Genomic DNA, 121,896 nt, shown 5'->3' with positions numbered 1-121,896 from the left:
TGGTTTAATGACCATGGCAGTCTTAAGTTGACAGCTGGACTTCCTAGAGGTCTTTTCCAAGTGAAACAATTCTGTGATTCTATAATAGGTCTGACCCCCACATCACAGTCACGAACATTGCAGGAAGGCAAAGCAGACACGTTAGGACATAAATTTATTTCTGAATAAATGGCAACATTCAGAAGTACAGAGAAACTGCATCACACTGTTACAACTCTGTCATGGTATTTGTGCTTTGTAGGCTAAGTAAACACTTATTCTATCACACCAAAAACTGACAACTACCTGTATTTGGCTGAGAAATAAATACACCTTTCCACGATGAGCTCAAAGCACTCCATCTGTAACACTTGATGCTTTAGTGACTTCCAGCCTTGGAATTGCTGAGCTTCCAGAGGAGCTACTTATGTGGTGGGAGTTCTGGATACTCAGCAGCTCTTGGGGCAGGCCCAGGACTGCATGGTTCTGCTCAGTGTAGGCGATAAACTGACCTTTGTTGTTACAGTAAAGCTACCCTCGCTGTTGTGTGCACCCTGCAGAGCAGGCGTGGCGTTACTGGTGGCGTTTCATGTTCCACGGTAACGTAAAGTGATGCAACCATGCAGGTTGAGGAATGGTTTGAAAGATAGAATTGACAGTATGGCTCTTTTAATAAATTATTTAAAACTACTTCAAAGTTTTCAAAAATACTTAGTGCAAAAGGATAGCTGTTTTTCTCTTTCCCAAGAAATATTACAGAGGCATATCCTGTTGTATGGAAAATAAAATATCTCTCAAGTACTTTTATTTGGGCAAGCAGGCAGGGTTTCTATTTCACTCTTTGGGTGGGGAGAGATGAAAGAGCTATTTTCACAGGAATAACTGTGATGTGACCAGTTGCAATTTACCTTTAAATTCCAACCCAAGCTCTTTGGACGAGTCAAGAGACTGCATTGTTAAGTGCGTGGTACTAACTGATCATCTCAACCAGGTGACACCACAGCACATCTTGGCAAACAGCTAGAGAGACATTAGTGATGTGAGCTATCACATCATCCAGACACTGACACCCCAAAAATGAACAGGTATCTGCTGAAATGTTAACCATTGCTTTGCTTTCTTCTAAGTTACAAAACCAAAGAGTTTTATGAGCTGAAACTTTTCAGATACACATTTCTTCACCTTGTTAACAATTTACTGGATTAAACTAAAATAGTATTTTTTCCCCACTTCTTTTAACTGATCTGTGGCAGGTTACAGAGTGCTTGAAACAGAAGCACTTTGCATAAGGACGGTACTGTCATTACTCCCCCTCACTGGGTAGGGACACTGAGGCACAGAGGTGAAGCGACTCATGGCAGGTCTGTGGCGGGACCAGGTGTAGAGCCCTACTGCCTCAGTGGGCAGCTGTGCTCAAGGGTATTCTGGGTGTGGCTGCACCATGCTGTGCTGTGTTGCCTCCATGTGCAGAGAAGTGAATTCTGAGGGCAGTGACCCCGAAGCTGGATTTCACTTCACTGAGATGGGAGTTGGGAACAGCTATAGAGGAGAAATAATCATCTTGAAAGAAAGTGTTTCCAGCAGCTTTTTACTGTGGCATCTGACTGTGAAGGTCTTAAGGGTTGAAAAGTTTCCACCCCTTAGCAGACTGTGGGGATTTAAAAACAGAATCATTATTTCACTAGGGTCATGGGTGTCTCCAGGCTGCATGGATAAACTCTGGCTCCAATAGTCAAACTGTACAAATAGTGGTGTGTTAAACCTGAATGTTAGTGTACTATTCCATTTAGCTGATTGATTTAACCAAACTGATGAAAAAGGTACATATTAGATACTTAATTAAGCCTTTACTGTGTAGTCCATTAGTTCAGAAAGCTGCAAACCCAGCCCCTCCTAGTCCAGTCCATCCTATAGCACAATGTGTCATGAGTCCCTTGCCGTACAGACAGACACAATACACCTTGGCTCACTCTGCTCCGTGTGCAGTCATGGAATGGATGCGTGCTCTTCCTGTGGAGATTGTCCATCTGTGCCCGTTTTACCTACTGATGTTCAGAAATCCACTGCTCAGTTAAAGTGGAACCAAATGGAGACACTGAGGAGGTGAACTTCCTTAGCCCAGCTCAAGAAGCCAGTCGAACAGGCTGGATGTCATCTGTCTGCCTTCCTCGCTGAGCTTGCAGTACTGCACCACGGCTTGGAAGATATCCCCCACCTTCCAGGACTTCTGCTGAACTAACTGCACAACATCTAAAAACTAAACAAGAGAACAAACCACTCTCAGCATCTGGCTGATGTTTGTTAAATACACACACAGAGCTGCCAGAGCATCCTTTGAATGGGCACAATTCACCATGTGGCAACAGAAAGGCTCCTTCCACATAGGAAGTGTGACTACCCCTTTGAAAGAAAACCCAAACCTCTTCATCCATATTAGCTGAATTTTAATGGCTATTTAATATTCTGTATTTCCACACACATCCCATGCTATTTTAAATGTTCACATAGCACTGGTGAGAGGGAATCTAGGCAAACATCTGTCACATGAAGACGTTTGCCACAGTCGTGGTTGAACCACAGAGAGTATCCACACATCATTTTTTCTCAACTTTCAGACAAACCAGAGGTTAAATACACATTCTTAAGCAGCTGTGAAAAATCCTGAATTTTGTCCACTTTGTACTTAATAATGGGCTTCACCATGTCCTGCATCTAGCCCTGTTTCTTCCTGAAGCACATAAAGGAAAATCAAAGCTTTTCAGTTCTTTGAATTCCACAATCAGTATCAAATTAGCTTGTCCCTTCGATGCTTCCAGTTCCACACCACCCAAGAAAACAGTCTCGAGCTGATGTAGCTGTTTGCTATTTACATACTGAAGCCTAAACTTTTAATATGTATTTTAATGCCCTTTAATAGGCACACGATTGCCACGAGTGCTGTTGTCGGCAGGATGTGCCTCATTATTCTCCAGTGTCTCTCTGCAATTGAATTAGCTGTCTGCCAAAGCACATGGGTAAAGCTGACAGCTGCTGCTTTCATTAGCTGCAATTTGCACTGCTGTTGCTGAATGCATTTTAAATGATGTTTATGATTCCCAAATGCATGTACTCAAGAAAATCAAACAATATCTCTGTTACTCAAAATGATCTTCTCATGAAAGACCAAAATACTGATTTCTAATACTTCTTTCGTTAATTAAGTTGAACACTTGGATACTTAGAATCATAGAATCATTAAGGTTGGAGAAGGCCTCTAAAATCAAGTCCAACCTTCCACCCACACCTCCATGACCTCTAGACCTCAAGTGCCCCATCTACTTGTTTTTTGAACACTTCCAGGAATGGTGACTCCACCTCCCTGGGCAGTCTGTTCCAATGCCTCATCACTCCTTCACTAAATAAATTCTTCCTAATAGCCTGTCTAAACTTCCCCTGGTGCAGTTTGAGGCAATTTCCTCTAGTCCTGTTGTTAGTTACTCAGAAGAAGGGGCCAACACCAGCCTCACTACAACCTCCTTTTGGGTGACTGTAGAGAGCAATGAGGTGTTGTCTCAGCTTTCTCTTCTTCAGGCTAAACAATCCCAGTTCCCTCAGCCACTCCTCATAAGACTTGACCTCCAAACTGCTCACCAGCTTTGTTGCCCTTCTCTGGGCACACTCCAGCACCTTCTTATACTGTAGTGCCCAAAGGTGGGACACAGTATTTGTGGTGCAGCCTCACCAGGGCTCAGTACAGGGGCACAATTACTTCCCTCTCCTGCTGGCCACACTATTCCTGATTGATGTCAGGATGCTGTTGGCCTTCTTGGCCACCTGAGCCCACTGCTGGCTCATGTTCATACAGCAGTCAACCAGCACCCCCAGGTTCTTTTCTGCTGAGCAAGCTTTCCAGCCCCTCTGCCCCAAGCTTGTGGTGCTGCATGAGGTTGTTCTGACCCCAGTGCAGGACCCAGCACTTGGCCTTGCTGAACCTCATACAACTGACCATAGCCCATTGGCCCAAGTTATCCAGGTAAGGCTTACCTTAAATTCTGTCATTTTTACTTTTGGTAGTAAACAGCAGCATTGCTGTCTTGCAAACACAGATGGTTTTGCACCTGCTCTTAAGCCCAGTAACTTCAATAAATCATAGCTGCTGCTGTGATGAAATTGCATTGATAGTATTCTCCAGTACCTTTTCAATTCTGTTTTCCTGAGACTTCTTAAAATAGATGGTTGGGATTCCAAGTTCAGAGGCAGCTATCCACTGCAGGGTGGCTCTCAGCTCCGCATCAGGGCTGTCCGGTTCCATATCAAAGTTTATCACCAGCAGGTCCTTCTGACAGTTAGCTGTGCCCACTGAAAGCTCAGAAGTGCTTTCTGGAAAAACAATCCCAACAGTTAGTGTGCCATGACTTGTGTTAACCTCAGATTGTCTGTTTGAATCAATACAGTTCAACTTACCCTCCGTATTTTCTGTCTGTTCTGTAAGGAAAACTTTTTCTTCCACTAATTCACTTAGAAACAAACAACAACAGAGCTCATTAGTGATATTTAGGAACAGTCTACAGCATTGCTTCACGATGGATAAACTTTTCCCTCAATGTAAGACCTAGAAAACTGCAAGGAAAAAGCTACACAGGATGAAATAATACAACACTGAATACATTTCATGGATTTAATCTTTGAATCAGGAAAAGCTTTGGGAATTGGAGCATTATTCCCCTAAGAGGATGAAGAACTTGTACTAGCTGCACCGCCTTTCACCAGGATCTCTGTATCTTTAGTTAGAGCATGACAAGCAAATGACATTATGGTATGGCACAGCAAGTCTCATAGCCTGGGTGGAATACTGAACCTACAGTGTTCTGCAGGGCTATACTCCCTGGCTGAACATGTTCCAGGCTGGCTTTCTGGTTTTAACTTTTGTAGTTAAATACAGTAGTAACTGTTGGCCACTCTAGCTACTGCTGCTTTAAAACACATTACTGTTTGGATAAACAAACTCCGTTTACACCTTGTAAGGATTTCCATCTCTATCTTAAACTACAGGAAACAAACTCCAGGCATGTGGTCACTGCTTCAGCTTCCCTTTCTGAACATACACATGGCAGGAGACTGCACAATCACTGCTGCTGTCCCGCTCTTTCCCATGTTCCTGGAGGGACGTCACTCACAGTGCATATCCCCAGCCTGTCCAATTCTGCCCTCAATCCGGAGGATGCTGCAGGTGTCAGGTTTTTCTAGCCTGGAGGGACACTAGTCTTTAACACCTTCGTTCACAGGACTTCAGACTCTTCCCCAAGGCTGTAAAAAGTCCAGGTTAGATACACTAGTGCAGCAGGTGCTGCAAAAGGTGAGAGGCAAGGATCAAATGGCAGCATGCAATGTATGCTTTGTCATGACTTGGAATCACAGATGCTTAATAACCTCCTTCCCAGTGGATTTGTTTCCAGTTCTCTCTTTGAAAAGCAGATGTATTCTGTGCCTTGACTTTGATCTGTGGAAGTAAAAACTCCTCATACCTATTAGGCCTGCATCTGAGAACAGCCCCTGGAAGCTAAGGGGAGTCAGAAATGTATCCCTTTGGTCCTTGAAATATAAGGGAGAGAGGTCACTGCCTGCTGTGAGGATGGGAATGTTTCACAAGGTTAGTCTCTGAATCAGCAGCTGAGAGGGAATGTGTCTAACTCACAAACACCCAGGTTTCTTACAGAATAAAACCCCTCTCAAAGGACAGTTGTGGTATAGTCTGGTAACAAGCTGTGAAGGTTTCCTGATGTCACCAACTACACAAAGCTTGCCGTTACGACGTGTGATGTGTGGTCTGTATGCTTCTGCCATGGCCATGACCTGATGGCATCACCAGCTGGCAGGTGACACCAGGTTTCAGGGTACCAGAATCTTTAGGCAGGTACTTGCACATCTCTTGATAATTTATCAGCATGCTCAGTAGAATCATGCTCAGAAACAACAGGAAAATGTATGGTGGGCCAAATTATTATTATTATTATTATTATTGAATGTTATCATATATTTTCCTTTGACTTTAATGGCTCCTTGTTTGCTTGACCTTACTTGCTGTTACAGCAGAGTTTTGGCAATATTTGAAGTTTTTCAGAGAAGAAAGTTTATACTATGATAGTGCAGAACAACTCTTTTAGGAAGAGTGGTTGCTGGATCCATGTTCTCTTGAAATCCATCTGGCTGGGCTTTCCTGTCGTCTTTCACTGTCTGGTGCTGTCACTCTGCACAGGCACCTGCATGTGCTTTCTTCTGAATCTAAGGGCTGGCTCAGCAGCAGGCACAGAGCTGGGCTTGGCACATTTTAGATGGTGTAAATGATTTGCAGTTAAAATCAGACTAAACATCAAGTCTCACTTCAGTGACTACTTACTTAATCACAGGAGAAGATGTCACGTTCTCCTGATAAATTTCCAGGTCCATAATGCCAAGACTGCTAGTGGTACTGCTGTTGCCATTGCTGACAAAGCAAAAGTTTAAACATTAGTGCCAAGCTGTGCCTAACATGTCTCCATACATCTTTCTTTAATTTCTTTATGCACAAAGCAAAGTGAGGATGCTGCTCCTGCTATGCAGAGTTCCACAAAATCACTTCTGCTCAGCAAGTGGTTCCCAGGATGAAGCACTCTAATATGCTCAAAATAATGAGGCTTTTATTACAACAGTTCTAGATGGAGCATGAATCAAGTGATGCTGTAAACTGGAGAGGAAAAAAAAAGTGGCCTATCTTCTTGCAAATGGCTTCTGCAAAGAACATTAGGCCTCAGACTCATGTACAGAGATGTCCTGGAGAAAACCTGCAGAGATTCAGATACCTCTGAACGCGGCAAGTTACAGCAAGGTGTGTGGTTGCCCATCACCACTTACCTGTTTGGTGTCTGTCACCGGCCCCCATGTCAGTGTATTACATCGTACCCCAAAGGCTCTCGGGGACCTGAGGGAACCCACAGGCACAGTGACAGCCCCTCCTGTTTCTGACTGCTCTGCAAGACTGAGGTTTAAATTAAAGCCAGTGCTCAATGGGACCAGTAATGACCAAAAGTATTCTCTTTGCCTTCTTTACAAGAACCAAGTTTTACATCTGAGAGAATGTGGAAAAGACAGCCCCAGTTCACTTGATGGCATTGTTATGGATTTGACAGATCATGTCATGTTGCATGAACAGGCTGTGGATGTGCTGGCTGCAAGTCAATCAGCATATACTAATTTGGTGTGGCAAACTAATCTGAACCACTCCATTTGTAGTGGAAAAGCAACTAACAGTGTTTTTCCTTATGTGGGAAGGACTGATTAGACAGTTCCTTTCCCCATCAATCAGTGTCACACCATGGGTTCAGACCTATCTCAGCAGAGCCCAAAGGCACCACACAACAGCTCTCTCAGACCAAGGGCTTTGTCATGAGCTGGTACTGCAATAGTGGGATGAATGATCACCCACAGATGGGCTCTGTGCTGTATTTTTTCAGCCAGCCAACAGTGCTCTCTGATAGAGACTCTCTTCCCTGCTTCATTGCCACACTCTTCCCTCCTTAATATCCTGGTGACAGGGGTAATTACATGACATTTTAAAACCTAATCTAAGAGCACGTGAAGGAAAACTCTTGTTCAATTTGAAGTCATGAAAGGGATGAAGTCAGACTAACATCACTTTGCACAAACTCTGAGGACTCTAACATTTTTAAATGTGTCCTGACTTAAACAAGAATGAAAAGCCACACACTGCACTGGGAGCTCTGGAACTTATGCCTTTTGTGTGGGAGCTCAGCCATCCTCTGCTGATGTGCTCCCCTGTGCCAGGCTAAGCAGCTCAGGGCTCTGTCTCTGCTCTCAGTGCACAGATACCCGGTGGGAGAACAGCAGTCTCATCAATCTCAGCTAAAGAGATGCCAAAATAAACATTATGCAAATAGTAGTGGATAGATCAAAGGCAAGACAGTAGCAATTAGCTTGTCCGATGGCCCTTTTGCTGTAGGACTGAGGCACTTGAGTGGTGCCAGGAGGGCTTTTTTGTCTGAATTTAGTTGCTCACCAGTAACAAAAAGACCTGGCTGAGAACCAGGATGTGGCTAGCTCTTACCAATACAGCGGTGAACTCTGTCCTTAGGCTGTCTTTACAGTATTCTGCATCAACCTCCTCATTCCTGACACGTGGCACTCAAACCCCTGCCTTGGTTGACTAGACCATGTTGTGCACTGAGAACACACAATTGTGGTACCTCAGGGATCGCTCGCTGAGCTGTAGGTAGCTGCTTGTGTCGTCGGGATTGTCCTCATCATTAGCGAGCTGGGACCAGCTGCCTGTGCTCTCCTCACTGCTGCTGAGGTGGTTCGGGAATTCTTCAGCTGCTTTTGTCTCTCCTGGGATTTCAGCATCAGCTCTGCTCTGTGGGCTGCTGCTGGTGGGGTGAAAAGGCAGCACATTGGCATTGTAATACAGGCAAACAAACCAGTCTTCAGACCGTGCGGCTTGTTAAGGTCACCCATGCTGCAGAATCACAGAGATGCAAGAGACTGGACAGGCTTATAACTTATTCACAAAGTCCAGCTGAACATATGGGCTTGAGATGCTTTTAAAAAAGGGTCATCTCATGACTGCTATAAACAAACACAAAATGAAGTGAGCCCTATGCTGAAGTATGCACAGGAAAGGTTCAGCTGGGACAGGAAGATTTTGCCCATACAGAAGGAACTGCTCAATGCACGGGCTGACTGCACTTCAGTGGTTGAATATGGGGTGTATGTTAGTGCAAAACAGGGAGTTCTTTGAAAAGGATCCCTCTCCTACTAATGGCTGAGTAAGTTTCTTGCCAGGGTTTCCTACTCTGTTAGTACTGCAGATCTCAAAGTGTGGTGGGAGTTGATCTCTTCTTTCCAGTATCAGGTGATGGAATGAGAGGAAATGGCCTGAAATTGTGCCAGGGGAGCTTTAGGTTTGACATTAGGAAAAATTTCTTTCCTGAAGGAGTGGTCAGGTAGTGGAACAGGCTGCCCAGGGAGGTGGTGGAGTCGCCATCCCTGCAGGTGTTCAAGAAATGTGCGTACATGGCACTTTGGGACATCATTTAATGGCCATGGTAGCATTAGGTTGATGGTTGGACTTGATGATCTTAGAGGTCTTTTCCAGCCAAAACAATTCTGTGATTCTATGATTGTTCTAAGATCTCTAACTTACTGATGCCTCTCAGGGTCTTTGCTGCTTAGGGTGGGGAAGGACAAAGTGTTCTTTTTCTAGGCAGGTGTGCAGCAGGGAGTCAGAAATCAGACCAAATGTGGTGCCCAGACTGAGTTTAGAAAGCACAGGTGAGGGGAAAAGTGCTTTATAATTGTGCACATTTGACATGGCACACACACACATACACATACACCTACTCCCTCAAAACCAGACACAAACATGCCCTTAACTGCAGATGGGGAAGTTACTGAGAAGAGACTGAGCTGAAAAGTAAAAGTAGTGAACAGAAATAGTTCTGTTCCATAACTCAACTCAGGACATTTCAGAGCATACTGAGACAAGATCATGGAATTGTGTCATAGAATCAGAGAATGGTTTGGGTTGGAACATCATCTAGCTTCAAACTCCACCTCCCCCTGGGCAGGGATACCTTCCACTAGACCAGGGCTTGTCCAGCATGGCCTTGAACACCTCAAAGGAAAACCTGGAACCTCCCTGGGCAACATATTCCAGTGTCTAACCACCCTCACTGTAAAGAATTTCTTCCTAATCACCAGTCTAAATCTCCTCTCTTCCATCTTAAAGCCATTGTCCTTTATCCTGTCTCTACAAGCCCTTGTAAAAAGTCCCTCCCCAGCTTTCTTGTAGGCCCCCTTCAGGTACTTGAAGGTCTCCATGGAGCCTTCTCTTCTCCAGGCTGATCACCCCCAACTCAGCCTTTTGCTATCCGTGATACTGTGGGTATATCCTTTTGCCATGCTTACACTTTCAGGTCAATGGAGAAGTTCCTGCATTGATAGTGGATGCTAGAGAGGCAGGTGCCTGTATGGAGTAAAGGGACTTGCTTGCCTGAGGGCCTCTGCTCTGCCCAGCCATCAGCATCTGTCACTAACTGTGCCCGCGGAAGGGCCCTGTCTGCCTGAGGGCCTCTGCTCTGCCCAGCCATCAGCATCTGTCACTAACTGTGCCCGAGGAAGGGCCCTGTCTGCCTGAGGGCCTCTGCTCTGCCCAGCCATCAGCATCTGTCACTAACTCTGCCTGTCAGCCCTGGCCTGCAGGTACCAGCCTCATCCTGAGGGACCATGATGGTGCTGAGTGGCCAGGCCAAAGGGTGCTGGTGTCACTCAGGTTTTTAATGCAGGGCAGGGAGTGCTAGCACTTGGTCCAAACCCTGGGGGATTCTGTGGGTGCTGTTATTTGGTGTTTTGTCATTTGTTCATTCATTATGCGACTCCATCTCAGAGCATCAACGCTATGAACTGACAGTTGGAACTCTCAGCACTGACAGGACTGGCTCTGCTGCACAGCCTCCCTACAGGGAACAGCTCCCTTTCCTTGCTGATGGCCTCTTTCCCCAGGCCTGCAGCACTTTTTAATTTTTTTTTTGCTCATTGACTGTATGTCTGCTTGGTACTTTGCCTGGAGCCCTGTGTGCCTGCATCCACACCAGCAAGTAACTTCATGCAGTAGGAGTGGATCAAAGCAATCAGTGCTGACACTTTAATATCTACATTCTATATATTTTTAGGGTTTTACTTCAGCCATCACAAGTGCTTCAAATCCATGTGAAGAACCACTGGAAGCTTTGCTTTCCCAGCAGGGACACTAGCATATCTGAGACACACTTGTGCAGCTTCTAGCCGAGATTCCTTTTCAAGAGATCGCATTTGATGTCGCTAGCAGAGCCAGTGCATGGAAATGGAACCATGCTGCATCGCCAAAGCAAAATGCTCATGTAGCCTCTGCTTGCTAATTCTGCCCTACCAATCCTACTGCTCTACTGCCCATAGCCACCTTGAGAACTCTGCACCAAAGGCAGAGGAAGAGTTTTGATTAAAGAGTTCACAAACTGTGCAAAAATAACTTCATTTTCAAACTGCCAAGGTTCCAAAGAGGAGGATTTCTAAATGTATCTCATTAAACACAGGTGGGTTCAAGGGAAGAGGAAGGTTAGTGCAGGAGAGTCAGTATGAAAGAATAGTGATGTTATGATAATTATCCCCCTAATTGCTACCATCCACAGGGAAGCTCAGGCTTTCTTACTTTGTCAAAAGCCAAAACAGAGCGCTGCCTAGAACAAAATGAGCTACAGAACAGTTTCTAACAGTGTCAGTGCACTCTTCCCAGCACTTTGCGATAATGGGGTGCTATAGAGCTCCAAATGATCGGCAGTTTAGATACCATTAAAGTAACAGATACAATGAAGTAGAGTTAAAAATAGGCAAGGCCCTGAGAGAGAGAGCCTTGCTCGTAACCTCCCAGCATCCACAGCAACCCTCCGCACTTGCTCTGTGCTCTCATGCTGGGCTGACACTGTGTCTTAACCAAAGCAAGTTACGGCTTTCCCAGCAAAAGGAGCACAGTAGCAAGGAGAGGATCCTTTGGGATGAACACCATGAAATGAAAGTAAAATTTTATTCTTTTCTCTGTCTAAATTTATCCAGAGCAATCTTAAACCAAGGAGTGAGTGTTGCTTTTAATTACTATTTTACTTCTCCACTAAAGCATTTTTATTACTTCTAGCTCCAGACTGTAAACATAAGGCTAAACTCAAAACTCATGGAAGTCTGGTCTTGTTTCCAGGCACACTAAGCATTAGTTACACAAACAGGCACAGCAGACAACTACAGGTCCAATTCTGCTGTCTTCCTTTTTATGCTGCCTTTCAGTTATTTAATTTAAATTGAGATATCAGCCAGCACTAAATTAAAGTTCAAACTTTGTCTGTCTTTCCTGTCTTGACTGTGGAAGACCAGCATTCACAGAGAGACAACTGCCTTGTCTGTGCAGTATTGAATTGAACTCAGAACCACAGGACTATTGTGTTCAATGTGAGTTTGCTCTAGAGATCAGCGCTGTGACATATGATGGGGTGACTTTGGGCTGTAAACCTGTAGTAAGAATTTAACCTGTTCCTTTCTCTTATCTTGTTCCTTTATCAAAACAGTTTTTACTGGGAATTGAAACACCAAAGCAATGTGCTGATTTGATGGCTTGCCACTTACCTGTTTCGCAGGGAATTGGAAACGGTGTGTTTCCCATCATGAGCTTCTGGAGGCTTTTCTTTGCTTAGATGCTCCTTTCCAGAAGGCCCACGTGAAGTTAAAGACTCCAAGTCTTTGTCTGGTTCGTCTCGTTGATCAGTTTCTATCTGAATTAAAGGCACTTCCCTGTGCTGACCCACAGGGAGGCATGCAGAGCTCTTCACAGGCTCTTTTTTCTCCACATTTGCACCATCCACACTGGATTTTGACTGACTCGGAGTTGTGCTTTGGGAGTGTTTGCTTTCCAACATGTGTTCTTGGTTTGTACAATCAAAGGAGTCCTGCTGGACAACAATTAAACTTTTACCACTCTCAACAATATTTGCAGCCAGTCTGTTTGCATATTGTTCCACCTGTGGTGGGGAGTCACTGTGGAAATGCTCTGTCTCTGCAGCTTCAGCCTCATCCGCTATGATTTTGTTCTTGCGCATAAGAGATTCAATAGAACTTGCCCACGTCTCGTGAATCAACATGTCCGTTATCTGGTCGGTCTTGCACCTTTGGTACAGGCATGAGTCAGACTTGCAAAGGCCTGCAGAAGCCACGGTACTGACCGGCTGCACGCTTAAAGAATCCTGGTGGTGGTGGGCAAATCCATCTAATGAATTTGCCTTCACTGGGACATTCACTGTTAGCCTAGAGCCTGATGCTCTGCTATCAGGCACCGATGACTGCCTAAAGCAAAAAGGTGATCGTAGGGAAGGTGGAAGCAAGCTGCCACACCAGTCCTTTGCATTCCGAGAGGAAGATAAGTTATCTTTATTTTCCTTTTCTATTTCTCTTAGCATATACCTATAAAACTCTTCAGTGATGCTTTCTGTGCTGGACTGTTTTGATGGGCAACTTGGCCTTACATTAAGGTGCCCATTTTTCTTGGCTACCTGTTGCAAAGCAGAATTTAAGATGCTGTTTGCATTTTTTCCTGCATAGTAATCCAATAATAAATCAAACCCTCTTCCTTCATTTTCCATCTGGTTCACCATAAACCTTGAAAATTCATCTGTAATGCTTTCGCAACTCGACTGCTTTGAGACAGAACTTGTCTGACTCACAGAGTGACCCAAGGTGTTCATTAGGCCTAAGGTATTCAAAGAAGTTTTGGAATCCGAGTCCTCCTCTGGTATGCTCTCACAGCTTGAGGCCTTGGCTCGGCTCCATCTGTCACAATGCAGCCTGTTTCTGGGGTGGTTTGGACCCTGCCAGATGCTGTCAACCACAGAAAGCTCAGAGAGGTTCATGATCTTGGCAGCCACTTCATCTGCAAAGATACTGACTGAATTTGGTGTGTCCTCGAGGTTTATAGACTCATCTACTACCCGATTCATCAGTCTCTCCTTTAGCTCAGGATGCTCATCTGTTTTTCTTTTGATCTCACTGAGTCGAGGTGCTCTGTGCTTCCGAACAACTGAACCATTAGCGTGGGGTTCCTTCTTCCGCTTCATGGTCCTGCATGATAAACTCTGGGTCACCAAATATTCGTTGCCTCTCTTCCACGCACAGAACCAGGGCTGCTTCCCATTTGAATTTTCCAGACAAATGGCTGCTATTTCTGTTGCCATAGAGACAACTGTTTCTGCCAATTCTTCTGCAAAATCTGTTATACAGTATTTGTCCACTGAATTCTTCACCTGCAGCACAGGCTGGGAGGGAAGCAGGATGTGATTTCCTAGTAGTGACAAGCTAACCTGGAGGTCGTTGTTTAGCACTGTCTCACTCTTGTGCTTGCCATGACTCTCTGTGTTCTCGGTGGCACTGGAAGATAGCTCTTCCTGAACACCATTGTTTGCAAAGCTATTTTCTCTGTCTGAAAATGACCTGTAGTCCTTCTTCTTCTGAATATTGTTATTCTGGGTTGGGGATTTGTAACAGTCTCGTGTGGTTCTTTTCAGGTATCTTCTCTTGGGGGATGTTTTTGCAATGAGTGCGTTATGCCCTGTGGCTCTACTCACTGGTTCTGAATTCAGTGTGGCACTTTCCTTGCTATTCACATCTTTTGCGTTGCTGCTCCTGGTGTTTGAGACATTTCCCAGATCTTTGCTAGCACTGGTGCTGTAGGATGTACCAAAAGGCTCAACAGCAGATGGATCATGGGGGCTGTGTGACATTTCATGTGCTGTGGCCTGTGTTGACCATCCTTCTGGTGTTGTTACTTTCTCTGCTTTTGTCCCCTTGGAGAAAAGAGGAGAACACTCTTCAACTTGCCTTATGTCGTTCATCTTCTTGCAAGTGAAATATATCACATTAAAAAGCAGCTCGTTTGCAGTCTCCATGAAAATGTCTTGTGCACTTGAGCCATTTTCTGCGTGGGGGCAAAGCTGTCTCCTCTTCCTCACCTCTTCAATGGAATGCCGTAGAATAATATTGGATAGGTTTTGCGCAAGTTCATCCCTGATTACTTCACCTGTGTGTGGACTCTGCGGCCTCGCTGCCGTCTCGATAATTTTCCCGTGCATGGATTCCATAAAATGCCCTACATTTCTGTACGTGTTGGGTGCTGTCAGGATGATTGATGCCTCCTTCAGAAGTGTCTCGGCGATGCTGCTGTTTAGCTTCTCCATGCTGCTTCCTATAGCTAAGCTGCAGTGCAGAGTGACAGCTGTGGATGTCTGAGCAGCAGACAGCAGTCCACTTGAAGTTACGGAGTACTTCTCTTCCTTCGTTTCCCCCAGACCACAGACAGCTACAGCACTTGCTACCTGAGTCATGCCACACAGTGCAGATGGAAATGAATATTCTGTGCCAGCACAGTCGTCGAGTAGCTGTGGTGATGCTGTGTGTAGCTCTTCATTATCAACTGCTCCACTTTTGGAGTCTGCTGCTTCTTGATCCCGTCTGAATCTTTCTGCAGCCTGGGGACTGGAAATGGTTCCAATAACAGTGGCTGCACAAGCTAAAGCCACCTCCAGAGCGCTCTGACCATGCCCGTTCGACTGTTCTTCCTCAAAGTAATCCAAAACCTCAGAAGAACTTTCTGCCTCAGCCCAGTGGCACAGGCTGGGGAAGGCAGCCCCTGGCCAGTCAGACACGTTCTCTGAACTGTCTGGGCTTTGCACAATGACTATCTTGGGAAGTTCGTTCCATGATCGGGAAGCAGATATGTCCTCTGACTTACAGGAGCTTCCTACGGAGATGCTGATGGCAGCCTCCTCACTAAAAGTGGGCTGAGACTGTGACAGTCTAATGAATGCATCCTGCAGAACAGATTCTGCCAAATTTGTGGCATACTGACCTGTAGTCGCCGGCTCTTTCTGCAAGGGAGGGTCACTGTTACTGATGTCTGCACAATCTTCCCTGTCTGTCTTCCCACTGTGTTCCACTGCTGGGTCACACAAAGGCTCCGGCTCCTCTTTAGCCATTCCGGTTAAAGATCCATCTTCTAACATGTGTGCTGAGCAGGAATTTTCTGCCGTGCTAGTCAAATTAGTAGTACTAAAGGATGAAGTAGATCTTCCAGCTAATTCCTTCTGCAACACTGTTTCCTGGTCTGACTTCTCTTCAGCTTGTAAGATGCCATCTTCAGCCCCACCGTTCACAGCTTCAGGGACTCTAGGAGCAGCAGTATCTTTAGGAATGCAGCTCCTTTCCAGAATCAATGGCAGCCTGGCCTTTCTGTAGTGCAGACTTTCAAATCCCTTTCCTTTATTTTTTTTTACATCCAAAGATGCTTCTGAAACACTTACTTTTTCATGACCTGTTAAAAGAATGAAAGAAATGAGTTTTTGCAGAGTACCCTGTATTACTGTATAACACACTCCTGCTCTGTGAAACTCCTGCACAGCCATGTATCCCTCCCTTTGAACAGGTTGGGAACATGGATGGCTGTCCAGTTTCTAAACTACAAACAGACACATGCATGAATTATCAGAGTGCAGTTTCTGTAAGCACTGCCACGAACAAGGGGACACAGTCTCAAGCTGCGCCAAGGGAAGTTTAGGCTCGAGGTGAGGAGAAAGTTCTTCACTGAGCGAGTTGTTCGTCATTGGAATGTGCTGCCCAGGGAGGTGGTGGAGTCCCCGTCCCTAGAGGTGTTCAAGAGGGGATTGGACGTGGCACTTGGTGCCATGGTCTAGTCATGAGGTCTGTGGTGACAGGTTGGACTCGATGATCTTTGAGGTCTCTTCCAACCTTGGTGATACTGTGACTGCCCTGCTGAACAAACAACAGCAGAATTACATTCAGTCCCATTGCTTTTACCAGATTTATATTCATCAGCCTCGTTGTCATCCTCAAGGTGCTCAGATGCTGTGAGGAAATCTTCTTCTATGGAGGACACGGAGCAGTTTGTGTCATCCTCGGGCTTTAAGATGTGAGTGTCTGTCTGCAGCTGTCTCTCCTGAACGAGCTCGAGTCCAATCAGAAACTTGTTTATTTCAAAAATGATGCAGCTTGTGCTGTTCTTCCTGTCCCCCCTGGCACACTGAACCAGGCAGACATCTGCCAGCCAAGGACACTGGAGGAAAGGAATCTCAAATGGTTATTGAATTAAAACATAAATCTTATTTTAAGCATCCTTCTCTATAAATACCTCAGGAATGTCCCATTGCAAAGACACAATGTGAGTTGCCTGTAACACAGTGTGCAGTTACACATATGCCAGAATAAGCCCACCTGGGCTGACACAGGCCTGTCAGCAGAGAACCCAGCTGCAGCACAGGACATCTTTATTTGGCTGAAATTACAGAGCTGATTATTTTCAATCAACTCCTTTAAAGGCAGAGACTCATCTGCTTTGAGCCAGGTCAGTTAGCCCCCTGACATGCTGTTACCAGTGGCCTTGTACCACCCACTGCCATGTTTCTGGAGTGAATTGGCTGAGGGTCTGAGCTCCTTCTCAGGACCACCTCTGCTGCAAGGCTTGTTTGAAGGCAGCCCTACACATATTGCCTGGTGAGACTGGTAAGAGCAGGTCACCTTCACATGTTCTGCCAGGCCGCTTTTAAATTGTGGGGGTTTTTGGTTCTTTACTCCTCCTCTTGTTCCTTATTTGCCCAGAGCCCAATTATTTCAGACCAGTATAGCCCCCACTGAAAATGGGCTCCACTGGATGCTGTGCCTAGACTTATATGAAACTGTTTTACCTAGAGCAACTGGACAATTAAGTTGAAAGTTGGACAGAAGATGGAAGAAAGAAACTCTTCTTATCCTCATTGTATTGATATTAAACCTGTTGGATATTTGCACAGCCACAGAGCTGACCTGCTATCTCTGTATAAAGGAGGACTTGCTCTGAAGCAAAGCCAAGCTTTTGCAGCTTTTGATGTTCTGCTTCAGCTCCATGTCCCCAGGAAAGACCAGCTTGAGTGGAACCAGCTCTGGATCCAGGCAGCATATTTAAAGCTGTGCACAAGATGCCCTGGACTCCCTGCGCCTTTGTGCACAATCTAGCACCACATAATCCCTTTCAGATCTTTCAAGTGTGAATCCAAAGCCAGCATCTAGTAATAAAGGGAGTGGGATGAGGATTATGCTGGAGGAGCATGTTTTACTAGTTTGCTCTTCCTTTACACCTAAAAATGTCTGAACAGAAACCCAGATAAATTAGTGTGCTTAAAGAGCTGGTTTTGAACTAGCTGCTAAGACACTGTTGCTGAATCAGACTTCAGCACACACCCTGCTGTAAAAAATATCATTAAAAGCAGCCTTAGATTAACCCCTCCACTGCTGTTCACAGAATCACAGAATTGTCAGGGTTGGAAGAGACCTCAAGGATCATCTACTTCCACCCCTCCTGCCCTGGTCAGGGACACTTTCCACTAGATCACGTTGCCCAGAGCCACATCCAGCCTGGCCTTAAAAGAAAAAGCATCTGGGATGCATCAAGAAAAGTGTGGCCATCAGGTCTAAGGAGGTTTTTCTCCCTCTACTCTGCCCTGGTGAGATCACACCTGGAATACTGTGTCTAGTTTTGGGCTCCCCAGTTCAAGGGAGACAGAGACTTGCTGGAGAGAATCCAATGGAGAGCTACAAGAATGATTAGGGGACTTGAGCATCTCCCTTATGAAGAGAGACTGAAATCCCTGGGGCTGTTTAGTCTGGAGAAGAGAAGACTGAGAGGGAATCTCATCAATGTGTATAAATATCTGAGGGGTGGGTGTCAAGTGGAGGGGGCCAAGCTCTTTTCATTGGTGAGCACTAATAAGACAAGAAACAACCGGTTAAAGCTTGAGCATAGAAGATTTCACTTCAACATGAGGAGAAACTTCTTTACAGTGAGGGTGATGGAGCACTGGAACAGGCTGCCCAGAGAGTTTGTGGAGTCTCCTTCTCTGGAGACTTTCAAAACCCACCTGGATGCATTCCTGTGTGGACTACCCTAAGTGATCCTGCTTTGGCAGGGGAGTTGGACTTGATCTCTTGAGGTCCCTTCCAACTTCTAATGTACTGCGGTACTGTGATTCTCCAAAGGAGCTGCATTAAGTACTTTTTAAGTTGACAGAAGCAAAATGAGGTCTTAGCTCTGATTTGGTTGATGACACTTGGTATTTTCCATTGTGACATTCGGGCTTACAATAGCCTATTGGATCTTCATGTTCTGTCACAGCACTTTTCCGAGGTGCATATGTGGGAGATTGGGAACAACAGTGGGAAGTAGCAAGATTTCACTTGAGCAGGAATCTGTAGGAGCTGTGTCCTGATCTAGCTACGGTCTTAGCAAAAGTGTTACATCTTTCTTTTCCATACTCTGTGCTGCCCTTATGACTCCTGCTACTCTTGAACTCTAGGCCTGTGAATCATCTCTACCACCAATACCTTCCCTGAGGGATCAGCTGCTAGCGTGGCCTAAAGCATTATCAGCTGCAACCCAGACATCCTCAGAAGCCAGAGGGAATAGCAGCATCTCTCCCATCTCTGTGTCAGCTCCCCACCCCCCCTTAACTGACTTTTGTTAGAGCTGTTTTTCATGTTTGCGAACTCCCACTCATCTCTCAAAGCAGTGCATGGTCTTTGCTTTCAGCTTCCTTTTGTCTATTTCCCAAATCCCATTCCTCGCAGGTGTGTTCTGATCTTAAGAGATGACTCTGATCCCTACCTGGGGAACTTCATAGTCAGCCTGAAGGTTTCCCGAGGTTAATCCGCTCAGCAGGACGATTTCATTCTCCTTGGGTGGCTGAACATTCATCGAGCTGATGAGTTTGGGGAGATTTGGAGAGACACTGATCAGCCTCTGTAGCAGGAAAGAGAATTTTGCTCTCAGGTAATGAAATCTGAGTTGCAGAGTTATATTCATAAAAATTAAATACCATTTACATGAATCCCTCGAGAATGTTTATATGAACTTATAACTGTGAGTCAATTAAAAATGGACCTGGCAGCATTAAAGTGCACATTTTTTCTTTTGAGCCACTAGGCCAGACAAGGGTGACAGTGCAGATCCTGTGCCACTCTCCAGCAGGACACTCTGCCAACCCTCATGCTGTCATGTGCTGAACAGCTTGATTGCATTTGTGCATCTAAACACTTAGGCCTTCCTATTATCCATGGGTTCCACAGAGACTGGGAGCACTGTCTGCTACCGTCTCAAGCAGGAAAGATTCAGTAAGCATGGTAAGGAGAGCTGGACAAACCTTCCTGTTTTCCCCCAGGAACACTGAAAATCAGGAAACAAAAGGGAAGTGAGCTGATTGAATGGATACAATGGCAAACCTGGAATAAGAGTATTTAATGCTCAGATGCCTTGCATTTCTTTGCTGCTCCACCAGACACCGTTCATGACCTCTCATTTGTAATGATACAATAATTTCCTACCTGTTATGTATTTGTTAGAGGCCAGTCTGGTGACAGACACAATGCCTAGTGGATGAGGGAAAGGCTGTTGACGTTTCTACCTGGACTTCAGTAACACATCCTACAGCATCCTCCTGGAGAAGCTGTTGGCTTATGGCTTAGACAAGGTGAACTGTTTTCTGGGTGAAAAACTGTCTGGATGGCTGGGCCCAGAGAGTAGTGGTGAATGGAGCTAAATCCAGATGGCAGCTGGTGACAAGTGGTGCTAAGGGCTCAGTTTTGGGGCTAGTAATGTAATATTTTTATCAATGCCCTGGATGACATGATTGAGTGCTTCCTCAGTAAGTTTGCAGACGACACTAAATTGGGTGGGAATGTTGATCTGCTCAAAGGTAGGAAGACTCTGCAGAGGGATCTGGACAGGTTGGATGGATTGGCTGAGGTCAGTTGTATGAGGTTTAACAAGGCCAAGTGCTGGATTCATGCAATGCTCCAGGCTTGGAGCAGAGTGGCTGGAAAGCAGAGTGGCAGCAGAGAAATGCCTGAGGGTGTTGATCAACAGCTGGTTGAACATGAGCCAGCAGTGTGCTCAGGTGGCCGATAAAGCCAACAGCATCATGGCCTGGATCAGGAATATTGTGGCCAGCAGGACCAGGGCAGTGATTTTGTCACTGTCCTCAGAACTGGTGAGGCCACACCTTAAGTGCTGGATTCAATTTTGGGCCCCTCACTACAAGGAGGACATTGAGGTGCTGGAGTGTGTCCAGAGAAGGGCAACAGAGCAGGGTGAGGGGTCTGGAGAACAGTCTGGTGGGGAGTGACTGAATGAACTGGGGTCTTTAGTTTGGAGAAAAGAAGGCTGAGAGGAGAGCTCTCCACCTGAAAGGAGGTTATGGTGAGGTGTGTGTTGGTCTCTTCTCCCAGGTAACTAGCAATGAATGGAAATGGCCTCAAGTTTCATCAGGGAAGGTTTAGATTGGATATTAGGAAAAATGTCTTTACTGGAAGTGGTCAGGCATTGGAACGGGCTGCCTGGGTAAGTGCCAGAATCACCATCCCTGGAGGTGTTCAAAAAATGTGTTGCACTCTGGGACATGGCTTAATGGCCATGGTGGTGTTAGTTTGACAGTTGGACTTGATCTTGTAGGTCCTTTCTATCTGAAAGGACTCTATGATTCTGTGGTTCTATGCAGTGATGCTATGTGACGTAGGAGGTGTCTGCTGCAACACTGTGAGGAGGTCTTAGCATGTGCAGGAGACCTGTATGCTCACTCATGTGCAATAGCCAGAACAAAGGGACAACCACCGCTCTAGGAGTGCCTGCAGTCCTTCTCTGCCAAGGATCCTGGAGCATTTGCTTTGTGAGGAGGGAATACCAATGGAGTCACTGCCACCTCCATTTCGTGCACTAACAGCCCCTGAGATGGCAAAGCCGTTCAGGGAGCACAGATCTCACAGCCAGCCATACCCTGTAGTTATTGTGCACTTCAGTACTGCTCCACTCTTTCCTTTCATCATCTAAATAAGCCTGCAGTATTGTTCTTTTTAACTCTGAGTGAATTAGATACAATAAAACTTTTTGTCTAAGTCAATTCTGAGGAACAATTCCCTTTTCAGTAGGCTGATCTTCAGATGAGGCTAAGTAGTTCTATTTGACATAATGAAATTCAGTGCTTCAGTTTGACATTTCAGTGTAGTACAAAAAAAGTTATAATCTTTTTACTTTCTCAAATTATAACCTCTCTGTTATGTCATGGGTAGAGTTGAATTTGTTGGTGACATTCAATACCACGATGCTGCCATGCCAGCTTCAAAATGAAAGCGCTGGCAGGAGCAAAGTATTATGGGGCTTGAAGTTCAGATTGCAACATGAGAGGCTTCCTGTTCCCAGTTGCTGCTTCCATTTTCTGGGTTTGGTGTGTGGGTCTTCTCCACAGGCACCAAGCCAGGATGATGAAAATGAACTGACAAAGGATAATGTAAACTCAAACCTGAGACCAGGCTGAATCTGCAAAATGTGACTTCCTCAGATCCAAGTGGGGGTTTGGAATGGTTTGTATTTTAAATAGCATGTAGTGATGTGGTTTGTCTTAAGTGTTTGCAAAATAACCAACATTTTCCTTTCTTTTAATCCCTTTTTGGTCCCCTCCAAACTTTCAGTTAAAGAAATACCACACACCTTTAGCTCTGTTTGATCTAGACCCCTTCTTGGGACCATACAATCTAACTGTCTGGAGTTTTACTGAGTACAGCTGAGCAAGACCTGAACGAGAAGATTCTCAAAGGCTTTGTGGTGACAGGAAGGAGAGACATCAGAATTATTTTTATGCAGTTATCATATAAAATTTTAAAAAAACTAGGTATGACATTTCCATGTTTGATTCTTTGATAAAACTAAGGTTGTGCAAGAAGTCCACTCACATGGGAATTGCTAGGGATTCACAGGCTGCAATGATCCTTTGGGTATTTCTGGGATGGGAGTAAGAAAAGCTATAAGATGTGGCCTGGTGTTGAGGCAATGGATTCCTCTGTAAGGGTTAAAACTCTAGGGTTGGCTTAGATTTGTCTATAGAATTTTGAACTGGGTTTAAATTGCAGAGTCCTAGTATATCTGACTAGACCCACTGTGTGTGTTATTAAGAGCTAAACTGTTACCTGCTTCACTTTCTCATCACTGCAATCATCTCTGTTCGCATCTAAATTCACAAAACACACCTGTAATGAGAAAGAATAACAAACAATAGCTTATAAAGTTGTATTAGAATAGTATTAGAATAGCAGCAACTCTTTCAAAGTCAGTAGAGGTTTCTTTTATACCCTGGTAGCTGAACATGCAAAGCTTCTTCCCAGTGCAAGAAGGGATGAAAAGTTAGTAAAGAGAACGGCAAGGTGAACATCAAGAAAGAAGACATGGAGAGCAAAAATAAGAGTTATGACTTATCTGCTCTGACAATTAGCTGATGAATGAGCAAGTGTTGCAAATAAACTGTAAGACAGGGTATTAGACAAGGCAGAGGAAATGCTAAAGAGGCATTTGATTGTCTATTAGAGAAGCTCTTCATGTCTTGCTTTTCAAATAACTTCTTTTCAAGCATTTGTTGATGAATGTTTCATAATTGCAACTGTCAGTTGCTTTTGGAGTTTTCTCTACATCACATAAAGATTGCAGTATTTTTTCTGACTTTCCAAACACCCTAAGTAGAAGTTTAAGACTTCATGAAATAATTAGTTTTAACCTTGGTTCATGAGCCCCTATGGAAGCAGAAGTCTGCAGCAGTGCTAACAGGCAGTGGAACAGCTTCCTACCTATTGAGTATCTGCAGGAGTCACTGGACAGTGCTGCTCTTAATGACCAGGTCTTTGCCCCTTTCTTTCACCATTCTGAATTTCAGCAGCTATTTAATGGCAGTGATATATAAACAGAGATTTCACCTCTAAACTCCATTTCATTTATCAAGATTTATTTTTATACATGACTGGAAGGCTGTTTTCCAATATTCAGAAATAAGATAATCCCTCCTCTGAGTCAGAACCAAGGACTCCAAATCACAACTGACTGTCCTGCTTTGAACACTGCAATATCTCTTGAGAGATTTGTGAGAATTTGGTATTGCCTTGATTTAAACCAAACCCTGGCACAGATTCAGGCCTGAGTTGAAGCCAAGCCCTGATTCAAACTAATCTGCAGATCCAGAATTTACCTTTAAGAGCTTAGTGATTTCTTTTGGTCTTTTTTTCAGCAAACAGTAAACACATCTTTCTAAAAATGTAAATTTTCCCTAGGAAAACAAAAAAAGTCTAACTTCTCCTCTTGACTAAGATCCTTCCATGAGGCATCTGAGCTCCCCTTTTTGCTGCTCCTTACCCAAGCAAAGCCTGACTCCAGTTTCCATATGCACATCCCCGATGTACTCATTATGACCATGTGCAGTAACAGCCAGCACAGCAGATGGAAAAATCCAGCCAGGCCTCCCATCATAAACCAAAAAAAGTCCCACTGAAAAAGAAAGCTTGCTGCCCTTTTAAATAGTTTAATGGCCTCTCTGTATGAACATTTTAAGGAAAACTATTTCTCCCTCTGACAGTGCCAGGGCTTGGGATATGTCCTCATCTTCATCGTTTATGGCTGTCACTAATTTATCAGAAATAGCTGTTAAAAAATTCTAAGCTACAAGGTATTAAAAATCTCCTCTAGCAACATAATGTGGGAGTTACATGTAATGTCCTAAACATTTTAGTTACTTCCACAAAATCTTTCCTTCCTTTACATGAGGATTCTGCATGTTGGCATTTCACCCATCAGCCACAGATTGCAATCACAAAGCATCAAGAAATTACGCTCTTGAGTCACACGTGATCTTGCCCAGGGCCCACAGAGGTTTGTGGCTATGAATTTCTGGGTGCATGGAGGGGAATTTGTGTGAGGGACTGTTAATTTGGCACCTAGGGTAGGGACACTGGGAGGTGTGGATCCAGCTTCTTGTCCTCTCAAGGGTCTTTACTACTGTGCTGAAGGCAGGGCTGTTAGTAGCTTTGTTTCCAGGCCCCCATGCCAAAGTGGTAAGGTCTGGGTTTGTATGGGTTCAGCGTGAAAGCGTGAAAAGACAGTGCAGAAGCAGTCATGTCTGTACATACCTTCCAGCCAAATTCAAGACTCTGGTAAACCTTGTTTTGTCCTTTGCTACCTGTGTGTTGGCATGATGATTATAGACTCATAGAATGGTTTGGGTGGGAAGGGACCATATAGATCATTTAGTTCCAACCCCTCTACCATGAACAGAGATACCTCCTACTAGACCAGATTGCTCAAGGCCCCATCCATCCTGGCTTCCAGGGTTGGAGCCTCCACAGTCTCTCTGGGCAACCTATTCCAGTGCCTCACCACCCTTGTGACATGCTGGCACTGCTACCAGTGATACTGCCACCCTACAGGTACGTTTGCCCTTTGCAGCAGCTACAAAAATCATAACTTTGTGTGGCATGCATGGCACATAACTTACTAATGCCTTGTTAGAAGAAAGAACAGTATAAGCAGGAAGATCTACTACTTAAACCCATCTTTTTTTAAACTTATTTTCAGAACCCACTGAACTTACATTACAAAATTCAGTACTGAATCCAGTTTCCAAACACACTCATTGAATTCCAGTGACATTGGTTTATTACCCTGCCAATGCAGTCTGTTTTCAGCACTTTCCCCTTCTGTGGATTTTGCAGTTTTATTTATAGGCAATTTTAAAGCAAAAATAGTTCTGCAATGGTGAAAGACAGTGAAGGGCTCGCTTACTTTTTCCATTCTGCTGTTTGCACAGAGCTTTGCCCTGCTGTAAGCACAAGGTGGTGGGACTAGATGGCTGTAGGACTTATCAATGAACTCTGCAGCTCCATCCTGGCAGGCTCTACACTACAGCTGCCTTCTAGAAGGACATTCACTGGGAAGCTGTTTTTCCTGGAAATACTTCACTAGAGGTGCTCAGAGAGAGAGAGATACACCTGAAAAATATATTGCCATTTGCTGCTTTCATCATTTAAAATTTAAGCTCTCACTGGCTTGCATTGCTTGATGAACTTATGTTAGTGATCAGAGACACCTCACTCAAGACAAAAAGACGCTCCAGATAGCTCATAATTTGTGGAAGGGCAACACTGCATTGGTTATGAAGAAAGAGCCAAAGTCAGGTCAGCATTTAATCCAGAGTTTTCTTCTTTTGGATCAGATGCAGGTTAATCTATTTAAACTTAATTAGAGCCTAATCCTGTCCCTTCACATACACTGTCAGTCCCTTCACATACACTTTACACCTCGCATTCTCGTAATCCCACAACATCTTTTCACTTCCAAAATGTGTCTGCTCTCTACTCACACTGAGCTACTGTCTGAAAACCATCAAGAAACATCAAGATATTGCCTAGTGAATATTTATGGAGAGAAATAAAATATTATGGAGAGAAATAACAAGGACAGAAACAAGCTGGTGAAGTGTAGAAGAAGGGTTGTCCGAACGGATAGCTTTCGAACAGCTATGTTTTGCCCTTGAGTTAGGAATGCACACCTTATCAGCAACTGAGAGAAAGAAAGAGGGAAATGTAGGGGAAGATTTGCCCTTGGTTGAGTGAGAGAAGGCCAACACAATTCTATGATTCTTTGAATTCAGAGAAGGAAATCCAGCTTTCCCTGTCTGTTGCACCTCACTGCAGTGAGTCTTTTGCCAGAGGCGTTTCTTCTGCAGAGCTCAGGGCCTTGTACAGACCAAGTGTACATTCAGCAACACCTATCAAATCCACCAAAATGAGGTTTCCCAGTTAAAATTAATTCAGGCATTATGAGCAGTTTAAAGAATTTCACAGCTTGCTGCTTAAACAGTGTATTTGGGCCTGGTAAGACCTTCCAGATCCACAGATCCACCTCTCCCTCCCACCTCCCAGCACACCCCACCATTATTTTTCCCCTCCCTGAATGGTGCTTCAAGTGCTCTGTGAGAAGAAACAACATCTTTCCTATCTCATACCAGGTTCTGGAAATCAATAGATCATACTTCAACTGGCGCAAGAACGAAATCTGTCAAAAACTACACGTTACTTAGGCAAAACATAGTCCCAAAGTAGCTGTGGATGTGTGTGTGTATAAAAGTTATTTGACAAGCTAGTTGAAGTAGAGTTGTGTGAGTTTGATTAAATACTTTTGGAAGAGTCAAGAGGATACCAAGGATGACAGCTTCAATAAAGGAGCATAGTTATGGCTTCTGGTTGCCTGTTTACCAACAGAAATCATTCCAGGTACTCCTGAGAGCAATGAAAGAGCAAATTCAAGTTGAGGGGAGAGCAAATAAAGGAGAAGTGGCAGGGGAGGGGGGAAGGAAATTTCAGAGTTCAGTCAAGGCTTTCTAATTATGCAGTGGCATTTAGGGTTTTGCGAGAGTATATTTAAGATGTCAACTTAACTGACTTGAAGAATTTTTTAATGTGACTGAACACCACATTCTGCAAGCATGGTAGGCATGGTGATTCATGATTTCATTTCAGAAAATTTGTGGGTTCTGAGATGGAAGACAGAGGATAGAAGACACTTATTTTTTATAGATGCTAACATAAAGCAGTCCTCTAAAAATAGGCAGAGATAAAGAGAGGGCAGCACCGAATTCAACTCCTGCGTATGCAAAGGCAGACAGACCAAGAGACCCACTCCTTCAGGGGCACGTTTGGCTACAGAGCCTCACACGACCGCTCTGACAGCCTGCAACAGAGAGGAGTCCTGTGTCTTGATGAAAACATGTCAAACCATCTCCCACAACAACAGACTCCATCAGTAGAAGTTGTGCTTTTGGGCTTCAGCTTCTTTCAACCCAAATGTTAAGCCCTGATTGTCTGTGGGAGGCAGGTGAGAAGAACAAAGAAGGCGGGAGGGAGGGTAACTTCGATAAGGAGACAGACTGCGTTACCACCAGTGCTAGCACTGGGAGAAGGAGGAACTGGTGCTTCTGTCCCATCAGAGCTCCTCTTGTGACAGCTGTGTAGTCTGCATGATCTGGTATCTGATGTGCTTCAAATGCCACACAAAGCTTTCATTCCGTGTGCTAGAGATTAGATCTTAGTTTCCAATCAAGACACAACTTATGAATGCACGTGGTTGCGGTCTCCTTGTGACAGTCTGTAGTCACTTTGACCTTGATGGATGAGATCCCCAGGGTAAAAGTTCCTAAAGATTTCATGACTGTAGATGAAAATGGAAGATTGTCAGGGCACCAGCTGAGTGTGAACTCAGATTTTGATTATACCTCACAAAACTGAGAGAAGGGCACCCTTTCACAAACGCTCAAGGGAACATGGCAGGCAGAGCTTACATCTCCAGGTGCTGAAAAGTGAAGCTTGAAAGGTTAATGCATAGGTAAGTAGGCTTCTCTAATCCCAGCACTCACATAGCCTGTTAGAAAATCAGCTGTTTTCCAGACCAATTCATTAGGACAAGAACATGTCCTGTTCTTTTTCCTGTAGTCTTGCTGCTTCAGAGATCTCCCTTTTTATAACCTGTCTGGGTTAACAGCTGGGGCAGAGCTGTCTGGGATGGGTAAAGCACATGAGAGCTGACAGATGCTTTGTAAGTCTCCTCCAGCAGAAACAGAGGGCAGTCCCTAACAGTTTAGTTTAAAATGACTGAAGCCTTTGGCAGCCATATGTTATTTTTGTTACAGAGCTTCAGTCAGGACTGATGAAAAGAGAGATCAGGGAGCCACAGCAGGAGCAAAGCCTGTGGTGAAAGACTGAGCTGGTAATGTTGAGCAATTAGTGTTTTGCTGGAAGTCCCCTGTTATGAGGGAACACATGAAGCTATGCCATGTGTTGTGATCTCAGTGCTCAGAACAGGCTATGTCACCTTCTGAACTGCAGTGCAAACCACTAGCTAGCTGCTAAGAGTTTAGGTGGAAAAAAACCTCTAATGAACAAAATGGTTAAGTCACAGAATATGTGGGGTTTTTTTGTTTTGTTTTTGTTTTTTTAATAGAATGGTTTGGGTTGGAAGAGACCTTAAAGATCATCTAGTTCAACTACCTCCACCATGGGCAAGGACATCTTCCACTAGAACAGGCTGCTCAAGGCCCTGTCCAACCTGCCCCTGACCACCTTCAAGGATGGGGCATCCACAGCCTCCCTGGGCAACCTGTTCCAGTGTCTCCCCACCCTCTCTGTAAAGAATCTCTTCATAATATCTAGTCCAAATCTACCCTCTTCCAGTTATTTGTACTCTGTACTTGAACTTAATCTAGTAATTTCTACAGGGTGACTGTCAAACATTGACAGTAAACTGCATGGAGCTAAGAACACTGTCACCAAAACTGTAATTTTTGTTGTTTGCAGCAGTGGTCAGTTGTAGCCCAATCTTTTGTGTGCTGAATGTGAACACTGGAAGCATGAAGTGTTCCTTTTTGGAGGGAGAAAACATGATGATCTTGGTTTAAAAACTTAATCTGTTGACCAAGGAAGCAAGAAGCAGCAGGGCCAGGATGGGCTTAATAGGGAAAGAGAGAGCTTAGGGCATTTTCCTACCAGTTAGACTTTACAAACCTGATTTTTATTCTTATGTGTGTGTATATCGATGTATATTTATCATGCAACTGAGCACAACTGAGCACAGTCAAAACCCATCATCAGACCTACATGTTTCCTTCCTTAATTCCCACCTCACTGTCTCAAAAGCAGAGAACTGACATAATGGTGAAGCCCGTTGCAGCTGAAGCCCGCTGCAGCAGTGGGTCCTGGTTTTAATCTAGGACAATATATCCTCATTTACTGGATCTAATCCTAAAATCCTTTCTACAAAAGGCTTTGAGTGGAGGTTTATCAGGAGACACAGTTCAGGAGGTGTGACAACTATGGAGCTGCCCTACAAGGTGCCACATCCCCATTCCTGCTTCCCCTGATGTAGCCCAGAGCAAAGGCATCTAAGCCCCACTGTGTGAAAGACAGTATGAAGATGAGAAGCTCTGGGACATGGTTTAATGGCCATGGTGGTCTTAAATTGACCATTGGACTCAATGATCTTAGAGGTTTCTTCCAACTGAAACAATTCCAATTCTTGAGATCCCTTTTTTTTTTTTTTCTACATGACATACAAACATCTCCAGGCAAAAAATGCTGATCTTTATAGTAGTTTAGAGCAACATAGGCACAAATGAGACTAGAATAGAGTAGAGTAGAGTAGAGTAGAGTAGAGTAGAGTAGAGTAGAGTAGAGTAGAGTAGAGTAGAGTAGAATAGAATAGAATAGAATAGAATAGAAAAGACCAGGTTGGAAAAGACCTTCAAGATCATGAAGTCTAACCTATCATCCAACACCATCTAATCAACTAAACCATGGCACCAAGCACCCCATCCTGTCTCTTCCTAAACACCTCCAGTGATGGTGACTCCACCACCTCCCTGGGCAGCACATTCCAATGGCCAATCACTCTCTCTGTGTAGAACTTCTTCCTAACCTCCAGCCTAAACCTCCCCTGGTGCAGCTTGAGACTGTGTCCTCTTGTTCTGGTGCTGGCTGCCTGGGAGAAGAAACCAACCCCCACCTGGCTACAGCCTCCCTTCAGGTAGTTGTAGATAGCAATAAGGTCTCCTCTGAGCCTCCTCTTCTCCAGGCTAAGCAACCCCAGCTCCCTCAGCCTCTCCTCATAGGGCTTGTGCTCCAAACCCCTCCCCAGCTTTGTTGCCCTTCTCTGGACATGTTCCAGCAAGTCAACATCTTTCCTAAACTGAGGGGCCCAGAAATGGACACAGGACTCAAGGTGTGGACTAACCAGTGCTGAAATTGTCTAGGTGTCTTAAACAAGTAGTAGGCAAATAGTTAGCTGTCCCAGAAATCTGAGTATTCATTTAGTGATGCACTAGCAATGTTCTCCACATATCCAGCATAGTTATAATTCTCTGCTTCAGCTACTTGTAAGATTAAAATATGCATCTCTTTGACTGTGGAGACTATGGGCAGTTGCATTTCTTGGCTTACTAAGACTGGCCTGGGCAGAGATGGATAAGAAAGTTAGGCTGCAGGGAGTCAGTCTTTCACCTCCATTTCACTGCTCATTAGCCAATCATTTCCAAACCATTAAGTTTGTTACATCCTTTGGTGCAGTTACCTAGCAGAGTCTGGCCCAGAGTTAACCACAACAGTCAAAACTTCATGGCCTTGTGATGACTGAAAATGTCAACAATTTCTATGCAATTGTTTCCTAGAATTGTCTAAAATTTGGAAGCAGTATTTTATGAAGCTTGATCTTTGTCTCTCTAGAGCAGTCTAGTCACTGACATGTTGTTTGAACCTGTGCTGGTGTTCGCGGGCAGGCACCAGCCAGCCCTGCTCAGCAGATCACAGGCTGCAAGCAGAAGGAGCAGGACTGGCATCTCTACACCACAAACCTCTCCCAGGTTCATACTTGTTATTTTGCTCAGGAACAAATCTACCTTGAAAATAACATCCCCTGCAATGGTCTGGTAGAACCATAGTTTTTCTATACCAACAGCCTTCAAATACAGGAAATGGGAAAAGACAAGATTAACTTGAACAAAGCTAAATGATGTTATCAGTTATAGCTTATTGGTTTGTGTTTATCACTGTTTTATACAGACTGGCCTTGAAATCAGATTTCTTAGCTGTCAGAGTTAAATTATCTTGTCTTCTGAACGTCCACCTCATATTTAAATGGATACACACACACACACAAAAAGAAAATGGTTCTTTGGGGGAGCTTTGCAGATCAGTGTTTTGATAACCATCATATAGACAGAAAAAAACCCCAGATGACTGCATTGCTAGAACCTGCTGGAAAAGGCATTTTATGTCATCCTAATAAAAGTAAAAATATGTGAATGCTGCTGGTCATTTTCAAGGAGACAAAGCTCTCAGGCAGTTTCTGGCCAAACTACAGCCCACTGCCACTCCTTTGCTATTTCCTGTGGGTTAGTTTGCTCTCATTCAGATGCATGGAGTAAAAGAATAGTTTTTTTTCTTGGGACTTTTCCTGAGTTTAGCTGCTAAGGGAGCCCAGCACACAACTGTGGAACAGACACTTGCAACTCCAGTAAGGGATGCCTGGGAGCAGCTGCATTGGGTTATCGTGCTCTGGGGAAATTGTGGTGCTCTGAACTAAGATCTAAAGCCAGGAGACTCTGACTTTGGGCTGATAAAAGGTTCTGAGCAACTGTATTGTTTTTCTGCTTTTGCACAGATGAAATTAGGATGTGAACAGGACTCAGAACTCCAAACCCACCATCATGGAGCTATTGCTGAGAGCAGAAATGAGTGAGGTTAGACACTCCAATCCTAAAAACCAAGTTCATAGCACTCCCAGCTGCTGTACAACTTCACAATTCTCTTCACAAAGAACTCTATCTACATGGTCCTGCATTTAAAAAAGCAAGAAAGTGTTCAGTAGCATAACAGCATGCAAGAAACAAAACACATCCTGAGAATGTACAGCACCTGTCCAAGATACAGAGGGGAAACCAGATGGAAATAAATGCCAATGTAATGCTAGATAACCCAAATATCACTGCATTAATGTAAGATGCATGCTGCTCACAGTGAGCACAAGGAGCCAGGAAAGATAAAAACAATCAGATATATATTAATTTGAAGTGACATTGTGAAGATTCATGCCTGAATCACCCAGACCAGGATGGAGAGGAGACAGCCAACTGCCTTGACACATAGCTGCCTTCCTGCTCCCACCACTGGGCTCCTCAGCTATAGATGCTAACATCTGAAGCAAGCAAAGTAACTACCAAGTGTCATCAGGGAAAGCTCGATGTGCAAGGAACAGCTTGTTCAGAACTGGCCTGTCTTGCTGAGGAGATGCAGCCACTGCTGCAGGACTGTGTCCTGGTCACCACCTGGGCTGGGTTTGTGTTCACAGCTGCTGTCACTCCTGGGCTCAGCTCTCACACAAGCTACTTAGGCCACTCATGGCTGTATCCCACACCTCCCCAGGTTTAGGCACTCAAACTATGCTTTTCCTTTGCACCCAGGAACTGCCTGCTCAACTGATTTCCCCTGACATCTCTCATGGGGCTTATTCCTTTTTCCACTTTTGTTTGTAGGAGATTAAACATGAGTTTTATGGGCAGACTGCAGGGCAGTTCCAAACCACTTATTCCCTCTAACTCTCTCCTGGGCTGTCTGAACTAGCACCTAGCTTGTCTAAGTAGCCTTGGAGTTATGAGAGAAGAAAGGAGAGGGGGTAGAAAAAGCTGAACAGCACAGGCCTGGAATGTAAAGACCCTATAAACTCAGCTTTCAGATAGCATTTACATACTGACATACCAGCCAGGACAGCACAGAACACAGCAAGTTCTGCACAATTACCCTGTGTATTTATCCAAAGACACACCAGAAGTTCTCTGCTTCTGCAGTCTTGCTGTTCACTGAATCAGGCAGAGATTCTGTGGTGCAGAAACATGAGTATTGGAAGTTCAACTAAGGCTGAACAAGCCATCTGTACAGTTCTGATTTTCAAGTCTTGCCTCTTCAGTTTAAATTAATTTCTTTTAAAACAGATAATTGAAATTATTTTGGGGAGGAGGTCATATAATCTATGTGAATATGGATTTTATTGGGGGGATAAAACAAGCCTCTCCTGCAGCACTCTAAGTGTTGATCACAGCTTCTTACAGTGCACCTCACCAGAGTAACTGATAGGGACAGTTTTGATCTCAGTTAGAGGGGGGAGTATAGTGGCGTGTCACCCCTAGGGAAAATCTGGACAAATCCATACTTCACTGAAGAAAAGGACCAAGCTTTTCTTAAATCTGTGTCTCCTCTGAAATGTCTCCAACAGCTCCCAGCCAGTGCAGCACAATGCCAGAAGATACAACAATAGCAGCACTTAGCCTAGTCTTCAGAGATCTCTGCTGACTTAATGTTTTGTCAGAGAAGAGGACTGTAAAACAAACAGATTTTATCCTTAATTAAAGAACATACTGGCTTCATAAAAACCCCACAAGCTAGGGCTTGTTTTAACCTCAACAAAAGCTGTAAGATATTCCACAGAACAAAGAAAAAGCCTTTTCTTTACAGACTTACAGCCTAGAGAGAGAGGCACTAGCAATCCCTAACGCAAGGCAATCTCTTATCTGGAGAAAATAGGGCAGAACTGAAGTAGACTTCACCCCAGAACAGACACTTAGGAAAAAGACACTGTTGTTTTTAAATTGCTGTTGTAAGTATTGTAAGTCAGAGATAATATTTCTTTCTTAACATCAGTGTGCTTTGTTAATCTGGGGAATATTACAGTGCCAGTGATACCAACTTGGGTTAGTACAAGCTGAGATGAAAGCAATAAGGAAAATATAGACAGTATCTTTCTTTGCTTGTCAATTCAGCTGTTTGCCAACATCAGAATGCTGAAACAAACCCCCACAAAATTTCTTTACTCTTCCAAAGGGAGAGAACAGCGTTAGGCTTCCAGCAATTCCCTGAGGCAGTCTGCCAACAAATATATTGTGTTTCTAGAACATTATATCCTTAAGTGCTCTATAAACAAATTATTTTTTAACATGTAGAAGTATTCAATATCTTTATTGATGATCTGGATGAGGGTATTGAGTCCATCCTCAGTAAATTTGCAGATGACACCAGGCTGGGGGCAGGTGTTGATCTGTTGTAGGGTAGAAGAGCTCTGCAGAGGGACCTTGACAGGCTGGACAGATGGGCAGAGTCCAAGGGCATGAGATTTAACACATCTAAGTGCCGGATTCTACACATTGGCCACAGCAATCCCAAGCAGTGTTACAGGCTGGGGTCAGAGTGACTGCAGAGCAGCCAGGCAGAAAGGGATCTGGGTGTACTGTAGGCTGAACATGAGCCAGTAGTGTGCCCAGGTGGCCAAGAAGGCCTGTATCAGGAACCGTGTGGCCAGCAGAAGCAGGGAGGTCATTCTGCCCCTGTACTCAGCACTGGTTAGGCCATACCTTGAGTACTGTGTCCAGTTCTGGGCCTCTCTATTTAGGAAAGATGTTGAGTTGCTGGAACGTGTTCAGAGAAGGGCAACAAAGCTGGGGAGGCGTTTGGAGCACAGCCCTATGAGGAGAGGGTGGGGGAGCTGGGGTTGCTTAGCCTGGAGAAGAGGAGGCTCAGGGGAGACCTTATTGCTCTCTACAACTACCTGAAGGGAGGTTGCAACCAGGTGAGGGTTGGTCTCTTCTCCCAGGCAACCAGCACCAGAACAAGAGGACACAGTCTCAAGCTGTGCCAGGGGAGGCTTAGGCTGGATGTTAGAAGTTCTTCACAGAGAGAGTGATTGGCCACTGGAATGGGCTGCCCAGGGAGGTGGTGGAGTCACCATCACTGGAGGTGTTTAAGGAGAGACTGGATGAAGCACTTGGTGCCATGGTTTAGTTGATCAGATGGTTTTGGGTGATGGCTTGGACTCAATGATCTCAAAGTTCTTTTCCAACCTGGTCTGGTCTATTCTATTCTATTCTATTCTATTCTATTCTATTCTAATTCTATTCTAATTCTATTCTATTTCCATTCTAATTCTATTCTATATAGTCCTAACTTGCAGACCACGGACACTGAGATGTCTGTGTCCTTTCTACACCAATTCAAGATTAGATTTCAGGACTTGTAATTGTTGATCTAGAGAATTTACTCCCCATATCTCTTATCATGCAAAACAGGGAAGAAAACAAGTAATAAACATTTCTCTACTTACCTTTTAGATGATACTGGAAAGTCAGGGCTTCTTCAGTATCAAACCAGAATAAATTAGTGATGATAATCTGCCTGATTATGTCCTAGCAGAAATGCCTGGAATGTTTTGTGAACAGATGTTTCACGAGTCCGACCCCAACTTGTGTTATTTGTGTACAAGGATCTGCATGGTGAAAGAGCTGCTATGAGCAGTGTGACTGTGTATTAAATGCCCTCTGGATATGTAGAACAGAACTTTCTGCCAGCACTGAGACTAGATCTGAGAGCAGTGGTATATGTTCACCACAAGAGATCTTGCTTGAATGGATGGTGTTTCTCAACTCGTAACAACCCTAAACCAAACATAGATAGGAGCATCTAACAGGGAAGTTGGGGGTGACTGTTGCCAGGAGTTGGGTACTGGGTTTTCTTCCTTTTGTATTATCTAACACTACTTAGAATCATAGAATTATTTCAGCTGAAAAAGAACTGCAAGGTCATCATGTCCAACCATCAACCCATGGCCATTAAACGATGTCCCCAGGTGCCATGTCCACACATTTCTTTAACACCTCCAGGGATGGTGAATATAATAAAAGGTAAGCCTTGACTGAACTCAGAAATTTCCTTACCCCCTCCCCTGCCACTTCTCCTTTATTTCCTCTCCCCTCAACTTGAATTTGCTCTTTCATTGCTCTCAGGAGCACCTGGAATGATTTCTGTTGGTAAACAGGCAACCAGAAGCCATAACTATGCTCCTTTATTGAAGCTGTCATCCTTGGTATCCTCTTGACTGTTCCAAAAGTATTTAATCAAACTCACACAACTCTACTTCAACTAGCTTGTCAAATAACTTTTATACACACACACATCCACAGCTACTTTGGGACTATGTTTTGCCTAAGTAACGTGTAGTTTTTGACAGATTTCGTTCTTGCGCCAGTTGAAGTATGATCTATTGATTTCCAGAACCTAGTATGAGATAGGAAAGATGTCGTTTCTTCTCACAGAGCTCTTGAAGCACCATTCAGGGAGGGGGGAAAAAAATGGTGGGGTGTGCTGGGAGGTGGGAGGGAGAGGTGGATCTGGAAGGTCTTACCCAAATACACTGTTTAAGCAGCAAGCTGTGAAATTCTTTAAACTGCTCATAATGCCTGAATTAATTTTAACTGGGAAACCTCATTTTGGTGGATTTGATAGGTGTTGCTGAATGTACACTTGGTCTGTACAAGGCCCTGAGCTCTGCAGAAGAAACGCCTCTGGCAAAAGACTCACTGCAGTGAGGTGCAACGGACAGGGGAAGCTGGATTTCCTTCTCTGAATTCAAAGAATCATAGAATTGTGTTGGCTGTAAAAGACCTCTAAAATCATCCAGTCCAACCTTTGACCTAAGACCATTGTGGCCATTAAACTGTGTCCCAAAGTGCCATGTCTACCTCCCTGGGCAGCCTGTTCCAATGCCTGACCACTCTTGCAGTGAAGAATTTTTTCCTGCTATCCAACCTAAGCCTCCCCTAGCACAATTTCATCTTGTTCTATCATCTGATACTAGGGAGAAGAGACCAACTCCCACCTCACTCCAACCTCCTTTCAGGTAGTGTTAGAGAGCAATGAGGTCTCCCCTTAGCCTTCTCCAGACTAAACAATCCCACTTCCCTCAGCTACTCCTCATCCTTCAGAGATGTAACTGTGCAGTCACACACCCTAAAGAAGAGGAAATGAAGATGATCTCAGGAGGACTGTGCACTCATGGCTTTCTCATGCAAACACAAAGCCTAATGTGTGAGCTTCCTTCAGCTTCCTTCAGGTTCTATACTGTGCTGCTTTAAAATACCTTCATGCAGAGCAGCAAGGCTCCTGACACCTACACTACAAAACATCCCTGTGGTTTCTGGGACAGAGTAATCCCAGCTCTTCACAACTGCTAGCTGAAGTCTGTGAGGTGTCAGATAATATTCTACAGTGTTCTTCCACCTTGGTTTTTTTTCATTTGGCATTACTACTGTTTAGTCTGCTATTGCTCCATCTATGAGCAGCTTTGGGAGGCAGCAGGAGTTTTGTTTTCTGCCTTGCTATTTGAACTTATGTGCTGTCACAGGATGGGAAGAATGTAATTCCCAAGTGTTTCCTCTCCCTGAGCACAGAGATCAATGCCTGCTGTGTTGTAAGGCATGACATCTTTTTGTAGAGCTTGGAGATTCTTCATAAGAAATAAGGAAACTGAAAACTACCAGTTGTTCTCTTATGTTGCAGTTATTCAGTTCTAGACTACAATCTCCTTTCCTCCATTGACTAAGTTCTGGTGACTTATTTTTCCTGCTATTGTCTTACTTCTTTCTGGAAGTTCATCAACAGTTACAATTAATATGCATAGCTTGTTTTTTTGGGTAGATAGCAGACTGGGGATGACATAAGAGATATAGCTCTCTTCTCCACACATGGTGGAATTTGATCCTTGGTTAACAAGGATCTTGAGTTGAAGTACATCGTACATGAGGTGCTTGAAACGGCCTGATAGTGACTCAGAATAAAAAAGCATCTTCTGGAAGACAGGCCTAATTATCCTTTAACATTTGGATGCAAAGCTTGTCTTGCATTAATTTCTATGCTTGCCAGAAGGCTGAGGAACCAGCTGTGAAGTGTAGAAATAAAAGTATTGGTTTGGAAGTACTAGGTCTGCCACGTAGCAGTTTGCAAAAGCTGTACATGAATGAAAGTATGAGGCAGCAGTGTTACATGGGTGGGAGAATTTCCTAGGGATAACCCTATGATTCTCTTATCAAGTTCACCTAAATAAGGTCCTGATGTGATTGTCCTGTGTCTCCTCAGCCCAGTCACAATCCTTTCCTAGGTACACATTTTATGTTGTCAGAAGGATGTACGAAATTGCTCTCCCTTCAGTAATGTTAACAGTAATGTACCTAAAGTTTGGCCCAAATTACTCTTCAGAAAGTGCTTATTTCAAATACCTTGGTGGATTTATGAGTCTTGATAGTCTAGAAACTACCACTCTTTTTATGGCTGGACTGCATTAATGAATCATCCCAAAGTCATCCCCTGATAATCTGTTGCTTCAAGAGCAGCTGTGAATATCTTCTTCCCATTAAGAATTATATTCCCTCTAATTAATTGTCACTTATGGTTTAAAGAAAATATGCCAATAAATATTGATGCCACATGCACTCCCTGCTATCTCCAGTGCCCTGTATATTTTATGTTTAAAGAATTTCTATAAACCTCATGCTGCAGCTTGTGCTGGAGGTTACAGCAGCAGTGAGCAGTTACAGGTGTCCACTCTGGAAGAAGCACAAGTGTCCTGTTTCTTGATGAAGCACAGCATGAAGGAACTGAGAACTGAGGCCAGAGTGAAGTGCTGAAGGGGACATGGCTGCAATACCATGCTGGTGGGTATTTACAGTTTTGTCAGAGTGAGGCTTAGCATTAGGTTCTCTTAAGCACAGGCACGAAAATGCTGTGTGAGCAGGTCACAGAGGGACAGGAGAGAAAACAGCAGATCTAGACAGAAGATTAAAGAGTGTCCAAGTCTGAAGTTACAAGGATAGAGAAGAAAATCTATTGTCAATCTTCCCCACCCTGAAAATCATTAGGCAGCTCTTGGCTGCTGTATAAAACATGTGCAGTCCTGAAAAAGTGGAAATGCAACCTTTGAAAGGCATATTTAATTTCTGCCTTAACAATAGTTCATATGTGAAGCTATATTTTTCAGAGCCAAGTAGAAACAGGAGCAAAGAGAAGAACATATTTTACAGATTATACAAGTAAGCCTAGACTTTTAAGCTAGTGCTCAGCCTGCCTGTGCTAGGCTCCAGAAGGAGAGAGTAACTGGTGAAGAGGATGGCTTCTTCCTTCTCTGTGCAAGTAAGAGGGGCTTTCAGGAAGGTACTTCATGAACACCCACATGTGCCTGAGAAAGGACTAGGACTCAGTGCCACAATTTTGCCTGCAGCTGTTGATTCCTGCTCCTTGTCAGTATATAATTAAGGTATCGTCAGCCTGAATAGGAAGATGGGACTTAAAACTAAAAATACCTCTAGTAATTATGGCTTAGAGCTGGAAAGCAATGGATGGGTCTTGATTTCTGAAAGACAATGCTGTTCTTGAAGACAGTTGAGTAATTACTGAGTGAAAGGTAAACACTCTTGTAATCCTCTGCCTTGACATGCTGCTGGGGGTGTGCATGCGACCTCCTGATGGAAGGCAAACCTCTCAGCATGTAGGTCTGTCTGCTTTATGCTTTGCTGTGTTGAGAAATGTAAATCTTCATTCAAACACAGTGAAACACAACAGTTGTTTCAGCTATGTATGGTCACTACTCAGGAACACACATATGGTTTTGATTTAAAAAGCCCAATGAACAAACCCTCTCCTCTGGGATTCAAGACTGCATTTCCACACTTGGCTGCACAATAAGCCTTGCTGGCTATTACCACTCCTGGGAAGAAATCTCCTCCTTTCTCAACTCCTTTAGGACCAGCTCTCCACCCTTAGTAAGGGCATGTTTTCATTCTCTGGAGACTCTGGAGAACATTCTAGAGCCAGGGGCCCTGATTAAGAGACAAAATGTCCCAGTGCTTAGAGTTCAACACTCTGAGCCAGCATCCACATTAGTGCTAGCAAGTTGCCTGGAAGTGATTGTAGTATCAGAGACTGATGTAAAATACAAATCTGAATGTTTGTACCTAAACATCTAAAGACATGCCAAATCCTTAAAGAGACTTGGGTAAAGAAATGAGTGAAAACCACAGCCTCTGGGTGGGATGTGGTGCTTATGTGAAGAGGCTGAGAATGTGATGTCATGTTTTGTGGGGAGGTTATTGCAGTCTGGGTCCATTTTGAGCCACCCAGGAACAGTATAGCCAGCAGGGCCAGGGAAGCGATCTTTCCCCTGTACATGACACTGGTGAGGCAGTATCTTGACTACTGGGTTCAGTTTTGGAGCTTTCACTACAAGAAAGACATAGAGGAGCTGGAGCGTGTCTAGAGAAGAGCAACAAAGCTGGTGAAGGGTCTGGAGAACAGCTCTGCTGAGCAGCAGCTGAGGGAACTGGGGATGTTTAGTCTGGAGAATAGAGGCTGAGGGGAGACCTCATTGCTCTCTGCAACTCCCTGAAAGGAGGTTGCAGTGAGGTGGGGGTTGGTCTCTTCTCCCTAGTATCAGTCTGGGAATAATGGAATGGACAAGGGCATACATATACTAATGTGAAACTACATTTATTTTATGAAGTCTCTCCATGGGGTAATAAGAACGTCACATTACAGACATTTCAATTACATTTATAAATCACTGTGTGCAGCTTATGAATGATTATATCTCATGAACCCCTGTCTTTTTTTTCTGGTAGGTGGACTAAGTTCTCATTCAATGGAAACAAACAAGACAACACTTCTATAATTAACCTACCTTTGTAATTTATACTATCTTAGCACAAAACTATGTTTTCTAATCTGCAGCAGTAAACTGCTGATAAACAATATAATTGCTAATTGAACTAAGATTAATTTCATGTTGAGCAATTACTCATTCTCGGAAGAGATAAAAACCACTCATAACATTGGTGCCAAAGTTCTTTGGGGAAGTTGAACCTTTTAAAGCAGACAGAAATCAGACAGGATCATCTGAAATCAGGCAGGTAGCACATTTCAACCCAGGGATGCTTTAGAGGGAGCTGTCAGGGTGTGTTATTCCAGTACAGGAATGAAAAAAAGGCAGTGCTAATACCCAGGATTTACCTTCCCTCTCTCCTGCTGTGCCTTCACCTCAAGCCCTCAGAAATGTCTTTCCACTGCCCCACATGCCTACCAGCCTTTGTGGAAAGTATCCCCTGATAACCTGATGGCTCTACCCATCTGGACTCAATCCCAGTGCAGCTAATTGCATTTCCTAAAGGTAAAGACAGAGGATGGCAAGGTCAACAAACCCATACACACAGAAAGTAGAAAGGGAAGTTTGGACAAGACGATCTTTCAAACTCTGTCCACACCACACTCACTTGTTGTAAGACCTCTTTTCACAGCCAGCTCACCAGTTTGTATACAAATGGGGAACAGACACCACATCTTACCTGTATTTTTCTTCTGATTTCTACTGCTCATCAGTGCAGATGACCAGAAACATTGGATAAAAGATGGACACACTAGCATGTCCTCCACTGGGCAGGGTACCAGAATTTGAAATAACAATTACCAGAGCTCAGGAGAATATTTCCCACTTAAGCAAATGGGAAATACTCTTCCTATAACACAATTTATTATTTTTCCTATCATAATGGCTACATTTTCATTAACCAATTTGGAAATGAATGGACTATTACACAACCTCTTCTGCTTAAAAAAAACCATATAAATCTCTCTTTGAAAAAGCAGACTGCTCTGAGTTAAATGTTTAGTGTCTGAATAAAGCAATGTGAGTACACTTGATGAGCATATGTAGGACAGCCACGAGTCTATTTTTATTTGTACTAACTGTACTAATCACTAGTGGGACATAATGAATGTAACATTTATGAAAGCTATGTTCACATGGTCTTGCTGCAGTTATAGTTCTGGATTAGACCCCTTATTGCCAAGCATGAACTCTTGAAGCTGAACACCAGAGCTAGATGTATTCAGCTATCTTTGGGGAAAGCATCATTAATGATACCACACATCTGAGATTTCTTTTTCCTTCTGCAGACCTAGAGACAGCTTTCAGAGGCAGCAGGAGTAGGAAATGGAGAAGACTTGTTGACTTTGTTTCAAAGCATATCCCCTGTAAGAAGGGGGTGGTCAGAGTCTTGTATCTTAGGATGGCATTAGGAACTGCGGGACAGTCTCCGTATCATGGATGCCTCATGAAGCACCATTGCCTACCCTCTGCCTACAAGCAGAACTACACCATCACATTGTAGTAATGCAAGCCTCACATTGCATGACTTTGATAGCAGATGAGATCTGGGTCTATGATTTCTGAAACCCCTTGCCTCAGAATCTCCATTTGGGATTGTAATGAAAAGTCATTTCAGTACATTTCAGACACATGGGAGGTGTCCCTGCCCATGGCAGGGGAGTTGGAACTAGATTATCTTTAGGGTCCCTTCCAACCCAAACCATTCTATAATTCTGCCTCTTCTCTCACACCTGCAGAATAGCAAGCAGAATGGTTTGTACCAACAAGGTGGCTACCAAGGCTAGATAAAACCTGCTTTCAAGAGGAAAAGTGTGTATAAAGAAGCTATACTGGGTATTTTAAAATGAAATCTGAGTATAGTCTTGTTTTAACAAGCTTTCTCGGTAGCTCCATCCTATCAGAGATGGAGGTAATTTCCTATAAGATTCAAAGAAACAGGAAGAATAAAGTCAAAGTTCAACTTATCAAAAAGCAAGTCATAAGTAATTTTAGTATTATTTGGAGTCATCCTTTCCTCTGAGAAAATAAGCCTTCTTTAGGTATCAAATAGGTATTCTTTAGGTATCAAATACTGCACAGTAAAACCAAGTGACTGTGGTCAGTGTATTTTACATTAAAAGCAATCCTTTCCTTTGTCTATCAGCAAGGATACCACTGATCCTGATGAGCTCATTCTGGTTAAGAAGTATTCAGGCTGCTGTTCATGTGACAGCATTTCAGCTGTGAGCAGTGTTTGTTCTTCCCAATACCGTGACCCTTTTCCTTGGGAGAATGCATGCAGAATGCTCAAATGAAAGGCAATTACTGGTTCGGGGAGATAGAAAATTAGTTCCACTAAACATTCCTTATTTCACCCACTGCCATCCTGCATAGTTTCTTACCTCACACCCTGCATGGTGTGCATATGTAGATGAGGTTGTGTTTTGCTCCGTCTGTCTTGTGGAAACCAATAGTCCAGCAGATAGCATGACAGTGAAGTGAGCCCTTTGACCATACTCCTGACTTTTAACTGTTGACATTATGCTGGGGTATCACTCCTGTATGCTGCATCACCCCCAAGACACAGCGTCTTCAGTCATCCCCACTATGGGAGGGAGATCCAGGTCCTGACAGCAGGCATCAGGGTTCATCAGCCAGAGCAGAAATCCCTTTATCTGTGAGAGAATCCCAGCAGACTCCATAGAGCCCTCGGCTGGTCTTCAGGCTCTTTGCAGCTCAAGTGGTGCTGGAAACCCTTCACCTGGGATAAAATTGCTCTTGTCTAAAGCCCTTGTTGGCTCACTGGGAGCAGGGAGTAGCAGTCAAATGGGATTGCAAGTAAGGATCTGCTTTCCTGCATCCTTCTTCAAGTAAAAATCTATGACAATCATAGCAATGTACTTCCATCCAGTTTCATGTAGCTCATACATAAAGCAACCTAACAACCCCTATTTCTTCATGTACACTCATAAAACCCCCTGTTCTTAATTGCATTATAACCCACAACAGTGAGATTTGAATTGCATTTCAAATGTAAAATAATGCTGTTTGAGTTCTTTCAAAGCTCCTCCTCATCTAACACAGAAAGTGTTGTCTCTTTAATTCTCTCTCTCTGCCTTAAAGAACATGGAGCAGCCTTTTAAACATCTGCTCTTTCCAACCTGCCACTTAGCAAGTTATGGTTTGAAGTAATTTTCTCTTCAGCTTATTTTTCTCTCTTGTCAGTTGCAGATTATGAGCATAAAAAACCCATGGAGAACCACAGAGTCTGAAGGCCAAATGTGGGGGGAACTCTAATACTTATTCATGTGCTCTGTATAGATATCCATATGCATTCTTTGTTTTGTATGGTTGTTTTGAACAGGAAGATGGAAATGACAGAAACTATAGCCAGGCTACAGTAATTTCAGCATCAGTCATAGACTTTTTTTCCACATAAGATGTGCTGTGGTCATCCCCACACCTTACCCAAACAACGCCCCATGGACTTTTCCCCAGAGGAGCTTACAGCAAGTACTTACTGAGGCACAGTTGCTTTCTGACTTGTCTTCCAGAAAGCCAATTTGGCATGGTGTCCTTTGATTCTGCAGCCAGTAGTCTGTTGATTCTAGCAGACTGTTACTGCAGAGAATCTGTTAAAATAGCAACAAATAGTTAAAGTGATTTAAAAATGTACTCAGTCCTACCATACTTTGGGGGCCTGAACTCTCTTGTTGTAATGCAAAGGAAATGTTGACTACAGTTTTATCTTCTTGTTTTGTTTTGTGTGTGTGTGTGCATGTGGTGTTAAGACTGAGATTCCTGCTGCTTTTGGACCTGTCCAGTTAATGAACCTTAAATAAGTGATTTATATATCCCCTAATGTATTGACCTATTTACTCTCAGAACTGAAAGCCCTTCAAGACACTTGAAGGAGATGCTTAAGCCCAACATTTTGACTGGAAAATAGTGCTAGGAGTTTTGTTCTCTGTTAAAATGACAAACATAGATGTTGGGGAAAATAATTACTTACTGATACCTGAGCGCACAAACTTGCAGCCTTTATGATTTGCTGTCTCTTTCTCCACAACTATCCATTTTGCCCAGGCTGCAAACTCTTTCTTCTTAAACTTTCTGAGAAGCTGAAGTTTTTAATGCCTGCTGTAATGATTACTGAGCTGAGACCAAAGCTCAGCCTTTAGCTTCTGTATGTGAACTCAGGCCTGCAGCTTATGCCATGAGCTGGGCTCAAATGAAACCAAAATGAGGCCAGATTTGCAAGTCTGATGAACTGAATTCCTTCCTTGCTGCCTCTGTACCTAATATTCTTCCATGAAAAAGGAACTCCTAGTATTCTTAAAACAAGAAGGTAACTGCAGAAAAAGCATAGCTGCAACAGTTATGCTGCTTATAGAATGTTTTATACGACTTACCATCTTCCCCAGGCAGCAGTGTGAAGAAGAATGTTTCTAAATGGATGTGGATTGTGTTTGTATTTCCCCAAATCCTGCATTACATGGGATTAGGCTGTACTCCAGCTCTTTAGCCTTTTATTTCAATAATGATATTTTAAAATAGAAATTTATTGCTCTACCTGAGGAAAAAAGAAATCTATCCATGGTGCTCTCCTTTACCTTACTATTTTGCACTGTCACAGGCTTTGTCCTACTTCAGGAACACTTGATCCATAAGCCTAGATCCCTTCCTAGGAAGGGAAGTGAAGGAACTTGTGAGGCCTCTTCGCTTCTTGGGGAAGATGAATGCTGTGGAAAGCTGATCTGGCCAGTGGACACAATTTTCTAATACTCAGGGGCAATCCAGAAGTAAGCTTATTACCACCCACAGACTAACACCCACTCCAATGTTTATCTCTCTGGCAGAAAGCCTGCTAGATAGTTAATGCTGCACTCCCTGCAGCAATACAATTCTGTATTGATTCCCAAATAAAAGTCAGCAGAAGATGGATGAGGAGGTCACGGGAAACACCACAGCCTGTAGGCTTTCTTTGGTGCCCTCCACCAAGGCTTTGCACCTTCATGGTGGCTGTTTCTCAGTGCTCCACCCCTGCTATGGGGTTTCTTCCAAAAAGCTTCTGGATAAAAATTTAGGGTTCACAAAACACTCAGGAAAAGCACCATACCCAAAGACTTTGTTTGCCCCATGACAAAGGCTCACGAATGCTACACATCAGCACCAATCCCTTCTTAGGTGCTGCCGGCTAATCTTGTTTACCAGTTGAATGACTCTGCACACAATAAATTTTATAACCTCCTGTCTCAGTGCAGAAAGATTCCTGCCACCATAACTATCTCTGAGGCTAGATTCAGAAAATAATAGATATCATATCCCAAAGAAACAATTTCCTGTTAATGTTTTAAACTTCCCCCCCCCACCCCCCACTCCCCACCCCAGAAATGCTTTCAAATGTGGAAATACCAAACCAGTAAACAAGCCACTTGGTAAAATCTAGAATAAAGTAGTTATTTCCTCTTTTCCAAAAATTGCCCTCCTCCAAGGCTTCTTATGAAGACATACAGAATGGAACAAATACATCCATGCCCTCTCACATCCATAGCTACACATATAGCAAATAGAAAAATTATACAATATGTTATATATAAAATTCAGATTTCATCTTATTCTAAATCTTCTGGCCTAGGTGACCCTGTTTTGGCATGGGGGTTGGACTAGCTGGTCTCCAGAGGTCCCTTCCAGCCTCTACCACTCTATGAGGTTCTCATCCTCAAGGGCTGGAGTTCTTAATTAATATATCAATACTGCATGCATAGGAAACAGCTCTCTCTAGCTCAAATTGCCTTTGCTTTAATGAGTAGTCTTGTTTCATTTCCTTTAAAATCACAGTGAATTTGTCTTCAGCCTTAATCACTTCAGATCATTCTTTCCTAAATCCCAGACAGTTTCTGAGAAACCAGAATAGGCAGAAATTATCATGCAGAAGCAAACTCCAGAAATCAATCCTTGGTATGACTCTTTGTGTCACAAGGACCTGGTGTGAGCAAGCAACATTTGAGAACAGGTAGATGACAGCAGATGTATATTGTTGCTGATAAACACATGGAATGAGCTAGGCAGTCCAAACTTCAGAGAGTTTTCCTCCTGTGGGATGTTAAATGACCTGTGGTAGCTCTTTCTTTCAGAGGATGCTTTTGTCAGGAAGCAAACACTGGTAATACAGCAACATAAGAAATATCTCTCCTGAACAACTGTTTCAGTTAGGTCAGGTCACAGCTGCCAAGCTTGGGTCACTCCAGGATGATTTATAAGCTGCAAGGGTTTACAGTACATTTAGTTTTCCTATGCAGCTTTTCATAATAGACTTTGAAGTCAAGGGTATAAATTATTACATGTATGCTTTGGATAGCATTGGATAGTATTGAATAATGATTTTAAAGTAACCTCAAGGAGATGAAGGAGCAGGAGGATGTTTTCCATGGGCAGATTCTGTTCCCATGTGTCCATAAGTTGTTCTGCACATGCACTCGAGAAAGCAATGAGAAATGTGAAGAAGGGTGCAATAGGCAGAAAATTTTTGCTGCTGGGTGGGGGTTGGAGAAAATAATTTGCAGCAATCTGGATTTGAAGAAGGCAGGTAAGAAAAACAAAACCAGGTATGGGTCCACACAGCAGAAGCTGGTGAGGTCGGCAGTGTAAGGAATACCAGCTGGCCCAAAGTCACCTGGAAAGCCTCTTAAATACAAAGAGAGTACTGTGGGAAAGGGAGGCACATGCAAGAGAGGTTTTCTTGCACGTGGCCTAGTTTTACATGTATCTGAATGGTGCTCAGCAGACAAAGTGGTGACATTTCAGTAAGTGGTGGCAGGAACGAGGGGTAACACAGACACAGAGGAGTCACACAGACCTGCTATGCCAAAATGCATCTCCAGAAGCCATGCCAACTTTTGGGCTTGTTTATTTGGTAATGGACAACAATATTGCCACAGGCAAATACAAACCTACAGGAACAGCAGGTACAAGTCTTACGGCGCCTCACTGCTGTCAGGCATTTATCCCTGTTAACTATGTGCACATGCTGATACAAAGTAGAAGTTTCCACATATCTTAAAACTTGATGAGATGTTCATGCTTTTAAAGGAATCTACTGAAGTCCTTATAGTAAATAATGTATGACTGCAATGATCACAAGTGTATAAGCTTGAAGGAGCTGGACTAAATTAACAAGGCTAATTAATTAATCACCAAATCACAGAATACATCCAGTTGGAACAGACCTCCAAGATAATTCAGTCCAACCCTTGACCCAGCACTGAAGGGTCAACACTAAACCATGTTTCTAAGTGCCAGGTCCACATGCTGCTTGAACACCTCCAGGGATGGTTACTCCACCACTGCTCTGGGCAGACCATTTCAGTGTTTGATAACCCTTTCTGTGAAGAAGTATTTCCTAACATCCAGCCTCAACCTCCCTGGTGCAGCTTGTAGCCATTTCCTCTAGTCCTGTTGCTTGACACCAAGGAGAAGAGGCTGGCCCCCTCCTTGGTCCAACCTCCAGGTAGAGAGCAATGAGGTCTCTCCTCAGCCTCCTGTTCTCCAGACTGAATAACCCCAGCTCCCTCAGACATGCCTCATAGGTGGTGTGCTCCAGGCCCTTCACAAGCCTCCTTGCCCTTCTCTGGACATCTCCCTGTTCCTGCTGGCTACTACGCTCCTAATACAAGCCAGGATGCCTACCAAATGCAGTGTGAGAACTGGTATTGCTCAGAGCTGTAACTCTGCCAATACATTCTGACTGTCAGTTTTGCACTTAAGTAAATCCTCAATATCATGCTGAGCTGGTCTGCACCACAGCATAAGAACCCTAAACCTGCACTGCTGCAGCTGTCAGTCAGCACCCTTCTTTTCTATAACCTGCACTTGCCAAAATCTCCTCTTCCTGTCTTGCACTTTACTGTTACCTAATTCAGGCAAGTCCTGAGCCAATCCCACTGACATACAATGTAGTAATCCTGCTGAATTCAGCCAGGTTGAGGGAACTGGGATTGTTTAGTCTAGAGAAGAGGAGGCTGAGGGGAGAATTCATTGCTCTCTACAGCTACCTGAAAGGAGGTTAGAGTGAAGTGGGGGTTGGTCTCTTCTTCCCAGTATCACGTGACAGAATGGTAGGAAATGGCCTGAAATTGTGCCAGGGGAGGTTTCGCTTGGACACTAGGAAAAATTTCTTTACTGAAAGCATGGTCAGGCATTGGAACAGGCTTCCCAGGGAAGTGGTGAAGTTACCATCCTTGGAACTGCTCAGAAAACATGTAGACATGCCACTCTGGGACATGGTTTACCGGGCATGGTGTTGTTGGGTTGATGGGTGGGCTTGATGATCTTAGAGGTCTCTTTCAACTGAAACAGTTCTATGATTCTACATTGCTTCTGGTTTGCAATGGTACCACTGAAAGCAGAACTTGATTCACTGACCATACTTAGGCGTGACATCTGCACACACTATACTGCTGTGTCTCTGGCTCAGAGCAGGATCATCACACTCAGAAAAATAATTCATGATGAATTTGCATCGTGCACTAAATGTGAAATCAGCAGTAATTCACGGTTCTATAAAAAAAGTTTCCACTCTCATCTGGAGACTGAGCCGTCAGCATTACTCAGTGTGTTGTGAATCAATGAACTAAATCAGCCTCTAGCAGAGTGTGGATTAGAAAAGTCACTCTTTCCCAGAGGAAAATACTGCATATGATTTTAGCATAACAGCTTCCTGCTCCCCGATTTAGATCGTAAGATATTAAAATACAGCAAATATCTATAACCGAGACAGCATTAAAAAGGCTCTGCTCCACAAATGAAACAGCTGCGTTTTGGTGGCTGATCATCTTAATTGCTTTGGTTAATTACTACTCTTCAAAAAAGAGATGGAAGTGGGACATACAGAACGGGATATCAAGAGGCGCATCTCCTGCATTCCATCAGAGTGCTCCGTGGAGCCACAGGCCACATCTCATATGGCTCCTGACAGGAGCCGCTCACGCCAAACCCAACCGCTGTAAGCTGCGAGTCAACTGTTCCCTTGCAGCAGGGGCGCAAACAGCGTTCCACTCCACCACCAATCACACCTCCAACTTAAAGCCCACTGTAACTCACAGAGGCTAAAGGAGAAGGCAATAGCCTATTTTTGGTAAGCCTTTGTCCTTTTCCACACGCACAGAAAATAACGGTATCACTGTGACACTGCTGTGAAGCAGCCCAAAATACCCTGCTGTGTGTCAGAAGCATCGGCAAAAGTGAATCACTCCTTTTGCTGTGCCGACAATCATCCGATGGACTGCTGCACACCCAGAAGTTCAGGTGAAGGGCTCAGGCGGGGCAAGCAACTCTAAATCCTGTACAGCAGCACTTTATAAGCAGTGATGCTTCTCAAGGTGACCGTGGTTGGGAGCATTTGTAAACACAGTGAGTGGTGGCACTTCTCAGCTCTGTGCCACTCTCCTTCAGTTTTACATAAAGTAGACAACTCTGACATTAAACGAAGGTTTAAGATGGCCTCTCACACCATGGATTTTCTGCCTGGTATGGTCTGTGTGAAGATCCTGGTCAGAGTCAGCAGCAGTTCTTTTAAAATCAGGTATTCTTCTGCAAATAAACAACTCCTTTGGTCAAATGAAATATTGACACTTTTAGCAATGTTGGAGTGAGCTGCAGAAGCTCAGTCCCAGTCCCCAGTCCTTTTTTATAGCAATGACATTGCATTTAACATTTCTGTAGACAATACTCACCCCCCACACCCACAGTGTGGTTTGCAGGATGAGGAAGATAAATCTTTTATCTTCTACATGTTTTTATCTTTCTCTTTCTCTGCTTACCTATATAGAGATATTTATTTTTGTTATGAAAACAAAACAAAACAAAAAGCCAAGCCAACAAACCCAAAAGGAAAGTGTTATTATTACTAGTGAAGGAAAAAAAAAAAAAGAAAAAGAAGTTAAGAATTATGGGAAAAACGAATGAACTGTGAAGTTTTATAACATTTCTGTGTTAGAACAAATGCTTTCTTATCAGCTCTGGAATTATGCCTGTGGGATACAGCAGAGCTCTGAGGGTTATTGCAAAGTGAGGGATGAAGGATGGCCTGTCTTCTTCAGCAAGTCTTTGGCAGTGCCCCTGCCTTGGACTCTACTGCTGTAACCTGGCCCTGGGGAGGAGGAATCTGTATTCCTTTGCACTACTTTTATTTCATATTGTCAGATAATGAGGAAAAATAGAAATGTTCAGGGGGAGTTTATCTCCTGTATATGTATAATATATTTTGGTACCAGTCAATTATAGACTAGGCTGACAAAATTGCAAGATACCTTAACAGTACCCAGAATTTATTTTTCTGGACCAGTCCTTTTTTTTTTTTAGCCATCAGTTGAACTTTTTATTCCCCAATAAAGACAAAAGCTAAAATGCAAAGCTATAACCTGGGATAGATATATCTACCTTTGAACAGAATATAAACTTAGAAGTTACCTTCTTACATGCTGTGACAGAGCTTCCCAAACTGGTTGCTGAACTCTCTGTGCTGCTGCCTTGGTGCTCTGGGATATCATGCATCAGTGGAGGTTCAGAGTTGCTGAAGAACAAAAAAGAAACATATCCCCAAAAACCTTTCCAGTGACTCAGCTACACAGATAACTCCAATGACACCAAAACACAGTTCAGTGAAGAGATGTACCTTAACTTTGATTACAAGAAGCCACCCATACCCTCCTTGCTGACGTTACTGGTCTACTTATTGCCTTCATTTTCACTTTTTTGCTGAGCTACATACCTTGGATAGCATATAGCTGCCTATAACCATGCCCACATCCACCTTTCTTGTGGACTTGTAAGAAATGGTAGTAGCTTGTTTTCATAAGCAGGCAGCTTGGAGCAGCACATGAAACCTTTGCTGCATTAATTCAGCTTGGCAAACTGAAGAAATGTCTGCTGCATTTCCACCTGCCTATGTAAGAGGCAAAGGGGTGGTGATCAAAATATAAACACTAGGAGTGGCTGAATTCTGTCATCTAGATGGAAAAACTGCTGGTTTAGAGCAAGGGTAAACTGTGCACATACTCTGAGTCAGTGCTACAACAAACCTGTATTTACTATGGGACTGTGAAGATGTGCAAAATACAAACCTGTTACAAACAAGCTCCCCCAGCGCAGTTATTTGCATGCACAGCCAGTATCACCCCTCAGACTTCTCCAGAAACATACTAGGGAAGGACCAACCTACACCATCAGGTTCTGCCTCCCAAATTGAGTCTCTAGAGTGTTTTTCATTTATTGCAAGGCATGCATTAGGAGATGTAGAACACACTGTGATAGGCCACAAGAAGCGTGCAGGTTACCATGGCTTAACCAATAATCTTTCATTAGTTTCAAGGGGTAACAAACCATGTACAATTTCCTGGTATGCTCAATTGAAAACTAAGATGTCATCTTCACTGGAGTATAAGCCACTATGTGCAAAGGAGGCTACTTCCACGCTTTGCCAAATCCATCAGTAGCTGGTATTTGTGGTGTGTGTAGTTTTCTTTTTTTTTAAAATATCTTTACATGATGGCCTTAGAAGTCTGAATGAAAATATCAACTGAACTTGGCAGCTATTAATTGCTGACTAGAGGGCAACTTCATGACCTGCATCAAAGGACTAAATACAGACGGCCATGTAAAAATGTCTTTGCTGCAAGAGTGGTCAGGTATTGGAATAGGCTGTCCAGGGAGGTGGTGGAGTAACCATTCCTGAAGGTGTTCAAGAAATGTGTGGACATGGCACTTTGGGACATGGGTTAATGGCTGTGTTCGTCTCAGGTTGATGGTTGGACTCAATGAGGTTTTTGCCGATGGAAACAATTCCATGATTCTATGTGAGGCCAGTCAGTTAAGCGATCTCACTTGGAGCATGTAACTCCACTTAAGACTCTCTAAAATACCAGCCCCACTTGTATCTAGAAGGGAGACTTGTCTGTTTACCAACCTCTACTCCATTGCTCAGATGATATAGTTAAACAGTAACAACTCTGGGCAGTGATTTCTCTGGCGTTTTGAGAAAGCAAAATAGCATTTTATAGGCCTTATGCCAAGTTCTTTAACACAGTGAGGGGCTGCAAACATAGGGAGTCATCCAGGTTTTATATCTTCATTAAAAATAGGAACCTTATGTTCAGAGGGTCAAATGCTGTGCAAGTTAAGTAACCTCCTTGCTACGCCCATGTTCAGATGCAGCTTGTGTACCAGGTACCACCCAGCACTCTCAGCAGACGCTGTCATTGCCACTATTTGTAAGCTGCATCACTTCTGCACTCTAATGGTAAGTGACAAATCAAGTTCTGAGCTGCAACTTGAAGCACAAAGCCCACTATTTTCTCTTGCTCTTTGCCAAGAGGAAGACTAAGTGAGTTTGCCACAACTTTGCCCTGCAGGGAGCCGATATGCTGCTAACAACTATTTGCTCTCTGTTACAGTGCATGCAGTGAACTTACTGATACATCAAGTGCTGCCGAGTCTAAAAGCAACAAAGCTGATAGTGTGGCCACTAACTGAAGGCCTTTTTAGACCTCAATTAAACAGTACAAATAGGACAGTACATAGCTGGAAAACACAGCTGAGAAGCCATATTCTGGAGTATTAGCACTGCAGTTCAGCACAAGCATCATGCTGGTGACATCAACTCCAGACTCCCACTCTTTGCAAATAGGTTCGTGCAGTTAGGGTTCAGAGTCACTGAGAAGTGGAATAATATTAACAAAGAAATGCTAAGCTATGAAACTACATTCTGAAACAGCCTCTTCCTCCATGAATTTCGGGTATGCAACTTCTAAAGCAAGTACACAGAAACACATACACCACACCTTGGTCACCACTGATGGTCAGCTACATGAACACCTCCAGGCAGATACTTCACTGTACATAATAACCAAGGGAAAACTGAGCACCTAGTTGAGCTTTTTCAGGTTGGGCATTCAATGCCACAAACCTGTGTCTTCCATGACTCAAGGATGTTCTGTCGTCTAGATGAAACCTTCAGATTCTTGGGTCTTTCTTTCAACACAGAACATGGCTTTGGCTTTTCAAGAGATCTCTTTGATCTCTCAGATAAAAGTTTCTGCTTTCTTTATCCTGTTGGGATCCTTTCTAAGCATTAATTTTCAACACGTATGTGATTTCTTAAGAGATCCTCCTCAGGCCATACAGCTCTGCCACAGTCCCTCTCTGTAGCAAAGCCAGTAAGAGAAACCTACTTCTCTATAACTCCCCAGGAAAAAACCTATTCTGTCTTTGAGGAGCTGCCTGTTCTCATTAGTTCCTCAATAGTAGGAAGTTGAAAGAAACTGCTGCAGAGATGTACCATCTCATCATCAAATGCCAGCTCCGCATTCATATACTGCACTTGTTGCTTCACATTAGGAGTTTACACAAAGCATTAGTCTTTCAAGGCATCTGGTACAGATCAGAGCCTTCTGGCAATAAGACAAGGCAAGCTGCTGAAGGTTTCAGGTCCTAATTCTCACCTTAGCTTGGCTCTCCTTGTTTATTATGTGCTAGAGAATGCTCATCTGACTTAGAGCTGAAGGCCAGAGGCATAACAAGGCATTTCTGTTAAAAGAAGGCTCATTTGAGGATTTTTCTTTCGGTGTGAGAGAGCCTAATTTGTAATTCAGCTTTTGAAACTGAAGCTGGGCACCTGGCCCTGTGGCCTAGTGTTCAGAACTACACCATGTTCTCTTTAATATTTCCATTAACAAAAGAGTCCACAGTCACTTATCTATCACCAGATACAGCCTAACTGATTCACAAAGTATGATAGGCTTTCTTCCTGCAAAGCAAAATGGTCTCACCAAGAACACAAACAAATTTCTTGGAAATCAGAGGACTGTAGTAAATAGCTATTAGGTTTATGGCATTATGTGATAACAATACACCCTTTAGTACTCACAGAAATGCAAACTAATTGCTTCTATTTTCCTGCATTGAATAATTCAAAAATACTGACCTTGATGACTCAGAACTTGATCAAAAACCCACAGCTGCTCCTAAAAATAATTACCTCCTTTGCAGATGTGGCAGATGGTGCTACATCAGCTAGAAGAGGTAATTTAAAGAATTCCCCAGGTTATCACTACAGAAAATTAATCTCATGAAACAATATCAGAAACTTCAACTTCCTATCATCTTGAACAAGCACAACCAGCTTCCAAACTCTTGCTTTTCAATAGTATCACAGTATCATAGTATCAGTCAGGGTTGGAAGGGACCACAAGGATCATCTAGTTCCAACCCCCCTGCCATGGGCAGGGACACCCCACACTAGATCAGGCTGGCTAGAGCCTCATCCAGCCTGGTCCTAAACACCTCCAGGGACAGGGCCTCAACCACCTCTCTGGACAACCCATTCCAGTGCTTCACCACTCTCATGGTGAAGAACTTCCTCCTCATGTCCAGCCTGAATCTTCCCCACTTCCAGATTCATTCCATTCCCCGTAGTCCTATCACTACCTGATAGCCTAAGAAGTCCCTCCCCAGCCTTCTTGTAGGCCCCCTTCAGATATTGGAATAATTGTCCCTGTGGCATATAAATCCTCACAGTCCCTGAAGAGCAATTTCAATAAATAATAAGTGACCACTATATATATATATATATATATATATATATATATAAAAAACAACCCAGTCCTGTTATAGTCTAGTCCTTTTCATCTTTTCATTGTGATTCCTAGTCTCCACATTCTGAACATCCAGAACATACTGGTCCGTGAAAAAGACAATCTTGATGAAGGAAGTAAACTGCACAAACACAGAGAGGTTTCTCAGGGCAATTAGCTCCACACCAGATTCAGCTACATTTCTAATGCTGTGCTAGGATTTGTACTGAGCACCATGAACAACTGTGAAAGGAAGAAATCTCATTTTGGAATAGAAATATGAAACAAGTGAAAGGCTGGCAAAGTAATTTAGGATATTCTTAACTTCACACTCCCAAATCAACCTGAAAGCTACTCAGAAGGTAAGAAAGGCAGCTCCCTTAATCCAGACACTGAGCAAGAAGCAGTTTTGGAAAGCATGCAGCATTCAAAGAGCATCCCTGAACTACAAAGCCTTTTTGAAGTGGACAAACTATTCACACTGTTTCCTCAGGGGACCTTTCAGATTTCACAGTTTTAAAACTTACCTTTACATGTAAACAGGTCAACAAAGTCTCTAGCAGTAAAATCTTTAGACGTGAGAGTGTCAAAGTTACTATTTTGATCCACAAGATTGGTTTTTAGTCAGTCTGGACCCTGTGTATACTTCAATCAGAGCACAGATGGTTAGTCAAACAGACTCTCTATAAATACCTCAAACAAATGTCTTTCTGATTTTGTTATGGATTTGGAATCCATGTGCAGAATATAATCACTGGCAGTATCAGGGTCTGATCTGCTAAGGTTCCACAGCCTTATTCCCATCTCCCTTGCCTGCTACTGACTTCCCTGGAAAGAGAGAATACTGAATACCCCTTGTCATTACCTGAGCTGAGTGTCTATGCAGTCTAACAGGTACAGGACTGGGTTGCTGGTTTTACACATCCATGTGCTAAAAAGAGTAGAAGTGTAAGTGCTTTCTATTCAGATTGCTCATCTTATAATGTCTGTTGGGTCCTCTTGATTTGCATTCATTTTTGTCAGCAATACAGCTGCAAAAAGGCCAGGTCTTTAGCTATGTGCTAATGAAAATCAGAAGTGTGTAGACCTAAAGACAACCCATCCTGTGGCACATCACACAGTAAAAATGCCTTTTCCTTCCATGAGCCCTCTATTTTGTTCCATATTTTAAAAAAAGCAAGCAAATCTAGAAGCCTCTGCAAGCATCAGCAATGATAAGCCTTCTTTCAAATCATGAGTTAAAAATACTGTAAAATAACTTTTACTGAGGAATAAATGTAAACCAAACTGACTAATTTTTTAGGATCTGCTCTGAACTGTTCCGCTCTTCCTTTACTTACTGATCGAATTCTTAAAGGGAAATAAACAAGGGTTTTATGTAGGACACAAACTTAGAATCATAGAATGGTTTGGGTTGGAAGGGACCTTAAAGATCATCTAGTTCCAACCACCTCACCATGAGCAGGGACACCTCCCTCTTGGCCCGGTTGCTCAAGGCCTCATCCAACCTGGCTTTGAACACCTCCAGGGAGGGGGCATCCAAGACTTCTTTGGGCACTGTTCCAGTGTCTCACCACCTCCACTGCAAAGAATTTCTTTCTAATTTCCAGTGTAAATCTCCCCCCTTTCAGCCCAAAGCCATTGCCCCTCATCCTATCATTACAAGCCCTTGTAAGAAGTCCCTCCCCAGCTCTCCTGTAGGCCCCTTCTGGTACTGGAAGGCTGCTCTAAGGTCTTTCCTCCAGGCTGGATGACCCCCAACTCTTGAAGCCTGTCCTCACAGGAAAATTTTTGGACATTCTCCACATTCCATAGCTATGGCAGGTGAATGAACCGACAATCAAATCACAGAGCTGGCAATCAGGAGCTGAATGGCAGATGATTGGGTTGGGGGAAGAGAGGGAAGTTTGACGGTTGATATTATTTCATCAGTTTACTGACAGAGAGACAAACTGGACTTTTGCCTAGGACTGACAAGTATCCTACCTTTTCCCCACCTATACCTGGGTTTGGCATGACTTTAGGACAATTCCACATGGATCTTTCTTATGCTGGTAGAATGTCTGTTGACTAAGGAACCCTTCAAGAAAGGATAGGCTTGGGTCTTAGTCAGAAGCGCCACAGAAATGGAAGATTATATGAAAAACAAAGAGTTCTGGTAGGGTGTAGAAGGCAAATTCTTAGAATGATGGGTAGGATACAGAGTTGGGAACAATATTTTTTTGAGAGTTCCTGTTTTGTAGGGTATTTATTTAAAGAAGCCCTGAGTCAACAGCTAAGGACCAGACAAGGACTGATGTGGAGGAGTGACTGAAGGTACAGACCCTTGAATTCAGGGAGGGATAAAGGACTGCACCTTACAGAGATCATAAAATCATAGACTTGTTTTGGTTGGAAAAGACCTCTTAAGATCATTGAGCCCAATCATTAACCATGTCCCAAAGTGCTATGTCCACATGTTTCTTGAAGGCCTCTGGGAATGGTGACTCCATCATCTCTCTGGGCAGCCTATTCCAATGCCTGATCACTCTTTCAGGAATGAAATGCTTCCTAATCTCCAACACAAACCTCCCCTTGCACAATTTCAGGCCATTTCCTCTCATTCTAGCACCTGATACTAAGGATGGACTGAAAGAGAGCCAAGGCTACTTTTCTGCCCTAGAAGGAGTCCATAACCAACTCAGCAGTGCCAGCTAGGTGGGAAGCAAAGGTGCTGCTGAGAGTTTGACTACAGTACAGAGAGAAATCTTGTCCAAAGAAGGATTTTCCAAACTTATTAATCTGCATGTACATAACTTCAGTGGGCAGTGCTGATCAAGAAGATAATTTTAGAGAGATATGGACTGAATTCACTGTATCCAGGCACAGGCATTACAGAAACATCAGAATAAGGCAGTCTCCTTTCCTCCACAGCAAAGCAACAGGCTTGCTACTGTTTAAATCCACTTAGGCAGCAAGAAGCATTAGAAACCCCCACACAATATTTGCTGTATTCACTGGGCATACGTCGGTATACTGTGTAATGGCACTTGTGCTTGTGCTGCAGAAAGGAGGACAGAGGAATCTTCCCTCTCCAACAAGAATGTTCATGACTATATATATATTAAGAAACTTATATTATTACTGCAGTTTTGATGGCAATGATTATTATTAATATAGGTTTTGTTGTTAGTATGATGGCATCTGATCTTACTTCTTTAGAGATAATGGAAAAACACACATTGTGACACAGCTGGAATCTGGTGAAATTTGGTCCAAATGAAACACACAGCAGATCTGCAAGCAGCTCTTGAGATTTCACCTAGAAATTGTCAGCATTTTTCAAGATTTAGTGAAAGATGCTGCCTTTCATGCCATAAGCCACTGGGTGACTTTTAAAAGTCTGTTTTCCACGTTTCTTGTATCTAACAAATCACTGTGATTGCTGACTGCTCTTATCCTTTTGCTATGCACAACTTCTCAGACATGTATTTCAAGAAAGCCAGTGAAACCTGACATATGAAAAAACCCAGTGATTTTGTGTGGAGGATGTTCATCTTGGCTCAACTAGTTTGGTATTTTTCAGTATCTCATTTATATTGTATGGCCAAACTTCACAGCCAAGCTTCTCAAACAGCTTTTGCCATTGACCTGTGCAGTGCATTTCTGATTCCAGCATTAGATCAGTCCAATACTGACAGAACAAGTCTCAAAGCTTGCAGTTTCAGTAGCTGACAACTTTTCTTAAAGATTCCCTTTTAAAGAAATCCAACCCTACCCTGTAAAAGCTTTTTCATTAATTCAAGACAGAAATGAAGTATTCCTGAGAGGAAATGTTGGTAACTTGAAAGGAAATGTGTGTGTCAGGATTTTGTTTGAATAGAAAAATCTATGTAGCTAATCAAAACTGGCTGTTCTAATGTTTTGCTTTTGAGATTGATTACAAATCAAATAGACTGCAGAACACTAATTGAAATGTGGTAGGTACTCAGGGTAACGTGTGATAGGAAGGTGAACGCTGTTTTCATGCCTTGAGCGGCATCTTTCTAATGTTCAGCACGTTCTGCAGCTCTTTGTACCAGCCCTCCTCAGAAATAATAAAGCTGGCTTTGGCAACCCGAGCTTAACAAAGCACTGACTTGTCCCCAGATATTGAAGGGAGAAACCTGGGAATCTCTTACTGCTGCAGAATCACTTCAGGCTATGTTCAAATAGGTAAAGAGCAAAGCTACCAGTGAAAGGGGACTGGTGATACTAGAAAACCAATTTTTTGAACAGAGAATCTGAATTATGGAACACCTCGAGGTCTTGGGAGAAAAGTATGTGTATAAGCAGCTGAGAAGCCATAATGTCATGCTGTAAAGTGTTCTTTATTATAAATCAGGAGAGCTGGACTTCAGCATAGTGTTCAGCATAGTGTTCAATTGACTTCAGCATCGTGTAGTTGAAGATGCAGTTTGCCATATCACAGAAATTAATGTTCCTGAATACTTATGGAAATGATAATAAAATATTAATTCCAAATGCCTGAAGACTCCCCAGTTACCAGTGAGCCACAGAAATAATCAGTAAACCAAGACAAACTATTTCCCCCCTTTTTTCAATAGCCCTTCTGAGATTCAAGTCAATCAGAATAGAGGCAGAAAGAGTAGGGTGAGTTGATCCTAGTACCAGGAATCCATGTGGCATACAACCAACCAAACTGGTGTTTTGCCCAGCTATTGCAGAATGATCCCTCCTACATCAACCAGCTGTGCTAGCCTGGGTGGTTGTCTCACTCATGAAGGAGGTACTGTAGTGAGTCAAATGGTCAGATTATTTTAATCCTCCACACAATAGTGGCTTGCATATACTTGGGCAAACTGCCAGGGACATTTTGATCTTCTGTTTGGCAGAACAGAAGAGCTAAGCAGGTATTTTGAATCCATATGCTTGAATTTCTCCCTTCTGCCCACCCTGAAGAGAACCAGCACTTCGCTGCTGTGAGCAAAGCTGGAAGCTTTGGTAGATATTCTTCAATGGAGAGTCTAGCCTCCTTCCTTAGGTCTCAGAAATAATATCATCCAATTGCAACATCATTTCTACAGCTGTAAAAATTAAGGCAATTCATAGGTTATGTCCATTCCTCTCCTTGGACAGGCAGCTTCACCAACACAGTTACATATGCAAAAACCAACTGGTCAAAACTACTCCATGGAGCTGTGAAGCTGGTTCCTGCTAAATTCCATTTGATTATGACAAATACTTTACTTCAACATTATCTAAAGTACTTTCAAAAGTCCCTATCTAGTAAATGCATTAATTCATCTACTCCTTTCAGGTTTTCAGCTCTTTTTCTTTGAAAGAAAGCCAAACTGATTTAGATTCCTGCTAAATCCGTTTAGGATTATGATACTGTTAGAACCCAGTATGTTTTTATCTTAACTAATGATACCAGACAAGTGAAACAATAGTCTAAAAATAAGTGTTTTGATCTAAAATATTCCCCAAATCTTCCTATTCTCCTTAATCCAGTATTGTTCCTATGACCATCTGAAGTGCTATTCATAATCTAGTTGAAATGTCAGGGAACATTCTGAAGTTATTTTAATGCCAAAGAATACATGCTGTCATTGCTTATTCACAACAAATCCTGTTTTAACATCATTCACACATTTACAATTCCTCAACAATTATGATTTGCTACTAATATCCCGAAGGAACACAAATCTTATCAGTTTTGATGTGAAGTTAGCATGTCAATAAATAACAATCTGTGACAAGAGGAAACAAGGCCTTAAAACCCACTTGTTCAAAGCATCCAAACTGTACTTGCCAACTACGGCAACATTTACACAGCATCATGCAAACCACAGGCCGATGCAGTTCTTACATGCTGCTTACTTTTTAAGAATAAGAAGAATGTGACCATCAGATTTCACTGAATTTATGACACATTATGTTTAGGATTGAATTTATTGCCAGGTACAATGTGACCATTTAACTGAACTCCTTAAGAGCCATGCCATTACTTCTATATTTTTACATCTTCAAGAAACAATTAGGTGTTGGTTGGGTTTTTTTGCTAGCTGAGGAGGGTCTTATTGCAGAAATGGTGTGAAGATGATGGGTTTTTCATTCCAATATCACAGCATGCAAATCTTTCCCTTTTAAAAGTAAATGAGCTGCTCATTTTTTACTGAATGTCTACATTAGCAATACACATTTTTCACTGAGAAGGAAGAACACTGCCTTGACAATATAGAAGAGGAACAATCTATAGCACAGTATCACCAAGGTTGGAAGAGACCTCAAAGATCATCAAGTCCAATCTATAAGCACATCGTTGAACAGTTACCCTACCGATTTGATCTCCTTCCTTTTCCAATTGAAACAGCATACACAGTTATAAAAAACTCTTGTGGGAAAGGGATTCAGACATAATTTAAACACAGTTCTGAAAACTAAGAGACACCTTTTCTTTCTCCCTTTAATACTCTGAAGAGCCATGACCAGGCCCGGGGTTGGTAAAGATGCACTGTGCCTAGTATGTAAAATTCTGTTAATTCTGCAATCTCACAGGGACTATTCAAGGACGGCTGAGATTTTTGTTGCTGAGAGAAAATGTAAGTCCAGTCCTATATGATGTTCTAAGTACACTGAGCCCTTGCTGAAGTGAAACTACAGTGCCCAGTACGCTAAGATTCTGCCCAGATGAGCACTGTGGTCCACTTGTCTGAATGGATTGCATGGTGATGCTCACTGAACCTATTTACCCTGTGCTCTTTACAGTGAGGGTGGTGAGACACTGGAACAGGCTGCCAAGGGAGGTGGCAGATACCCCCTCCCTGGAGATGTTCAAGGCCAGGCTGGACAAGGCCTTAACAACCTGGTCTAGAAGAAGGTGTCCCTGGCCATGGCATGGGGGTTGGAACTAGATGATCTTTAAGGTCCCCTCCAAACCAAACTATTCTATAATTCTACACTGTGATGCCACAACCTAGAGAAAACATATCTCTGATAATGAACCACTGACTACCTATTAGGTGTCACAGGCACTGACAGCAGCCAGATATTTAATAATAATCAGGCAAGTCTTCAAGTGAAGAAAATTAATGATGGAAACTAAAGAGATTAATGAAAATAATCCAAGGTTGACAAGATAAAAAAACCAACAAAACAAACAAACAAAACCATACACACACCAAAAAAACCACCAAACCTTAAAATTCGGACTAGGAACCAAATAAATCCTGGCAATCATGGTATTAATCTGCACATACTAGAGTTGTACTTGTTTTTAAAACAAAACCAGGGAAGGTATAGCTACTGCAGATGCAGGCTGAAGCACTGTCTAACCCATTGATAAGGAAAGAGATGGTTAAGAAATTTGGAAACAACCCCCCAAGTTTCTGATGCTGAGCTCCTGATGTATGTGAAGTGTCTGGGAGCATGCTTTGCCCATCTGTGACCCCAGCTCGGAGAGCTTTTGCCTCTTGCCCTGCCCGTCCCAGGCAGGAGCCCATACAAAAGCAGGGAGACAGGGAACTGCTGCTGCACCTTATTCAGTCAGCTGGTAATTAAACTTGTTCTGATGGAGAAGTTTAACTAATTTTTCTTCTTCTGAGAGAAAACTAAACCTTACTTCTAGTTTTGTAAGCTTGAGCAGAGAAACTGCAGTTATACGAAACAGGTTGGTGGTATCTCCTCAGGCAGCTGTGCACCAGCATCCCACACACTGCCTTACACCAGACAGAAGCACAATGTATAAAATATGTGGTTTTCTTCCTGCCCCTCACCTGAAGAGGCAAGGTGCAAGGTGGTATATTTAAAGTCTAGTGTGGTCTTGTTTCTCCACCATAAAAACCCAACCAATTGTTACAGACCAGAGTTTGAGCTTCCCAGCTATGATGTGCACCAAAACTGTCTTTTAGCTGCTTGAAGAAAAAGTGACAGCTACCAGTTCTCTGCAGTTCTCTGCAGCTGCTCCTGATCCCCAGGGTAAGCATTCCCCGCAAGAAGCCATGGCCAGAAGTGGTGGCTTCCCAGAAGCTACTGCCTGCTCTGTTGTGCTCCACAGTGGCTGCTGTCACTCAGATTCAGGCTGCCTTCAAGTAAAGCAGTCAAAGCAAGGGGAGGTGCTGACTCACCCTGATTTTATTCACTCACCCTGAGTTTATGCTAAACTTTAGTGATTGTAGTGTGTGACAAGAAAGTCAGCACAGAGGACAGAGTTGTGGCCTTGGTTTGGGAAGGTGTAGGTAAGTTAGGTGTAGGTTGGCTAGGGAAGGTGTAGGGTGTAGGTAAGATCAGGTGTGAATAGCCACCAAAACATGCCAATGCCCAAAGTGATTCTGTGAAGAAGATGCAAACCAGTTTGATTTATAACAGTTTAACAGTGCAAACCTTCTTTGGTGAGATTTGTAAAGCCAACTCCTAAATGCTAACATTCATTTCAACAGCTGCTGTACCTAGTTTCCAAGTTAAAGTTGCCCATGGTGGGCACAATGAGATGAAGAGGTACAAGTCCAAGTTACTTGTCCCATGGCTTCCCAAGCATGCTTTTTCCCCCCAAGGCCTTCTATTGAAGACAGGAACAGCCTTAATAAATTCCTTGCTGTTTTGGTCACCTTTCCTGAAGCCACCTGATCCATATTCACAAAGTATGAAGCATAGATAGTTGGTCAGCAGAGAAAGGGTTAGCTTGATTGCCACATAACAAGCAGCTGTCACACATCAGCTGCAGGAGATAAAAGAGATGAAGAGGGAAGCTCTAGTTCTTAGTGGGAGGAAGTCTGATCTGTTTAAGTTATGGGATGGACATTTACTCTCAAGAAAGAAGTATGCATTTACAGAAACAAGGTGAGCCTTAGCCTTGCTACGGAACCAGACAGTGTAATAGTCAGGAAGGTAGAGCTCTGGTCATCTTGGGTTTAACACTGGAATGAAAAACCCAGCAACAGTGGTGGGGGGTTGGAATGTGGTTGTATGCCTGTGTGAGTGGTAAATATAGAACAATAGAAGAAAGACCATAAGCCAGGGAAGCTGCAGCTTGTCTCACTCTTAATATTTTTAAGACTACCTCTTTGGAGTATCTGGTTTTGGCAGCGGTGTGGGACTGGAACTCCAGTGGTTTGCGTCCAGCACCCATGCTGGGTTTTATGCTGGCCCAAGTTGCTGGGGTCAAGACTGCATTCTGCCCAATTTTTCTTGTTGACTGTGAGATACAGGATGTCAGATCAGGTAACCTAAAAGTCCCTCTGGTCTTAAAACTCTGAGACTCTCTTCTCTCACCATGGCTTCTCATCAAATACTGAAGCCTGCACAACAATACTGGTGTTCTGTAAGAACACATAAAATTACCAGCCATGATTAACAACCACCACAAAAAAAGGCTAAATCCTTATTTCACCCTGGAATGTCAAAGGAAAAATCAGGAGGGGCTATTTCTGGATCGCCCAAGGTGCAGAAGCATCGTTAAGCTTTGGCCAGTAAATGTTTGTTGACACAAAACACCACTTAGTCAACTCTCTTTGGGGGGTGGCTTTAAAGCTTTTCATTTCCTTAAGTAAACAAAAGCAACTTCTTTTGCAGCAATTTCACGTGAGGGTCACTGCCCCCCCGCCGCAGCTCCTCCCGAGCACCCAGGTAGGTGTGTATTGTTCTCCACCTTCCTTTTAAGGCTTTGCTTTCTCCAGACTACTTCCGTAATTTCTACCCCTCATCCAAAGCTGGTAGCAGCAGCAGATAAACCAAACCCTAAATTGTCCTAATTTGCAGCATACCCTCGCTCCTTTTCTGTAATATCTTGTATCTTACTTAAACGGTGCAATTTCTGTAAAGCTCCTGTCTGCTGCTATCGCCGTGATGCAATTTACTCCTGATCACTGAAAACGATGCTTAACTCCATCTCCAGCAGCCTGCTCCTCTCCGCGCACCCATCGCCGGCGATGGGTGGGAGGGAAGTTTTGCTTTGGGCTGTGGCTCGCCTTCGCTGGGATAATGGAAGAACCGGGATTTTTAGGTTCTTCTCTCATTTCGGCTTTGGCGGTTTCCCCCCTCATTTAGATTTTTCTCTCATGTGTGGTACTGGCTAGCATACCTGTGTCCAAGTGACTCAAGCACAGCGTCCTAAAGGTATTTTATTAAGCCCTAATTAACTTACCGACTCGTAGGGCACCACGCTATAAAAACCGGCTGTTGGAGCGATATTAATGAGATTTTTTAAAAAAATTATTTTTATTTTAAGAAAAGCCCCTTAATTTCGTCCGTTTGCGCCGGAGCAAAGCCGCGGCGGCTGACTCCCGCCGCCCCAGGCAGCCGCACACCAATGCGCGGTGCCTGCTTCGGCAGCTCCCGAGCCCGGCCGCTTCTTGCCGCGGTAGCGGAGCACGCCCGGCCGCCGTGTCTGCTCCGCGACCGCCCGCCCGGCCGCCGTGTCCCCGCTGCCATGTCTCCGCTCCTCCTCGACCGCACTCAGGCCGATGGGTTCCCTCCCTGCGGACTCCCGACTCCCCGTGTGCGGTAAGCACGGGCAGGGGTCCTCGATACCGGGCGTTAAGCGCAGGTCCTCACCGTGACGGGACCGGCGAGTGTCCAAAACTGTTACTCACCCAGTAGGTAGTGGGGACCCGCGGGTGCCCAGCGCGGCTCCTGGCCGAGCAGAGACCGGCGCAGCCGCTCCTGACCGGGCAGGCGGCACTCGGAGCCGTTCCTTGCCACAGGCAGCAGCGGCCCCTCACGACGCGGCGCAGCCCCACGCGCGCAGGCGGCGGGAAGGGGCGGGGGCCCTACCTGGGAGCGGCGGCGGGCGGGGGGCGGCCGGGCTCGATGGGCTGGGGTCTGGCGGCCGTGGCGGGCCCGGCGGCGGGCTGGGGGCGGCCGGCCATGGCGGGCTCGGCGACGGGACCTTCCGCTCTGGCGGTGTCGGGGCAGCAGGAGCCCGGCCTCGTCGCGCTGCAGCGCGGCTCCTGTCAGCCCTGCCCTCTGCCTCACTCCTCCCCTACCCGCCCCGGCCGCCTCCCCCGTTTTCCTTCCCGCCTGTACAGCTGGGGGCTTCGAGGGGTGGGAAAGCGGCACCACAGTCACGGGCTGCTCGTCGCGTCCCCACGGCCTGGTACACCTGCACGGCGATGCCTGGCGGGGACTCCAGCCGGGATGAGGGGCCCAGGCAGCTGCCCGGGGCCGGTTCTGTACCGCTGCAGCGTCGTGCGGAAGCTGAGCCGGGGCCAGGACGCTGAGGAAGGTGCTGGTGCAGAGCTAGGTTTGTGCTGTGAGAGCTGGGACCTGACAAAGAGGTAGTGGGTAACTTCCGGAAGACCCAGGCTGCCAATTTGGGAATGTCACAGTGCTCCCAGAACGGCCACCAGTGAACCCTGGGATTTCAATGACGAGGCTTCTTTCGGGTCAGACAGAGAAGCTTTGCTCCTTTTCTTGGGAGCATTTGAATAGGAGTTAACCACAATTATGTCTCGTTTATGTACCTTTACACTCTCACCATCTTCATCGAATGGTTTGGCTTGGAAGGAACTTTAAAGATATCTAATTCCATCTCCCATGCCATGGGCACAGACACCTTCTATTAGACCAGGTTGCTCAAGGCTTCATCCAACTTGGCCACTTAAATGCTTCCAGGAAGGGGGCATCCACAACCTCACTGGGCAACCCGTTGCAGTATCTCACCACCCCCACTGTAAAGAATTTCTTCTCCAGGTCATCACCTGATGCAAACTTGACTGCTGAGCCAGTGTGTGCAGAGCCTCCAAGGGTGTGTTGGAGTCCTTTAGGTCAGAAATTTTCAGGACTGGAGACTACTGTCATGACTATGTAGTTGCTGGCAAGATCCCTCCTTTTGTTGAGAATTGTTTTCAGTACAGTTATGATGTAGGTAAAAAAGCTCTCTGTCTACCTAGTTAAGTGGTGTTTTGACTTCCCAGTGTGTGTGGTGAGACACTGGAACAGCTTACCCAGGGAGGTTGTGGATGCTCCCTCCCTGGAGGTGTTCAAGGCCAGGCTGGACAGGGTCTTGAGCAACCTGGTCTAGGAGAAGGTGTCCCTGCCAAGGGCAAGGGGGACTTGGAACTAGATGATCTTTAAGGTCCCTTCCAACCCAAATCAGTCTTTGAGTTTAGTTAGCTACATAGCCAGTGTTGTGCTCAACAGAAGAATTCAGTAGTAAAACCATGGCGAGAAGTTAGACATATCTGCAGATCCAATGACGGGACAAGGGACAATGACTCCAAGCTGGAGCACAGGAGGTTCCACACAAACATAAGGAAAAGCTTTTTCACTGTGGGGGTGACAGAGCACTGGAACAGGCTGCCCAGGGAGGTGGTAGAGTCTCCTTCACTGGACACACTCAAAACTGTCTTGGATGTATTCCTGTGTGACCTGTTGTAGGTGGTCCTGCTCTATCCAGGCAGTTGAACTTTATCATTTGAGGTCCCTTTCAACCCCTTACATTCTGTGTTTCTGTGAGCCTGCTGGAAGCATGACTGATGTGCAGTGAGCTCTGTTCTTTAATCATTACTGTGCTCAGAGATTTGCTGGGTGAATTCAAAGACAGAAGAAGGGCAGCTGGCAACTAAATCCATGCTTTGACAATGTTCTTTTTTTCTGCAATAAAGATTCATTGTTTCTTACCTTTAAATGCCTCATTCCTGTGTCTTTTCTACACAGGAATGTAGCTCCTTTAGTTGGCACAGCATTTGAAATCATGAAGTTCAGTGAGTTTTGGAAGGGCCTGGGGCACATGTAGGAAATTATTTTATATGTTAAATCAGGTTTTGTTCTGTGTTCCCATTTACAGTGCAGAAATTTCCTAAACCAACTTTTCAGCCAGAGGAATGGTATCAATTCGACATTTCACATTATTAGGAAAGGTCACCTGAAGGGCTTGCTCTCAATGACTTTTGCAGTGCCAGGAGGAAAAAGATTCATGTTAATTTTTAAATGCCTGCTAAGACTGTGCTAAGGGTATGGATTATCCCTGCTGTTGTGGCACTCATCTGTCAACTTGTGAAGTGACACACAAGAGATAGCAAGGCTAATGGCTGTGTTGGGGTGGTCAAGGGTAAATGGGAACTGAAGCAATGGGAAGTGCTGCTTTTTAAATGGAAAGTGGAGAAGCTGAGAAAACTGAGACACAGCAGCCTCTTAGGAGAGCACTTGAAATGTGCTGACCTAAAGCCATCCCATCTGACAGAGTGGCTCTGAGTGAGTGGAAAGCCCTGAAATCTAGAGCCAGATACACCAGACTTTCCCTCTTTAAAACCCAGGTTAGTGTTGAAACTGGTTGTCTGGGTCAAATGTTACCTGCATCATTTAATACTTCAATGTCAGTCCCTGAGATGTGACTCTCACTGCTGTACTGTACCTTCTCACACTCTTTACCTCTTAAGTCCTGGGAAGGGCAACAAGGCTGGCGAGAGGCCTTGAGCACAAGCCCTATGAGGAGAGGCTGTGGGAGCTGGGATTGTTTAGCCTGGAGAAGAGAAGGATCAGGGGTGACCTCATTGCCCTCTACAACTACCTGAAAGGTGGTTGTAGCCAGGAAGGGGTTGGTCTCTTCTCCCAGGCAACCAGCACCAGAACAAGGGGACACAGTCTCAAGCTGCATCAGGGGAGGTTTAGACTCGAGGTGAGGAGAAAGTTCTTCACTGAGCGAGTCATTCGTCATTGGAATGTGCTGCCCAGGGAGGTGGTGGAGTCACTGTCCCTGGAGGTGTTCAAGGGGAGATTGGACGTGGCACTTGGTGCCATGGTCTAGTTGTGAGGTCTGTTGGAACAGGTTGGACTTGATGATCCTTGGGGTCTCTTCCAACCTTGGTTATACTGTGATACTGTGAAAAAGGCTGTAATGCCCTGTTGTCCTCCTCCTTGGTTGTCACTATGCACAGTCCATGTTTTGAGCTCACTCAGTCTCCCTCAACCCTGCTGACTCTGTTTCTCATCATCTCTTTTCTGATAAACACCATGGCACTGTGTCGTGCTTAGTATTTTCTATCGGCTTCCACTTGCTCAGTTGCTTGAACTTCACTTATCTTTCTTAATTTGTTTTTCCATCAGATCTTCAGGTTTGTATTTTGAGTGTCCTATTTTCTCTTGTCGTGGCATTCCCTTTCTGATATCTTCAATCCTGTTGCCACCAAGCTTCTAATCTTTCATGCTCTTCATTCCATAGCTTGTCTTCTGCTTTACCATCATTATTTTATGCTTTTTCTGTTGATGTTCAAGCATGTCTTCTGCCCCAGGTATTTACTGTTGCCTCAGATTGAGTCCACACCTGGCTCTACCTCTTTTTCTCAAATTGTATATAGTCTACTTATTAGATCTGGTAAAGGCATTTGCTGGCCCCATGGTCACAGAGTAGGGCATGGATCATGTCTAAACTCGCAGTTTTTCAGGCAGCATCACCTTCTCCAGACTGTTTTGGGTTTTGCCACATCCTGATCACTGCAGTTTCTCTCCATTTTGTGTCCCTTGTTTATGTGCTATAGTTACTTAACACTTGTCACCCCCAAGGCTGAGTTGGTTAATACTACCTCTTCCCTGTGATACTGTGTTTTGTTCATGTTCCTCAGATTTTGGAGAAGGGACTCACATTATGTTTCTGCAGTTGTTCTAATTAACTGTCAGTTACCCTCTTTTCCCCTAGCAGTGAGTTACTCTATTCTCTATATATTTTCTGTTTTCTCCCTTACTACTTTTACTCTTCTTTTTTCTTAAAAGTTTTTTTTTCCTCCCTTTACTTTTGCTCTCTCAGCTGTTGTGCTCTAAGTCCTTTAACTTTATAGACATGGTTTTCACATCCCTGTTTCTGGCTTTCAGAACAGCTTCCTTGGTATTGCTGAGATGCTTTGCTCCTGTTGTGAAGGAAAAGGACAGAGAGACCTTCAGCTAAGGACAGTTCAGGGAAGAAAATTGCTGTTTCCTGTCAATGAAGTTTGCACTCCAGAAGTTCATAACAGGTTTTGCACTCTCTAATTTCAGATTGCCTGCTCTTGAAAGTTGTCAGGGGGAAGAGCTCCGTGACAGAAGAGAGAGGAAGAGAGTTTTTCCCCTCATTAGAGGTAGGGATATTTGTTTTTCAGTCTCACCTTTACATTTGGTCTTTTTTCCCTGATGTGATATGGCTCTGAACCATCATTTTCCATCAGAGACACTGCCACTCATCTGTTCCTTATTCCAGCAGAAAGCACTGAGATTACACATGTACTGGTCCTTTGATTTTCATCCTATCCTTATAGTCTATGTGAAGCCCTCTGATGTTCATCTTGCAATGTGATTCTTTCTCCCCTTTTTGCATCAGTAACTCTTTACTGTCTGACTCCAGCATCCTGCAAAAACTCCACAAGCCTGTACAGACATGACCTCTTCTATTGCTCTTCCTCACCATTTCAGTCCTTCTGGAGCCTGACATTACAACCTGATATATTCACAACCTTCCAGAAACCTGGGTTTGGGTCCCTGGCTCCCCTCTTTGCTGAAAACCCATTGTCTTTATTTCTGAGGGAAACAGCAAGTTCTACTTTGTGCCATTGTTCTTATTTCTTGGCAACCTTGGCACATAGCCTCGAAAAACCTCTTCTTTTTTCCTGGAACCTGACTTGTCAAGAGAGACCTGATTACTGTCACACATGGACTTATTTCAAAGCTGTCACTGGAAGTGTATTTTTCACTCAGCTTTTAGATATGAATTGGCAACAGGAAGAGAGTTCTGTGGTGTTTTTAGTTAGCTCTCTGTCTTTTATGTGTCAGCCTACAACAGTCTTCCTATACTAGATAACAGAAAGTCACAGTCACAGAATACAATATTCTTGTATTGTATTGTATTGTATTCCAGTTGTTTGCCTTAAGATTTTGCTGGTTTAGACTTTTAGAAAGAAGTAAGGGGCTACTTGAAAGTAGCTTATCAGCCCTTCTGTTGTTAAGATAGGCAAAGCAGAGTAAACTGTTGTAGAGTTGTTAGAGTAAGCTGACAGAAACTGAGACAATAGCACAAAGCAGAGCTGACTGCCATGCAGAAAATGTCAGTCATTCCTGAAAAGTCAGGAGCTAAACTTACCCAAAGATTGTGATTTGGCTCCAGCCTTTCTTGGAGATGTCCATACCTCTCTGGACATGGTACTGGACAACCTGATCTCCAAAGAGATTTCTTATTTCCCACCCCCCCTAACACAATCTCAACGTTTTTTGAATCAAGGAACAAGCTTAAATATTAAACTGAGTCTGTCTAACTCCCAAACCTACACTCTCTTTTCAGCCTACCTGCATTCCCAGAAGAGATGGGGGAAGAGAAAGGGATGGAAACATTTAAATTCTGGAAGATGAATCAAGACAAGTAAGTTGTTCCTAGATTTTTGAAACTAATAATAGTTTGATGTCAGCCTCATTCCAGCAAACCAGAGAGCTTAAACTTAGTGTTTCAGCTGATTTCAGCCTCAGGGAAAAAGGCTGGTGTTTGCAGTAAACTCAGCTGTTTAGTTCAACTACTAGTGCACTCACTTTCACATTGGGCTAGAAGCTGATAGCAGTAAGCAGCTGGTAGGCAATGAGCCATCATTTGCAGCATTAGATGAAGTCTTGTAGGCATCTAAAGAGGAAGATGCATATAGACAGTAGTAGCTGCGTTCAGGAGTACACTCTCTTAATTAATCTATGCTGCCCTATGGGTTTCAGATAAAGATGGAAAAAATGCTTTTGGCTGCTGCCTTTTTTTTTTTTTTTTTAAAGTATCATCACATGAGCTGTGAGAATACATTGTGTAGCTGCTGTGTGCCTGCTATTGTCCCTGTCATTCCAGAGGTGGTTCAGAGTGCTGGTACTGGGACTATATGGAACAGCTTTGTTTTGAGAGTACATAGAGAATTTTTTAATTATTCTGACTAATTACTGAGAACAGCATCCAGAGTTCTGAGTCTTCCTGGGAATCACTGATCACTGGAATTTTTCACTGCTAAATTATTTTTCTAAGTTTTATCTTAATTCTAGCTCCTCTAGCTCCTATTTTCCTCAGGCTTCCTGTTTTTGGCTCTTTTCCTGGGTGAAAATTTCCTATGCTGGGAACAGTTAGTTTTCAAATGGGAATTGTATTTTGTATATCCCCAGAAGAAGAGTTCAAGTCAAAAGGACATGCTAAAAAGGCCTCAGAGTAGCTATGAATGAGAACAATCCATATTTCCTCATCTGGACAGGCAAGCAGAAAGGGAGGAAAATTAAAAGAGGTTTGGAAAAAAAAAAAAAGCAGCTGAGAAAGGAAATTCCAAGACCAATGTAAATGATAATGCAGATAGCTGAATTTGTTAGGGTTCTCTGTAGCTGCATTGTTCTGTGCTTTCTAAGGTGGCTGAGGTATTAAAAATCACATAGGTGGTGAGAACATACAGTTAAAATTTGAAGGGAAATGATTTACTTTTTGGGTAGACTTTTCATGTAAGCATACACCAACTGCTGTGTTAATTTTGTGGGTGCATTATATATTCATGAGATGCTATGTGAGCAATTACTCATGCACTAGATTTGAATAAATGACAGGATATACTGACAATGAAAGGCAGGTGTATGAAAAGAGCAGGGCAGCTACTACTAGTGGAAAAAAAAATATCTTCTTGGCTGTACTCTCTCCTTCAGTCTCATCTCTGGCTGAACTTTCAAGAGAATAACAAAGCAGCAGTAACCTTTGTGTAAACCTGAAGGACTTAAATAATAAAACTGGGGCAGGACATCAAATGTTTGTGCAGGTCCAGAGGAGGCCACAAAGATGATCAGAGAGCTGGAGAACCTCCCATAGGCTGAGAGAGCTGGGGCTGTTCAGGCTGGAACAGAGAAGGCTCTGGGGAGACCTTACAGCATCCTTTCAGTACCTGAAGGGCAGCTGCAAGAAAGCTGGGGAGGGACTTCTTACAAGGGCTTGTTGTAATAGGATGAGGGGTGGTGGATAGCAGCTGGAAGAGGGAAGATTTAAACTGGGTATTAGGAAGAAATTCTTTCAGTGAGGGTGGTGAGACACTGGAACAGGTTGTCCAGGAAAGTTGTGGATTCCCCCTCCCTGATGTGTTCAGTGCCAGGTTGGACAGGGCCTTGAGCAACCTGGTCTAGTGGAAAGTGTCCCTGCCTATGGCAGTGGGGTTTGGAGCTAAGTGATCTTTAAGGTCCCCTCCAACCCAAACCATTCTGTGATTCTATGAAATAAATGTGAAAACTGTGACCTTTCTTGTTTGGTGTGGGATGGTGTGTGGTTGTTGTGGGGGCTTTTCTTGTGGTTTTTTATTATTTATTCATTTTTATATATGTTCTGCTGCTGAACTGCCATGTAGAGTTGTTTAAATAGCTGCAGGAGGGGAGACTGTAAATTAGATGCCTACAGTCAGGTACAAAATCCTGTGGAGTTGAAAGTTTGTTTCAAAGTGACTATTAAATCAATTTGTATCACCATAGTAGCTAATGGTATCTTCAGAACCACAAATACCAGTTGTTACAGGGGAAATACTCGTTTCGGTTTAACCCGTACAGTGGAGCCAGCATAGTGCCTTTAGTACAGGTCAGACCCACTCTGCTGCCTGAGGAAATGGAAATAACTCATTTGTTGCACCAGCAATCCTTTGTGTTTCCTCAGGTAGCTTGTAAAATTACCAGTTGCAGGATCACTTTTTGAGGCATCTGTGAGAACCAGGATTGTGTAAGAGCCTGAAGTTGCAAGGGTTTAAACACTTTTGAATGAAGATGTGCTTGCAGGGCAACCTAGGAATAGGATAGATTCCTTTTATAGCTCTGAAGGAGCACACAAATAGTTTCTCTAGATTTGAGGAGGTGTGTTTAGGACTTCATGAGGTCCTGAAATGATTTTTCTGTTTTATGAGGAACAATCAAAATTATGATCTGATACTATCATGTGCAGTTATTTCACAGATCTCTCCTTTTGAATATGTGCTGTTTGAATTCTGTCACTGAATTTGCACTGCAGTGTTGAAGTTACTTACATTTCGATACAAGAAGCACTGAAATTGTGAGGATTGTGACTTCTCTGTTGCAGGATGTGCTTGGGAGTGGCTGTAGGCCATCACTAAGGAATGGGTTCGGCATTACACTGCAACATTGCAACATGTACTGAATCTTTAGCTTCTTTCCAGTCCCATTTTCTATATAGAATCATAGAATGGTTAGGTTAGAAGGGGCCTCCAAGATCACCTAAGTCCAAACCTCCCTGCCATGGGCAGGGACACCTTCCACTAGACCAGGTTGCTCAAGGTGGTGTCCAGCCTGGCCTTGAACACCTCTAGGGAGAGGGGACATCCACACCCTCCCTGGGAAACCTGTTGCAGTGTCTTACCACCTTTGCTGTAAAGTATTTCTGTGTAAGTCTACTCTCTTCCAGCTCAAACTATTCCTTGTGAAAAGTCCTTACCCAGCTTTCTTGTAGCCCACTTTGGGTATTAGAAGTCTGCTCTAAGATGTCCCTGGAGCCTTCTCTTCTCTAGGCTGAAGCAAGCCCAACTCTCATAGCTTGTATTCATAGGGGAGGTGTTCCAGCCCTCTGATCATCTTTGTGGCCTCCTCTCAACCTTCTCCAGCAGTTCCATGTCCTCCTTGTGCTGGGAGCACCAGAACTGAATTCAGCACTCTAGATGGGGTCTCACCTGAGCAGAACAGAGAGGGAGAATCACCTCCCTCATCCTGCTGATCACTGCTTTTGATGGAGCCCAGTATACAGTGCTAAAAAAGGTAAAAGATTTTGTTTGAAAAAAACTACCTATGCTAGCACATAATAAGAGAAGGAGTCACACTTTAATGACCTCTCCTATGACATTTTCCTCTTGCTGTGCCCTGAGTGGTAAGTGTGGCTCTGATACTGAGTTAATACATGGCAAGCTCACATAAAGGAACCATCAGGCCATTACCCTGTAGATGTTACATTAAAAATTGGTCCATATATGTAATGTCATTAAATGCTCATTCTGGCAAAAACCATCTGTGCTACATAGCTATTAAATTATAGAAGTATAATACTGAGAGTGTTTTAAAATGTGAGATTATGCTGTTTCGATGTGAAAAACCCGAAGATTGGTGTAAAGGTAGCATTTTCTGCTGTAACCTATGGTTCACCTTTCTGTGCTGTAGTGAAATGTCATCTGAAAAGTCTATGATTTGACACAGAAAATTACTGTGCAAAGCTCTGAAGCATTCACAGGCTGTGTTGGCTTGGGGGGTGGGGGCTGTGTGCGTGTGTTGTAGCACTCAACTCTTTATATCTTGAAATTTGAAACCAAATGAAATTAATTGACACTTTGTTACTGGCCTTCACAGCCTCATGGCTATAGGCTCAAAAGAGAAATGCATGAAGAAAGACCACCTCTGAATAAATGACATAATTAGCTTGCCAGTATGGAATGGAGTCAAGAATGTACCTTCCTTACTGAGTTTTGCTGCTTTTCAGCTATTTTTGTAACCCGCTGAATCTCAACGTGTTCTCCATGCAGTGGCATACCTTCAGCAGGGTCTATGTCCTTTGCCTATGTCCCTGCCTGGGGTGGCTAGAGTATCCTCCTGACAGATTGCTTATGTGGCTATGAACCTGCAGAAAGGTACTAGACCCCCAGGTCCTCCATTTCTCTTCTAATTAGCAGGCTATAACATATTTAAGGGTCACACTTGTTTGATCTTCTGCTGAGTATGTGCCTGAGCGAACAGCTTCTTCTGAGTCTGTTGTCAGAGAAGCCTTATTTTGGCAGATACTGTTACCAGTTTTTTCAGTGACTGCTGTTAAGCTGCTTATTGGTTATCAATGTAAAATAATTATTTCATCTTGGAAGCTTCTTTAAAGCTTTAATACATTAGATTAGATTCTGCTCCCTGTCACACCAACACATTTCTAAAGTGCCATGACCGGCTAATAGCATAATTTGTCCTTCCCATGAAGAGGCTGTTACAATATTGACTGAATGCCTGTTGCTTACTGGTAAGAAAATATGCTGTGTATAAAACTGTGTTTTGCCAGAGCTGATGATTTTTGGTTGTTGTCCAGCATGAATTTTCATCTTTACTGTTGAATGAATGAGGGAGCTGGGATTGTTTAGACCAGAGAAGAGGAGGCTGAGGGGAGACCTCATTGCTTTCTGCAACTACCTGGAAAGGAGGTTGTAGTGAGGTGGGGTCAGTCTTTTCTCTCTAGTATCAGAGGAGGTTTAGGCTGGATATTGGGAAGAATTTTTTTTTTTTTTACTGAAAGAGTGGTCAGGTATTGGAACAGGCTGACCAGGGAGGTGGTGGAGGTGTTCAAAAAATGAGTAGATGTGTCACTCTGGGACATGGTCTAGTGGTCCGCTGATGCAGTGCTTCTGTCATAGAAAGCCACAAGGTTAGTCAGGCAGGACCTGCCCCTAGTAAAGCCATGCTGGTTGTCTTGAGTCACATCCGTGTGCCTCAGCATGACACCTAGGAGGGTCTGTTCCAGGATCCTCCTAGGCACAGAGGTGATGCTGACAGGTGGGTAGTTCCCAGGGTCCTCCTTTCTGCCCTTTTTAAACATGGGTGTAATGTGTCCCTTCTTCCAGTCACTAGGGATTTCACCTGGCTGCCAGGCCTTTTCAAATATGATGGAGAGTGGTTTGGTGGCTACATCAGCCAATTCTTTCAGGACTTTGGGATGCATCTCATCAGATCCCATAGACTTATGTGTGCTCAGATTCCTCAGGAGGTCATAAACCAAATTTTTGCATACAGTGATTTTTTTTGCCTTTTCACCTAAAAATTCAGTTCTTCCTTCAAAATGGGTCTGTGATTTTAAACTAAACATTCATTACCTTTTATGAAATAACTCTGAAAAGAACTCTGCTGTTCTGCCATAATAAAATCATGTAAAGCTTGTCAAGGCACTCAGAAATCTTAAGTCTTTATCAGTTGGCTTCTATTCATTCTTGCAGGTGGGCTCACAAAATAATTGTTTTGGCATATTTCTTTAAAATCACATTGTGCAGGAAAATGGCAGAAAAGCAGAGCTTTTGCATAAAAAAAGTCTTTCATTCAGTAACTTTTGTGTCAGCTTTTAATAGTTTAGATGCATGGTAACACCACATACCTGCATGGTGCCTGGATCCTTTCCTTGTGGAATCAAAAAGCAATGTTGGCACGCACCTCATGTGTGCCAGTGGGATCAGGAGAGGGCCCAGATGTGTGTTCAGTGCTGGAATTTGGAATTCTGTTGTTGGTTTGGGGGGGGTTGGAGGGTGTTTGCATTTATTTGTTTTGAGGTTTGTAAAAAAATACTGACAAATCTAAAGGCAAACTCTGCTTTTGCTCTCAATTTCTGGTTGATATAAGGAAAAGAGCAGGAAATAAAGGTGAAATTGACGAGGGTTCATGCTGTTCACTGGACAGATCTGTGGATGGAATGTAAAGGCTGCTGATGCCATGGACTTAGAGAAGACTCAATGACTCCTCCTTGGCTGGTATGAACAAGGGCAGGTCACATGAACCTCTTAAACGTGCCCAAGCTGTTTCCTATGAATTACCTGTTTATTTGGCATAGTTTTCCCATCTCCATTCAGTTCTCAACATCTCCAAATCCATCTTAACCTAAGGAGTAAAAAACTGGAGATGATAATAATGAGGAAAGAATAAAACTAAGTTTAGTTTGTCTATGGGGTATCAGCATTGCAGTCCTTTAGGAAAGAAAACAACAGTGAGCTAGCTTTACAATCTTAATGGTGCCTTGTGCATGACTAGTGCTTGTCTGTCATCAGGAGCAGTCTCCAAATGTTCTCATTCCTATGGAGTCATGAAGCAAGAAAACACTTGCTAAGAAGCAAATTCTTGAGAAAGGAATAAAGTTATTGTGTGGGTTTATAACCTGATATAAGTACATGTAAATTGCCCCATTTATCAAAGTCTCATTTTTGCTAGTCAGGTTATGAAGCTTGTTATATTGATGATTGAACTCAAGAATCTTGCATTTTTTTTTTCCTAAGGTGATATTTTTTTGGGTGTTTTTTTCCTTTGTTTCTGTGTTGAGCTCTTAGTACCAACTCAATACATTATTGCATACTCATAAGCCATTATATACAGGGGAAAGTATTTACTGTCTCACAAAGTTAGTTACATAAAATTTTATTGCTGTGGCAGCCAAGTAATTATTTTTACTGCAAATTACAATTCCAACAAACATTTTTTCCTTTGTTCTGAATGTTCATCTGCAAATGCAGCTCAGTTAGATGTGAGGGTCTTCCACAATGATAAAACATTTTGGACTAATTCTAAATACATAGAAGAAATGACTGAAATTCTTAGGATATGTTGATTTCAAGAGCAAAAGGGAACAGGTAAAAGAAAGAGGGAGTGTTAGTGCCCACAATATAGACATAGATGGGGGATGCACATACCAAGAACAAGGGGATGGAATATATCATGGAAGAACTATGTTTAAATGTAGGCATGTGTGTAACCAGTCTCCTCAAGAGTTCTCCATAGCTGGTGCTTTGGCTTTTAAAATCAGTGGTGTCCAGAGGGGAGCAATTTGATGTATAGCAATCTATGTGGCTATACAGGGAATCTGGGTACCTTTACAGCTGGGAACAATTTCAGGAGGCCATATACTCATAGGATTTTTTCAGTTGGAAAGGACCTCGAAGATGGAGTCCGACCATTGATCCAACACCACAGTGGCCATTAAACCATGTCCCAGAGTGCTATGTTTGCATACTCTTTGAACACTTCCAGGGACAGTGACTCCACTGCCTCCCTGGGCAGCCTGTTTCAATGCCTGACCACTCTTGCAGGGAAGAATTTTTTCCTAATACCCAACCTAAACCTCACTTTGCACAATTTCAAGCCTATCACCTGTTACTAGGAAGAAAAGACCAGCTGCCACCTCACTCCAGTCTCCTTTCAGGCAGTTGTAGAGAGTAATGGGGTCTCTCCTCAGCCTTCTCTTCCCCAGAGTAAACAATCCCAGTTCCCTCAGCCACTCCTCACAAGACTTGTTCTCTAGACTCTTCACCAGCTTTGTTGCCCCTTTTCACACCAAATCCCAAAGTATCCAAACTGCTGCTGATTTATAGATTTGTATAGTGGTTTAAATGTTGCTGTGCCATGGAGTTGTGCAAAATAGGGTTGGGAAAACCCTCCTTACTGTTATAGGAGTCTCAAGACTATTTGTCTTAGGATATTTCAGATGGAAACATTTAAAAGCAACTGGTTAAGAGAGACTGAAAGGGGGAAAAAACCAACCACAAAACCAACCAAACAACCCCCCCACCCAAACCCATAAAAAATTACTTATTCCAGACCAGTTGAATGTGTACTTGGATAGTTATGAACCTACATTAGTTCAAGGACTTTTAGAAGAGGAATTGAGTAGAATTCTGTGAAGTATTTGCCTGGATTGTGATAGAAGTGCTGTTAAGCTTGTAAGAGCTAGATAACCATTGGCTGAAGTAGTTTGTAGAGCTGTGAAAGCATCTAATCCATGTGGTTTGTACACTTGGTTAGAGGGAAGTGATGGTGAACCTAGGCACTGGTGAGGCCACACCTGGAGTACTGGGTTCAGGTTCAATTTTGGGCACTGCAGTGTAAGACAGACATTGGGGTGCTGAAGCGTGTACAGAGAAGGGTAATGAAGCTGATGAGGGGTTTGGGGAGTATGTCTTATGAAGAGAGGCTGAGGGAGCTGGGATTGTTTAGCTTGAAAAAGCTAAAGGCTGAGAGGAGCTCGCTACAGTCATCTGGCTCTGGCCAGCCTGATCTAGTGTGAGGTGTCCCTGCCCATGGCAGGGGGGTTGGAACTAGATGATCCTTGTGGTCCCTTCCAACCCTGACTCATTCTAAGATTCTACGAAAAGAAGTTGTATTACGGTTGGTGTTGGCCTCTTCTCCAAAGTAACTCATGACAGGACAAGAGGTAATGGCCTCAAACGGTGCCAGAGGAGCTTAGGGTTGGATATTGGAATTTCTTTACTGAAAGAGCAATCAGGTATTGGAACAGGCTGCCCAGGGAGGTGGTGGAGTCACCATCCCTGAAGGTGTTCAGCAACCAAGTACATGTGTCACTTTGAAATGTGGTCTAGTGGCCATGGAGGTGTTGGATAGAAGTTTGAACCTGATGATCTTAGAGATCTTTTCCAACCTTAGTGATTCTATGACAAAAGGCAAAGGTTGCTGAATGGCAGTGCAAGCAGGAGGATATCTGCATGGAGGCTAGGATTTTGGGAAGGTAAGCGCTGCATGCAGTCCAACCCCTGTGTAAATGAGCCCCTCAGGACTTTGCAGAGGTGCAGGGTGGTTCACATAACACCAGCATTTTGCTGGAGGAAGGTTGCTGTATTTATGCTGAAAAATACCATTGGATTGCTACCAAATGGCAGTGTAATGTCAGTAATGCTGCAGAAGTCTCTGGGTGAAAGCCTGATCTTTGTTGCTGCAAAAGGGCTATCACGATCTGCTGCTTTGATGGCATCAGAGGCAAAAATATGCACCACTAGGTTATCTGTTACCACTGTTGCAGCCCAGCCCTCTCTGCTGCTAATACAAAATGGAATTATAAGCATCAAAGAGAAATGAAAAATCAAATCAAATTGCCCACTGAGTGACTCAGTTGCATTTTCTGTTTATTAGATGTGATGACATGATAGAATACCATCATTCCTGGGCAGTTTAAAAGCAATCACTAGCAATTTATTTGATAGGTCACTCTTCAGGCTCTGTCTTTATTTCCAATCTGCACAGGAAAGGAATAATTATCAGCCTAAATTTAGCTGTTTTGCTTGGATTTCTGCTTTCTGTCTTATCTCCTTGTCTGCCTAGGAGAGATGGGAACACCTTCAGAGGGTTTTTGAGTAGGTGTTGAACTCTGAGTCACTGTCTAGGAGAGCTCGTTGAAGCCTTTCTCCTTGTTTTGTTAGGCAAGTTGCCACTTAACAGCTGAAGGTTGGGCAGAGTGACTCTCCCCCGTGTGGAACTGTGACCCTTCTGGGCGCAAGCTGACAAAATCCAGCACAAACTTCTCCTTTCCTCCTTATTGTTCTTGGGTCATGTGCATGCAAGGAGTAAAGTCAGGACAGAGCAGCCTCTTGAAGAACAAAAAATACAGGGTGATGCAAACCAGGACGCCATTCAATGTCTTTTGGCACCTGTCTAGGCCTGCTTTAAATCTCTAGGACTTCACAAATATATATTGCTTGTTCTTTATGACTTGCAATCACTTCAGAGATAACAGCATGGAAATAACTGTATACATGGATTTTTTGGAGAAGTTTTCATTTTAATAACAAAAACTATACCCCAATGTCTCGCTTCTCAGAGTTCAAAAGCAGGTGTCTGTTAGGATCAAGCTCAGGGGAGACCTTATTGCTCTCTACAACCACCTGAAGGGAGGTTGTAGCCAGGTGGGGGTTGGTCTCTTCTCCCAGGCAACCAGCACCAGAACAAGAGGACACAGTCTCAAGCTGTGCCAGGGGAGGTTTAGGCTGGGTGTTAGGAAGAAGTTCTTCATAGAGAGAGTGATTGCCCATTGGAATATGCTGCCCAGGGAGGTGGTGGAGTCACCATCACCGAAGGTGTTTAGGAAGAGACTGGATGGAGTGTTTGGTGCCATGGTTTAGTTGATCAGATGGTGTTGGATGATGGGTTAGACATGATGATCTCAAAGGTCTCTTCCAACCTGGTTAATTCTTATTCTATTCTATTAACCCTGACTGATACTATGATACTATTCTATTCTAACATATTTGAGCAGTATCCTCTCATCCTTTCCTCACCTCTAAGTATTTTTGATACAGAAACATCCTGAGGTAATGTGGCATTTATGGAATCAGTAACTGCTGACTCTTTCCCTGAATTTGTGCAGTTTCTCTTTACTCTGTGACTCTTGCTGTCATGGCAAGGAGATCCACAGCTCTACTTTTGTATGGAAATGCAACCTTCTTTTGTTTGTTTTGAGTTTGGTTCTTGCTAGCTTTGTGGGAGGCTGCTTGGTTCTTGCATTGACAGAGATCAATAGGCCATCTCACCCTTGCCATCTCTGTACCATTCATAATTTTGAGTGTCTTGTATGTCCATTGTTTGCTTTTTTTGGATTTCAAGATCGTGGACATTTATGGCAGGCATTTCTAAACAGCATTGCTTCCTCTCTGTGAGTTTTGTCTGTCCCAGCTTTTTGAGAGGAGACCAGAACTGTCCACAACACCTTATATTGCCTTCCTCACCCTTGTGCCCTGCCCAGCAGTTTTCAGGGTTAATATACATGGCATTTTTCAAAGGTTTAGGATTTGTATGAGTTTGGAACAGCACAGAGCATATGCACAAACATGCTATCCTTCCAAATTTCAGGCTCCTGCTATAAAGCCTGAGAGAACAGCTATCAAAATCAAAAGGGTTGTCTTGAAAGAGAGGTGTGTGCATGTGTACTTTATTGTTCTTGTTTTGGTTTTTACCAGTCTGAGGAAAAACCTCAAGAGTGGCTGAAATAGAAAACTGGAAGTTTCAGCCATGTTGTCTAGCAAAGTCCTGTGCAGCTGAATAATGGAGATTGTTGCTCTAAAATGGAGCTGTATGTTAAGATGGCTCCCCAACACAGAATCATAGGATTATAGAATGGTTTGCTTTGGAAGGGACCTTAAAGATCATCTAATTCTAACCCTCATGCCATGGGCTGGGAAACCTTCCACCAGACCAGGTTGCTCAAGACCCTCTCCAGCCTGGCCTCTAACACCTCCATGGAGAGGGCATCCATGACCTCCCTGGGCAACCACCCCTGTCTCACCACCACTGTAAAGAATTTCTTCCTAATCTCCATTCTGAACCTTTCCTCTTCCAGCTCAAAGCCATTGCTCCTCATCCTGTCACTCTCAGCTCTTGTAAAAAGTCCCTCCCCAGCTTTTCTGTAGCCTCCCTTCAGATACTGGAAGGCCTCTATTAAGGTCTTCCTGGAGCCTTCTCTTCTCCAGGCTCAATAGCCTGAACTCTGTTAACCTGTTCCCATAGCAGAGATGCTCCAGCCCTCTGATCATGGCTTCCTCTGGACCCACTCCAACAGTTTGATGTCCTTCTTGTGCTGGGGACACCAGGACTGGATGCAGTACTTCAGGTGGGGTCTCATGAGAGCAGAGGAGAAGAGAAGAATCACCCCTCTTGTATTTCAAGTGACTACTCTTTTGATGCAGCCCAGGACACAGTTGGCCTTCTCTGCTGCAAGTAGGCCTCCTGCTTCCTCTCTGATTTCTTGGCTGCTCTGTTTTTTTACTCTTTATTTTCAGTGGGTGAGGGAGCTGGTGAGACGGTTCCTGTGCTCTCCCACTTTCACCATGTTCCTGTAATGCAGTTTAAATTTCATGCAACACGTGCTCTTTTTTAATGGGAATGATAACAATTGTATGACCTCATGCAAATCAATTCTGAACCTGGCTGCTTTTTGTACTTTTGTTGGGTTTGAAATCTGTGGTGCTGAGATGATCTACCAGCTTAGTTTCCTGTAGTAAAATCCCTCTGGACTGAATTTACACTGCTCAGCGAGCTGCTGCAGAAGAGTAAATCTTATTAGGGGATTTCTGAAGCTGGACTGAAGAGCTGACAAAAAGATGGGTCAGTTCAACTAATCAGCTTTTTAAATGTATTAACATTTAATTCAGGAGAGATGACCTAGAATGGACAGCTGCCTGCAGTGTCCATAGGGCTGAAGAGACCAAAGCTGTGGAGGCTGTTCTGCAGGAGCATGGCATTGCTTCAGGCCAGCCAACTGCCCGCTCTCATCCCTTGGTGACGGGCATCAAAGATAAGCATAGTGACTGCAGAGTGCAGTTACACTCACATCTCCTGCTTTATCCTGTGATTAGGTTGAACAGGCATCTCCCAAGGGATTTTATCCCATGATCCTCCTGCTGAGGCTCTATGTGTGGAATACCTAATCCTTGGCAGATGTGTAGCTGCTTGTCCTAATTGTAAGGTAGCTGCGGCCCAGAGCATGCAGCAGCTATTGTGTTCATGTAACTAGTTTTAGCATAAGATAGCTACAAGCATTTGAGCTGCTCCATCCATCAGACCTTTGCTGTAGCAGAGGCCCCAGCTGGACATGTTTTGGTGCTAATTAACTGTGTCAAAGCCAACTTAACTGAAGTCAGAACAGCTGCTGGTTGGAATGCATGTGTTTGTGCAGAGGCGGGACCCAAATGATTGAAGACCTACATGTTTCTCCTAATTCTACTCCACTGACTTCACAGCCTGTTGCTGATGAATCTGAGTGGTCCATGATTAGACTTGTGAAAGAACCATGATCCTGAGAGTCTAATAATGGAAATTGTAAGAGTCAATGAAAAAGGCTGCTTCCTGGAACCTTCATAGGTGATGTGGAGCAGTACCAGGCCAATCCTTAGAAGCAATTTGCTGGGGCTTAAAGACTGCCTGGTGCCTTCCAAGAGAATGTGGCTCAGCGAAAGAAGAAACTGCTGCAGCTAGTGTAAAGATCTCAGAGAGAAAATTTAAGTATACAGAGCATTTTTAGATTATTATTTCTGTAACAGCAAGAAGGTTCTGGATCTTCATATCCAGGGTCATTATCCTTTTATTGTGGAGTCTCCTTTAGAGATATTCAAGACACATCTGGATGCATTCCTGTATGACCTACCCTGGGTGATTCTTCTTTGGCTAGGGAGGTTGGGCTCTATCTCTAGAGGTCCCTTCCAGCTCCTACTGTTCTATAATACCAAACCCAAAGGGAAGGATAAATGAGGCAAGAGGTAACAAATCCCAGTCAAGAACAAAGTGTGTGTGTCCTTTTGTGTTTTCATTTCTTAGGGGTTGAGGGGAAAGGATGATGCATCAAATGTGCTTATGTAGTGCTATTAGTCATTTATGTAATTACACTGACTGGTTTTGATGCACTAAGGTGGGTTTTTTGAGTGCATGAAAATGGAGAGGATCAAGATATGTCATGTGGCACCCAAAAAGAAGTTACAGTGAGTGAGGTGAAAAATGGCTCCATAGGGGTCACAGGTCTTGAGACAAATGAGCTGTGCCAAATCCACTCTTAAATGGCATCTATAGCACATTGACTATAGCACAGACTGCTTTAAAGCTAGTGCTGTGAGCAGAAGGCAAAATGGATTTACATCATAGGCTAAATGTAGCTGAGTTTAACAATTTGCTGCTTCAGCATCATGAGTGTCAGTCATGTTAGTCAAATAGGTGTCAGGAGTGCATGTGGGGTCCAATGGGTTAGTGGTGCCAAGGTCTGAAAAGGACTTCCACACAGAAGTACCATTTCATTTTTCAGTCCTCATATGTCTGAATGATCTCTTGTCCCACAAAATAGGAAGCCTGAAGTGTTGAGCTGCTTGGTGGTAGGAAGGCTCTGCAAATGGATCTGGACAAGCTGGATTTATGGGCTGAGGTCAGTTGTATGATGCTTGGCCTTGTTAAACCTCAGGTTGTGAAGTTGCATCACAACAACCCCATGCAATGCTCCAAGATGGAAAGTTACCTGGCAGAAAAAGACCTGGGGTTCCTGTTTGACAGCTGGATGAACATGAGCCCGTGTGCACCCAGGTGGCCAAGAAGGCCAACAGCAGCCTGGCTTGGATCAGGAATAGTGTGGCCAGCAGGAGTAAAGAAGTGATCCTGCCTCTGTACTCAGCACTGGTGAGACCATACCTTGAATACTGGGTTCAGGTTTGGGCCCCTGACTACAGGCAAGAGCCTGAGGTGCTGGAACAGGTCCAGAGAAGGGCAACAAAACTGGTGAAGGGTCTAAAGAACAAATCTTATGAGGAGCAGATGAGGGAACTGGGTTTGTTTAGTCTGAAGAAGAGGAGGCTGAGGGGAGACCTCATTGGTCTCTACAACTCCCTGAAAGGAGGTTGTAGAAAGGGGATTGGTCTCTTCTCCCTAGTATCAGGTGATAGAATGAGAGGAAATGGCCTGAAATTGTGCCAGGGGAAGTTCAGGTCAGATAGTAGGAAAAATTTGTATATACTATATATATAAAGTTTATATATGTACTGGTTTGCTCATAATCAAGGATTTGGCATTTGGAAAATGAGTGTAGTTATGGTTAGTTTTGGCAGGGGTGGGGTGTTGGGTGTGCTTGAGGGCACAGGTTTCTCTGTACGTATGAATGTGCATCAAAGTATTTGTTGAAAGCAAGCAGGGTTTGTTTGCTAACATTCTCATGACTAACAAGATAAAAATAACCAATATGTGACTGCATGCAGAGTTCATTTTTGGTGGCAAGCTGTTGTTTTTGGCAAGTTTAACTGCGCTGCGAACCTTCCTTTGGGTAACTGTTGGAGTTTGCTCTGTGTAACGTGACGAGCGGTGCGAAATAACAGACCTCTCAAAGCAAGAGGCATGTCTCCAGGTTTTGAGATGTGGTCATCCAAACTAACAAGTGAATTGAGCTGTATTGATACTAGTTCTGTTGGAAAGGATCTGCAAGGAAGTGGCCAGGTTCAAGCTTCAGTATTAGCTACTTCAAGATTACAAAGCCCCACCTAAGTACATGAGGTTGTATAACCAACTTGAACATTAAAAAGTGCTTTCCTTCTTATCTTCACCTCTAGAATGACTTTTTTTTTTTTTTCCCTCCCCATCTTTGAACTTTGGTTTTATTTCAGTCATGATGGTGGTTTTAGTTTTTAGTGAAAGCTGAGATTCTCAATGTTTGCATCAGAAGCTGAGCCTTTCAGGGCCAAACCAAATAGCGCAAGAGTTGAAGCAGAACAGAGAATAAGCAGGACTGTCTTGCTGTTGCACAGAAGTGTTTATTAAATGGCTCCATCACTGTCATGCTTCCAGCCATGCTCCAAAGTCCTGATTTGCTGGTCATTATTAAGACCTCAGGTTTTCAGCAGTTCAGCTGTTTGTGTGTGTTTAACTTTCATAGAAGTAGAACAACCTGGTTTCTGTGAAATACCTGAGGTGTGAGTTTAGATGTGAAGGAAACAAAGATACTGGCAAACAAAGGTCTCTTTCTTGTGTTCTCTTCAGCTGAGGCTTACCACTGGAAGTTCAGATCTCTATTCCAGCAAATGACAATTAAAATTCCAAACTTTAAAGAACTAACTTCCTCCTCAGAATGCCCTTATACACAATATATATTTTGCTGTCTAGGTTGGTTTCATAGAGATCCAAATCCTGTAAGGCTGAGCTTCAGTTTGCTCCAGCTTGATGGGACATGTATGGAGGTAATGTTGAAATGGACAGAGTTCATGTCTCTGTTGCTTGCATCATTAACTCAATGGTCTCAATGCTTGGTCATAAATTAACTTGGTACTTTAAGATATTTAGTCATTTATTCTGAGTCCTTGATATAACTGGAATTTTTGTTGTCTTTTTGGGTATGTAAACTTTAGAGTAAGAACCAGCATCTGCTGTAGCCAAAAGTTCCTTAGAAATAGTCAGACTGAAAACAGCTGCAACTCTTCTCAAAACAAAATAGTGCAGTGACTAATGTGTTTTGTTGGGCTTTCTTAAACTAAGCTATTGAGAGCCCAAGAGCTGAGTGAGTCTCAGCTGTAGCAAGCTGGTCTACCCAGCCCCTGGAGCAGGAGCAAAGTGGAAGCTGCAGTAGGTTTTGTTTGCTTGAGGATTCCTGAAGCTGCCTGACACTGACAGTACCTAGTACATATGTTAGGATATTTCTATTGTTACTGTGGTGCTTCTCAGAATGGGCAGGAATAGGGGGCTTCAGAATCGTTCTGGCTAGAAAGGACCTTCAAGGTCATTGAGCCTAACCAGCAACTGAACATCATGGCACCTAGCTAAAGGACTCAGAGCTATAAACTGCAACCTAGAGTAAAGAATACCTGCTGACAATGGCAGCTTGTGCAAAATTTCCCAGGTGATTTCAAGAGCTGGGAAGGCAGACTACCAATAACTCCAGGAGGTAGAAGTTTTGCTTTTCCACATCAGAGATCCACAAATGTCTCCTGGCAGGTGGCAATAATGAGCTGATTAAAAGCTAAGTGTGAAAGGGAAAAAAAAAAAAAAGTCTTAACTCTGAAAAAGCTAGTACTGAAAAGCCTGAGCATGGTCCCAAAATGTTGGGGACTCTGCTCCCTTAAAGCTTAAAGGAGACTTTTATCTCCCTTATTAGACCCCTCATCAGTGAGAGTGCATTTACCGAAAGGCTAACGCGTAAAGGCAGAAGGCGCCTGGTGTGGGTCATACTCTTAATATTCTTCTCAGACACATCAGCCACCAGCCTCGGTGCTTGTGGCAAGTGTTGATGTAGAATGTTGATCATTTTAGATCTATAAACTAGTGTCTTCCCCCTAGGATGCTGTCCTTAAATGTACTGGAGTTTTATCAGAAAAAAACCAAAACCCTTAAAGACAAAACAGTTCTGATAATTTTTGCCTTTGTTTTGTTTTTAGTGGGAGCTTTGGGCACAAAATGACATGATTTAACAGCCTCAGAATTGCTCAGTAGGCAGCCTTTTTTGTTTTCTGCTTTTCCTTTTTTTCTGTTCAATCTTGCTGCTGTTGCTGCAGTAGTTAAATCTGTTGTGGTTCTGTTCAGAGACTGATACTACACTTAACCAAAGCATGGCCTCAAGCTGGCATTTGCTTCAGTGGAAGTTAGGGATTTCAGACCTGGCTTCATGTTCAGTGTTTGGACTGGAACTACTTCATGAAAAAAAATTTTACCTACTCCTTCTGCATTCACCTATGAGCCTACCTCAGTCCCTTACTCCTCATTCTACAGGAAATAACTCTTTAAATCGAGAGATTTATGACTTTTCATTACTGTAAATGATAGACCTGTCTCTGTGTTCAGAGTACATCTCAGCCAAAATGTTCCCAGCCAGCTGCTCTAAGAATACCCACCCTTTAAACTCTGTCTAGATAAACCCACAATTTCTTTGTTTTGGTATAACCCACATTTTTCATGAATCACAATAATTATGTTCCACAATAACCTACATGTGTTTCTTCCGGTTTGTTACTTATTTTGGGGCAGCATCTCCGAGAATGTTTGTCACTCTTGTGTGTTCAGCTCAGATCATGTATTTATTAGGTCTGCAGTATGATCTTCAACAAGCAAGTGAAGCAGAGGTCAGGTAGACTGATGATTATTCATGTTCGTCAGCAAAGAAATGCTTTATCAGAGTCCCTATTGATGGACCAGAAGGTGGGAACGTGTCACTAATACAAGGATTGTACAGCAAAAGACCCACAGTGTTTTTTATCAGAGGTTGAACAGCTGTGGATGAGGTGATAGAGGCAGTGGAAGAGACAGATGTATGATCAGTAACATCAAGAAAGGAAGAACCACAGCACATAGCTTTATGCAGCACGTGATGGTAAGATTAAGACATATCTTGTTGCTTTATCATGTGAGGATTGGATATAGGCATGCACTACACAAATGAGATTAGCTGCACTAAAAAGACATTTTGGTTGAAAAAGTTGGTCCAACTTTTCATGCTTTATTGGTCTAAAAAGGTTTTCATCTATTCAAGGAGAGGTACTATTAGAAAAGCAGAAAAAGAGGACTGGGACGAAAAAATATCTCTTACCGTCATGCTGAAGACATGATTGTCAGCCATCCTGGCAGGGTGGGGTGGTATCAGTGTGCAGAGTTCTTTGTGGCAGTCAGGCATGCTATAGTTTTGATTCTTTGACCAGATGTGGTCAACTTAGCCTTTCCTCAGCAAAAAGCCACTGCATGTTGAGACACTAAGTGGAGAAATAAGTGGGCCTGGAGAGTAATTCAGATGTGTATGTCTCCTCCTCGTAGTGATGGTGTGATGGGAGGAAACTAGAAGAGTATGCTCAGTGCTGCTTTTCCAGAAGCAAATGTAACCTTAATATGGAAGCTGATCTGTGTGACTTGAGGAGGAGGACCTGTGTTTTACAATCCTTTTTTCAATCTTTCTGTTTTAATCTTTCAATCTAGGAATGCAGTACAGAGGGAGGTGACCTGATAAGCTTCTGCCAGCTTGCTAAGCTAGCTAGGAAGTGATATGATAAGTTTAGCCCATAGCTGCCGTTGAGTCATCATCAAGAGTCACTTACTTCTCCATATTGGAAGTTCTATTTCAATTTTTTCCTGATTTAGTTGATATAATTGACACATTTCACTCCTGGTTCCACTGCACTTATAGGTGCATCTTAGTATCTCCCTGTGCCTAATGGCTTCAGGGGAATTTATGTGGTTCTTGTTATAGCTTCAAAGAAACAAGATGTTACAAGTTGATTTAAATGAAAATATGAATGCACTAGGGTTGCCTGTGCAGAATAGTCTATGACTTCTCTAACCCCTGTATTTGTTTTTGCATGCTGGGAATTTCACCTACTCACATTTCATTTATCAGCATGTTCAATATAACCTTCAAAGGCTGTGGTACTTGGGGTTTTCTTTTTGAGCATTAGTCCTCTCTGCTGTTATTTGGAAATTAGTCTGGAGAGAATTTCTTCTGAATGTCTTTCTTCTAGAAGCAGATGTATCATTTTAAGGGAACAAGCCCCCAGGGCTTCCAGATTTTGTCAATATGCAGCAAGTAATTTTTGAGCAATGTCTTTAATATCAAATCTCTGCTCTAATGTTTCAATATTTTCATCTTTACTGCATGACACAATAACATTCCTGACGAGTGATTGCATCTTTGGTGCTGGGACAGAAAGTGACAGGTTAATTTTCTGCAGTATTCTGTCTGGTTTTGCCAGCTCAGGAAAGACTATAACATGCTCCTTAAGATCACCTTGGAACTTAATCTTTAAGTGCAATTCTTAATACGTAAGAAGGTTTAAAAATCCCACCTCTTCCATAAAAGCACCTGATTCTTTGTGGCAAATTGCTGCAGAAGAGTGATATGCCTTCTCAAACATTCCCTGGAGTGGAGAGAGAATCCAAAGGGATACCGTCTATCATAAATCACATGACAAAGGCTGAAGCTTTTTCACTTTGACTAGTCCAAAAGAAGCTTACAGGGGAAAAAAAAAGAGAATGAAGTGGTTAAATGTGTATGCTTGAACCTAAACACACTCTGGAATTTAGACTTTTGTTCTTCCTTTTACTTTTATAAAATACCCAGTCTCCTGTGGATGGCCTTGGAAGGCAGAACTAATCAGGCTTTAGGTTCTCAAGTCCCTTCTTTTGCTTAGAGTCCTTAAACATGCACAGCTAATCCTAGTTCTAGATGTGTACATGCCTGAGTTTGCAAAATGTTCTTCAGTTCATGCAGAAAGCTGATTGTAGAGCTGGTGATAGAAGCATGGCTTCCTGTGTCATGTCTCACTGCCACTGAAACCAACAAAGTGTTGTGCTGATCTGGTCTGGTCTGTCTGTGAAACGTTGCAGTAAGAACTAACACCTTACCTGAGCAGAGGAAGGTGGAAAAGTTGCAGAAGACATTAGTAGGCAGGAGCATAAGCCAAATGATGGAAGAAAGTTGTGAACAAAAGGCTGGTTTGATCTAATTGGTATCACAAGAAAAGTCAGAGGTGCTGTATGTGACTACCTCTGGTACACTTTCATGTTTCTAACCCTCCTCCCATGATCTTGCAAATACAACATCAAACTTATTAATGTGTTTAATAATTATGAGAGCAAGTGTACCTTTTAGCACCTTAAATGTTAGTTCAGAAGACTCTTTTATATCTTGACTATGCAATTGCTATAGAGGGTGCCTTCTGGTCTTCCCTACCCCTGTTCTTTTCTGGAGAAGAGGCTGAAGGGAGACCTCATGGCTCTCTACAACGACCTGAAAGGAGGTTATAGTGAGGTGGGGATTGGTCTCTTCTCCCTAGTATCAAGTGACAGAATGAGAGGCAATAGCCTGAAATTGTGCTGGGGGATGTTAGGTCGGATATTAGGAAAAATTTCTTTGCAAGAGTGGTCAGGCATTGGAACAGGCTGCCAGGGAGGTGGCAGAGTCACTGGCCCTGGAGGCATTCAAGAAATGTGTGGACATGGCACTTTGGGACATGGTGGTAATGGCCTTGGTGATGTTATATTAATGGTTGGACTCTATGATCTTAAAGATCTTTTTCAACTGAATCAATTCTATAATTCTGTGGTTCTATCACGTTTGAGGAGCCTGAATGGCTTGGCTACTCTCCCTGCCGGGATAGTACGAAGGTGTACACATCAATTTCTTTCCTATGACCTGTGCCTCCAGTTTACTGGACCACTAGTCCTGTTCCTGGGTGTGGGGCAGATTGGGTGGAGGAATTGAAGCCCTACTGTCACCCAAATAGGGGAGAAATGGCTTCTGTCATATGTAACACAATAGGCTGTTCCTGTACTCATGCACCCAGCCCCATGAGCCTAATGATTCCTGTGATGATATTCCAACCTAGTGCCCATTCCAACTCTGAAGAGCAAAGCAGGTCAGATAGAATTGCAGCACGTTTTAAAAGTTGTTTTAAAAGTTGTACAAAGATGGGAGCCCTAGCAGAATCACAGAATACTAGGGGTTGTTAGGAGATTTCTACACATTATCAAGTCCAACCCCCCTGCCCAGAGCAGGATCACCCAGGGCAGGTCACACAGAAATGCATCCAGAAGGGTTTTGAAAGCCTCCAGAGAGGGAGACTCCACAATCTCTCTGGGCAGCCTGCTCGAGGGCTCCAGCACTTCACCATAAAGAAGCTTCTCCTCATGCTGAGTTGGAACCTCTTGTGTTCTAGCTTGCAGCCATTGTTCCTTGTCCTATTACTGGGCACCACTGAGAAGAGATTGGCACCTTCATCTTGAGACCCACCCCTCAGATACTTACAGACATTGGTAAGATAGAGCCCAGAGCTGAACACAGTATTCCAGCTGTCATCTCACCAGGGCAGAGTATAGGGGAAGGAGTGTTCACGTTATCACAGAATTGCTTTGGTTGGAAAAGGCCTCTAAGATCATCAAGTCCAACTGTCAACCTAAGACCACCATAGCCATTAAACCATGCTCCTAAATGCCATGTCCACATGTTTCTTGAACACCTCCAGGGATGGTGACTCCACCACATCGCTGGGCAGCCTTTTCTTATTCCCAGCAAGAGGAAAGAATTGCCCTGAGTAGCACATGAAAACTGGCAGGAGTTACAGATGGCACTCTCAAATCACCAAAGGAAAAATAATGTCCCATCAACTATGATCTGTCTGGCAGAACTGAGGATGCTGCTGTCATTTCCCTGATACTGTGCTGTGCTTATCCATGGCACTCAGACAAGATTTGTCATTTAGATAAGAAACAAAGTGAACAGAGATGGCAGAGCCACGGTAGATTTATTAGTTTGGATTGAATTCAGAAGAAAAACTGCTGTTGAGTTTTGATACTTGCTTCATGTGATCCTGCACTTGCTGTAAACTAGAGCAGCTTGACCTAAGAAAGATGTTTCTGGGTTTTTAAATGTACCTTTCTCTGAAGTTCAAGTGTAGTATCTCCCTGTGTGCCTTGTAAATGCCTCACTTCTGATTATAAAACTGTATGGCTGTGGCATCAACCTTGTTTCATTCTTGCGGTTTAAAAAACACCCAAAACAAGTGGAGCAGCCACATCAATCTGTGTTATTAGGCACACAGAGCCAACTCCCCAGCATCTAGCCTTTTAAAGGTCTATTCCCTGTTCTGTACAGCAGCCATATGTCATTTCAAGCAGTGTGTTGCCATTTCAGGTGTCATTTGGTGTACATCATGTTTATTCTCATCAGGCTTTTCTCTTGTCTATACATGACTCTGATAGCACTTCAAGGTGACTTGCACAGTGCCCCAAGTATTCAGTAATTAAAACCAATAACAAAGTTCAAACTAATTACCAAACTACAAGTAAAGTGAAAATTTTGTTTGTTTTCATTCTAGACTATCTCAGTGGAGAGAACTACTAAAAAGACTTCTGAAGAAGTAGGTTGGCAGTTTGGAGGAAGGAAGCAAATAAGAAAGCCTAGAAGGTGGGCTGTTAACCCAGGGCTGATCCACCACCACTTGTTACTTGGATCAGTCCAAGTACTTGGAACAGTCCAAGCAACCTTAATAACACTCACCTGTTCTCTGCCTTTTTTTTTTGTGCTTCCTCTCTGTGCTATCTCTATATCAAGACTGGTTGATCAGATGCCACCACAGTCAGGGATTCACATGGCATCAATGATGCTCTGCTGGAAGCAGTGCAAAAGGAGCTGTTTGTGTCCTGTATAGTTCTGCCACTGCAAACCTCTCCCTCAGTATCTGTCTGAAAGGACATGGCAGTGTTCCAAGAAACTGGTTTGTTTGGTATGAACCATGTCTGCCATTCAGGGTTTGGTCATGTTTGTGACCTTAGCAAGTCTGTTACAAAGCTCTGGAGTTCTCATCACAACAGGGGCATGGACCTGTTGGTGCAGGTCTGGAGGAGGCCACAAAAATGACTGAAGAGCTGGAAGTTCACTGCTGTGAGGACATGCTGAGACAGTTGGAGAAGGCACCAGGGAGACATTCTTGTGGCCTTCCAGTGCTTGGAGTGGTCTATAAGAAAGATGGGGACAATCTTTGTAGTGGGGCCTTTTGCAGCAGGACAAAGGGTAAGGGGTTCAAACTGAGAGGGGAAATTCAGAACTAGGGAGAAGGAAGACATTTTTTTACTCTGAGGATGGTGAAACACTGGCACAGATTGCAAAGAACTTGCATAGTGTCTTAACACCTTCCTTGCTCTTTAATATATTAAATTAATTAATATTAATATTGCAAAGTACCAAATTCCTAGAGCTAAAAAGCAGTATGTATGGGTAGGTTTGGTCATAACAAAGATGGGGCCTTGGAGTCTCACTAGACCCTAAGTGAAAAGTGATATGTGTATTAAAAGGAATAATTTGAGACAGACTTTTCAAACCTTTGCTTAGATTCATTGAAACATCTACATGCAACTAAAACAAGTGACCAGGCTGTTGGAATAAGCTCTGGTTATCTACATTTCACCCCATATGAAATCCAGTCTATCCATACAAAAGCTAGGATCTTCATGTAACCCAATGTTTTGAGGCAGGGAAAACCCAAATAGAAGTTTGCTATTATTTTTCAGGAAGACTTCCCTTCTTGATCATGGGAGAGGAGGGATAGGGAGGAATATTTGCTGAGACATAGAGAAGAAGAACTAAAGGCAGATGGTTCAGTTTGTTTCCAGTACCCTGTGTGGACACAGTCAGCTCATACATTGGTAGATGACAGAGGAGGTAGCAGAAGTGTTGAGGACAAGGAAGGCTGCCTGTCTCTGCTCTGGTTCATGTCTGGTCAAAAAGAATGAGTCCTTTGGAGCTGGTGTCTTCTAGAGTGTTTTGCTAAAAGAAAAGAGAAGCTATATGAAAATGGGTGGAGAGGAAATGCTGATTAGGAATTAAGGCTTGTTTTCTATGTGAGAAATAGCAGTCAGTGGACAGCAGTTGTCAGTAAAGGTTTGGCAGGACACAGGTTTGTCTGCAACTGTAACGCTTAGTAATAATGACATGACTGCATTTCTCCATGATTCTTCAGAGCTGGTGAGTTAGTTTAACAACAGGGTGGGTGCCATTGGCTTTCCTTGGTATTGTTCTTAGTTGTGATCTCCATCTCACTGGCAAATTTGCCAGTTCTGTTTAGTGTACTGGGATGTGCAGCAGATTATTTTCATCTTAAAAATGGATAGCCTGAAAGGTTGTGGTGATGCCTAATTGAAAGGCATTGCCTGTAAGGCTCCACTGCAATCAAGAAACGTTCCCCTCCAGGAAGACATTCCTACTATTATCTTCCCTTTCCTTAGAAAGGGGTTATTATTTCCAGAATGTAATGGCAGTTCAAGAAATTGAAGAAAACTGCAGGAGCAATTTTGCTGTGTTAGACTAAAAGCCTATTTAGTCTTTCTTTGTCTTCAACTAGGAAAGTAGTGAAAAAGATGTAAAAGCAGGACAAGTGCAAGAGGCAATGGACACAAACTAGAACATCACAGTATCACAGTATAACTAAGGTTGGAAGAGACCCCAAGGATCATCAAGTCCAACCTGTCTCCACAGACCTCATGACGAGACCATGGCACCAAGTGCCACGTCCAATCTCCTCCTGAACACCTCCAGGGACGGTGATTCCACCACCTCCCTGGGCAGCCCATCCCAATGACGAACGACTTGCTCAGTGAAGAACTTTCTCCTCACCTTGAGTCTAAACCTCCCCTGGCGCAGCTTGAGACTGTGTCCCCTTGTTCTGGTGCTGGTTGCCTGGGAGAAGACGCTAACCCCTTCCTGGCTACAACCACCTTTCAGGTAGTTGTAGAGGGCGATGAGGTCACCCCTGAGCCTTCTTTTCTCCAGGCTAAACAATCCCAGCTCCCTCAGCCTCTCCTCACAGGGCTTGTGCTCAAGGCCTCTCACCAGCATAGGAGGTTTGACTTGAACTTAAGGAGAAACTTCTTTACTTTGAGGGTGCCAAAGCACTGGACCAGGCTGCCCAGAGGTTTTGTGGAGGCTCTTTTCAAAACCTGTCTGGACACCTTCCTGTACAACCTGCTTTGGGGGACCCTGCTTTTGCAGGGGATTGGACTTGATGATCTTCACAGGTCCTTTCCAACCACTACCATTCTATGAAGTGCAGAGTCATATGTTTCCTTAGTCCATGGAGGTCTGTGATCAGAACACTACCAAAGCTAAAGATGCCTTAATTGTGTTCAAGTCCATAAATTGACCTATTGTCCATAAAATTGTTTAATTCCCTTTTGGACTTGCTTATGTTTCTGATCATCCCTGTGTCCTGTGGCAAAATAATCAATGAAGTGAGTAAAAATATTTATTTTGCCGTGCTTTTAAGAGCAGCACTAAATAATGTGACTTGGGTAATTGTTGCTCAGAGAAGCAGTCAATAATCACTTTCTATTCATCTTCTCCCCATGGATAGAAATGCACAAAATGAGTCTATTCCATCTTCAGTGCCAGGTTTCAACTCTGAAGAGCCCTTCTCTATTTATCCTTTATTTTTGGAGAATCAACTCATACTGCTAATCATCCTTTGTTGTCCTTCTCTGTTATATGTGTTATGAGGTGAGGTTACCAAAACTGCACTCAGGATTCAAAATGCAGGCACATAAAGGATTTGTACAAGAGCACTATGACATTTCATGCTTTGCTTTCTGTTCTCTCCTTAAGCCTTTAAAGCATATTATTTGCATATAGGCCAGTGGGCACTGAAATATTTTTATCAATGTAGCTGCTATTTTCGAGTACTATCAGAGATGCCAGATTACATTTTGGGTAGGAACAGATCATTTGGAGCACATAATTTTGTACTTTTGTTTTCCCCACACACAGTTTTTAATTTATCGATGATGAATGCTATCTGCCCTTTAATTACTTACTCATCCAGCATTGTCAGGCCTTTCTGGAATGCTTCTGGGTTTGCAATGGCCTTTATTACCTTGAATGATTTAGTACCAACAAGGGAATTGTTTATTTTTATCATTTGTCTCCTATAGCAAATCATTGAGATTGAACACATCCAAGTGCCGGGTTCTGCTCATTGGCCCCAGCAACCCCATGCAGTGCTACAGGCTGGGGTCAGAGTGGCTGGAGAGCAGCCAGGCAGAGAGGGACCTGGGGGTACTGGTTGACAGTAGGCTGAACATGGGCCAGCAGTGTGCCCAGGTGGCCAAGAAGGCCAATGGCATCCTGGCCTGTATTAGGAATAGTGTGGCCAGCAGGAGCAGGGAGGTCATTCTGCCCCTGTACTCAGCACTGGTTAGGCCACACCTTGAGTCCTGTGTCCAGTTCTGGGCCCCTCAGTTTAGGAAAGATGTTGACTTGCTGGAATGTGTCCAGAGAAGGGCAACGAAGTTGGTGAGGGGTTTGGAGCACAAGCCTTATGAGGAGAGGCTGAGGGAGCTGGGGTTGCTTAGCCTGGAGAAGAGGAGGCTCAGGGGAGACCTTATTGCTCTCTACAGCTACCTTAAGGGAGGTTGTAGACAGGCAGAGGTTGGTCTCTTCTCCTGGGCAACCAGCACCAGAACAAGAGGACACAGTCTCAAGCTGCAGGGGAGGTTTAGGCTGGATGTTAGGAAAAAGTTCTACACAGAGAGAGTGATTGTCCGTTGGAATGGGCTGCCTGGGGAGGTGGTGGAGTCACCATCACTGGAGGTGTTCAGGAGGAGGCTTGATTGGGTGCTTGGTTGCATGGTTTAGTTGATTAGGTGGTGTTGGATGATTGGTTGGATGCCATGATCTTGAAGGTCTCTTCCAACCTGGTCTGGTCTATTCTATTCTATTCGTTTGCAAGGGAAAGTTCCTTATTATCCAGTGGCAGTCACTGAGGAACTTTAATACATTCCTTTCTCTTATAAGATCTAGGACCCTCCTTGGCTGGACTGCACTAGCTTATTTGAAGCTTCAAAACTGTAATACATTTGAGATTATTTTATTCTGAATAGAAGTTCTAAATTGAACTTTAGAATGCTGCTCTATTGTACCCTTGAATAATTATCTATAAGAAGGATTAACAGTAGTACCCAGATGGTGTAGCTACTGAATTGATCTAAAATGCCACCTGAACTGTAAATGTACTTTCAACATGCCAGTTTGTTTCTTCAGTGCTGGAAAGAAAAAATGGCCATCATTCCAGGTTTTGGAATGTATTAAAAAAAAATCACCTACCCACCCACACTTATTCACAGACCTTAACTAATTGAACTCCTTTGCTTGACAACATCTCCTGCTGCTCAGTGTGGGCTGAGCATTTACATCAGCTAATAGTCTGGAAGAAGTTCCATTTGAAGGGGAGGCTTTGGCACAGGTCTTTCATTTCCACACTTCATTAACTCACCTTCCAGGGAAGAAAAACTCTTTTGTCTCTTGCAACAAGAGCCTTGTTTCATCCAGCCTGCAATGAAGATTCACAGTTCAGTCACCAAAATGCAATTGGGGCGGGGGGGGGGGGGAACTCTAAGCATATATCACTTCAATAAGTTATTCATTTCTAACAGATCTGGTGTGTGTATGGATTACTCATAAAAGAAATCTCTGCAGACAGAAATTCAGCAAGGTACCTTGGCCAGTACTGAGCAGCTGAGAGATGGGAACTTTTTATTAAGTTGATATGAAACATTTATATGTAATATGTACTTTACTTAATATTGACTGTGTAAATAATTCAGCTGAGAAGGAGGACAGAGATCCTTAGAGTAGTAGATGCGACAAGCCTGACTGTGCTCATGGAAGTGTATGCACACACAGTTTCAAATTCATGTGCTCAGAAGGGGGATCCTAATGCCACCATTAGCACATAGTGTGTCCAGAGAAGTCCAGCAGAGCTTGGTGAAGGGTCTAGAAAAGGTCTTGGGAGGAGTGGCTGAGGGAACTGGGGTTCTTTAGTCTGGAGAAAAGGAGGCTGACAGGAGACCACATTGCTCTCTACAAGTGAAGGGAGGTTGGAGTGATGTAGGGGTCAGTCCCTTCTCCCTAGAATCAAGAACAAGAGAAACTGGCCTGAAATTGTGCCAGAGCAGGTTTAGGTTGGAGATTAGGAAAAATTTCTTCACTGCAAGAGTGGTCTGGCATTGGAACAGGCTGCCCAAGGAGGTGGTGGAGTCACTGTCCCTTGGTGTGTTCAGGAAATGTGGACAATGGCATTTGGGGACATGATTTGATGGCCATGGTGGTGTTAGGTTGATGATTTGACTTGATGACTCTGGATGTCTTTTCCAACTGAAATCATTCTATGATACTAAGTTCCTGAGATGGCAGAATAGCAACTTTATCTTTTCTTTGCTAATAAGGTTGGGCTGGTAGTGGCACCATAAACATAACCATCAGGTCCCCTGTGCCTGTTAGAAAAATATATTGTGTACTAGAGGGATTTGATTGCCAGGCTGATTACCATAAGGTGCCTCTGTGTGTGTATGCACAGAGACTGACTGCTGATACCTGAAGGCCAAACCAGGCATGTTGGGCTGGCTGGGTTCTGATCTTAATTGGATGGAGCACTTGTGGGCACCTGTGCAAGTAACTGCAGTGAAAGTCCATTTTCAACCTTGCTTTATGAGAGAAAAATTGTAGTTTACCATGCTTTGTGCTATCATATACAAACAGCCTTTTTTTTTTTTTGGTGTTTTTTTTTGTTTGTTTTGTTTTATACTGCAAAGTGGAAAAAAGATGAGGTGAACCATTAGGATCATTCTCATCACACACAGAATGAATCAGGTTGGAAGGGACCCTTAAAGGTCATCATGTCCAACCCCCCTGCAGTAACCAGGGACATCTCCAACTAGATCATGATCCCATCATCTTTGAACTTTAGTGTATCCAGGGGTGGGATCTCAACCACATCTCTGGGTAACCTCTTCCAGTATTTCACCACTTTTCATTGTAAAGAACGTCCTCCTAATGTCCAATTTAAATCAACCCTGCCCCAATTTCAAGCCACTGCCCCTCATCCTATTACTACAAGCCCTTCTAAACAGTCCCTCCCCAGCCAATGAGAGGTGGAGGGAAGAAAATTGGTGCTGGCTGCTCCTTGTCCTCACCTGCAGCCAGGCTGTAGGATGTTTCTTGCCAATCCTTTTTCCATTCTGGCCAGGCAAGGCTGACCCCCGTCTCTCAAAGGGTAAAGGGAAGTGTGCACAGCAAATGAGCTGTGATGCCAACACAATTAATTTTCTTGTCATGTTGTATTGCCTCAGTTGTAAACAGCAGCATGACCAGCTGGTAAATTACGAATTTTCTCTTGTATAAAAGAGAAGTGGAGTTAGTAACCTTCCTGTCTTGATGTTTCTTCCCTGTTCTTCACTCTTGGACCTCTGCAGGTTAGGAATATTGAAGTGTAACTATTCTAACACTGAACGGCACATTCCTTACTATTGGTGAGCACTTAGGTTATGAAATAGAACAGAGCCTACTTTCTATCTTCCTGAAACCCATTTAACTCCTTAATTTACCTCCTGGAAAGTGCAGATGAAAGGCTGCAGACTTAAATCTTATTGCCAATGAGATTGTACTGAATTTGTCTCTGAAAACAACATAGGAGGCAGCTGCTTACATCTACATAAAATCTACAGGAGAGGGAAAAGGTTTTTGTTCTCTGTTTTATTCATTCTTATCACTGCAACTTTCCCTTTCAAGTTATATTGATAGTATCACCAGCGTGTCCTTGAAATTTCACAGATCACAAATTGCATTGCATTGGAAGGAACCCTCAAAGGTCCAATTCCCCTGCTGTGAGCAGGGACATCTTCAGCTACATAGGGCTGCTCAGGGCCACATCAAGTCTGACCTTGAATGTTTCTGGGGACAGAGCCTCAACCATGTCTCTGGGCTACCTGTTCCAGTATTTCACCACTCACATTGCAATTAACTTCCTCCTAATGTCCAGCCTGAATCTACCTTGTTCCTGTTTCAAACCATTGCCCCTCATCCTGTCACTGTATGCCCTTCTAAACAGCCCCTCCCCAGCCTTCCTGTAGGTCCCCTTCAGATACTGAAGTGCAGCTCTAAGGTCTCCCTAGAGCCTTCTCTTCTTCAGGCTGAACAGCCCCAACTTTCTCAGCCTGTCCTCATAGGAGAGGTTCTCCAACTCTCTGATCATTTTTGTGGCCCTTCTCTGGACTTGCTTCAGTAGGTCCATGTTCTTTTTGTGTTGGGGCCCCATAGCTGGACACAGTACTCCAGGTGGGGTCTGAGCAGAGGGGCAGATTGATTTGCTGGCCACACTTCTTTTGATGCAGCCCAGGATGCCATTGGCATTCGGGGGTGGAAGTACCCATTGCTGGCTCACATTCAGCTTCTTTTCCAGCAGTAGCCCCAAGTCCGTTTCTACAGGGCTGCTCTCAATCTCATCATCCCCCAGTCTGTGTTCCTTCCTTTTCCCTGTCTGTGGATCGCCTCTGTATTAGTCTGTATTTGCAGTTTTCACTCAGTGCTTGGAACTCAAGCATCTTTTGTATCACGGCTGAGTGCTGTACTTTGAGTGCAGTGAAGGAGTGTTTTGTTGGGGCAAGTGGGAAACAAATGTCAAAACATTTCTAAGTCTGGTCTTGCAGGAAATTTTTATAAGGACAAGTGCAGGATAAACCTTCCTACTAATATGAGGCTAATATTGGGCTGTCGAAAAGTATAGGTGAAAAGGCTGATGATCTGCGAGAGGTGACAAACCTGAGCTGTTAGGAGGAATCAGCTGTAATGAGATACATGTTAGCAGTAAGGTCAGTGTTGGACTACTTCTGTATAAACAAAAAACCCCTATGTGTTTCCATCTCCTGTTCCCCCTTCCCTTAGAATGAAGCCTCCCTACATTTGACTGCTGGCTGTATACAGCATGTTTGTGAGGAAAAAACAACATGCTTACAGTTATCAAGTGTCACCATCACCCACATCTCTTCCTTTAAAGGACTGTGAAGCAGAACTACTCTTCTGTGATGTTCTGTCACATTTGGTTCCCTGCACATCACAAAATGGAATGGCAAATTCACATCCACATTTGTAAAAGAGCATCCCTGTGTCATGTCTAATTCCAGTGCTTGCCTGATCCTGCTGTCCTGCTGCCCCGAAGTGGGAGGGATAGCTGGGAGCTCTGTGCTACACTGTTCCTGACATAATAGGCTGTGCTAGCAGGCTGTCAAGGATGCAGTGAGAACAGCTAGGAAGTCTGAGATATCATGGTCTCAGTCTTCAATCAGAGTTATTAGCCATTTGTTATGGACCACAGTCATCCACATCTTTCAGTTGTATTTCTATAGCTTCACATCTTCCTTTTAGTTTTCCTCTCAAATGTACATTTACCTGTGAAAAAATTACATGTGCTGAGCTGAGTGAAACGTTATGGTCTCCTTAGAAACAGTATAATTTTTTTGGTGTGATCTTTGCAGGTATCTGTGTTTGCTTAGGTCATATTTCTTATACTGTTTGTATAAGCTTAGAACATGTTTTGTGATATTAGTCTCAAAGCACTGTGCGGGATGGCCACGGAGATGTGCTTGGTTTGGCCTCTCTGGTTTGGCAGTGGTGTGTGCTGCTTAGAACAGTTCCAGATACTAAGTACTGAGAAGAAGACAGTAAAGGCCTATTTAGTCAGTGTCACAATTTTTCTATGATATCAGATTCTTTCTTAACATAGACACAAGAAAATTGTGTCCAAGGCCACATGCCAGCCCCTTGTGCTGGAAAACAAGGATGGGGGACAGAAGAAAACTTCCATAATCCAAGAGGAAATGGTGAGTGGTCTGTTGAACCACCTAGACATACACAAGTCTATGAGGTGAGATGGCTTACACTCCAGAGTGCTGAAGGGGAGCTGGGGGATGTGCTCACCTCCTCATGATTTGCCAGGAGCCCTGGCTAACCATGGAAGTCTCAACAGACTGGAGATTACCAAATGTGATACCCATCTACAAGAAGGGCTGAAAGGAGGATCCAGGGAACTACAAACCTGTCAGTCTTACCACAGTGCCAGAGAAGGTCATGGAGTGTTGCAGTCACTGTTCTGAGGGCAGCTGCTGAATGCAGAGTGCATGATTCTTTAGCTGACCAATTCCTTAGCACACTGCGTAGACCAAAACAATAACATTCCATGTGTGTCAAGAACAATATCCTCATGTTGGCACCCTTTGATTGGAACATGCTGAAGAAGCCCCCTCCTTGACATGCTGGCACTTCTTATTGTAAAAAGATTATAGCTTATGTATGTGGTTGGATTTGTGTTGTGGTTGAAGCTTTTCCCAGAGCCCAAGAGCACAGATTTAAGTTGTTTCCCCTCTCCGGTAGGGAAAAGCAAATTAGGCAAGAGGAGAGGAGAGAAGTAAAACTATGAAAGAACAGTCTGGAATTGATTTGGAAGTAAAAAAGGTAAGTTTAACACCCAATGGCCCCAATGGGGTAAAACCAACAATGGAGCAGGTCATCTTGAGTGCCATAACACGCTATTTACAGGCCAATCAGGTGATCAGGCCCAGTCAGCATGGGTTCATGAAGGGCAGATCCAGCTTAATAAACCCCATCTCCTTCTGTGACAAGATGACCAACTTGGTGGATGAGGGAAATGCTGTGGATGTTTTTCACCTGGACTTCAGTAGAGCCTTTGATGCTGTTCCACACAGCATCCTTCTGGGGAAACTGGCTGCCCTAGGCCTGGATGAGCATGCACTGGCTGGATGGCTGGGCCCAGAGAGTGGTGGGGAACGGAGTTAATACCAGTCTGCAGCTGGACGCAAGTGGTGTTCCCTAGGGCTCAGTGCTGGCACCACTCCTGTTTATCAGTGATCTTGACAAGGAGATTGAGAGCACCCTCAGTAAGTTTGTAGATGATACCAACTTAGGTGGAAGTGTTGATCTGCTTCAGGGTAGGAAGGCTCTGCAGAGGGACCTGGACAGGCTGGATCCATGGGCTGAGCCCAGTTATGTGGACTTCAATGAGGTCAAGTGCTGGGTCCTGTACTTGTGCCTCAACAACCCTATGAAGGCTCCAGGCTTGGGGCAGAGTGTCTGGAGAGCTGATCAGCAGAAGGGGTGCTGGTTGACAGCAACCGAACATGAGCCAGGAGTGTGTCCAGGTGGCTAAGGCAAACAGCATCCTGGCCTGCATTAGAAATAGTGTAGCCAGTAGGGTGAGAAAAGGGGATTGTCCTGCTGTGGTGGGTACTGCTGAGGTATGAATACTGTGTTCGGTTTTGGGTGCTGCAGTATAAGGGAGACACCGAGGTGCTGGAGTGTGTCCAGAGAAGGGAAAAGAAGATGGGAAAGGTCTTGAGAATAGGTCATGTGAGGACACCTGAGAGAGCTGGACTTGTTCACTCTGAAGATAAGGAGGCTGAAGGGAGATCTTCTTGCTCTCTGCAACTACCTGAAGGATAGTTGGTCTCATCCTACAAGTCGCTGCTGATAGGACAAGAAGAAATCGTGTCAAGTTGTGCCAGGGAAATTTAGGTTAGACAGAAAAGGGTTCTCAAAGACTGGAACATCCTGTCCAGGGAAGTGGTTGAATCCCTATCCCTGGATGTATTTAAAAGCTGTCTGGCCATGGTGCTCAGTGACGTGGTTGGACTTCATTATCTTGAAGTCGTTTCCAACCATGGTGATTCTGCTATTCTGTGTTCCTGTGTGTTGTGAAAGGCTTGGCAAATGAGCTCTAATCTTGCACCTCGACCTCTGACTTTTCCTTCACCTCAGATAACTACTTCTGAAGCTTTATTCCTTGCTGTTTCACATTGCAGTAGGCATCTGCACTGCATGTCAGTGTTCTTGTATTAGTAGATCTGTGTTAAATTCTCCCTTTTCACAGGTTCAGTTTCACAAGTCTTCTTTCTTTTTTAGTTCCTTTTCTGATCAGTGTCAGGGAGTATAATCCTTGCCAATGAAAAGAGTATTGAAAAACCTTAAAATACCAAGCTAGTTACAGTGGGGAAGTGAAAACCCAGTGCTAACAAAAAGCATGCCTTAAGAAAAGCTCATTCAAAAGATGTTAGTTTATTGGTCTGAGTGCTCTATAGGGAAGTGCACAAAGGAATTAAGTATACAGGTTGTGTTTATAAAGCTGTGAAGTTTAATGAAAGTAAGTTAACATGGAGATGTCACAGCAGATGGAACCTTGTAGGGAGAAGCTACTACACCACATGGGCACCAGGAGCTGTCAGGGTGTTCTGTGCATGCCAGAGGTGTTTTACCAAACCTGAAGTTGAGAAATGAATGCATAGAATAAACCAGGTTGGAAGAGACCTTCAAGATCATCGCGTCCAACCCATCAACCAATCCAACACCACCCAAACAACTAATCTGTGGCACCAAGCACCCCATCAAGTCTTCTCCTGAAAACCTCCAGTGATGGTGACTCCACCACCTCCCCAGGCAGCCCATTCCAATGGGCAATCACTCTTTCTATATAGAACTTTTTCCTAACATCTAGCCTGAACCTCCCCTGGCGCAGCCTGAGACTGTGTCCTCTTGTTCTGGTATTGGCCGCCTGGGAGAAGAGACCAACATCCGTCTGTCTACAACCTCCCTTCAGGTAGTTGTAGAGAGCAATAAGGTCACCCCTGAGTCTCCTCTTCTCCAGGCTAAGCAACCCCAGCTCCCTCAGCCTCTCCTCATAGGGCTTGTGTTCCAAACCCCTCACCAACTTTGTTGCTCTTCTCTGGACTCGTTCCAGCAAGTCAACCTCCTTCCTAAACTGAGGGGCCCAGAACTGGACACAGCACTTGAGGTGCGGCCTAACCAGTGCAGTGTACAGGGGCAGAATGACCTCCCTGCTCCTGCTGGCCACACTGTTCCTGATGCAGGCCAGGATGCCATTGGCCCTCTTAGCTGCCTGGGCACACTGCCACTGAGAGAGAGGTTTTCTTTTGTCTGTATGTTGATAGTGAAAAGTACTAACATTCATTATTTCTAAGTTTCACTTTTGGTATTACTGGTACCTGGTGGAGGTGGTATGGCTGAAGTATTGAGTAGTTATCAAGCTAGAAGAGGCTGTGGAAGGGTAGGGGTGCATAAATATTAAATCAACTTCATCCATGTCATTGAGTCTTGGACACCTGTGACTTGATATCCAAACTGATAAAGTGTGCTTTGATCTCCTTCATGGGGTCAAGTCACATGTGAAGTTAGAATAATGAGCTTATCAAGTGCCTTCCTGATATGTGCTGGAGGAAAAGCCAGCTGTCATTGGAGAAAGTCAGTTGAGAGTTGGATGACAGTATTCTGCTGCTGTTGACATTATCATGCACGATGTAATGCACATTCTTAAAAGATGTGCTATGGAGTGCCTTAAGCACACCAAAAAGTATAATTTATCTCATTGTTGACAGAGAATATGAAAGAGAAGTAGCTTTTTTTTGGGTGCATGAGAGTCCAAGTCATGAACTCTCATGAGTATGCACATCGCTGAAGGACGTGCAAGGGTAATATTTTAATAGGGGTGGAAGTGCTGGAGAGGACATTAACCAGATGTGAAAGATAATTGTGAAATCAGAGTATTTGATCAGATGCTCCCTTAGTCCCTAGCTTGCACTGAGCAATTTCATTTAGAGAAAGAGCAAAGACAGCTATAGAAATAAAAATGTGCTAAATAGTAAGAAGAAAGCAGGCAATAAAGACTTAGAGTCTCAGAAATGCAGGCAATTGATTAGATACACTGAATGTCATGAGAAGGAATATATGGCCAAAGAGCAAAGGATAATGTGGAATGTGAGTACATGAGGAATAAAAAGAATTCCAGCTGTGCTTTCAGCCTCTCCTGTAGGAAGGTGTGTTGAAGTTTTTCATTATTCTTTTTTCCCCCTTATCTAGGGCTAAAAAAATGATACATTTAATCAACATAGCTATTAAAAGTACTAGTGCAATTGGACAATGGTATGTCATGTGTCTAGAACCAAAGCTCTTAATGTGTTGTAGTGATGTGAATGTCTGTGAAACTGTAAAGAGAGGGCATTTCCAGTGAGAACAGAGGTTATCCTTCATGGTCAGCAGTGAGCCCTGTTCCAGAAGCACCACATCAAATAATTGCAGGAGACTCTCAACAGGCAGTGTTCATCTAATGGGGGCAGAGGATTAGAGAGTGATTTCACAAAATCAAATCTTTTAATTTAGCAAGTCACTCCTAAACTTTCTCCTAAACTTTTACCTTTTTCTTGGTTTCTGTAATAGAGAAGAAGATAATGTGTCACTGTAACAATGTGTGGGCTGAGGTTAATCTTCCCCTGCTCCTGCTTTGAAATCAGGATCTCAGGATCTTTATTCCTTTTCTTTTTCTTTCTTTTTTTTTTTTTTTATTCATTCCAAAGATGAACATTAAATTCTATTTGAACATTATCTAAATGCCTTCAGCTCATTTTTCTATACTCAAATACTCATCTGTGTTATTTGGGAGAGCAAAGCATGCACTGCCAGTAGTACCCTCTACCCTTTATATCAATGAAAGCTTTCCTGACCCCAAAACCAGTCTGAACTAAATAGGGAGCAGTATTATGCCTGGAGGTAAAATTCCATAAATAGCAAACTGTCCATTGTCAACAAAACACATAAAGATGCCCTTTCTTTTGACTCTATAAAGTCAAGTTACTACAATTCTGTTTGTGCTTTCTGGTTTCCATGGAAACAGTCTAATTTTAGGGAATACTCTTCACTGTTATTGTTCAGTTTACATGAATCTTTGTAGTGTCACTGCTGTCCATTACACTGTCCTCATGAAAACTCAAGCTGCAGTTGGAAACAATGTACACATTGGATATGGAGGATGCAAGTTATATTTTCCCCTGGGTTGGGGGGAACAAACAAAACACCAAAGGGAAAAAAAATTCCATCTGTATGAGGAAGCTCTGTGTTTGATCAGATGTGCTGTGGCTGGATTTGCCAGAAGAGGTATTAAAGGAATAAAGAGTATAGCAAGCTTAAGGGTCAGATATGTACCACACCTTCCTTCTCAGGCACTGGAACATATTGGCCAGGGGGTACTGGAGTCACCATCCCTGGAGGTGTTCAAGATGTGGTACTTTGGGATGCTGTTTGGTGGCTGCAGTGGTCTTAGGTTGAAGGTTGGACTTGATGATCTGCAAGGACTTTTCAAACTGAAGTAATTCTATGATTCTGTATGTTTAAATTGTGAAGTAATTCAAATGAACGGTGTCACATGCACATACAGAAATGAAGTAGAAAAGCAAATTGGGGCAAGAGAGACAGTTCAGTCTCAGATGACTTCAGACTTAGATGACAATCTCTATTTATAATAGAGATGGAGTTACCTGGATAGCATAACATTGCAAGATCACTCATGAAGGCTGTGCTGTTGTACCAGAACAACAGTTCTGGTATGTAGCACAGAACATGCTGAGTATTAAAAATGAGAGCAAATGTCATCTCTCCACTGCAGTATCAGCAATAGGACAGAGTCATCTAACCCTCCAAAAACCCAGAGCAAGATCTCTGCTCCTGCCAGTCCAGAGGTGGGAACTGTCAGCATCAGGGGCTGTCAGAACTGGCACAAGAAAATGGTTCTTCCAGAGATTAGGGAAACATGACAGAGGTTTAAAAACTCCAGCCTTACGGATGGATTTGGGTCAAATAACAGCTCCACAAATATTTCTGCACACTGTAGTGCTTTGATGTTCAGGGCATAGCATCAGGAAGTGCCTGGAATGTGTCTAGAGCTTTGTGGGTTTAATACTGGGAGCAAAAAGTCTGACTACTGAATACAAAAGGAGTGGATCTAATCTCCACAAAATTAGATTCAAGGGGGTTCTCTCAGTGCCATGAGAGTAATGGAGCCAGTTATTGAATCTGGGAGTAGCATGGGGTTAAAAAATTATTGGTGTGTGTGTGTTTGCTGGCTTTTGGCACAGGCCCAGCCCCAGACAGCTCTCAGCAGTGCCCTTGTGGGGGGTGACTTATCCTGGCTCATGGGTAGCACATAGAGAAATAATCACAGGAGATTTGCCAAATAAATGCCTGTAGAACATAAAATCACAGAGAATTAATTGTTGTCTCCTGCTTAACCTAATAACATCTTTTGTCCAACCAATCACTCTTCATCTCTGATTTTTAATTGTATGATGAATTAAGGAGGAATTTGAATGAACTGGATGGTTTGGGGTTTGTTTTCTCGTGGCTTTGGTTTTGCAATGTTATTCCACATGTATGAACATTTCTGAATAGCAAACGTAATATATCATATAGAAAATAGCATTATAGGATGTGCAAATGGAAAAGGAGCTTCCCAGGAACAGTAATGCTGCTTCACTTCAATCTGCTGACAAGGAATCTGGTATAGCAACCTCCCAGGGAGGTTGTGGATGCCTCTTCTGTGCTCACAGCCAGGTTTGACAAGACCTTGAGTAACCTGGTCTAGCGGAAGGTGACCCTGCCTGTGGTGGGGGTTGGAACTAGATGATCTTTAAGGTTCTTTCCAACCAAAACCATTCTATGATAGCTTTTACAGTATGCTTTGGAGAGTTAGCATAGATCCCACAATACACATACCAGCTTGTTCTTCTCTTTGAATCACAATGATTGAATCACAGCAGCTTGTTTAGATTGACAGTCAATAAACTGAGTAGTTTTAAAATCTTCTAGCTAGAAATTAATTTACTGTTAATGTTTTAGGTGTGATTATGTCAGACTTTGCATCCTTATAAGTAACTTGGGCACTTGTAAGGCATCTGGGCTGTTTAAAAATCAGTGTTTCTGGAAGAGTGACACCTGACCATCTTACCTAGCAGGAGCAGACATGAAATTTTTTCCAAAGATAAAATTGACTGAAAATGTAATCCATTTAGAACTCCATCTATTCCCTACATCAAACAGGCAGTTGGCATGTAACTTCTGTCCCCACAAGAGTACAGTTGGTGGAAGCGTGAGAAAGACAAGGGGACTGGCAGCTGACCAACCTACTGCTGGGACAGCATCTGCACTTCAGAAGGTGGTGTGGGGAGGGCAGAGAGAGCAGCGTGTGAGGCAGAAGCTGTAGATCCTGAGGTTGTGCAAGGTCAAGATAGTAAACTAAAATACTATTAATGGCTTTAGTTCATTTTTGTAGTTCTACTTTTCCTATTTTGACATTGTTAGGATTCTTTCTGGAGGCTGCCAGAGATGTGCTCAGGCTTGCATGCTCAAAGAAGTCTTTGGACCACATGCTGAACTTGTGTCCTGACCTACCCTGTGCTGCCTTCTGTTGCTCTCCTAACTAGTCCCATTAAGTCATAGCCCTCTCTGATATATGTATAACTCTCAGCAAGGCATAGCTGCATCTTTTATCTACTCAGGTGCCATGCTTCCTGATGACATGCATGGAGGCTGCTTCCTCTGAACTGAGATATTTGCTGAAAGAGGGAGGGCCATTTACTTTTTGTCTTAAATTTGTGCATGGTTGGTGCATTACAGTGGGAGACAGTTTGCATGGCTCTGGAAGCTTTTGACTCCTAAAGAGCACCTCACTAAGTGAAGCTCTGGAGTGAGCCTTGATTTTTCTCCAACAGTGGTGGTTATTGTCTCAAGCACTTTGGTAATATACATGAAAAGAAAAGCTTCGATCCTTGAGGTCCCTGCCAACCCTAACAAGCCTATGGTTCTATCCCAAATAGTGATGACAAGTCCAATGTGGAGTGGCTCCACTTGTGCTGTCAGTGTTCCAATGCAGGAGTGGAAACCATCAGGGAAAGCAGCAGTGAGCCATATGTTATCTCTGTTACACAGAAGTGTCCCATAGAAAGCTATTCCATAGCTTCTACCTATCTTCCTTATCCTCCCTTCCTTTCCACCTCAGCCACCCATCTTCCACCCAACCCTCTTACTCTGACTTCTGTAAAAGACACCAAACAAAAGCCAAGCCCACACCTGTCCCCATTCCCACAGGCAATGAGTGGAAATGTGCATACTTCTGGGAAGTCTTTGATGTAGTTGTTGTTGTTTTTTTGGTGGTGTTTGAACTGAAGGCTCCATGAGCCCTGTAGTTGATTGCAGTTCTTCGTGCTTCATATTATTGAAATGCAGAGCCCAGAGTGAAAAGCAAGGGGTGACTGCCCTGTGGAATGCTTAAAATCCTTTACTTTTGAAGTACACACAATGAAGGAAATAACAGAGAGAAAATGCTTTACCTGGCTGTAGCAGCAGGATTGTAATGTAATTCTGCTATTCACTGGCTCACGGACAACCTTTTCCATCTCACTCTGCCTGTCAGCATTGGATGCACCTCTTGTAAGGGCATTCAATTTGCTTTTGGGGTATTTGATTTGCTTCAGAATCACTGTGCAGCTAAACCTAACTTACTGTTTGGTTTGTTTGGTTGTTGGGTTTTTTTAAGGAACTTCCATTATTTTATAGGGTTTTCTTATTCTGAGAATAGACCAGAAAGCAGCTTGTCAAACCTCACTGGCTGAATTAGTAACTGGAAAGGAGCCTTTGCAAAAGGAATGAATGATTTGTAAGGTGCAGGTATGTGGTGAGTGTGGTACTACCTCAGCAACAGAACTCCTCACTTATCTTTAGCTATGACAGCCAATGTGGATGCTGTATCTTAGGAATAGGTTATACACCTATCTCATGCACAGTTGAATCTGTATGGTTTCATGTAACCAATGTTAGCTAAGCCAGAGGTATCAGAAAACCTGACTAGCAATGTAATACTTCAGAGAAGAAAAATCAAAGAAGTGGTGATAGTTCAAGTTTGTTGGCTTTGTTTGGTTTTAGTCACAGAATCACTGAATGGTAGGAGCTGGAAGGGAGATCAAGTCCAACCCCCCTGCTAAGGCAGGTTCACCTAGAAAAGGCAACCCAGGAATGCATCCAAATGGGTCTTAGAAGTCTCCAGGGAAGAAAATTCCACCACATCTCTGGGCAGCCTTTTCCAGCACTCTGTTGCCCTTAAAGAAGTTCCTCCTCATGTTTAGATGTTGAGGTTTGTGCCTGTTACCCCTTGTCATGTCACTGGGCACCACTGAAAAAAGACCGGTCCCATCCTCCTGACACACACTTATGAAATTGGTGTGTCATCAGAACTGAATCCAGAAACCTTTCCTCTTGTACAAGAAACTGAAACTATCCCTTTTATTTGATTAAAAACAACAACAACAAACAAACAACTTAGCTAATTTCTTCTGCTATCTAAACTGTCAATGGAAACATTCAGATTTCCTGCATATTCTTAAATCTAGAAATAGTAAATGTGGAGCAAAATTAAAGGCCCCAACCTACCTCATAAAGGCAGTTTCTCCTGTTTGCTTAACAAGTACATGGTTAAATTCAAAGTTACTTGTCTTTTATATACACAAATACTGCACCATTTGGCTTTATTTTCTCAATAAATTGTGCTCCAGCTTTCACCATATTTTAAAGGTTTTTTTCAACAGTATAGTGGCAGAAATTTTACACTTTTACATAAATTAAACACTTTTCCATTCTGCTTCATCAATGAAGCTATGCTTTCATGTATCATGGAGAGGCATGGAATAAGCAAGGAAGTCATGGGGACTTCATGTTCCTTACAGCTGGTTTCTCAGCAAGGTTTACTATAAGTGAGAAAGTTGATACTAAGCTTCTATCGCCGTTGTCTCCATGCTACAGGGATGGTTTGCATATGCTGTGTGGAAAGCTGACATGTGGAGAGGTTTCTACAGCTCCTTCGTTGTCATTCATCTGTCTTAGTCCATGGAGAAAACAGAGATGGTTTTAACCCTTTGTTAGAATTCACTGTGAAGTGACAGTAGGTGTTATGTAGTTGTAAGAATCATATAATCATTTAGGTTGGAAAAGGCCTTCAAGATCATTGAGTCCAACTATCAGCTCTACTCTACTAAGTGTATGACTAAGCCATATCCCCAAGAGCCACATCTACACAGCTTTTAAACCCCTCCAGAGACTGTGACTCAACCACCTCCCTGGACAGCCTGTTCCGGTGTTTTCTTTCTCCCACTAGAGTGGCAGCACCATCCTCACAAGGGAGGACAAAGCCTTTTTTCTTTTCCTTTTCTGTAATGCCTTTTTCCTATTACCTTTCCTATGAGGGTTTTTTTTTATAACAACTCCCACAAGGCTGCTGTTTTGTTGTTTTTTTTTTCCAGTTTTTGTCATTTAAAATAGTTTCAAAGCAGAATCTCCAGTTCCCTGGATCAAATAGCCCTACTAGTTTAGTTTTTCACACTGATCATGTTGGGTTTGTGGGTTTTCTTCCCCTGACATTTATGAGTTGAACCTCATTTGGATGAGGGAAAAAGTCAGCTTCAGTGATGTTACCATTGTGAAAAATAGAAGAGGGTTTCAGAGCACAACGTGACATGAAGGAAGAGGGGGAAAATCCTTTTTACCAGATTCTCTTTATGAAATATAAATTTGCTTGAAAGAGAAATTCATATCAGGGAAGTATCTGTGATGTTTTCCCAGAGAAACCCTGAGTGGAATCAGTAGGAAAGAGTGCTGAGTAATTACAGGGATAGTTTAGGAAATGACAACCTAAGAATGATTTTCTGGTATATAACCGTGGCTGGGATCAAGAGTGAAGTGTTTATGTTCTGGTTTCAGGAGATGTGTATATGTACACGTCTGTGTGCCTGAAAGAGACAAATGTTGCTGAGTGTTAAAGCACACATTTTCCTTTCTGTTTGGCAGTTACTGAAAAGAAGAGCAACACTAGCCCAGGTTCCTATACGTGCCACCAGAGCAGCATGAAGCTGCTTTTTGCACACTGGGGTCTTTATTAATTTCTATTTCAGCTACAAACAATTTGAATGTGCCAAAACTATTATTCCTGCTCCTGAATTCCCTCTGGTTCCACAGAAGAATCCACAGGCTTGATTTACACAGCTAAAGAAAGCTATTGGCTTGCCTCGAGAGTAGCAGAACCTTGTCTGGCGCAATATGAACAGAATCACCTGGTTGGAAAAGACCTTCAAGGTAATCAAGTCTAACCATTAGCTAACTCTATCAGGGCCACTACTTGAGCACCATATCTAGACAGCTTTTAAATACATCCAGGGATGGCAATTCAATCACTTCCCTAGGCAGCCTGTTCCAGTCTTTGAGAACCCTTTCAGCATAGAAATTTTTCATAATGTCCAACCTAAACCTCCCCTGGCATTATTTGATGCCGTTTCTGCTTGTCCTATCAGTGGTGACTTGTGAGCAGAGACCAACACCCACCTCTCTACAACCTCCCTTCAGGTAATTGTAGAGAAAACCAAACGTGACCATTTCCTGTTGCCAGCATGTTGAGACATGGAAATAGCCAAACTGTAGTTTTTGTATGTGTAGCATCTAAGAGTATCCTGTGTGTTTGCTGGAACAAAGATCATCAAGTCCAACCTGTCACCAAGTGCCACATCCAGTCCCCTCTTGAACACCTCCAGGGATGGTGACTCCACCACCTCCCTGGGCAGCACATTCCAATTGCTAACAACTCTCTCTGTGAAGAACTTTCTCCTCATCTTGAGCCTAAACTTCCCCTGGCACAGGACCCTTCCCTTGGTCCTCTTGTTCTGGTGCTGGTTGCCTGGGAGAAGAGACCAACCCCCTCCTGGCTACAACCTCCCTTCAGGTAGTTGTAGAGAGCAATAAGGTCTCCCCTGAGCCTCCTCTTCTCCAGGCTAAACAACCCCAGCTCCCTCAGTTTCTCCTCATAGGGCTTGTGCTCCAAACCCCTCCCCAGCTTTGTTCCCCTTCTCTGGACACGTTCAAGAGTCTCAAAACAAAGGAAAAAATGGGAGAAAGACCCATTCTTCACCTGTGTGTGTGTGAAGGTGAATCCTGCTGCTTGTCTCCACAGCAGGCCATAGCCTATCATTGCCATAGTTCTCATCAGCTACTGGCTTTTGTAGGTGAAGAATAGATTTATTTTTTTCTCTTCAGAACAGTATGGTTGAGTTAAACACACACACAAATCTTATTTTGCTTGCTTTCTCTCTTCTTTTTTTCTCCTCTCATTTTTTTTTCTTTTCCTATGTCAAACATTTGTCCTTCACCTCATTAGTTAAAGCTCTTTGGGAAGTGCTCTGAATTTACTCCCTGGTGGAGATCTCACAGTGTGTTCATGTTAAATGAAGATGAGAATTCTGCAGCTGACTCAACATGAGAGGAAATTCACTATTCATATTAATTAGCTATAATTTTCTGAAACTCATTTCACAGAAATTGATTCTGAACCTACACAGTAATAGGCATGTCTTTAATTCTTCACAGAGCTGTACTGGTGTTTCAGAAAGAAAATCTTAAAAGGTGTTGGACATCAACACTAACACCTCTCTTGCATGCACAACAGCCAAAAAAACAAAGTTGGTGGGTTGGGTTGAGCAGATTTATGGCCCAAATTTTAGGAGAAAAGGATTCTAAGCTTTGAAGTGTCCCACAGTCTCTTGACTGCTCCCTCTTAAGTCAGTGACTCTAGTTGCCTGAATGAAGCCTGTCTGCTAGTAGCTCTGGCACGGAGAAGGGAATGGCATTCATCAGCCAGGTAAGTCTCTTCTCCCTAGTATCAGGTGTTAGAATGAGAGGAAATGGCCTGAAATTGTGCCAGGGGAGGTTTAGGTTGGAGATTAGGAAAAATTTCTTTCCTGAATGAGTGGTCAGGTGTTGGAACAGGCTGCCCAGGGTGGTGGTGGAGTCGCCATCCCTGGAGGTGTTCAAGAAATGTGGATATGGCACTTTGGAACTTTGTTTAATGGCCATGGTGGTGTTGAGTTGACTGCTGGACTCAATGATCTTAGAGGTCTTTTCCAGCCAAAACAATTCTATGATTCTGTAAGAACTCAGAAGTCCTTTCTCTGCCAGCCTTTTCAGATGCTGTGTTCTGCTGTTTCAATAGTAGAAAACATCAATTCTAAAGGGTGGCAGAGTGTAAATGGGCAAAACCCCCATGATTGCACGTGCCATCAAATTAGCAGATAATGTAGATGAATTACTTGTGCCTGCAGGTGTGGAAGGTGAGAAATGGAGCATTTTGGAGCACAGGGACAGACAACAGGCATGCTTAAAGGCTGTTACTGCTTTGCTGGTGGTTTGTTTGCTGTGAGGAAAATGACCTACTCCACTGTAGTCTGTGTTAGAATCTGCTCTGCTAGCTGTTGTGACGAGGGACTGACAGAGGTCACTTAATGGATGAATATCCCCATGTTATCCAAGGCCCTTTCTTGCTTCAAACTCTTTCTGACATTTGATTTCCTCTCACTGTTTTCTGTTGACTGTTAACACTCTTGTTGCTGGTTACTAGTTGAAGAGCAGCCATCATCTGAAAGAGCTTGGCTGTTTCTCTGCCTTCTCTTGTAACACCTTTTTTGTTGTTGCTGCATGATTTTCTCTCTGTTTCTTTATCTCAGGTTATCAGGAGTGGTGGAAGATGTTTACCATCTTTCTGTCCCGCTATCACTAGAGAATTCATTTAGTTTTAGAGAGAAATATGTCTGCAAATTAAACAAGAACCCAGATTTGTTTTTATGGCCAGTGCCTCCTATGGTTACATTAAAGAATATTCAAAGGAATAGCATTAAATGACAATTACCATGCCATTTTTTCCACTTAGAGTACTAAATCAGTACTCTGTATCACTGTAAATCAGCCAGTCACTGGCAGCTGCAGGAGAAAGGGGCTGATAGAACTCCAGAACAGAGGCATGTTATGGCACTGGTCTTTTCCTGTTTATTTTTGAACAACCTGCAGAACTGACTTTTTAGATGGTCAAAGCATATATGATGTTGACTCATTCTTTTTTCTTTTTACCTCTTTCACCCATGGTTTTGACTTGCCTTTCTCCTTCCACTAGGTCACACACACATGCTGAAAAACAGCTTTATTGGATATTGTTCCTCTCCCTAGTAGAGAGGAGCAATTGTCTGTGTGGAACAGAAGGATTGGACTGTGGCAGGATCCTTGTGCAGGGCTGTCAAGTTCTGATTTGTAAATCACCCAGGCAAGAAGGAAATGGGTTGATACAGTTATCCTCATATAGTGCATCACAAATTTGACTATCTGTCACTGCAACTATTTTTATTCCCCAGGAATGGTTATGCTCCTCTTGGGACTTGGTCATTTCCAGTTATGCAGTCATCTTCTCTGTGATTTGGACCTAGTAAGCTCTGGTGGTCTGAATCATGTTTTTTCCATGGATGCCTGACCCTTTTGGCCAGGGGAATAAGTAATGCTGTCAAACCACTTTGCTGGGGAAGAAGCTTGGGTCTGATATTCAGCTTGTGACACCTGATCAGATTAATCAGTTCAGAACCACAGCAGTGCTGCTGCTGGGACAGGGTGGCAGGAGCTGCTTCTATTTTAAGAAGATGCCCAGAACATTTAGCATAGTGATGGCAGCACTGCAACAGCAGCAAGTCAAGTATGTTCTTTCCTAGGAAAAATGCTGTCAGGTGTCCAAGACCAGCACACCTACCTTCTTGTTAGCTATTGTTGCATAGAAAATGATAGTCCTATCACTCTGCACTTAGCTTAGCCTACACAGAACATTGCTGTGAGGGCAGCACTGCAGGTCACTCCTAGGTGTGACCACCTGTGTAAGCAAAGCTGTGCTCACTGACCCTGCTCAGCTCTGCTCAGACATTGCTCTTACAAAAAACCAATGTTACCAACCTAAAATAGATTCCTTTCCCTTCTCTTTGGCCTGTGGGCCGACAAATCAATTATTCCCACAGCTCTAATTACAGTTCACAAAATGTATATTTTTCAGAAAGTAAAGTTCTTGCCTCAGCTGCCAAATCCCTTTGGGCTTAACCTTTCAAAGTGAAATTGCCAGTTGTTTGTTCTCTTGAGGCTTTCAAGTTGTTCACCAATGTATTAAATGACTGGAGAATGGTAATGAATAAGTGAGCTTTTTGGCTTTTACTCAATCTGCTGACATAAATTTTGTTTGTTCTGTAATTGCTGTACCTAATTACAACAATGAGGTTTCACTGCTTTGTTCACTTTCTCTGCATTAGAGCTAGCTGCTGTGATGTGGGTGTCCCATGGAGTGGATGCTTTGGTTGGTGGGGTTGGGGATGCTGCCAGAATGATGCATTTTCCAAAGGAAAGAATAAATATAATTCTCTGATAGCCATTTTGTAACACCAGCCAGCCCTGGGTTGGAGTCAGAGCAAGCTGAGAGTTCTTCTTCCAGTCATTCAGCTGTCAGAGGAATGGAGGGATGTTGCCTGAGTCTACTCCATATTGTTTTTAACAGCTTTTTTTACCCCCTCCCTAGAGGTGTTCAAGGCCATGCTGGTAAAGGCCTTGAGCAGCTTGATCTAGTGGAAGGTGTCTCTGCCCATGGCAGGGAGATTGGAACTAAATGATCTTTAAGGTCCCTTCCAACCCACACTACTCTAGGATTCTGTGATTCTGGGACTGTGGTAGTTTTAGTTTCCCAGGCTGAGCAAGAGCAGAAACTGATGTGGTGAGTTTTCACAGCACAGGAATTCCTGGATGAGAAGGTGCTCATGGGGTAGGAGAGGCAGCTGTGGCAGGAGCCACATTCTAGCGTGCTACAGCTGTTTCCTTTAATAGTTCTTCCTGCTTAATTATTCTAGAATGCTGTCAGAAATAATTAGTATTCAAAGATCAGTCATGGTTTCCACTTAATTAGCTCTGCAAACATTTTTTTTAAAAAGAAGCCCAAGGGATATCTTCCAAATAGGAACAAGAGCCAGGAGAAGTGTAGCATGGAGTGGAGCTCCCTTGTAGCCTTCCCAGGGGATGGAAATCAAGCCTTGCTCGGCTGTGCCTACTGCTGCCCAGGGTAGGGTCTGGGTTGGAGCTGTGCCTGATCCTCCAGCCTCTGCTTCAGCCTCACCCTTTTCAGCAAAAAGCTTTCCTGGGGCTGAGCAGTCATCCACATGGCTGCTGAGGCTTCAGCAGGGAACTGAGAGCAGTGCAGAGGACTTGAGAGAGTCTCCTGTCCCTGGAGGTGTTCTACACCAGTTAACATACATCTCAGGTGGTGTGCTCAGAACCCAGATCAGTGTGGGAGGGTAGGCTGAGGCTTAATTACTGCTGGTATTTAAACAAGTCAAACAACAGTGCATTTAAAACATGCTGAGAGAAGGGTGGGAATTCATCCAGTCCACAGCACAGCTGACTTTGTATACAGCACAGGAACTAACAATGGATCAATATTTTTAGTAGGATCTGTGATATTTACTGCTCAAGAATAGAATAGAATTAACCAGGTTGGAAAAGACCTTTGGGATCATTGTGTCCAACTACCATCCAACACCATCTAATCAACTAAACCATGGCACCAAGCACCCCATCCAGTCTCTTCCTAAACACCTCCAGTGATGGTGACTCCACCACCTCCCTGGGCAGCCCATTCCAATGGCAAATCACTCTGTCTATGAAGAACTTCTTCCTAACACACAGTCTAAACCTCCCCTGCTATTGTAGAAGAACATGGGGATTTCACTGTGTCAGATCTCTACCTGCATCACCTTCATAGTGTTTTGATTTTTGTGGTTTGGTTTTGGTGGGGTGTTTGTGTTTAACGAAAAAGCATCAGAGAACTTGGCCCCTATCAGGAACAGTGTGGCCAGCAGGAGCAGGGAGGTCATTCTGCCCCTGTACTCAGCACTGGTTGGGCCACACCTTGAGTACTGTGTCCAGTTCTGGGCCCCTCAGTTTAGGGAAGATGTTGACTTGCTGGAACGTGTCCAGAGAAGGGGAACAAAGCTGGGGAGGGGTTTGGAGCACAGCCCTATGAGGAGAGGGTGAGGGAGCTGGGGTTGCTTAGCCTGGAGAAGAGGAGGCTCAGAGGAGACCTTATTGCTCCCTACAACTACCTGAAGGGAGGTTGTAGCCAGGTGGGGGCTGGTCTTTTCTCCCAGGCAACCAGCACCAGAACAAGAGGACACAGTCTCAAGCTGCACCAGGGGAGGTTTAGGCTGGATGTTAGGAAGAAATTCTTCATTGAAAGAGTGATTGGCCATTGGAATGGGCTGCCCAGGGAGGTGGTGGAGTCACCATCACTGGAGGTGTTTAGGAAGAGACTGGATGGGGTGCTTGGTGCCATGGTTTAGTTGATTAGATGGTGTTGGGTGATAGGTTGGACTCGATCTCAAAGGTCTCTTCCAACCTGGTTAATTCTATTCTATTCTATAACTGCAAAACTTTCCTACTACTATTTTATAATGAGTAATCTGTCATGTTTAAGATATTTGTGATATACCTAGCTACACAGCAAAACTTAAACGAGAGTGGGAACTCTGCATCTTCATCATCCTTTCTTTCTACTTTTATACAGACAGATACCAGAATAAGCTTTCTTTATGAACACCTTGCCAATACTCTTAAAATCAGTTGACTCTTCTGAGATAGCAGAAGCTCTTAATTGCTTTGTAACTTGCAATTAACTTTGTGCTGAGCACTGAAAAGTTTAGTTAGTCTTGGTTATTTCAGATTGGCTTATCTAGGAGGGAGTGACTTGACGTTAATGGTGTGTTCCCCAAGGCTCAGTATTGGGGCCAGTTCTCTTTAATATCTTTATCAATGATCTAGATGAGGGATTTGAATGCATCCTCAGTAAGTTTGCAAATGACAATAAGCTGAGTGGGAGTGTTGATCTGCTGGAGGGTGGAAAGGCTCTGCAAAGAGGTCTAGACAGGCTGTCTTGATGGGCTGAGGTCAGTTGTATGAGGTTTACCAAGGAGAACTGAAGGTTCTGAAGTTGGGTCACAACAACCCTGTGAATGCTCCAGGCTCAGGGCAGAGTGGCTGGAAAGTTGCCCAGCAGAAAAGGACCTGGGGGTGCTGACTGACAGATGGCTGAACATGATCCAGTGATGTGCCCAGGTAGCCAGGAAGGCCAACAATACACTGGCCTGGATGGAGAATAGTGTAGACATCAGGAGCAGGGAAGTCATCATATCCTTGTACTTGGCATTGGTGAGGCCACACCTTGAGAACTGGGTTCAGGTTTGGGGCCCTCACTACAGGGAAGTAGCGAGGTGCTGGAGAGTAACCAGAGAATGTCCACTGAGATGCTGGAGAGTGTCCAGAGAAGGGCAACAAAGCTGCAAGGGGTCTGGAGATCAGATCTGGTGAGGAGCAACTGAGGGAACTGTCATTGTTTAGTTTGCAGAAGAGGAGGTTGAGGGGAGACCTCACTGCTCTCTACAATTCTCCAAAGGGAGACTGGGGTGAGGTGGGGGTCTCTTCTACCTAGCATCAGGTGATAGAATGAGAGGAAATGGCCTGAAATTGTGCCAGGAGGGGTTTAGGTTGGATGTTAGGAAAGTAGTCAGGCATTGGAACAGGCTGCCCAGGGAGGTGGTAGAGTCACCATCCCCGGAGGCATTCAAGAAATGTGTGCATGGGACATGGTTTAATGGCCGTGGTGGTACTGGGTCCATGACTGAACTCGATGATCTTAGAAGTCTTTTCCAGCTGAAGCAATTCTTTGATTCTATGAAAAATGATGGAATTGAGCAGAATGACTGCACAATTATTCAGAAAATAGCTGCCCTGTATTATATGCACAGGTAAATACCTTTGCAATG

At 43.6% G+C, this 121,896-nt stretch overlaps 1 protein-coding gene across 7 annotated transcripts; it reads right to left on the bottom strand.

Annotated features, from left to right (window-relative positions):
• Window positions 1-868: 868 nt before the first annotated feature.
• SPHKAP (SPHK1 interactor, AKAP domain containing) lies at window positions 869-66,066 on the bottom strand. Of its 7 annotated transcripts, XM_054166247.1 has the most exons (12): window positions 65,866-66,066; window positions 50,954-51,056; window positions 44,005-44,115; window positions 22,579-22,638; window positions 19,229-19,363; window positions 16,393-16,648; window positions 12,160-15,889; window positions 8,199-8,378; window positions 6,356-6,442; window positions 4,423-4,475; window positions 4,154-4,338; window positions 869-2,236 (listed from the first exon to the last, which is right to left on the bottom strand). In XM_054166247.1, the coding sequence occupies exons 1-12, from the start codon at window positions 65,958-65,960 to the stop codon at window positions 2,093-2,095; spliced, it is 5,139 nt and encodes a 1,712-aa protein (XP_054022222.1). In that variant the 5' UTR covers window positions 65,961-66,066; the 3' UTR covers window positions 869-2,092. The 7 variants fall into 7 exon arrangements, with proteins under 7 accessions (XP_054022222.1, XP_054022220.1, XP_054022225.1 ...); XM_054166245.1 differs by having other exon boundaries at window positions 4,154-4,475; XM_054166250.1 differs by lacking the exon at window positions 6,356-6,442.
• Between the last annotated feature and the right edge of the window lie 55,830 nt (window positions 66,067-121,896).

The sequence above is a fragment of the Dryobates pubescens genome, chromosome 13 (assembly GCF_014839835.1).
Source record: "Dryobates pubescens isolate bDryPub1 chromosome 13, bDryPub1.pri, whole genome shotgun sequence".
Lineage (NCBI taxonomy): Eukaryota > Metazoa > Chordata > Aves > Piciformes > Picidae > Dryobates > Dryobates pubescens.
The sequence above is the reverse complement of the archived record's forward strand: the minus strand, read 5'-3'. Positions and strand labels throughout refer to the sequence as shown.

Excerpts from the sequence above, each read along its gene's own strand:
- SPHKAP (XM_054166245.1), bottom strand. The coding sequence starts at position 65,960 with ATGGCCGGCCGCCCCCAGCCCGCCGCCGGGCCCGCCACGGCCGCCAGA. Across the intron at positions 19,364-22,578 it reads GTGATGAGAAAGTGAAGCAG|AGGCTGATCAGTGTCTCTCC; the intron begins GTAACAGTTTAG and ends TTCCTGCTACAG. Across the intron at positions 6,443-8,198 it reads CTCAGCGAGCGATCCCTGAG|CAATGGCAACAGCAGTACCA; the intron begins GTACCACAATTG and ends TTGCTTTGTCAG.